General features: G+C 44.5%; 10 protein-coding genes across 12 annotated transcripts in view; 4 read left to right on the top strand and 6 right to left on the bottom strand.

Moving 5' to 3' along the window:
* The window catches only part of ccdc88b (coiled-coil domain containing 88B), a 59,669-nt gene extending 53,143 nt beyond the window's left edge, over positions 1-6,526 (bottom strand). Inside the window, exons 1-3 of the mRNA XM_083651799.1 lie at positions 6,330-6,526; positions 4,872-5,026; positions 3,118-3,226 (exon numbers count right to left, since the gene is read on the bottom strand). Of these exons, the coding sequence (XP_083507925.1) occupies positions 3,118-3,226; positions 4,872-5,026; positions 6,330-6,389 (324 nt within the window). The 5' untranslated portion in view covers positions 6,390-6,526. The remainder of the gene's footprint in view (positions 1-3,117; positions 3,227-4,871; positions 5,027-6,329) is intronic.
* A 2,088-nt stretch (positions 6,527-8,614) lies between these two features.
* Positions 8,615-14,296, bottom strand: rom1b (retinal outer segment membrane protein 1b; the record flags this gene model as incomplete). Its single annotated transcript, XM_083651798.1, has 5 exons — positions 8,615-8,869; positions 9,885-10,131; positions 10,638-10,825; positions 12,007-12,249; positions 14,153-14,296. The coding sequence occupies 5 exons, from the start codon at positions 14,294-14,296 to the stop codon at positions 8,615-8,617; spliced, it is 1,077 nt and encodes a 358-aa protein (XP_083507924.1).
* A 28,706-nt stretch (positions 14,297-43,002) lies between these two features.
* On the top strand, positions 43,003-58,293 carry scyl1 (SCY1-like, kinase-like 1). Its single transcript, XM_083651681.1, has 18 exons — positions 43,003-43,257; positions 43,980-44,120; positions 45,929-46,051; positions 46,178-46,404; positions 46,623-46,713; positions 47,200-47,355; positions 48,629-48,787; positions 49,075-49,182; positions 49,704-49,817; positions 49,941-50,096; positions 50,352-50,540; positions 51,303-51,378; positions 51,686-51,892; positions 52,899-53,047; positions 53,158-53,247; positions 54,892-55,212; positions 55,377-55,455; positions 55,874-58,293. The coding sequence occupies exons 1-18, from the start codon at positions 43,150-43,152 to the stop codon at positions 55,996-55,998; spliced, it is 2,619 nt and encodes an 872-aa protein (XP_083507807.1). The 5' UTR covers positions 43,003-43,149; the 3' UTR covers positions 55,999-58,293.
* A 13,721-nt stretch (positions 58,294-72,014) lies between these two features.
* Positions 72,015-76,245, bottom strand: LOC310790394 (phospholipase A and acyltransferase 3-like). The gene is made up of 5 exons (XM_083652076.1): positions 76,162-76,245; positions 75,272-75,341; positions 74,406-74,514; positions 73,538-73,806; positions 72,015-72,973 (listed from the first exon to the last, which is right to left on the bottom strand). The coding sequence occupies exons 2-5, from the start codon at positions 75,284-75,286 to the stop codon at positions 72,851-72,853; spliced, it is 516 nt and encodes a 171-aa protein (XP_083508202.1). The 5' UTR covers positions 75,287-75,341; positions 76,162-76,245; the 3' UTR covers positions 72,015-72,850.
* Positions 76,246-76,826: 581 nt separating this feature from the next.
* Positions 76,827-105,526, bottom strand: ganabb (glucosidase II alpha subunit b). Of its 2 annotated transcripts, XM_083652121.1 has the most exons (26): positions 105,503-105,526; positions 101,764-101,970; positions 97,780-97,881; positions 97,530-97,638; positions 95,377-95,504; positions 94,148-94,327; positions 93,799-93,864; positions 91,291-91,351; positions 91,061-91,142; positions 90,025-90,121; positions 89,558-89,738; positions 89,294-89,447; positions 88,111-88,346; positions 87,756-87,882; positions 87,255-87,334; positions 86,864-87,004; positions 86,648-86,744; positions 84,994-85,095; positions 83,801-84,044; positions 81,848-81,912; positions 81,607-81,683; positions 81,339-81,413; positions 80,857-80,970; positions 80,613-80,722; positions 80,387-80,487; positions 76,827-78,551 (listed from the first exon to the last, which is right to left on the bottom strand). In XM_083652121.1, exons 3-26 carry the CDS (start codon positions 97,878-97,880, stop codon positions 78,442-78,444), a joined length of 2,838 nt encoding a protein of 945 aa, XP_083508247.1. In that variant the 5' UTR covers position 97,881; positions 101,764-101,970; positions 105,503-105,526; the 3' UTR covers positions 76,827-78,441. The 2 variants fall into 2 exon arrangements, with proteins under 2 accessions (XP_083508247.1, XP_083508248.1); XM_083652122.1 differs by lacking the exon at positions 93,799-93,864.
* Positions 99,915-102,677, top strand: LOC310790434 (protein unc-45 homolog A-like; the record flags this gene model as incomplete). Its single annotated transcript, XM_083652123.1, has 1 exon — positions 99,915-102,677. The coding sequence occupies one exon, from the start codon at positions 99,915-99,917 to the stop codon at positions 102,675-102,677; it is 2,763 nt and encodes a 920-aa protein (XP_083508249.1).
* A 460-nt stretch (positions 105,527-105,986) lies between the features above and the next one.
* ints5 (integrator complex subunit 5) lies at positions 105,987-113,598 on the bottom strand. Its single transcript, XM_083651319.1, has 4 exons — positions 113,413-113,598; positions 112,709-112,961; positions 109,611-111,587; positions 105,987-107,124 (listed from the first exon to the last, which is right to left on the bottom strand). Exons 1-4 carry the CDS (start codon positions 113,505-113,507, stop codon positions 106,402-106,404), a joined length of 3,048 nt encoding a protein of 1,015 aa, XP_083507445.1. The 5' UTR covers positions 113,508-113,598; the 3' UTR covers positions 105,987-106,401.
* Positions 113,599-114,003: 405 nt separating this feature from the next.
* LOC310789624 (pre-mRNA-processing factor 39) lies at positions 114,004-127,235 on the top strand (the record flags this gene model as incomplete). The annotated part of the gene is made up of 15 exons (XM_083651272.1): positions 114,004-114,061; positions 115,599-115,924; positions 116,976-117,101; positions 117,557-117,675; positions 118,539-118,706; positions 119,106-119,286; positions 120,186-120,290; positions 121,469-121,586; positions 122,004-122,203; positions 122,561-122,687; positions 123,290-123,561; positions 124,936-125,120; positions 125,227-125,301; positions 126,745-126,907; positions 127,096-127,235. 15 exons carry the CDS (start codon positions 114,004-114,006, stop codon positions 127,162-127,164), a joined length of 2,292 nt encoding a protein of 763 aa, XP_083507398.1. The 3' UTR covers positions 127,165-127,235.
* Positions 127,236-128,965: 1,730 nt separating this feature from the next.
* Positions 128,966-135,094, bottom strand: ubxn1 (UBX domain protein 1). Of its 2 annotated transcripts, none has more exons than XM_083651958.1 (10): positions 135,067-135,094; positions 134,397-134,461; positions 134,204-134,257; positions 133,852-133,979; positions 133,348-133,438; positions 132,081-132,272; positions 130,996-131,047; positions 130,127-130,249; positions 129,498-129,681; positions 128,966-129,105 (listed from the first exon to the last, which is right to left on the bottom strand). In XM_083651958.1, the coding sequence occupies exons 2-10, from the start codon at positions 134,453-134,455 to the stop codon at positions 129,065-129,067; spliced, it is 924 nt and encodes a 307-aa protein (XP_083508084.1). In that variant the 5' UTR covers positions 134,456-134,461; positions 135,067-135,094; the 3' UTR covers positions 128,966-129,064. The 2 variants fall into 2 exon arrangements, with proteins under 2 accessions (XP_083508084.1, XP_083508085.1); XM_083651959.1 differs by having other exon boundaries at positions 134,397-134,458; positions 135,067-135,088.
* Positions 135,095-141,785: 6,691 nt separating this feature from the next.
* ehd1a (EH-domain containing 1a) overlaps positions 141,786-142,841 on the top strand; it is a 22,128-nt gene continuing 21,072 nt past the window's right edge. The window contains exon 1 of the mRNA XM_083651301.1: positions 141,786-142,518. Within this exon, the coding sequence (XP_083507427.1) occupies positions 142,130-142,518 (389 nt within the window). The 5' untranslated portion in view covers positions 141,786-142,129. The remainder of the gene's footprint in view (positions 142,519-142,841) is intronic.

Below are 142,841 nucleotides of genomic sequence, written 5' to 3'. Positions count from 1 at the left end.
TCGCAGCTGCCTGTTCTATACAAAGGAGGCATTTTGGCATGCTTCCTATGGTTTGGGACCATTATATAGCCTGATTAAGTGAGAGATTAACAGTGTGGGTAATACATGGCACAATTATCTCTGCTACACACAATGATTCTCAAAAGCTCTGAGTGATGTCCGGGGCCAGTTCCTGTCCAGGTGAAGTTCAGCCAGAAAGCATATTCATAATTTTTCCCAGTGACACCATAGTAAATGAGAAGGAATTAACCTTTAGTCTCCTGCCTCTGAAAATCATCTGTTCTTCTATGAAGAACTCCTCCAATAGAAGCTTTTTCATCAAGTCACCGAGGTAAAAGAAGACAACTGGAAATTGATTTTCAACTTGATCTTTTCCTAAATCGATCTTTGCACCAATTTGGCTTTTGGGTTGCTGTTGGTTTTCTTTTCAAGCTGCAGTAATGATTTCCAATGCTTTTGTGGGCTGTCTTGCTTGCCCTTTATGCTCAATGCACTTATGCAATTTGATTTGTAATTTCTCAATGTTAATTGAAGCGTCGTGATTTCAATGGCCTTCTAAATATCATGGCTTACTCAGGACGAGATCTTTTCTCCAGACTGGCTTGAAAGGGTCAATAAATGATTAACCTTGAGAAATCAACATTTAAATCTCCATTAACAGAAGGCTGCTAAGTAAACTCCTCCATTCAGGTGCATCATTAAAGGCTTTGAGAGAGAATAGAATAGAATGGAATAGAATAGAATAGAATAGAATAGAATAGAATAGAAGGAGCTACCACACAAGTCTGTTAAAGCATGGCCTGTGCAAAGCTCTCTCCCACAGAGTGTTTGGTATTCAGGCCTGCACATCTACCCAGACGGCACAGTAGCTTTAGAGAAGCTGAGGTCATAGCAGAGAGTATTAAGCCTCGCCCCAGCCGCACGTTGTTGCTGTGGTTTACACTGTCCACCCTTCTGTCAGTGTCACACACAAAGGAAAACAGCCCTAAAAACACTACAGAGCAAGAAGTCAAAACACGACCAATGTGGAACTAACCGTCCACAGGAACCGGGGAGATTACTGTGAGGTTCTAGTCCAATACAGACCCTATACAGCCTTCCCTCTCGTCACTACAGTCTCTCATGCTGCCTCTCATCAACTACAGTCTCTCAGTCTCTCTTCCAGGGACATTAGTGATTCATTGAAAGATAAGGAAGCGAAACCGTCGCCTTGTGTTTTGCTGTTTTCTCAAGCTAAGCAACGTGTGTTCAGTCACCCCCCACCACCAGGGAGGTTTGCTCTGCTGAGAGAGGAGGCCTTTGAATCATCGTGAAAGACATTGTGTCATTTCCTCAAAAGCCACCAGCACCGACAACACACGCTCTGGAACACGCCACAATCACAGCTCTTAGAATACTCTTATTATTATTTTTCTTTCCACCTTCAACCCCCTCACCACCGTTGTGGCTAATAAATTCCCTTTGCATCGTAAATGCATCGCAAAATCTGCCGTTTCATTTTCCTCCTCGTCCTCTTTCTTCCAAATGCCCTGTCAACCCCCACGCCACTTTAAGCTGTTTTCTTCTTCTTTACCACGTCTTTAGGAGACACATTCATCTGTTGAGAATGATAGCAGAGCTTTGCTGGAATCACTCCTCTGGTTTTTTACTGCCTACAGCGAGACAGACGCTCCTCCCCGGCCCGCCGACATCGCCCGCCACCTCCCCGGCAGGAAAATGTAGCTTTTTTTCCACGGGCATTTTCTAACCATAATGAGCTGGGAACCGTTTCAGGCCGTCCACAAAAAGACATTACACCAGTGTTTTGTAGAATTTGTTTTGTTTGTGTTCATGTGCGTGAATGATGCTAAAAGACATTTTACACACACATACAGTACCAAAAAAAAGTCACATGGAGCTCATTCCAGACCGTTTCCAAACCATTTTACAGCATCATTCACTATATGGAAGGATTTTAAATATGATTTGTCACAGAATTGGTTTTCCTTGGAATTGCTTTTTCACCCACAGACTTGCACATTGCTAACCAGAGGTGGAAGAAGTACCAAAATAGCCTGCTCAGGTAGAAGTATTGTCGCTTTGCTGACATTTTCACAGTTTTCACAGTTTCAAATGTACAAAAAAGTTACTGTGTTATCTACAATTAGGCTGCAACAGTGTTGGCTGTGATCAAATCTAAAAGACAGAGGAGACGGAACTTAAACTAGATTATTTTAGTACTTTTAGTAGTAGTGAATAAAAAACTTTCCAAAATAAAGAAAAGCCAGATTCTTCCTCTCTTCCTGGCTGACTGACCACTCTGTGGCTCAACAGCTGGCCAGTTTATGACTGCCCGGTTTGTGATGCAATGCTTATATGGAGCGCTTACAAAATCTGGATGTGATTTAAAATGTAGCCAGGTGCAACACTTTGGCCAAAACATACTCAAGCAAAAGTTTACTGATTAAAGAAAAAAATACTCAAGAAAAGTACAATTACACAAAAACTACTCAGTTGCTTCCATCCTAGTCTCGCTGGCCAGCCTCCTCTCCCTTCCGTCCGAGGAGTCTGGCGCTGCAGGTCTCCATAACTGGGATAAACCCTCCCCTGCTCTACTCTGCTCTCCCATTGGAGGCGTCGGTTTCAGACACTGCCGGATTTCCGCTCCACGCTTAAGAAGCTCTGTCATTGGCTCCGACCATGTCAATCAGAGTGGCTTCCGCTCCCTCCTCCCTGTGTGTTGCTGTAAATAGTCCCCTGCCGCCTCAGGGAAAACAACAACGCTAACTAGCTAGCAAGCTAACGGCAGAAACCTACACGCTAGCTCGTTGCTACACGCTGAGAACGGCAAGTTGGATTGTTTGAAACTATTTTCCAAGGGCACTGCCGCTAAGCGCCGCCCATCGCAATCCCACTATGGAGACCTGCGGCGCCAGACTCCTCGGACGGAAGGGAGAGGAGGCTGGCCAGCGAGACTAATTCCATCCTAATCCATCATCTTCTTCTGTAGCCACACACACACACCAGTGCAAGTGCTTTTTAAATGGACTGAAAGCTCTCCAAGTTCAAGATGTCAAGAGTGCAAAAGTTGTAAAGTCTTGGCAAAACTTGTCACATACTTGCCACACATACCCTTACCTGGTAGTAGGCCCTGAGGTGTCGATTTAAGATGGAGAAGTTCTGGACCCTCAGCATGTGGTCGTCTCTGTCGCCGTGGTACAGCCGCTCCACCTTGGGGTTGGGGTCTCTGGGGGGACAGGGGGAGCACATCTTAATGCGACCACGTCTTATGCAACGGCACATTGGAGTGGAGAGTGGATAAAAGTTTAATGAGCTCGCAGCGATGTGGGCAGGGAGAATGCACAATCATCCGTTGAGATAACTTGGGCTGGGGTCAGGCCAAGTGAATCAGCCGTCCTGCAAATACTGAGCGAGAATTCGCCTTGGGACTTGGTTTTGTTTGAGCGTCTCGTCAGCGCTCACTGGCACAAAATGTCTCTGACCCACATGCCATATGCCTTTTTATTCTGGCAACAGGCAGCAACAACACAATATGAAAACAGAGAAAGCAGCTTATGCAGATATTTCAATCTAATTCATTTGATGCAGAGAAAATAAAAAGTAAGCCATCGAAATAAAGGTTTTTAAAGAGTTTTAGCTTGACAAATTTGCCTTGGTTATTATTTTGACAATGCCCTTGTTGGCCCATTTCCATACTTTTTTTTTTTTTACTTAATAGAGGCCATTTGCAGTTTGGCCGTCAGTTAAATTTCCATTTTCTCCATTTTGTAACAAATGGAGTGCTGTAGAAAAGCTGGTATTACATTAAAAGTATGTTGAATTACTGTTATATTTCAAGTGGGCCTCCGCCACTGCAAATTGGTAATAAGACATATCCTCACAGTATAAGCACTGTTCATTTAACACATTGACTGCCAGCCGTTTTTTTTTTGCTGTAGGTAGCTTTTGCCAAGCCGTTTTTTGAGGATTCTGGCTCATTTTACAAGAGCCGAGGATTCTTTTCTGCTTGGAGTTTGTCAACACAAAGTTCACAAAAGTACTAATAGAATGTGTGCTTTCTCTGTCTAAAAGAGTTAGTTTGTAGAGTTAGTAGTTATGTAGATATTAGCCGTTGAGTACAGCATGGTTTTAGCGTCTGAGAGTGAAAGCTGAGATAATCGCAGTTTTGTGAAATTCAATCAAACAGGCAGAACAGTCACTTTAACCATTTATTTTTGGCATCAGTGAGAGATCAGACATCCAAACAATATAGTTCCGAACGCCCTCTCCTTCAACTCCTCCCTCCGTGGGCGTGTCTAGTGGCTTTCAGCCTGCGTTTGTCACAAGCGAGTGCTCTGCTGCTGCGAGTTTGAGCAGCCTCCCTCCCTGGCAGCGAGTTTGAGCAGCCTCCCTCCCTGGCAGCGAGTGTGGATAGGTCTCACTCGTCTCTTGGGTTTGAGAGCCCCGATGAAGCCCCGTGCGACTCTAGGCTTTATGCTGCCCACCCAGTCCATTTCTGGAACCCCCCACCGCAGCAGCGCGAAAGCGCCCCCGCCTACAGTATGAGAATGAGGCTCGTTCGTTTCTGACTGTAAAATCGCCAAGCCATTTCCTTGAGAATGGAGGAAGCAGCCGCGGGAGGCGGCTGCTTTTGGTTGACTTTCTCTCTGTCGGGAGAGGACCGTCGCCACCTAGCTGGTCGGTAAAATAGATTATACACATTCAATACTTCCAATATCTCCATAGGAGACGCGGGGGGCATTGATCCACGTAGCACCGTCAAAAAAAAAAAATGGATGGCAGTGAACGTGTTAATAAGCTCTAATGTCCCTTTATTATCTATGAACTCAAGGTGGAATGAAATCTCATCACAAGAAAAAGCCTCCTCTTACATGATCCTCATGACTTCGTTGAGGAAGATCCCGTTGGTCAGCCTCAGGTAGCGGCCCCGGGAACTCTGCTGAGAAACCGAATTGACTTCCATGTACTGCTGGTTGTAGAGCGAGACTCCATCCTCCGTCTCCACCATCCTCTCAAACAGCTGCACCTGTGAGAGACAGGCAGGGCAGGGGGGTGATATAGGCAGGTGGAAGAAGAAGATGAAGACGGAGAGACAGAAACAGAGAGAGAGAGAGAGAGAGAGAGAGAGAGAGAGAGAGATACACAGAGATAAAGAGAGATGGAGGGGCGAAAGACATTTTTCACACAGGAAGCCACTGGAGTCGGTGCGGAGCAGCACCTGTCTGGACAGGTGGGATCTGCTGCTCTCATGCTGGGAGGCACTTCACAGAGAGACAGGCAGCCAAGCAGGACCACAGCCAAGGTCTCTCTCTCTCTCTCCCTCTCTCTCTCTCACTGCGAGCGAGCGAGGAGCTGTGCCAATGCAAACTGCAATATAATGAGGTTTATTCCCAACTGTACCTCCTAAAACGGCACTGTTGGTAAATAGAGCAGCAGAGTCTCGAGCGGGTTCACAGCCCAGACTCTGTTTGTGTGCACAAGACGAACCAGGCTAAAGGGAGTCCGTCCACTCTGCTGAAGTGCCTCGGGCAAGACGCTGCTGCTGAGTACCACCAGCTCTGTGGCTAAGCCTGACCTTTGACCTCCCTGAGGAGGGAAGGGGGAGGGGGCAAGACAAGAGAGAATTTCCCTCCAGGGCTCAATACAGTATCACATAACATTATAAATACTGTCCATCAGCCGGGGAGAAGACCCCCCGCCCCCCACCCCCCACCCCCTTTGGGTTGATTCAGTGGATTATTGCTGTGTCCTTGGTGGAAATTCAGTCTGTTCCTATAAATGCAACACATCCTCGGCATCCACAAGGCAGAGTGCATTGTCTGTCTTGAACACACACACCCCATACCTGCCAACACTGATGTTCGCAGGAGTCTCTCTTGTCTCTCTCAGGAGTTTCTCTTGCTGTGCTGCAGATTAGTAATTTCTCTTGATAATCTCCCGATTTCATAGTGATACAAACCAAATGGGTGTAGGCTCAGTTTTAACGCCAGAGTGAAGTTTCTGGTAGCATATGAAACTAGATGATCTATTAGGCATTGGGGAAGCTAACAAAAGGAGAAGTAGGGTGTTTGTTATGCTGCATACAAGGCTATCTAACTATTGATGCTTTTTGTTCAACTCTTACTTTTTAATTTGCTGTGGGGAATGGAATGAGAAAGTAGGCGATGGGAGAATATACGAAATATACAACGTCAGTGGGAATGATCACTGCAGCAGAACAAGGTCTCTCTCTCTCTCTCTCTCTCTCTCTCTCTCTCTCTCTCTCTCTCTCTCTAAATGATGACCTTTGCTGTAACTGAAAGCGATAAATGATGATAAATGACACGTACCCATCGAGCCAACGCACTTTCCATGAATTCCTCTATTATCTCCATCATGTTAGAGTCCATTGTTGCGCCAGGAGAGCCACACGACAATAAAGACGCGGGCTAATTAAAAAAGAAAGGAGAAAAAAGTGTTATCGCGGCTGTGTACGTGTGTAATAAATCAACAGGAGAATCCATGTCAAGTGAAGTAGTTAGTTTGACATTTCCGCGGCCCTCTCTCTCTCTTCGCCCTGCCTCCACCTCTCTCTCTCTCTCTCTCTCTCTCTTCCTCTATCTCTCTAATCTGTGTCACTTGTGTTTCGTCGTTGCAAAACCACACCGGAACGCACATGTTGCATTTTGGGAACCGTCATCACACTTCCACCACTGAAGAAATACACTAGTAACGTTAGACGCAATAGCTAACTGTATAGGCCGTTTGCACAGCAACTGTGCGGAGGTGGTAAAGCAGGAAGTCACGCAGCTTGCAATCAATTAACATGACATGACATCATGGGAATGAGGTACCTCAAAATTGTAGGCCTACCGGTGAGTAGGCTACAGTAGAAGTAGCTTACAACTCAACACTGGTACTAATACTTGTAGGTTTTAAATATATTTTTACACTTTATTCTGGGTTACATGTTTTTCCGGGTAACTCGGGGTTAGTCTATTTATGAAAAGCCAGCTCAAAGTCACATAAGGCTAGGGCGGTGGGAAATCTAAAATTGGATATTACAGGCTAATTCCGCGCTGCACCCCTGGCTATTACCGTGAAAATGACTCATGTTTTGACTCGGGTTATTACCATAAAGGTGTGACAGGTGTGTGGTGTACAATGCCAGCAGACCTAACAGGCCTACTACAGCCCTACAGCGGCTCCTCCACACGTTCAAGACAAGTGACTCAAATCCAACTCAAGCACTGTGCAACGGCGCCCTCTGCTGGGTTTAAGATGTAAATTCATTGGCCCATTTATTTATTGTTCATTTTTCCAAGAAACTTAACTCGGCATATGTTTTAGGAAAATAGCCCACAACTGTTAAACCTACTACATTACTAATATTAAAGAATTTATGTAGGCTACTTCTGCAAACACTGACAGCATGTGGATATATAAAGACAATAAAACATTCATGGCCTTATTCTGTGATAGGGTTTTATTCAACACGAGTGAGCACATATTGGATAGGAGGACTACAGGCTAAAACAGATCACCTTAATTTTCTTTGTAAATAAAATGTAATTAAAAATATTTTGCATAGTGAAATAGTCTCCAAGACTGCTTCCATCACTGTGTGGCTGAGTGTCCTGGCTGTGTGCTGTCAGTGCATGCTGATGCTGATACTGCCTGTGCAGCAGTTATGGGATTAACTGCGCTGGGATTATCAGATTGTTTCAGAGCTGCCAGAGTAGACAAGTTGACAGCTTCATATAGGGCACCACTAACATACGCACAAAGACACACACACACACACACACACACACACACACACACACACACACACACACACACACACACACACACACACACACACACACACACACACACACACACACACACACACTTAATCCATTTAATTCTTCTTGCTGAACTTAGATAACCCAGAGTCACTTGATTGACTCTTATAGTAGAGGTACAAAAGGAAACCGACACTACAAAGCAGTTACAAATGTCTACCTTTAATATATTTCATGTATATTGCCATCAGGGTCCTAAGCATTTCATTGCAGTTTTATAGTACAAACTATACAAATAGCTGTCAGATATAGAGTCGAGCACATGGGGTGTGAATTCTCTGACTGGGACTTTGCCAAAGTTGAATCCAAATATATTTGGAAAGTATTAAAGGTGTTTCCATATGTGCATGTATCAGTGTGTATTGCATGATGAATGTTTAAAATGTGGTGTGTGTGTGTGTGTGTGTGTGTGTGTGTGTGTGTGTGTGTGTGTGTGTGTGTGTGTGTGTGTGTGTGTGTGTGTGTGTGTAAGACCAAATGTACCGGTACTCTCCTCTAGTTACAACAAAAAGTACTACACATCTCCTCGTCAGATTCTGCTGTGTTTATGCATTCAGAAACTCCTGCACAGAGGGGACGTTTGTTTTGCTGTCTGTGCAGGGCCTGATAAGATTCCCCATGTGTTGCCTTGTTTTGGCCATGTGCAAGGGAGCTGCGGCTGCTGCATTGGTGGAGCATAAATCAAGCCTAACATGTCAAACCCAACAGCTGTTGTATCCCACCAGCCAAGAAACCTCAGAACCCCACCCCCCCACCACACCTCCCTTCCTCCACAGCACTGTCTTCCTCTAGCTGGAGGCCGCGGGGGCCTCGCCCTTCTCAGTGGCCTCGACCTTCTCGGTGGCGTCCTCTGCGGCGGGCGCGTCACCGCCAGAGACCTGGCCGAGCTTCATCAGGTTTTTGAAGTAGGCCTTGACATCCTCAAAGGTCTCCTTGATGCCCTTCTCGAGGAGGAAGCCCTCACTCTCCCCCTCTTGGTTCTCCAGAGCCATGGCTGCCTCCACGGCTGTCTGCAGATACCGCAGGCTCACAAACACGGATATCTGCACAGAGAGAAGTGGAGGTACTGTACCGTTACTCACTGGATTGGATGGTCCTGTTGTGCGATGGGCTCACAGACTGTGATGTCCTATTATTATATCAGTCCACCCAGTTATATCACAGCTTCCTAAACACTGAGAGGAAGAATTCACACCATCAAAAGTGTTGCTGGATCACTTCATCCTGGAAGAGTCAACATGATCAACAGTGTTGGAAATAGCTACCCTGTCATACTGCAGGCTGGCAAACACTGAGAGATGTGGAGATGAAGAGTCAGAACTGCCGCTAGTCTTAGGGAAAGACGCCTGATTCCACATGGGTTGCCGGACAGTGAGCTCGACTAGAGGAGAGTAAACACTGGAGCAATCCACACACTACAATCTCTTACATACATTGATATATACATTAGCGAGGAGGAGCCACCTCTGTTAGGCCCTGCAGAGTCACTGCACAAACAACATGCTTCTCCTCTACAGTTTTTTTTTTGCCTAGTCTTTGAACAGAATTCAAAAATGGGTGTTGGCCAAGTGCTGGGATTTTTTGGCTGAAAATCAGGCGTTATCTACAGCTCAGCTTGTTGAAGGCCCGCCAACTCTCACACACTGATCCAGGTTTACTGTCGTGATGAACTAGAAAAACGACCATAGCGATCTGCTGGATCAAGAAATATAAATTAAACATGAGCATCCGATTTTAGCCTGAGGCTTTGTTGTAATTGGAAGAAACTGCGTCATTAATATTGTTATTTGGCAAAAAGGTGATTGGTTGAAAGGTGTTGATTGTAAGATTGATCACAGAGAAGACGTGGAGATTGGTGTGTGTCATTAGTGTTTTCTTTTGTCTGCCACATGCATGACGTGCTTTTGCTAACAACTGTCAGAGATGAATTGAGTTCTAGTTCTCTTGTGTTTTAGGGTAAATGTAGGAACTTCTTTGCACAATGTGGCAAGTGCCTGGCCAAGAGACATCCATTTAAATGAAATTGCATGTCTATGATGTGGATGCTGTAACCTATACCTGCATAAAGAGGACTGACAGCACGCCAGGACCAATCGTGTTCATCAGCTCTATGTAGTAGCTGACCAGAGCCTCCCTGCAGCCGCGCTTGTGCAGGTTGAGCTCCTCTGACTGGTGCTCGTAGTTGTAGTGGGCGTTATTGTCCCGCAGTTGGTACTGCAGGCAGGGGCGCGGGGAGGAGGGGTTACAGCAGCTGAAGGGAACGCCATCCACCAGGTAGCGGCCGTCCACGTTACTCCGAACACGGCTGGAGAACAAGGAGGGAGGAGACAAAGGGAAGAAGGTTAGAGGTCATAATAAACGCACCCAAATTAGACTAGCCTGGGTAAACCCAGCCTCCACGTGACCTCTGGGTCTGAGAGCAGGTCACGTGGAGGCTGGGTTTACCCAGGCTAAAATTAGACCACAGACCGTTTGATAAGATCTTGTCCCATCCCCCATCTGATAAGATTTTTGCTTTTAGATGTTTTATTACAGAAAGTGTAGGAAACCCATGACCAAAATAGTCATTGTCATTGTGTTACTTATGGAAACAAATTATTCCCCTTTTTGCTGGGGACCCCCTGGCCTCCCTCAAGGACCCCCCGGGGGTCCCCGGACCCCACTTTGAGAACCACTGCTCTAGTACATACTGTACATTATTGCTCGACATTTTTAAATGTGAAACACTCCTGTTGACTCAGTTTCTTTGCTCTTCTTATCACCTCCCTGCATCTCAAAACTGTGTCCATTCTCGTATTGCTGTTCACTCACTCCTTGACTTCCTTGTTGGTGAAGTCCAGGTATCTGTTGTTGATCCACTGAACCTCAAACCAGTCCTTGTGGCCGTCGTTGCCGCAGCAGCGCAGCTGGATCTGGAGTCGATCTATGGTCTCTTTCTGGAAACAGCGGCCTGGCACGTCTGTGTCCCGGTAGAACCGAATACCGTTCCTGAGGCCCACCTGAGGAGGGAGGGAGGAAGAGAGAGGGGATACAGGGGAATGGGAGTGATAACCCCTTTTTATGTCACGTGTGCAGCTGTTTTGACTTTTCATTGGATGGTTGCTACTTTGTTATAAGAGATTCAGTCCAGTTTGAGATATCCACCATTGATACCTACTCTTATAAAATGATTTCTGGCTTGCTAGTTAAATGTAGCATTAAAATGTAATCATTTTGAAGTGGTGAGTAATTGACCTTAAATTAGAAATAGTAAATGTTTTGCTTTGTTTTGTTATTTAAATATTGAGCAATATATCCAGATTTCTTTGGTTTCAAAGTGGTATATGGCATTTATATAATATAATAATATTATTATTATTATGATTATGATGATGATGATTATGATGATGATTTATATATGGCATTTTGAGTGCCAAAATGTTGTGTTCCTATTTGCCAGTTCAGTCTGACCTAACCTGATAAAACCACCCTGATAACATGACCTCACATTGGGTCATGTTATCAAGGTGGTCTTGACCAGGCTAAGTCTAGTCTTGGAACCTGTGTCCCCGCATCTCTCAGTCAGTCTCTCAGTCTCCAGTTTCATGTCAAGGACCCCTAAACTGACACACATTAGACCACGGACTCCCCCCCCCACACACACACACACCCCCAATTTGATAAAATGTTGTTCCAGGGTCCCCCATCCGATGATTTAGGCTTTTAGATGTTTATTACAGAAAGTGTATGAAATCCATGACCAAAATAGTCATACATTATTGTGTTTATGGATGGAATTATAGACGGTTTTCACGGAAACGACACAGTTCCAAAAGGGTCTATGTCCTATTGTACTAGCAAACACTGCAACAGGAACTGAGCTGGGGTTCAATTTAGAATGTTTATGTTGTCAAGTTAAAACCGTCTACAGTCAAAATAAATGATCCTCCTTTTTTCTGGGGACCCCCTGGAACCCCCTCAAGGAGCCCACTAAGAGATTTGATCATCTGTGCCCCCAGCTAACCCCAGCTACTTCCACCCAACACCACCCTATAGGCCTCCTTAGCTTCACTCACACCCGCCTATTACCCCAGCAGTGCTCAAATCCTTTGCAGGCAGCCCCCCTAAACTCTACCACTTTCCTTTGACATTTTAGGCACAAACTGTTAGCACTGGTGACGACACCCCCCCCCCCCCCAACCTTGAGAGACTCTTCCAGGCGACCCTGCAGGGCGTAGCTGAGCACCATGGCGGTGAGGAGCAGGGTGCAGAGGAGCAGGGCCACGGCGAACCAGGGCAGGAGGAAGGGCTTCCAGCGGGGGAAGCGGGTGGGGTCCAGGGAGTCCTGACACACCCGGCCCGCAAACCAGTTGGTGCCGATGTAGGCCAGCCCCACCAGCATGAGGATGTTGGGCACCACATGGATCTCTTCGTTGTCCATCACCTGAAGGAGGAAGAGGAGAGCACGGTCAAATGGAAATGAGCTCCAGCCGACAGAGGGTCACTTTGTCATTTTCCTCTACCCACTCCAGCAGCTAATAAGCCTGCACTTAAATAGCCTTATCTATTCTCAAAATGACTTTGGCACAAATTGGCAGCGAAGAGTTTCAATTAGCTGATGATGAAAAATGTATTTTGGTTACAGCAAAAGTCAACTATTATGGGCTGAGTTTTCATAAGCCTGCCAGCAGTCCCTTCGCCCCATTTTACCCAGCCGTGACAGCGTCTGGTACTGTTTAGACAATGTGTGTGTGTGTGTGTGTGTGTGTGTGTGTGTGTGTGTGTGTGTGTGTGTGTGTGTGTGTGTGTGTGTGTGTGTGTGTGTGTTTCATCCTATGGTTTCATCGAAACCATAGGCCCCTGGCCCACATTTGTTTTAAGTGGCGGGCGTCGCGGCTGTTGTGAGGCCATGGCAAGATGGTTTCTAGTTGTTTTCGAGTCTGTGCAATTAATTACTTTTAGAAAACTCAACCCAACGCTGTTATCTTGTGCCTGCTGATCTGTAACATCTGTGCAGCCATCTGCAGTTTAAATCAAGTGCAGGGAGAATAATCTCCGCTTCTGGTTCCTCTCGGAGAAAGACTAATTTCATGTTGTCACTGGCTGTGCAAAAGGTCACGTGTAAAACAAACCATTAAGAGCTGTAGATCATATTCTGTGTAACAAGTAGGCTATAATGAGGATGAGCAGGTGGCGACTCACACTGTAGCTCCCTGACACTTTTCTGTTAGCCACACGGCTACATGCTGAGAAGTGAAGGCAAGAATCTATCTCTCACAATTCACTGCATCTCATTGTGGTGTCATTGAGTTCATGGTTCATCTCCCCACTAAATCCAATAACACTTCCTCAATACATTTCCTCCCCACTAAATCCAATAACACTTCCTCAATACATTTCCTCCACATCAAATCCCATTCCCTTATTGGAGATCAATAATGATGTGAACGCATGCATCCGTGGCCTGCAGCTTTCCTGTGGAGCTGATTGGATATCAATGTTTCCAACCTATTGGAATCAGACCATCAGCAATCAATTAAGCCCATTGGCCTGTTGGTCTGGGCAAATTCACCAATCAGGTGTATGTCACGAGTCACGACAACCTTCACTTACTGGTCACAGGTTATCCGAAATTCAATGTACCATTCACCCCCTTTTTCTTCAGTCAATGAAAAGACACTAACACATCCACATGCCTGTGTAGCTTATCTGTGTGTCTCTGTGTCATTGCATGCATATTGACACTAGTATTTGGTCTGCTGTGTGTGTCTATTTGTGGATTAAACTGTACAGCTATCAAGAATCTCACTGATAAGCGACAGCATGGCGGGGACAATCAGACTCTGTAAACAACCCTGAGCAAAAGCAAAACTGTGTGCATAATATAAACCCATACTTATGTATCAGTGGGTCGTTCAAGAGACCTAAATTTGGAGCGTTGTTTTGCCCCCTTCCCAATCAGCTAGCATGGCATGCTGGGTAGCAATGGATGCCTTAGGTCTTCTGGTTTAATATGATGCCAGTATCTTCACTCGACAGATGCCAGCACCCTTAGGATTTTGTGGGTGGCACCTGGGGTGGCCAATCCGAATTCGGATGGTTGGGGAGCAGTGCCACCCCTGGCCACTCTCTAGAAACGCCCCGGGTGTGGGTGTGTGTGTGTGCGTGCGTGCGTGCGCAGACGTGTGTATGTGCACACATACACATGTCTGCATGTGTGTGTGCATACATGCATGCGTGCACGTGTGTGTGTGTGTGTGTGTGTGCATACATGCGTGCGACGCGTGCACGTGTGTGTGTGTGTGTGTGTGTGTGTGTGTGTGTCTAAGCCGGCGGCCCTCTCTAACCTCGGCCCTGCGGAGCAGCTCTGTCTTGAGGTAAACCCCCAGACAGAAGATGAAGGCCCCGGACAACATTGCCAGCCAGGACAGCAGCCAAAGGCCCTGGGCCAGATGCACCCGCCTCTGCAGGGGGAACTTGATCTTCGTCATGGCCTCAAGTGTCATCATGGCTCAGTGCTGGGCACCGGCCAACACACAGAGAGAAGGGGGTCAAGAGAGAGGAGAAGAAGGGTGAGAGGATGGAGCTCAGTCAGTGAACGGTGGTGAAAGATGCGATGTGGATCCAGAGGTGCAGCTGCATCTAAAATAACCAAAGCCACAGATTGCGTTGCGGGAATCAAGCGGTTGAAGCAGTCTGGTGGCTTGTTGCTTTAGTGGGTTATGAAGAGGTTGAGCTCATCTAAGTTGTTCCAGGTGGAGGAGATAAGCAGCTAGATCCCTGAGATGAAGTGAAGGGCGCAGTCGACCTCAGAGGATAATCCCAAAAAACTTTCACTTGGATGTTGAAATTGTCCCAAAAAGATTGGTTGTAATCCAGTATAGCAATACCGTAGAAAGAAAAGGGAGGAAATGGTTGCTCTATGAAATATGGAAGGAGAGAGATATCCCTTTCCCCAGAGATGACGAGATCTCCCTCAAGTCATTAGTCACACCGCCGCAGCCCCCCCTTTCAAGTTGAAACCCACGATGTCTTCCTCTTGACGTGTTGTTGTCTTTCGATGGCGCCCCTCTGCGTCTTGTATGTGCGGTACCCCCCTATACCGCTGAAGCCATGGTTGGAGGACACACCAACTGGCCAAAGTGGAGAGTTTGGAGCCGTAATCTCCCAAGAGAGTCTCTAGGATCCTATTAAGGCCCAGGGGCCAATGGGAAAGCAGGCCAGTGTCTGATCAGCAAACTGATTATGACTGTTATGACAGGCGCAGCTACTTTGAGCCCTATCAGCCCGCAGTCAGGAAATATGACAGAATGCTAAAGGCTATAAAGGCCTCAATATGATGAGAGTTGGAGGCATAAAACTCACCTTCAATCTGCAGTGAATTTGATTTACTGTCAGCTTTCCTGAAACTAGTTGGAAGTGTAATGGGGTGCCCCGGTGGCTCACCGGGTAGAGTGCGTACCATCAGGCTCAGTCCGTCTCGCATCGATGCGGGTTTGAATCCGGTCCTGCATGCCCTGCCCTCACTCTCTCTCCATGCCTTCCCGTCTCTCACTGTGTCTGTCCAATAAAGCATGAACAAAGGTGTGGTACAGCAAGAGTGGGGAGTAAGAGGAGAGAAAGCTATTTGCATACAGGCCCAAGAGTTTCAAGTTTGACCCCGATCATGGGCAAAAGCTCTGCTATGCTAAATCTAGTTTGTTTACAACTAATTAAGCTTTAATTAACTCACAGCATTACGTACACTTGACTACACCATTAAGCTGGCCTTAATCAAAGCTTATTGTAATGTGTCATGTAACATTGCAGTGATGCAACATCTAAATAAACAGCCAATTAGACTGACAGAAATGAAGTAAAACGTCATGTTTCTCACAGCATCTTGAGAATGGAGTAGGCTACATGCAATAGTTATCTCCTTAAAACCGCTTCCACCCTGCTGGTCCTGCCAGAGGGATCATCAGCATAATTCCAAACGCATATTAAGCAGCCGAGCTTTGTTCAAAGCCACATAACTTTTTAGTTTTAAAATTCTAGTAAAGATCCCAAGGATTCCAAAGATACCAAATGTCACGCTGAATTACATGTTTTACATGTGTACATTACATGTTTATAAAATCATGCACAAGACATCCAGATTTTTTGATGTAATGGTGCAGCTACTAAAAATGGGTTTGTATATTTTAAGTAGGAATATTTCACTCAATATAAACAATGTAGCTTCAATGAAGTGTTCTTGGACAGATACAGAATATGTATGTGACTGTCATATAGTATGGGAACTTTTTTTTCTAACGTTGGAGCTATAGGGGGAATTTAAGGGGAAGCCAGAAGTGCATTGATTGATTAACTGAGCTGGAGGGGCCAGTGTGAAGTATGGATCTGCATCAGGGATTCAGTGGAAGGCGTCCAGGCTGATGATCAAAGGCTAATTCATATAAAGTGAAAGTATAGTGAAAGTAATACGATGGGGGCGTGGGGCAAGAGAGTTTAACTGTAGCAGGGGATTATGAATACAGTGATATACAGGGAGGGAGGTTTGTGGTTGCACGAGGGGGGATCAGTAGGATTACACTGCTATGATTAAGTATTAACGACATCTTGAGTCACAGAGATGGCTATAGTTAGGATGAGGCCAGCCTCGCGTTACCATGTCTCGCAGCTCTCTGCAACAGGGCCGACTCTGTAAAGGGACCACAGTGAATATAAAAACTTTGTGTATTGTATATTAATGTTCTTTTCATTAAAATAAGCTCTCAGAGATGTCATCAAATAGTTTTGAAGTGTCAAATTCATAATTGGACATATTGCTGCGTATAAATCTAGCTAACAGCAGATAGTGGAACAAAGGAATAGCAACTTATCATTTATAATAACTTTGGGACCTTTTTATTTTATTTATTAAACCCTTATAAGACATTTGAGAACCAATTCTCAGCTACAATGACGACCTGGCCAAGAGGCGATAGCAGTGAGCTGTGTATAATTCATTTTGAATCTAGTCTGGGTAGTTTTGAGTGTTTGTATGGATATAAGTGTTTACTCTTACTTTACTGAATGTAAAACAAGCTGCATGCAATATCGCTGCAGATAAAGCAGCTGGTGTTGGAAGTTAACAAGTGGACTGAGAATGAGAAAATAAAACTAACAGACTATTATTGACCAATATTTTTTATTTTTATTGGCATAAATAGGGGTAGAACAGCAATGGTATAGTTACACTGAGTTGTTTTGGATTGGCAGTATTCACAGTCTCAGATAGCATATGTTAACTAGGCATCTCGCACGCTACGCGCGGTCGATTCCTAGACTCGCACACTGCACAGACTCACTCGCCCACCCGCCCTGCAGCTCGCTGAGCTGGTCCTGCAGCTCGCCCGCAGCTCAGCTGCTGCATGGCCTTGCCTGCTCTATTGGCATGCACAGTGCACATTTGCTCAACTTTGCAACAGTGATGACATCACTCACTGATGACATCACAATGATGTCACAATGTCTATGACATCATCAGTGAGGTCACATTTGCCCGAGTGTAACCAAAAACCACAATTGCTCGAGTGACATCAGTGATGATGTCACAATGCCTATGACATCATCAGTCATGTCATAAGATGATTTTGGTCAATAATGATGTCACTGATGACATCACTGATGATGTCAGACATTGTGACATCATCAGTGGGACAAAACTTTAAACAAACAGTGCCCACTTGAAACAAACAGTTCCCATTTGCTCCCTTTTATATAACTAGGAATCTCACATGCTCGATTCCTAGGCTCTCCCGCTCTGCGGGCTCGCTTGCTTGGCTGCTTCGCTGCCTTGCCCGTCCTCGCTGAGCTGCCCCCCTAATGATGTCATCAGTGGGATTTATGACATCACTGATGATGTCACAGTGGATTTATGACATCACGGATGATGTCACAGTAGGATTTATGACATCACTGATGATGTCACAGTGGGATTTATGACATCACTGATGATGTCACAGTGGGATTTATGACATCATGGATGATGGATGATGTCACAGTGGGATTTATGACATCACAGTGGGCCAATCACAGTGGGACAGAGAAACAGAGCCCGAGCCATTTATATGTGGGATAGAAAGATAGATGATGGCTAGGCTGCTATACATAACATAAATAAACAACATACTGCATTAACATAATGGCGATAATGCCCACTAGATTATTAGCACAAGCCACATTATCTTGACACAGTAGCTACATACCTTTATGTTACATTACTTTACACTTTAGTTCTGCTAAAACATCAGAATAGGGCCCCTACTGCAATCAGGAATTCTTTCATTTCAGAAAATGGGCCAGCACATGTTACGCATTTATATACAGTATATAAGAGCTATATACTGTATAAGAGCTAATCAACATAATATATATATATATAGACGGTTTTAACTTGACAATAAAAACATTCTAAATTGAACCCCTGCTCACTTCCTGTTGCAGTGTTTGCTATGGACATAAAAGAAAAAAAAACATTCAAGTGCAGGACTGACCATTCCGTGAAAACCGTCTATATATATATATATATATATATATATATATATATATATATATATATATATATATATATATATATATATGTAACAATGTCATATATATATATATATGACATTGTTACCCCCTACCATTGTTCAAACTCCATTTTGAAATTGGGAGCAGGTGAGCGAACTCGTATGGGGGTATGTTAAACCTCAAAGTGGATTACCAAAGTGAAATATCTCTTTAATTTAGGCGGTAGATAATAACTTTTATCTACCGCCTAAATTAAAGAGATATTTCACTTTGGTAATCCACTTTGAGGTTTAACATAACCCCATACGAGTTCACTCACCTGCACCCAATTTCAAAATGGAGTTTGAACAATGGTAGGGGGGGACATAATATTCTTTCTATGTTCAAGAGCTAATTTTGTATTTGTTAATAACAAAAGTTTGCGTTGATGTTGACATAGATGGTACAACAGCCTAATATTGAAAGTTGACTATTCATGAAGTCATATTGAAGTGTGTTAAAAACAAAAAGAACAACCACGCTTAATATTCTGCCATAGGGAAATAAGTGGGTATCAAATCATTATAATGTTGCAAAAAGGTTGCTAGATGTATTCCTCTGGTAGCAATGTTGCTCTTTGTCTAATTCAAGAGTACATTGTGCTCTTTGTCTAATTCAAGAGTACATTGGCTGAATTGGCAGCACAGTCTCATGGAGGCAGGCAGAGTCACACCCATCACCATGGCAACGGCGTTAAAAGATTCACCCTGAGAAGGAGCTTCAGTGGTTTCCAGCATGACTGACACCTCAGATGTCCTATTCTTAAGATCTCACTATCTCATCGTTTTGAAAACTTTGACTGTTCTCTTAGAGGACTTGAAAGGTGACTTTCTCATCATGAGTCAGCATTGAAATGCAAGATTTGATCACAAATTGCATTTCTGCACTTTTAACAATGATGATTAACAATGATCATATCGTTCTAATTTCTATCATAGCCGACATTTTATCTCTGTTTACACTGAAAGCTCATCTATCAAAGCACACAGGCGCTGCTTCTGCTGCTGATAGATATGCTAATGCTGATTTATATTTTGTTCAACCAAGGGCAACAGTGACTGATGCTACTGGATGTGATCAACATGCTTCATATAGTGACAGGAATAAGGCAAAGTACAAGACACATTATTATGAAAATAACACTGAAATGAAAAGATATTATTTGCAAATTAATTCTATTTATCTTCTTTTATAATTATATGTTCAAATTTTTCACAATATTTGATAATTTAATTGCTCTGTTACTCAATTTACTGATTACTCAATTACTCAACTGACACTGCCATATTAATTTATTTCCTGTTAGTGGCAATTGCTTTGATCATTTTCATGTTTTAATGTCATTAAAAAGTATTGCTCCTCTATTGGTTGAGAAAATTCTACAACTCTTGGGCTTATGAAAATCACCACTGGATAACCAAAAAGAACATGGTGGTCAATCTGAAAACAAGCTGACATATCGGAAATAAATATATATATTTTTTTAAATCCGACGGTGACGATTTATATAGATTTCATCACTGCTCCTTCCCTCCTCCAGCCTCCTTATGGGGGGCGTGCAGCTGGTGGATGAGATCATCCAGGATGCGCTGGGCCGTCGCCGAGGTCACTTCCCCGCTGACCTGCTCCAGATCGGCTGCCGTCTCTCCTCCGGCGACGCCCCGGCCGTCACCGGCTGAGCGGGCCTGCTGGAGGCTGGGAGGGCCGTCCAGGGAAGGCTGCTGTGTGGCGGCGTAGCCGGCAGCCATTTTCTTATAAATAGCTGTGCTGATGTCAGCCACAGAGAAAGGTGGGCTGGGGCTGCTGGACTCGTGCTGGGCTTCACCTCGTGCGGTAGGCGCCCCCTGTTTCCATGGTACGAAGGCCGTGACCCTCGGTGGACACGCCTCCGATTCCTTCAGCCAATCGTGTGACGCTTCCTCCGCTCCGGGAGCCTGGGATTGGTTGTCTGCTTGAGGAGAGGTTGCTGCAGGGTGGCTGTAGGGAGTGGTGGTCTTCAGAAATGACTGGACAGCCTCAGTGGAGTCAAAGTGCTTCTCCAGTAACTGCTTTATCAGACAGGGCACCTGGGGAGGAGACGTCAAACACAAACACAGACATATACTCCAGATTCAGCTGAAATGATTGGTTTAGGCAGAAGAGATATATCATTGGTATTGTTAGAAGACTCCACATCGCATCCAAATGTAATTCAACGATGATGATCACCCTAAATATTTCAAAATACTTGTTTGACCTGCAGTGTCTGTGTTAACCTTTGCCATGTTACGACACATTAGGAGACAGTTCTGGATGCACTCAAATTTGATTTTTCTTTGACTGCTATTTGATCATCTAGACCTGACCTGGAGATGATCAAGCTCAGACTGAGTTTGATGATCACAATGCAAAAATGTGGGTAGGAGGAGCAGATTTAAAGAATGAAATGAATACAGCCACAGGAGAGGCATAGCTGAAATTTGTGTGAAAATATGGACACACAGCAATGTGGTTTCGTATTATTAGATCTCAAATATTGAAGTGAGTGGTTGTTTAAATCAGATTAAACAAGACAAAGCAATCCTAATAATGTATTTGGAAAAAAAGTTGTGTCTGTGTCTGCATGTGTGGCTCTATGCCATAGAGCCACACATGCATAGCCATAATCTGATTTGAACAACCACTCAGATCTAATCATATGAAATGGTGTATGTGTGTAGTTTCAGCCAGCAGATGGTGCCCCACTCACATTAATATTCTCCAGGGCAGCCATGGTGCTGTGGGCATCCTCCAGCTCTGAGCTCAGATGGGCAATGCGGCTTATCAGGAACTGCCTCTCACTGCCCAGACTCTCTGACTGCATACGTGTACACACACACACACACACACACACACACACACACACACACACACACACACACACACACACACACACACACACACACACACACAGAGAGAACAGGAGGAATGAGTTTCAACATAAGATGCTCCTCGTAATATTCTGCCCTTGGCCCTAGGCCCCCATCTCCTTTCTCCATGCTGGTTTTCTCACCCCTATGTGCAGGTGATCCCCCACCAGGTGCTCCCCCACCAGATTGTTAGCCTGCCTGGTCCCTGTGTGCGTCTCCAGAAGACTAGAATGACACAAGGAGGAGAAGAAAACGAGACACCCATAAGAGCAGATATACGACCGGGGTCCCCCCCATGGACATTATCCCACGGACACTTAAAGGCCTTTTACTTGACATCTTACATGGACATTTACATGAACATTTTACATTGACATTATCCACACTAACCTATCCCCGCCCCCAACACCACCACCACCCCTCCCCCATCCTCTTAAACCAGTGTGAGCTGACCATCCACTCCAGTTCCTCCAGACTGTTAAACACTGTGTGGAATGTGGTGTGTTGTGGCAGGCAGCAGCAAATGGTGGGTGGTAAGTAAAGGCCTGGTAGTGAATTTTTTAAATGCAGGATGGTAGCGGTATGACCCAACCTGCTCTGTCTCTGATTGGCTTACAGCGATGTTTTACCCTAACCTTAACCAATCATCACTCCTCATGCCTAAACCCAACCAATCATCATGCCTCATGCCTAAACCCAACCCATCTCATAAACCAATCACCACCCAATGCCTAAACCCAACCCATTTCTCCCTTTGCCACCCTACATTTAGAAAATGTGCAGCCTGGCCCGGCTTGATTCAACACAACAGCCTCACAGGAGAGTGTGAAGGGAAACGCCAGGTGTCTTGAATGCCCCTCTCTGTTGGCCAGAGCAAATGCTGCCGACTGTTGGCCAGAGCAAATGATGCCAAGTCATACAGTAACACACACACACACACACACACACACACACACACACACACACACACACACACACACACACACACGTCAATCTACTATGTTCCATGGGTCAATTAATCTATATAGACGGTTATTTAAAGCCATATTCTGACTATTGATTTCTGACCAGCCAATGGGCTACATGCACAACTCCACTACTTCCTGAAATTAGTAGGCTACAGCTTCTTTATTTCCTGTCATCACTATTGGATGAACTGATTAATGTCAGGTGTGCTGCAGTCACAACAATGATCAGGCACACCTGATTCATCAGTTCATCCAATAGTGTAGGACAGGAAATAAAGAAGCTGTACTAATTTCAGGAAGTAAAGAAGTTGTGCATGTAGTCTATAGGAATTGAAGTGGAGGCAATGCACGCCTCAATGCACTCTCACAGAGACACCCGATGCTTTATGCATTACATCATGCTCCAAGTGAGAGAACGGTTTCACCATTATTCTCAATCACATACATTCCTACGTACTTGTGCATATCCATCATATCACATTATATTCCATTCTTATTCATCGTTCCACTGATGATCCCTAACCTCTTATATTTCCCCTTGAGGTGGCCGAGCTCCTCCCTGGTCCTCTGTAGCTCCGCCTCCAGGCTCTCGATGCACACCACGGTCTGCATCAAGTTCTGGTGCAGGTCCGAGTTCTCCTCCTGCAAGGCCCTGAACACAGAGGAAAGATGAGGGTTGGGGGTGTTGTCACCGGGTGTATTTAATTGTGGGCCATGGAGACCAGGGACAATATTCTAAAAAAGATCCTGAGAACAAGAGGGCTGCTGTGGTTGCATGACAATAAATATCCACCACAATGCTATTTTAATAATATGATATGTCTACGCATGTGTTACATGAGAAATGATTGACCAGGCCAATCCATTAATAACAATAATAGAACAATTCAGAAAATGGTGTTTTCTCTGGCTTGTTTGATTTGAAGCAGAAAGATACATGCAACTATCTCAATGAGGCCGTACTGTTTGTCATGCTGATATCAAAGTTCCATGATAAGACAGATTTAGGGAGGACTTGTAAAACACACTTACTGGAGCTCGTCAGCATCGCACAGTGTGTCCTAGAAAGACAAGAAAAGAGGATAATTGGAAAGTGAACAATGCCAATAATGCCATACTGTAGATATGAGGTCATTTAGGCTGACATATTTTGTGTTTGTATAATTTAGTATCCCCGAGGGGAAATTTGTCCTCTGCATTTGGGAGCAGTGGGCTGCCGTGGTACTGCACCGTCTTTCATTTCTCTGCTTGTTCACTTCACTTACATAGCTGCTCAGTGCAGCGTTTGTTGTTTTGTATATCATTCAGTGCTGTTCTTTTCCAATGCTCATAGGAATACTTACTTAAAGGACAAAAACATGGTAACTGGCAGTATTATTTGAGTATTTTCATAGTTTCATTCACAGATAGTGTTAGACTTCCCTGCTGCAATCATTTCCTTGAAAAATATCCTACAGCCGAATTATTTCACAGCAAGTCTGTATCTGTATCTGTACTAGGCATCTCACGCGCTATGCACGCTCAATTCCTAGGCTCACCCGCACGTGCGAGATGCCTAGGCTCGCCTGCTGCAGCTCGCCGAGCTGGTCCTTCAGCTCGCATATGCAGCTCGCCTGCTGCGCGGGCTCACCCACAGCTCGGCTGCTGCATGGCAATCGAGCAATTGTGGTGTCACTGATTATGTCATAGAAATTGTGACATCATCACTGATGATGTCATAGACATTGTGACATCATCGTCTATGACATTATCAGTGACATCATCGTCTATGTTGTGGTTTTTTGTTACATCGATCAATTGTGACATCACTGATGATGTCACAATGTTTATGACATCATCACTGATGATGTCACAATGTCTATGACATCATCACTGATGATGTCACAATGTTTATGACATCATCAGTGACATCACAATTGCTTGAGTGTAACCAAAAATGTTATGAGTAATGCTTATCCAGTAGGAAATCATTAAGCTTGTCCCCTCATTCCTTGGTCAAATGTAACAGGAGACAGGGCGAGCAGTTCAGGCATGGTCCAGGCTGGGTGGAAAGTCATTGAGACATAGAGAACAACACATAGGAAGAACAAGGACGACAGATTGAACTGACTATTGATTTATGGCAGAGCCGCTCCCGAACACCACTGCAATCGATTAGTTCTGTGAAGCTGATAATCAATTGGAACCAGAATTTAACCCTCTGTGTGCGTGCCTGTGGTGTGTGTGTGTGTGTGTGTGTGTGTGTGTGTGTGTGTGTGTGTGTATGTGCGTGTGTGATTTCACCATTACCTTTTGCTTCACTGAATCTTAACAAGGCAGACCAAATAGGACCAAATCTCACACAGCGGTCACATGGAAAAAAGCAAGACGTTATGTAAGGTTGCCGTGTGTGTGTGTGTGTGTGTGCGTGCGTGTGCGTGTGTGTGTGAGTGTGTGTGTGTATGTGTATAAAAGTGTGAGCAGATACACTTATATAAGAGCTACGTGGTAACGGCTGCTAACCCACCATCTCACTGCTTTTGCCTGTGGCTGCCAGGCTGCTAGAGTGTGACATGGCGTTGTATCAGCTGTGGTGGTGTTTTGTTACTGTCCTGGCTTGCATGGTCGATTCACAAGCAAGCCCATGAAGAACCAGTTATGTCATATACATTTCCAGATGAACGACTGTAGTTTAAATGGAAGTTTCTAGAGCGCTCCAGTTTCCCCTAAAAGCACAGGACTAGCTGTCTTCTGCCGCATTGTTGAAGTATGACTCAGCTTGTAATGGAGGAGTTTGATGCAGCCCAAGCACGTAGCCTGTGACTCAGCTGTGCAGCCTCTGCAAGAGAGGAACAGTCTGCCCTTTGATTTGTTCTGCTCGCCCTATTCTGCTATAGATAGGCATTCTCCCTTCCACACGCTGCTGTGTGAGTTTAAAAGTTGAGTCATTTTGCATTAAGAACTGCGATTTATCTATCTTTTTTCCCCCTGGAGTATGATGATACAACAGTGGAACTTATATGGAATATAGGCCTGGTTTATATTCTGGCATGAATATAATGGCACATACAGAGTTGCAGTGATGCAGCACTGATACTCCATTTAGACCTGGGTCAAAAAAAAAAAAAAAAAAGTTGGTTGACTTGTGCAATTTCAAATATCAAAGAAACCATTGGATTTGTGTCTTTCTCACACACAGCCTGTTTTAAAATCCTTATAGTGTTTCATAATAAGTTTTCTGACCCTCTAACAGCCAATCTAAGGCATTTACCCTGTAGGTAGTGTCGCTGGAAGGGAGGGGAGGCTGGCCAGCGAGACTACCCTGTAGGCTACTTACTACTTGCGAGGCTGTACTTTCATCTCCCTTCACTCTCATCTTCTCTGTCTTATGTGACTGTGCTCTATGTAATAAAACAGAAAGACCTAATATAAAGTAATGTAATGACCTCACCCGGTGTTGTTTGGAGTGACCCATGTGCATGGCCCGTGAATGGTGTCGCCCGCTTTGCTCCGAGCTCTGACTGGTGGCTGTGGAGGCTCTGTCTCTGGTCCTGGATGAATCTGATTTACTGGATGGAGACTCGGATCCGTGGCCCGGCCCTGAAGCCTGGGCTGGGGGAGAGTTGGCTGTCCCTCTGCACCCAGGACTGGGGTGTTGGTGCTGGGGATGCGGGCTGCAGGTGGTGGGGGGTTGCTGCTTGCGGTGGGGGTGGTGTTTGGCTTGGAGGGGTTCAGGGCTGGTGCTGGTTCCATCGGTGAGGTGAGGGGCACATGTGCCATACCTATCCCTCGCCGCGGGGCCCTCGGTCACTGGCAGCCTTCTGTCTTCACTGCTGCCCCTGTGGTGAGAGGGTTGGGGGTAGAGATGGGGCGGGGGGCTCCCATGATGATTCCTAGCCACGTACGAGATCAGTTTCTCGGGATTGGAGTGTTTCTGTGACTGAGGGTTGCTGCGAGCTGGTTTCTCCTGTGTCCCAGATGCTTTAGGATGCTCCCCTGAGCTCTGCTTCTTGGGGGGCAGTTGAGGCTTGGCCGGGGCAGAGGTCTTCTCAGGAGTTTTAATATTGTTGACCCCCAGGATGCTGAGGTGGGATGGACTTATAACCTGCTTTGTAATCTCGTCCAGGAAGGCTGAGAACTGCACCTTCTCCTGCACAAAGTTCTCCTTGGCTCTCTCTATCTCAGCTTGTGCAATCCCTTTCCCCTTCTCTCCACTCTGGCCTTGTCCTTTTGTCACTCTTGGGGACAGCACCTCCATCGACTTTGCCTTGCGTTGAGGTTCCCTGTTCTTGAGGATCCCTTTGCCGGGCAGCTGGCTGGAGGACACTGCCCTCTTGGGTCCTCCGGAAACCCCGAGCAGAATGTCCTCGTCACTGAAAACCAGGCTTGGGTTCAAGCTGGCCGTCTTATAGAGAGGTCCATAGTCCATTTGAGATGCCCTGCTCTGTCTGCTCTGTCCCTCTCCAAGCTCACTGTCACTGGTCTGCAGCGGGCCTTCCTCACTGCGGCTGTGCCCCCGGTGAAGAGGAGAAAAACCGTGCGTTCCCTTCTGCTGCAACCTCCCATTCGCCTGGCTGTAGACACCTCCCTGGTTGCCGTGTTTGACACTGGCAAAGGCTACGGGCTCGCTGCCATTGTCCTCCTGGAAACCTCCACGCACGTCTAGGATGTCGGAGCAGGACAGGGAATGAGGCGGCCGCTCGGCGGGATGAATAGAGAAGGGGTCGTTTTCGCTGGCCTCCGTGAACCAGGAGGTACAAGAGGTTGAGGAAGAGAGTGAGGAGGAGGAGGAGGAGGAGGGCCTGGAGAGAGTTACAGATGTGTGGTGGCTGTAGAGGATCTCATCCTCCTCACCGTGGTGAAGCTGCTGAGGATGGTGTCGGTGTTGTTGATGGCCGTGGAGATGGGGACCGCGCTGATGGTGGTGTTGATGATGTCCATGGCTTTCATCTGTGTTTCTGCCACCATCATCTAACTTTGTGGCGCTGTAAAACAAGGATACGACAACTTTAATTGTGTCTACAAGGGATGCACAACATTGGATTTTTTTTGCTGATGATATGCCAATATTCACTCAAGGGGATTCACCTGTATAAATAAACTTTAAATAATAGGCCAATGCCGTGCCAATATCATTGTGCATCCCTACTAGTGTCTACACATATCAAGTGTGCACTCATCTGTGTAGCCTAGCCATGGCTGTAGAGTGTGACTAGTTGTGCACACTTTATGACCGATAGCAGTATTTGTAAGTTTGATTTCAGAAAATGGGTTACATAATAAGGTGGCCCTCTTTTTAATATGCACTTCTGCAGCTTCTGCTCTAAAATGGTAACTTCTAGTATGTGCTTGCCTTTAAGTTCCTAACATTATAGGAATCTAAATCCAGGCAAACAGAGAAGAACCGTCCTACCTGTGTGACTCGATTTCTTGGTGATGATAATTCTGAGTTTGTTGTTGGTGATCATGCTGATGAAGATGGTGGTGGTGCTTCCGCGGCTTGATCTCGTCCTGGGCAGAGGGGCTGTGAACGGGCTTGAAAAACTTCTCCATCACCTGTCTCTTCCCCGGGGGGTAGGCTGGTGATGCCGTCCTGGTTGCGGACGCAGATGGTGATCAGTGAAGTGTCGGTCCTTGGCTGTTTCCTCGGCCCTGTGAATATGGTGTCTGTCTGATGAGCTTCCTCTCTGTCCAGTTACAGCTTGCCTGCCAATGTAAGCCCATAGGGATCATCACTCCAGACCAGACATCAGTTTGCTTTTGACAGCCATTCTAGCCACAAAAATCATTTGGGGGAGGCTATGTGAAAATCAAGCAATATTCTCAATTAGCCAATAAAAGATGCAATCCTCTGGGTCAAAAAGGCCGGAAGCCTAAAAAGTTGGGTAAATGGTTGATCTAACAATAGTCTCTACAGAAAATAAATGCCCAAATATCTCAGTAAACTATCCAGTTGTTGTCGTTGTTTGTTTATCTACCTGTATGAATGGGTCTGTCTCCCTCAGTGTCTGGCTGCAGAGTAATAGATGGACGTGCAGTAAGCAGGGATGTATAGTATGCCTGGATGTTGGCCTGACTTGTCACATCACGCCTGATGTAACAGGGGCGCTCATTGAACTAGTTGGAACGCAATATCATTATCGTGGTACAGGAGACAATCGAACACGATCGTTAACAAAGGCTCATTCAATCTACTCATATGAAGGCTGAAGTGTGATGTCGCCATATGCTTCTGCCCTTTGCTTCAATCCCATATCTCCATCATATAATCTTGTGTCATGTGTTTTGTTAAAAAATAATATACAGAAACAAAAAGCATTTGTGGGTATCATATGAAAGTTATTGAACTGTCCACAATTTCCCCATTGATTTTAAAGGGTTTCCAGCTGCCATCCGCCTGAGGCCTGCCTCATTCTATTTAGTGTTCTGATTGTAGCTGCAACACCCATCACCATTTCCATGGATTTCATCATCATTGCAACTGAATGCTCTGCATAACTTCCTCTAGTCCTCCTCACCATCTGAAGAATAGCAGTAAGGTTACTCAATGCAAATTAGTAGCTCACTCCCCGGTCTTGATCAGACAGTTGCCTTGTTTACCATGTGAAAGAAGATGCCTCTGTTCAATTCATTTAGGTCAGAGGACAACTCCCCACACAGCCACACCCGGCTGTTGATCAATGGTGTAGCTGGTGTTTGAATGCTTACATAAGGGAGGGCTGCCCAAACATGTCTAGGATGATGATCAATGTAGCGGAAGCCATTTTAACATGTTGCACTCACCAATGTGTTGTTAGAAACAAAGCTACCCAAACAGAGCTGATCCTGGGAGATAGACAGACTTTACTGTGTTGAGAAAGGTATCTAGGCTAATTTCTTATTTGTAGCCTATATGATATGGCATACGTGAAAACAATAGAAAATTATGTTATAGGCTATGAAACCACATGATAAAACAAATTCAAGGTCAGACAAGACTTTCATAAAAAAAGAGCGAAAGTGAGGACTGAGGAATGCCATTTCACTCCCTACTCCCTCTGCTGGTCAGCAAAAGCAATTCACTCATGGTAATTTTCCACACAGACTACTTGCAGCCTCCATGCTTGCACTACAGCCAGCAGCCAGTTTTCATTCTGGAAATTTCTGGTTTGATCACGTCCTCTTTTCAACGAAAACCAACTACTGTAGTTGTATCACTGGCTCTTCAGGTTGAATTGGACATAAAGCCTGTAGAAAAATAACGAAATGTTGGCTATAGAAACTGCTATGCCTACTATAAATAGGCCTATACCATGCAACATTGTTGAAAGACTATCTGACCCACTCGCAGGTTACACCAAAGACATGATCTAATCTACACACTCATTTTACGATAAAGAAGTGATCGTAGGCCATCTAAATAAAACAAAGAAGTGAGTGAGTTGGCAATTTTCTATTGTTCGTCATCAATCACATTACAGCAGAGCATTGCAGTAAACGGGAAGTAGATCCGGCCAACCAAACATTCTGGTTTGAACTGGTTTGTGAAACCTTGTTACACACCGTGCAAGATTAATCCGAGCAGCCGTTCCTTCTATGACGTCAGCTGTTTTGACTTTCAGCTGTTTTATAATAAATGTTCCATTATCGTCATCATCATGTATATAATTTGACTACCATTATCAACACATTCATTCATACAGTTCTACTTGTTGTCTCATCGAGCTGCCTCAAAAACAAAGAAAGGTGCACATCTCTTTTGTATTGATCCTCTATCTGCACGTTTCTATTTTGAGTTTTTATTTCAATTTTCAATTTCAAATAGCTTTATTGGCATGAAAAGACAGTGCTTATATTGCCAAAGCAAATACACATATTAACAGTACAACAATAAGGAAATTATAATAATAAATGAATGTAGAGTCGAAGATGTATAATGTACAAACAGTCAAAATTTACAATCAAAGATATATGTACATATAAACTTCCCAAAAAATGGGGCATTCAGAGTTCAGACTTAATTCTGTTCCCAGGGCGCGATGGACCGTGGACGTCAATACCCCCCCCCCCCCGGATCTACTTTCTGTCGGATGAATCATCTCTGGAGGATGGGCGACCCACCCCTTTGGTATAAAGTATGCTCGCGACGCCATTTCAAATCACACACTGCAATGATACGAACGCGGCGCGATCTCAGACGGTGCAGCAGGTTATATAGACCTTTGGCTTTTATTTTAAGCCTTTAATGATTCGTTAGACGTTTTATTTTAAGCCTTTAAAGATTCGTTAGAATTGATAGCCGTGTTCTACTTTTAGTCCGTTTTGAGAAGAGTGAGGCGCAAGGCCACCTCGGCCTGGTCGCTGTACACGCAGATAACGTTAACTAACGTTACACTTTTGATCACCCTACTTGACGCACGTATTTTTCAAACGTTTGACAGTAAAACGTTTCGAAACGGCACGATTTGTTACCTAGTCGATTCGCTCAACGTTTTCACGAGCTGTTTTGCGGAGGAAGTCTAGGCCTCGACGTTAGACTAGCGTAACCGTTGGTCGCCATTTTAATTTTGAAAACCGCTGCCTTGTTTGTAGGTACAGCGTACAGCGAGGTAACTTATTTTTCCCCAACATAATCCATGTTGTTAGATAGGCTATTTTGTTTATAATTAGCCTTAAGTAAATATTATGGATTTTATACTTACTGGCAGTTGGCTCAAGGCAGCAGCTGTGACGTAGAAGCCTGCAAATGTTGGCTATATGCATAGAATAACGCAAATGAGTTATCCAACATAACGTTAGGTGTGTTGTGAAGACAGACAGATCCTCAGTTGGCTTTTGTTCCAAACATCGACGATTTAGCCTTCTCAACCACTGCGCCATTGCTGACGCATTTGGTACATCGGTCGGGCCAAGATGGCGTCGAGAGACAGGGAGCGGTCAGGATCAGTTATTCGGTAAACGATTTAGGATTCGCATTATCATATAATCACCATATATTTTCTCGTGGCAAGTGATGCTAGAATTGACACAAAAGACATGTTAGAGAAGAAAGAAAAGAACAAACTGGAAATTGGGAGAGGCAGCCAAGTCAACCCAGAAGAGAAAGCTAGAGAAACGAGTTATGAGTGTATAGAAGTAACACTAAAAGCCAAGCGTTAAATAAAAAGCAGGAAAAAGAAGAAACAAGAAAAGATTGCAAACTAAATTTGGATAGCTAGCTATCTTGTGAATAGAAAGGAGAATGCAAGCAGCCAAGGCAACCCAGAAGATAAAGCTAGAATAACGGGTTATATAAATAGAAGAATAGTTACAGTATTAACACAAAAGCCAAGTGTTAAATAAAAAAGAACAAGAAAAAGATTGAAGAAAAACAAGTGATTGAAGATTGAGAAAAAAGCAAAAAAAAAAAAAAAAAAAGATTGAAACAAGAAAAAAATAAGCAAAAAAAAAAAAAAAAAAAAGATTGAAACAAGAAAAAAAAGAATAAACAAAAGAAAAAAAAGATTGAAACAAGAAAAAAAGAATCAAGAACAAGCAAAAAAAGAAAACTCAAACTGGAAATTTGCAGGCAACAACTATTCTATAAATAGAAAGAGTGCAGGCAGCCAAGTCAAGAACCAAGACTATATAAATAGAAGCAAAAATTACAAGTGCACTTGCACAAGATACAAGTTGAGCTATTGCAGTACACTTAAGATTTGTTTTTTGAGACCATTAGATCAAACTTTTGAATAGGAACTGAAAGAAAGCGATCAAGCTGTTGGGATGCATTAGGTGCTGTGATAGAATCAGAAGTCTTTGAAGATTTTTTTTTGTTGGCCAGGAAAGTGGGCAGCGGTTATTGCCTTAATCTCTAGAGTTTGTCGAGCATTCTGACAAAATTAAGTTTTTTTTTTATTTATTTTTTAAGGGAGTTGCATTTGAGTGTTTTGTTTTTCCTTTTGGCTGAAGGCTCTACATGTTACCATAGGGCCCTAGTGGTAGCTCAAAGAAACATAGGCTCAGCTTACTCCATAATGGACGTTGTTTTGAGTTCTCTTCATTTTTTTTAATGCATTGCTTTAGCGAAGAAGGAAGATTTTTTTTTCCGGCGGGGAGGAATGGACTGAGTTATCATCAGGAGGAGGAATGGACTTAGTTATCGTCAGGAGAAATGGACTTAGTTATTAGAGGAAGATCACAGGACCGGGGAGGACCAGGCCGTGGGAGAAACGGGGAGGACCAGAGTGGAGCCAGGCGAGACCGAGGGGAGCCAGGAGGGACCGAGGGGAGCCAGCAGGCAGGACCAGGGGATCGAGGCGGGAAGAGCAGAGGGGACCGAAAGCAGCAGCCGGGTGTACACCAGAGGGCGCCAGAGCCGCAGGGCAGGGTAGCAGCACAGGACGGTCGGCCACCAGTGATGCAGTTGTCCAGAGCAAGCAGCCAGCCAGTGATGGGAGGGGTACCAGCTGCAGAGAGGGGGGGGACGGGAAGCGCCAGTGTCGTCTAGCTTCACAAGTTTAAAAGAGATGGGTTTGTATGCTGGGTAGAGGTATCTGTAACATTCTTAGGCATTTTGGTAATCAACTTTCCAAGAATAAGTCTTTGTAGAACACAATTTCTCGCACAGCTCTCTCTTCCTCCTTTTCAGGCAAGGTGTGTAAAGCGTTATGTACCCGGGTCATCCCTCCTGTTCGTGTGCTACTTGAGTGTGGTGGTTGCTGTGATGAATGCCTTGGTGTAGTGTGCTGGCGAGAGGACGCCTTATGGACTTCTCAACCCCCTGCGGTCAGATGTAGTTCCCCCCTCCCCAGCCGGCGGGAGAGACGAGGGATTTCCTCTGTTGTTCATAGGTCTTCCCCCTGAAGTTGTCTGCCTTGGAGTGTGAGAGTGCAGTGGATGGTCTCCTGTGCCCGATTGTGTGTGTACGTCATCAACTCTTCAGTGCTGCAGCAGCGTCTCTTTGGTACAGAGCAGCTTCATCTACGGCTTAAAGTGAGCAGTGAGTGTAATGCATGAGATGTACATGTGGGTGTAACTATCCTGTACATTGCTAAATCATATGACTATACCAATTGGTAGTATGAACATGCAAAACAAAATTTGTATCTGAATTGGTAGTCATTCTTGGCTAGTACGTTTCTTTGGGGGTTGAAAGGTGGGATTGGGGGGGGGGGGGGGGACTTAAAACGTATTTTTCGAGTTCTTCTTTTCACAGGCCTGCCCGCAAAAGCTGACCGTCGAAAGAATCCCTCTGTGGTAGCTGCCGATAATCGATACAAGTCGAGCTCATCATATTATGTGTAGCGCGGATCGGGATCATGTGAATCCACCGCGTTTTTAAGGGATGTAGTAAGGTATTTTGTACTACTCATTCCATCAGACATCAGATTTAAATTTTCTACATTTAAACACTTTGTACACGTGTTGTAAATGGGGATCCATGCACATCTATGGGGTAATGGGAGGGTGGGCTGTGGGGCGTTAACCCATCTCTTCCTAGACTTCACAGCTTCGTGCTAAAAGATCCAAAGGGCTTGACTAGGAAAGGACCAGGTGCACCCCATCATATCGAGTGGACATTTTGCCTCGCAGCGTAGCAACATGCAAATGAAACTAGACCTCCCGGTGTAGCAAGAACTTCGGTGTTTCCCAGGGAGTGTGGTAACAAGTCCCCTTACTAGATGCCATTGTAATTCTGTACAGGTGTTCAAGTTGTATTGTGGGGTTTTGGGGATGGGGCTGCTTATTTGTGACTCTTGCAGGTTAAGTTATATGGCCCACCCCTCAAAAGCGTATCTACTTCGAGGTCCACGTCCACTGTCCATAAGGAAGGATTCCTTCGCGTTAAGGCCTGTGGTATTTAAATGTTTCTTTTGGCAAGTAGTCATTTTTGCCTGAATTGTGTTCATAATAATGCAGTTGTAGCTTGTAAAGTCATTCCTGTATTGGCAGCAATGCACTTGTACTTCTGTACTGCTTCGTTGTATTATTTGGGGTGGTTGTTTCTGTTTGGGAGGGAGGCTTCTTTTCCCCTTTTGCATTTTTCAGTGTGCTGTGTCCTGTGCGCTTTCCAATACTCAAGACCATCAGGATCTCTCCTAACTCATTGTATGTAACGGTTTACTTGCGCATCAAACATCACGTAAGGTCACTAAATGTGTCACATTTTCTCTTTTTAACATTCATTGTTTGGCAAAATGCCTCCCATTGCAATTCCTTTGCAGTTAGTTACTATGCCTTGTATTGATAATACAATGAGTGAACTATCTGTAAAGGATTTAATTATTGCGTAATAAATGCATAGCTTGTTGTGATTGAATACAGTTTTGGTATGCATTTGTTCTTTTTGGGGCTTGTGTGGGGGAGCTTTTCTTGTGCTTTTTCAGGTATGACTAAAGCTTGGAGCTTTGTAGAGCACGGATGTGACCTGGGCTTGATGACAGCTTTTTCAAAGTGGAAATTGAAGGCAGATAAGTTGAATCCATCAAATATTGATGTCCTAAATAGGGATGCACGATATATCGGCAATCATATCGGTATCGGCCGATGTTGGTCATTTTTTAACATATCGGTCATATCGGTATCGGTCAGATGTTGCAATGTTAATATCGGTTATCATTATGAGCCAAATTCTTCACATTGATATGAAATAATGCAGTAAATCTATGATTTATGGACTTTTCCAAAGGCTTTGCAAATAAAGAAGTGCATAACTTTTTCAAATTAAGTGTTAACATGTGTTTTTCAGTATGTACAAAATGTGATGATCATAAAAATGTGGTTTTATACAGATCATATCGACATCGGTAAATATCGGTTATCGGCCATAACAGCAATGTTAATATCGGTTATCGGCATCGGCCAAAATGTTCATATCGGTGCATCCCTAGTCCTAAAGCAGAAAATGATTGATCCTATAGAGGACGCTTGCCTTTGAATGGGCTCAACTGCCCTGATTGGTCTTGACATGAAAGCCACTTGCAATGCACTTGCAATACTTGAATGTAGAAATTGCACTGCTGTGCTTTCTTACAAGAAAATCTCTTGTGATAACGAGAAGATTTGATGGAACCTCATTGATTCTGACGTTATCTGCAGTAAAGCATTCTGTGTTTGGCTAAGGATAACAATAGTCAGTTCTACGATACTGTGAGGGTGGGGTATAGGGGTGTTGCTTGTCTGCCTTTTTTGATCTTATTACAGAATTGCACAAGTCCAAGGGAAGAATGCAATCTACCCAAGACACCACAGGAATCAACCCGTCCTTGAATTCAGGCCAACACACAGTTTGAACCAATGGGAGACAGGTCGTTTTTATGCATTTAGATTTGACTGTTAGCCCTCAGCTACTAGCCCTTGCGCAACTGTGCAAGTGGCAGGTTGGTAACTATAGTCATACAACTTAAAAGATTTGTCATTGCGCAACTGTGCAATAGTTTTCAAATTTTGAAGTAGCTGAGGTAAGCTGTGCATTGTGCAGCTTTTGATTTGGACAGAATGCAGCGCAAATGTGTTGCTTAGTTGTGCGTTGGTTTTGGTTGGGGAGTATCCCTGCATTTTTCTCTTCACAGAAATCAGTGTGCAAGGCTGGTGGTTCAAGCACGAGTGAAGTCTTCTAACCTGGAGCATGTAGTAAGGTGTTGGCTTAACTTAAATTCTAGTCAAATTAAACTTGACTCTTGAACTGGCTTTATGTTAACCTCAAATGATCAGTAACATCAAAAAATGCTTTACTGGCATATTCCTCTTTGGCCATAGGGCCCTGTTGCTTTGCATCTTAATCCATAAGATGAGTAGAACTCGAAGTCTTTGAGTACTGTGTGGTGGGTGTGTGTTGTGTAGGTCACTCCTTTGTTTCAGATCATTCTCGTCTGTCCACTCCGATCTCGCCTGCCTCTGAATGCAAAGCATCTGTGGAAGCTGTCCGTGAATGAGTGTGGCCCGTCAACCCCTCTGTGCGCTTGAGCTTAAACCTGAACCCCGACATCCTTCGCAGAAGTCCCCCTCTGTGTGCTGTGTATGCCCTTCTTTCCCTTTTGGTTTCTTAGGTCAAATTGCTCAACTTAAAACTTGTCTTGAATAACTGTGTGATGGAACCCTGAGAATCCAGTCACATTACAATCAAGAGCCGCACCGCAAGCTTGTCTTGCTAATTCCGCATCACTGCAGTCTCATGGGTACTAAGTTAAGTCATTTCGGTTCCCCTGATTTTTCTTTTAACATACCATGGCTTTAATGTGTAACGTTGCATGCACATCAGCTATGCATAACATTTTGATTACATACTTCACAACAGAATGCTCATGAAGTCGCTGTCAAACATTGCAGTAGATTTGGCCGGGGTTGTGGGGCGGGGCAACGCACTCTTTCTCTTCCTTTCAGATTTCTCTTCATTCAGCTTAACTCACTGAGCCAGGCGCCTTAACCCCCGCAGGGATTCATGGGATGGTGATTCGTGACTTGGTTGAGTAGCCTGCTGTGGTATATGCTGCTGCTACGTTAGTCTTGGTAAACTTGAACCATGTCGACACAATTGGGTCATATTGGATGAGCACTTGGGGATAAGTATGGGGTTTGCGTGGGAGGGGGGTGGGGAGGCATAAACTCTCCCTCTTTTTTCCCATTACAGCCAAAGTTAACCACTTGCAACCAAGGCTTGACCACCAGTTCGTTTGACCTGCGAGACCGGACGAGTGTCACCGATAAGTCACATGCTTAAACTTATTAGACATCGTGGAATCAATAATAGTCTTGCACCATGCAGTGTCGTTCTGGGGATTGCCGGGGATTGGGGAAACCAGATCTCTTTTTCTTCTAGTTACAGCCTCGTGACCGAATGAATCTTCAGGTGGTGACAGGATAGCGCAGCCAGGTGTTGAGGGGTTTTCTTTTCCTGGAGGAACAAACCCCTTGGGTTATGTTCCTCCAGGTTTTGCTTTTAGCCCTAGTTAACAGCTACAACAAAAAAGCAAAAGACTCCGGTGGTGGGCACTCCTATCAGGACGGGGTTCAAATCCCTGCGGTGTCGCTTTTTTAGTATGCTGCTAACTTATTTTAGTCAGTCATGGATCAGGAGAGAGCATTTAGTACATTTACTATTCCCTTCGAACTACCATAGATCTTGTCAAATTAATCATGCCCCCCTCAACAGTCTGGCTGCCTGGCATTCTATAGAATACAAAATCATGTGTCATGTATGTTGTCTGGAAAATAAACAGATGTTAAAGGGCATGGTGCAGGTTGGAGACCACATTGCATTAATATGTGGAAGGGGTATATAGCAATGGGATTTAGGGGAAAAAACTTTTTTTCAATCACACATAGCTGCGTTTAGACTAGTTTTTGTAACCAGCAGGGGGCACTAGTCCATTTCATGGAACTACCTTTTGTGATGTCACAGGGATGCAAAATAGTCACCTTTAGGTGACAGTCACATTTTTCAGCCCAAAATATGAGGATTTCTGAGTGGGTTTATGTCTGCCCTGGTATCCGTCACCTTTTTTCACTCTCCATGACTTTGCATCCCTGTGTCAGCCCCAGCAGAACATTCTCCTCTTGTGATGTCACTCCTGTTGTTATGTCACACGCCCATTTATAAAATGCCACCTTTTCCTCCATATTTATACCCTGGGGGCGGGGGGATCTTTGTCTTTTTTTTTGTGTTTTCACTGTAGCCTAATCATGAGCCCAAAATGTCAATTCAGATTTTTTTTTAACCTGCACCATGCTGTGGGATAAGCCAACTTTTTGGGAGTTTAGGCCATTTGCCATATTATCTATATTAAAACTAGAACGTACATGGCTTTATTTTCAATCTGCGTGCAGTACAAACTGGTAGAGCCCTCACTGCTAATAGCTTAGCGCTACAATGGCAGTCTGGGATTTTGGCCTATTCCCGTTCAGTCACCCAAAATGCACATTCCAACTGCGCTGAAAACACTCACATGTACATGGTGTGACTCACATACTCCCCACGTGATTAATCCAACGTTACATTAAACGGTCATTTTCGTAGTAAATCCTCACACGGAGACCTAAACAAAGAGTAATTGAACTAAGTATAACCAAAGTGCTTCCTTGTTTGCCATGTGGCGCATGCGCTGTACTGACGACTGCACACAGCGCAAGCGCCTCATGGCAAACAAGGAAGTAACGTCGGTTATCTAATATTCCTGTTAGTTGGGTTACTCTTTGTTTAGGTCTCGGTGTGTGGATTTACTAGGAAAATGACCGTTAACTTTAATGTAATTTTGGATTATTATTAATCACGTGGGGAGTACACGAGTCACACCATGTACATGTGAATGTTTTTAGCGCTGTTGGACTGTCCATTTTGGGCGACTGAACGGGAGTAGGCCAAAATCCCATAGACTGCCATTGTAGCGCTAAAATATTATCAATCAGTGAGGGCTCTACCACAGTTTGTACTGCACGTAGATTGAAAATAAAGCCATGTATGTTTCTAGTTTTAATATAGGCAATATGGCAAATGGCCTGAACTCCCAAAAAGCTGGCCTATCCTTTTTTAAAGGTGAATGTTGAATGTTCTATTGGTGGGGAGGTGGGGATGCTCAGTCTGCATACAATATAATAAATTGAGATTACATTTGGGTTAGTTTTACAGAATAATATGGGTAAAACAATGAGAATGGATACAAACTAGTCACATTTAGGTGACAGTCACAGTTTTCCATCCCAAAATATATTTGTGTGGTTTTGTCTGCCCTGTATCTGTAACCTTTTCACTATCCATGACTTTGCATCCCCGAATGAGCATTTAAATATAGAAATTGGCATGATAGAATTATGGGATGACAACTCTTCAACGTCTGTCTGCCTTTAATCAAGTGTCAATCTTCACCTACACCTGTGATCTTTATCATGCTAGCCTACACATAGATTTTGGTTTACTTGCTACTGCAATACAAGCCACATATTTATTTTCATTTGACTAATGGCATGATACTGCAGTCTAGTACTTGTCTTGCTTGGTCATACATTCTCTACAGGTAGATTTGAACTCTTGAATAGCCCTGAAGTTCAAACATCAGTTGAGATTTGCTGAAACGTGTCTAGGGGGGTCTCTTCTCTAATCAGCTCGGCCGTTAAACACTCCGATGTGATCAGCTCGGGCAGCACACGCCTGAGATGGAACCCTCCATGCTGAGTCTCCCTCTGCCCGGTCTCAGTTCGACCTCCTAGACCAGTCAGATGACATCGGACAACATCCTCATGCACTTAGACACTTGCACCTCAACACATACACACTTCAATTTTCATTAAAACTTTAAACGAAATATTGTTGTGGTGTGGTCCTTGCTAGTCATCAGCACCCTTGGTGAAAGCTGGGTGGATCTGCTTGAGTTTGTAGATGACACTGGTTAGTGGATCCAACTAGTGATGACAAGTCTATCTACTGCAGAGGTGGCAAGACCAGTGTGCTGATGTAACAACCCTCACTTTGGAATGGGATGTTATTTCCTTTGCACAGTGCACAATTGTTCGATTTCAAGTACAGATCTTGGTTTGAAAAGCAACATTGTGTCTTGTCCCAGAAACATGTTTATAAAATGCTACATTCTTTTGATATGTAACAGGATGCTATGTAACATCCAAACATGATTCCATTCTACAGCTTCATCTTTGCAGGGTTGCAAACTAGTCACCTTTAAGTGACAGTGACCTATAAATAGTGTTTTGTGTCTGCGTTGGTATCCGTCACCTTTTTCACACTCCGTGAGTTTGCATCCCTGATCTTTGAATAATTCCATTCATCGCATATCACTGTCTGTCTGGTGTGGCTCTGCTTCCTTCTGCTCCAAGGAAAGAAGACCACAACTTGCCATAAGAAGAAATTGAAGATGCAGTTCGCTGCCGGCTGCCCCCGGCTCCGATAGAACAACTGGCAAAGGGCAATGAAATTGGCTGTTGAATCTGCTCTTTGTTAGCTCTTTGTGCCTTGTGTTTTGATTGTGACAAATTGCAAGAGCTGTTTGATTTGAGAACAAGTGTTTGATTTGAGATCAAATGTGTAGTTGTTTTGTGTCATTGTTCTCACCATACATTCCCTTAACACAATGCAGTAAGACTGCAACTGTATTGCTTTATTGGTGTAATGTGAATAAAAGCACCCCTTTACAAAAAACCTATTATGTCAGTCTTTCCTTGCAGATCTGTACTATCACCTGTCATAAGTAGCCTAAACTGGTTCTCAAAGTGGGGTCCAGAGACCCCTAGGGGTCCTTGAGGGGCTTCCAGGGGGACCCCAGCAAAAAGGGGAATAATTTAATTTCATTATAATTCCACCCATAATTAACACAATGACTTTTAGTCATGGGTTTCATACACTAATAAAACATCTAAAAGCAAACATCTTATGAGATGGAGGACCCTGGGACAAAATCTTATCAAATGGGGGTCCTTGGTCTAATTTGTGTCAGTTTAGGGGTCTTTGACATGAAAGTTTGAGAACCACTGGCCTAATAGCTAGCCGCTTTCAGGACGTGTGTCTGTCATGTAACTGTAACAGAAGTATTATCAGTTATTGTAAGTTACAATAACTGAAGTATTATCAGTTACAATTTGTAACTGATAATACTTCAGTTACAGTGACACGTCCACGGGTCTAGCCTAATGGATAATGATAAAGGCCATTATCTCAGTCTATATCAGTGATTGACGGCATGAAAAGCTGTTTAAGTTTTTAAAGGAGGGCAGACATTACAATTTCAGTCCTTATTCATGTCCTTGTTAATGAATGGACATAATACAGGTGGCTTGGCTTATCCTGAATTTAACCCATTATCTTAGAACGGAACTACCGTGAGGGAGTTTGAGTTTTTACGAACCCGTTTAGGTCCGTTCCAATAGACCAAATCAGCGGGATGTTTACATTTACTTCCGGGTACCCCTGAGGTCCACACATTATAATGGCGGTGGACGGCACAAACTGACGTGTTGAAGACAAAAACAGACAAAGAAGACAAAAATGGTTCGTCCGTGTTGTGTTGTTGTTTAATATCATTCATAACAACACTTTCACTAACGTTAGTGGAGACCAGACTAGCTAATTTACCTGTTGGACCAGACCAGAGTAGACTTGAAGCTAAATTAAATTAACGTGGCGTCAGTAGCTCTTTCTCGCCGAGAAGAGCCTGGTGACGCGAGGTTAGTAGCTCTGTCTGTAACGTTAACTCATTGAATGCCAATGACGACAGCTGTCGTCAATTCAAATACTGACGTAGAGTGCCAAAGACGACGATTGTCGTCAATTGCGTTTTTTGACAGGGGGGGGTCCATCGAAGCCAGATCTATGTCCTGTAACATTTTGGGACATGTTGAATGTCTATAACCTATTTTACCGAGCCATTAGGTGGCGACAGTGCTCTCCAGATGACAGAAGTGTCAAGGAATACAGCCTGACAAAGCCGTGATCAAAGACAAACCGCGCTCATTGCTGTTGGCAAGCAGCCCAGAGCCATCATGTAGATGGCTCTGGGCTGCTTGCCAACAACAATCAATCCACGCACACAACTGCAGCTCCTCTGCCTGTCTGTCTGTCTGCATAGTTTCTTCACACGAGTACCCCATAGAAAGGCAGCACCCAACGCTGAAGGGCCAACCCTACCTGCAGTCGCGTTGGGCATTTCCTCATTGCTGCTGTGAGCTGCCAGGAGAAAACAGAGGCTCCGAATAGACTTTGTGCGTGTGGGGAGGAGTTTACAGCTGACTCGGGGAGAGGCGGGGAGAGGGGGGGACAGGGGGGTGGGGCGCGCATGCACCACAGAACTAAACCAGGTCACATCATCAGAAGATATTATCTAGAGTCAGTGAATGTGCTTGAAATAATGCATTTCACAAAAGGCTGAATATCTCAGCTTCCTGATAGAAAAGCATATTTTTGCTGTTTTTGACCTATCTTCTCCGGCTGATAACTAAAGAACGGAAAATGGTATCAATAAACTTTTTTTTGCTGATGATACAATAGAGTCTCCTTGTTCTTTTTGCGTGTTCGGTGTTTACATAGTAATATCACACAATATTCTGTGGGCCTCGAGAAATCACTGAAAACGCTCTGAAACTCTGGCACTGGGAGCGTCCGTTCTCCAAAAGTGGCTGGCACTCAAGTCTGCAAAAAAACAGCGAGTTTGACAGACAAACAAACGTTATTAGCTAGCTAACACTACATCAAACAAACAGAAGAAAGGCTAGATACGTCGGACAAGCATGTTTACCAACCGTTTAACCATTTAAATTGAAAGTAGTCGGCCGAAAACAGCGAGAGGGTTTGACAGCATTTATTTGACAACACGCACATTTATTTAAACCTGCCGCCTTCCCCAAGTGGTACCCGGAAGTAAATTTGTTTACATGGTGACGTCACGGTGATTTGGTCTATTCGTGCATTCCTTTATAACTGGGGACTGGTAATCTTACGACTTCAAAGGTCATGAGCTGGGCGGTGACGTCATCAGAGCTGGTATGTCCCATTCCAAACTCGTAGGAGTCTCAGCAGCCCCAACCTCAAAAATCCAAGATGGCTGCGCCGCGCAACAACAGTAGTAGTATAATCGTAGTAATGTTGTTTAGCACTTCTGTTTTGTTTGTGTCTCATTAAATCAGCTGTACACACAGCACTGCCTAACTTCTATCTGTGTGGACATGAGGCTGCAGTGTTTGTATGCGCAAATTGCCGCGAAATGCCATGTTGTCAATTTTATTGCTAACAATGGCTAACAATGGCTAGCCTGGCTAGCGACTGGATCTGACCAATGAACAGTGAACTTCCCAGCTCAAGTTTTCTGCAAATGGAACGCTAACAAAACGGATGTGATGTCATTTAGCCTCCACATCCCAGTTATTTTGCGATAAAGGAACGCACCATATAGCTAGCTAGCTTCACCGCTAGTAGCGAGCTGCTATTTTTTCCTGCTGCTGTGTGTGCTTGATGCGGTGTGGAGGAAAGAGGAGATGTGGTCCTTTTTTGCCAGGGATCCTGTCAAAGACTTTGCTTACGAACTTCTGCCAGACACCCAGGAAACGTCTGGATTATGGACACTTCATCGGGGGAAGCGAAAGGTAAAGAGAGGCAAGCAAATCAAGACCGAACCACCGCTAGCTAGTAGAGAGATATTACGAACAGGAGCTCGCTTCGTTACGACTGGTTACGGGGGCCTGTTAGCCAGCTAACGAAGTGTTTGTTCGCTACTTGGATTTGGTCACTAGGCACGATATTTTGCGTGCATGTTTGTCAGACGTGTCTATGTCTTTATTGTATATTCTGATGATTGAATGTCAACGTTGATCGTGTGTAATATCACTCGTTAGGCTGTGTATGTATTGCTAACGAAGTTAGCACAGGCTTTGTTTACTCCGGACGTATTTATCGCCACGTCACCCCGTTTTACCGTTAGCCAAGTTAACAACTATTTACAAACATTTGAAAACGCATACTACGTTATGGATTTCCGGGTGTCAGCACCGACATCGATTGGCTTCACATCCTCAGTCATTATCCTGTAATATCAGTGAGCAGCTGGATCCTGGACTGTCAGCGTCACCACATCGCTGCAATTTAGCACCAGGTTCTGTTCACATCACCATGAAGGATGTTAGCTAATTGTATTGCCTCAGAATAAACTCTGATGACAGACAGGTGACTACTATTGTGCACTTTTTAAATCTGTTTGCTTTGACTGGAACACCAAGCATAATGGTACATGTTTTAAAGTTTAAATTGTCATGTCATTACTACGGAGGACTATTTTCACAGCCTATATGCCTCCATCCCATGTCCCCAGACCAGTGGAGAGCCAGTGTCTGTGTTTGTGTACGAGGTGGCTCAGGGAACAGAGCAGCAGACCCAGCTAGCCAAAGCTGCCTTCAAACGCATGAAGACCCTGCGACACCCTAACATCCTTGCCTACGTGGATGGATTGGAGGTGTGTTTCTCTGAGAGGGAGAGTGATTAGTGATTTTCCACCCACCCATATTTGCTCTAGACACACTACCATTATCTAGTGTTGGAGTACTTGAGACCAGTCTTGGTCTCAAGACCAAGACCACATTTTGATGGTCTTGGTCTCGACTCTCGTCTCAGTCTCACCCTCACCCTCCATCGGTCTTGGTTTTGGACAAGCCGGACTCAGGATTTTTTTTCAAGACCAGTCGAGAGAGACCACACGGCCCATTCTGAGCCAGAAAAAAACCTGTTTTGCATTGTGAAATTATTTTCTACTGTAGACCAACAGGTTTACATTTCAAATAAATGATTGTTTCAGCATAACCACTATAGACTAATGCTTCTGTTAATTAACAGCATACTCCCGCATACGGATCATATACTGTATCATCATACAGGTTATTACATATATATATATAATTACATTCATATAATTTACCAATAAGTGGCTGAAGTTTTTAGGAAGTCATAATTAGGTAGCAGTAAGGTGTTTTTACATGTCATTCTGCCCACTGTGTTGAGCCTTTCTGAAGGTCACTGATATGGAATTGCAGTGTTTCAGATCAAAGGATTGCGTTCTGTTACTGAGTATATACTGTACACAGCCATTTGTAGTTTACTAAAATTCCTAAATAATGATTTATTATGTTAACAGAGCAATAGTGTAAATGTTCATCATTAGAGCCATGGTCTTGAAAATGGTCTTGTATTGTCTCGGTCTCGCCCCCCCCCCACCCTCGGTCTTGACTCGGTCTCGGTTTAGGTAGTCTCGACTCCAAAACTACCATTATCTATATTACGTAAACTGTAAATCAGCTTGCTTACAACATCCCATGTTGCAAATGGTGTGATAGCACAAAATTAACATTACCATATCATCAGTGTCTGTTTTCCATCTCCTCTCCTCTGCATGTTGGCTTTCAGACAGAGGTGAGTGTGAATTGTGTGTGTGTGTGTGTGTGTGTGCGTGTGTGTGTGTGTGTGTGTGTGTAATAGTTGTAATGAGCAGTGTACTACATAATAAGTTATAAGCACCCCATGGCATTTAGTAGTCCAGTTATGTTCTTAAATATCATACATGCAAGCCATTTGAAATATCTAAAAAATAATATTAGCTCCTCTAGATATTTGTAAAATCTACACTTGAAATGGTTATTATCAAGTCACTCCAAACATCACAATTGATACTCGCTAGCAACTCCTTGACAATTTTGCTCGCTTTGTTTGCATTGTCATCATTCTGAAGATGTTAAGTGATTTTCACACCCACTGGAGCTATGCAGCCATTAGCAACTTACCAAAATTCCTTAAACTACAGTAGTACATTTTTCAAGGTAAAGGCCTTTCAAGCTAGAATGTGTGTACGAGCCTGAGCTGTGGTTCAGTCGCTACAGTTAAGTAGAGCTGGATAAATAAATGAATATGTAATTATATGTAATATAATTAATATTTATTTATCTTATGATCTTCTGTTAAATTAAATAAATTAACAGTAAAAAGCAAATACTCATAGACATTTGTCACAAAATGAGATCTGCCAAAAACTGGGGAATATTACTTGAAATTCAGTTTGATTTGACCTTATATTTCATGCAGTAAAATAAGATCAAATTAAATAATGATATGAGTTTGCATATCATCATATATTGATATCAAAATATCTTATGATTACCATGAGATTAATTTTCTCCATATTGCCCTGCCCTGTAGTTCAGTAGCATTGCAATGCAGCTGGAGCTATAAACATGCCACAAAATGTTGCTAATCTTGCTTACTGATGTCTTGCAGACAGAGAAGAGTCTGTACCTGGTTACGGAGCAGGTGACCCCCCTGGCAGTCCACCTGAAAGCCCAGGCAGAGAAGAGCGGCTCTGGGGAGCTGGAGGTCTCCTGGGGCCTGCACCAGATAGTGGTGAGGGAGGGGAGGACTGGAGCACACAAATTGACACTTGCTTTGGTTTGGATGGTTCCCTTGTCAGCATCCCCCCTCTCTCTCTCTCTCTTTACCCACACGTCTCCTGTGTGCCGCCTCCCACAGAAAGCCATCAGTTTCCTAGTGAACGACTGCCACCTTCTCCACAACAACCTGGGCGTGTGGGCTGTTTTTGTGGACAGGGCCGGAGAGTGGAAGCTGGGAGCCTTGGACCATGTCGTCCCAGAGCAGGGCGACCCCAGTGGGGCCTCGCTGCCAGCTCCCAAGGCCGTCTACCCTGACATGGAGAAGTATGACCCACCAGAGACGCCCAACAACACTGGAGAGAAATGGTGAGAGTGAAAGAAGGGAGTGAAGACAAAAAAGTGAGAGGAGTTTGGAAATGTGTCTGAAATGGAGAGGAAGAAGTGGTTTAGAATATGACAGTACCAGATAAGTAATACCATGTAAATGTACCTAAATGGGGCGTGGAAATGATATTAAACCCATTTTCCTTCTGAATCATCCTATGCATTTGACTTGACCTCTGTGTGTTTGCGTGTTGTTCCAGGGCAGGGGAGGTGTGGCGGCTGGGCTGCCTGATCTGGGAGGTGTTCAACGGGCCACTGCCTCGTGCCTCCTCCCTTCGCTCCCTGGGAAAGGTACCTCACTCAACAGTTCCCACTCCCTATTTACTTATTGTCACCATCATGCATATCTAAGCATGGGAGAGCCCCTGAGCCATATCTTTGCTAGTTTCTAGCACTCAAAATCGAATTCTTTTCTTTTACCACTAGGTCGCTGAAACACATCCTTTGTTTGATTTACTGACCCAGTGGTAATTAAAAGAAGAAGAAAATTTGAGTGCTAGAAACTAGCAAAGATAACGCTTGCCCTTGCACTGGGCATAAGATATGGCCCTCTATCTTACCACATGCGACTTGCCTCATGATGTATGTATGTATGTATGTATAATGTGTATGTGTGTATATATATATATACAGTATATATAATACACACACACACACACATTTTGATTGCTTATAGCCCAAAGTTATCCTTGTGACATGTAGATGACACAGTCATGCGCTGGGGATATTGAATGGTGTTGTTCACAGTGTGGTGTGCTGTCCTCTCTGTGCCCCCAGATCCCCAAGGCGCTGGTTCCTCACTACTGTGAGCTGGTGGGGGCAAACCCCCGCGCTCGCCCCAACCCGGCCCGTTTCCTGCAGAACTGCCGGGCCTCTGGAGGCTTCCTCAGCAACAGCTTTGTGGAGAGCAACCTCTTCCTGGAGGAGATCCAGGTACACACACACCTTACAAGATATAAACCAGGCTCTGCATAAAGCATATAGCATGTATGTTACAAAATAATTGTTTTGACTGTCGTACATACGTGCAAGGAGGAAATGACTTCTCTTAAGCCCAATTTATGCTTTGTCTCTTCCACACTTTTGAAACTGTCTCTCGACGGATATGACGTCTTTAGCGGAGAAAAGTGTCTCTCAACACTTTTCTTTGGTGTCGCGTACCTGGAGAATGTTGACACCGCCATATTTTGTCACGCACTGTAATTGGCTAGAGATAAGAGTTTCGTCAGTGTAGCAGTGTTTGTGCAGTGACCCATCTATAGTAATATAATATCTATGGTTTCGTCTCTGACAGCAAGCCTGCCCGGGCCAGCAGCTGCCTTCCCCAGTGCAAAGAGACAAGGCTTGGTGTGGGCGGAGTCAGGGCTCGGTGTGGGCGGAGTGGAGGTCTGGAGAAGCGTAGCGATTATAGGAAAAGAGGAGCGAGCCATTGTCTGACAAAAGTGATGCGGGGAGATAAAGATGGAGGGTTATGTTTTTGCATTGAAGACTCGGGCAAGATGTTTTTACAGTGATTTGAACTCGGAGGAAGGCAAACAGCCGTTCCTCCTCGGAGTGAAGCAGAGGGGCGAGACGCTGTTGCTGTGGGAGGGGCCGGCTCACTGTTACCGTGGAGACAACTTTTGCCAAAGTATAAATTAAAAACAGTGTGCGACTCTTTAATTTCTGTCGTGAGACACTTGTAAAAATGTTGAGCGTCCTATCATAAATAAGGCTTTAGGCAGAAGCTACCTCTACTGACAAGCAGCAGATGAACACAATATATAAAGTTTTTTTTCCCCTTGTTTCTTTTAAATGTGAAAATGAACATTTGGTATAATTTGTCATATATTTGAAAACATCTCCCTAAATTATCCAATGTAGTCCTTTTATACCTCATCTCTCTCTCCCTCATGGGCATATTACTAGGGGTTTAGGTGGGTAAGATCCATTTGTGGGGCTGCGCGCTCACAATGGACATTTGTGTTCATACATACACCCCATCCAAGTAACGTCTGGATATCTTCAGGAGTTCACTGCATGTCTGAAAAGGGCTTCTCTCTGTCTATTTGTGTCTACCTCTCTCACTCTCCTCTCCATCTTTCTAGAAAGAGTTATGGCATGGAAAATCAAAAGCACCATCAAATCTGAATCCAGATCCTGGATGTCAAAACGTTTTGAGAAGAATGTCCTATTTAAGTGTTTTTTTTTCTTTGTGTACGTTCAGATCAAGGATCCGGCAGAGAAGCAGCAGTTTTTTCAGGATCTGAGCGACAACCTGGACTCCTTCCCCGAGGACTTCTGTAAACACAAGGTCCTCCCGCAGCTACTCACCGCCTTCGAGTTTGGCAATGCCGGCGCCGTAGTCCTCACACCGCTCTTCAAGGTGACTCTCGGGGACATTTTCACACGAGTTTCTCTTTCAGTCAGTGTCTTGATGCCACTCAGGGCCTTTCAACACTTTTATGCCAAAGAAAGTCAGATCAAAGCCACAATGCCAGGGAAGTCATATTTAAATGTGATACGAGCAGTGGAGAGTCTCCATCACTGACCGTTGTCTGTCTCTGTCTCACTCTCTCTCTGTCTGTCTCTCTCTCTCTGTGTGTGTGTCTCTCTCTCTCTCTCTCTCTCTCTCTCTCTCTCTCTCTCTGTGTCTCTCTCTCTATCTGCCAGGTGGGGAAGTTCCTGTCAGCAGAAGAATACCAACAGAAGATCATTCCAGTCATCGTGAAGATGTTTTCCTCCACAGACCGAGCAATGAGGATAAGACTGCTGCAGCAGGTACTTGTCACAATATGGCTTGTAGATACTGTGTCCGTACTCATAGGTAGTGCTTCCACCTAGCATGCACACCTCAAATTGCGTTATTTGAGATGCACTTGACTTGACGTCAAAGGTCATTGAGTGTAATTAACCTGAGAACACAAAGCTCATTGAGTGTAATTGAAGGATTTGGAGCCCTTGACTAAACAGCTGACTGTAACTGGAAAGTCCACTCATGTCTAAACTTGCAGCCTATGACCAAATTGTTCAGAGCTATTTAAATGATTTATGTTTTGTCCACGTTTCATATGAAAGAACATGAATGATATGAATATTTTGCCAGAACGATTTGTCTGCTCTCTTATTCATTAGAAACAGTGCGTTTTAAAACGCCACACTTATCCAACCAGCTGTCCCAAGATAGAAAGGGAACAAAACCCCAGTGCTAAGTGGGGCCAGCAGGATATTCGTTCCCCAACTGCTTCCTTCCCCCAGGATGAAAACACATGAGCTATCAGTATTTCTCCTGTCTTCCTCAGATGGAGCAGTTCATCCAGTATCTGAACGAGGCGGCAGTCAACTCCCAGATCTTCCCACACGTCGTCCACGGCTTCACGGACACCAACCCTGCCATCAGAGAACAGACTGTGAAGGTAGGATGCACACTCAAACCACCACGTATCACTAGTTACACCATATGATTTCTATATGCTTAGTTCTCCGTCTGCTGCAGCCAATGCGATCCCCACTCTGCGTGTGTCCCTACCATCCTGCAGTCCATGCTGCTGCTGGCTCCCAAGCTGAACGAGAGCAACCTGAACCAGGAGCTGATGCGCCACTTCGCCAGGCTGCAGGCCAGAGATGAACAAGGCCCGATCCGCTGCAATACTACCGTCTGCCTGGGCAAGATCGCTCCCTACCTCAACTCCGGGGTAAAGTACACCTTCAACAGTGTGACGCGGGGTTAGAAATACAATTGATGCATTGAATGCGTGGCTAAAGTTCATTCATGTCAAAATGAATGCCTCCATATTCATGTCGTAAACATTTAGTCAGTGAATCAGTCGCAAAGGAAAATGTTTTATTATGATTGACAGCCACAGGCATTCGTTTTCAGCTCAAGGTTTTTGACATCGTCCTTCCTATCCATTTTAACCTTTCTCTCCATCACCCCTCTCTCCTCACAGACTCGACAGCGCGTGCTGATCTCGGCCTTCTGTCGAGCCACCAAGGACCCCTTCCCGGCCTCGCGCTCTGCCGGCGTGCTGGGGTTTGCTGCCACGCACAACTACTACAGCGTGACGGAGAGCGCCGCCCGCATCCTGCCCACCCTCTGCGCCATCACCGTCGACCCCGATAAGACCGTCAGGGACCAGGTTAGAGCCAGTGATCATCGGAGGCGTGGGGACTAGATTGTGTCTGGTGTGGCTTTTACACTCGACTGCAAAGTCATTGGTCACGAGAATACTTTACCAAGACAAGTTAGTCTAAGTAACTCCTTAACCTATTATCCACTTCAAAACGATGTTGATGTTGATGGTTTGTGCTGCCAAGTGTGTTGTCCATCAATGACGACAACCCTTTTGGCAGCTTTTATGTGCGCTAACACAAATGAAACGGTCTAAAAGAAAAACCTAAGTAATAACATTAAACTTTTTTTTTTTTTTTTTTTTGCATTTTAGCCTTTATTATATTAGTGAACAGCAGAGTAAGAGGATGTTACAAGACTCAGAGGATGTTGGCCAAATATCTGCAAGCTAGTCAAGAGCAGCATGCAGGTCATAACTGACTCACAATCTTGACAGGTAGGCAGTTTTATGGGATATTTGAATACCTATAATTATTTTCGGAACGTTGCTGACATAGGCCTATACGTGGCACACTGGTTAGATGATTTAGCTTAAAACAAGGCAGTAATGCAAAACCCCAGGTGAAATCACAGGACGCGGAGGTCAGATGCACCTTGTGCTGTGATCAACTCTGCCAATGCTCTCTCCTCACATTACCCGTCTCTTTCTGGGTTATGGATTCAGCCTTGCCTCGTCATCTGCTCTGAATGGAATTTTGTGTTGTCACTGAACTGTGCTGCTTTGTATCCGCTCAGTATGTGTGTTCTCCTCCCCTCCTGCCTCTGCCAGGCATTCAAAGCCATCAAGAGTTTCCTTTCCAAGCTGGAGACGGTGTCAGAAGACCCAACCAAGCTGGCTGAAATAGGTATGCAACACACTAGTGCATTGTGTTGCAACGTCCTGTCTCCATAATGATTTCTATTCAGCCTGTAGCCTTTCTACCCGGTTGTCTTTACATCATTTCATTTTCAAGGCGAGTGCAGTATTGTCAACAGAATGAATGGACATGTGTTTTTATGTTCTACAATGTAGAATGTCAGTGTTGTTAAATCATGTAGAATCTACATGATTTAACAACGTTGACATTTGCATTTCCTGTTTCTGTGTCTTAACGAGCCATGCTGATTGGCGTGGAATGTACTCATTTGAAATCCTCTTCCCCCGTCCCGCAGAGAAAGACGTGACCTCGTCCGCTCAGCCTGCAGGTGGATCGTCGAGCTGGGCGGGCTGGGCGGTGACGGGTGTGTCGTCGCTGACCTCCAAGCTGATCCGCACCGCGCCGGGGGCAGAGGGGGGCACGCCGGGAACGCCGGGAGAGAATAGCGCCACAGCCCAGGACACGCCCCCGGCCAACGCTACTGATGGAGCACTTGCCCCTGGTACGGAGAGGAGGGGGCATCGGAAGCAATTTTATTCTCTACCTTTCCCCCCATTGATGATAGCTCTCTAATAGGAGACAAATGCACTATGCAAGGCGTCATTATTGGAAATCAGCCAATAAGGTTTAGCACTCAAACAGTATTAAGAGTGAAATAGTGGTGTTGGTTTGTTTACAGGGTGTCTGTGGGTCCTTAAAATGTCTGAAAGTCTTAAGTGATCTTAATTTGAAGAATTCAAAGAATTACAATTCAATTAAGTTATGTCTTATTTCACCATGCAATGACAGTCCACTCTTAGATTAATACAGAGCAGGGTGAGCAGTACAATGTTCTTTTCCCCCATTGTATCTGCGTGACCAAAACCGATTGGGGCATCGCACCCTGTAATGATTGATTTCTTGTTTCCGTACACTAATCGTTTTAAGCTTATTTAGCTACATTTAATTGGAAGTAGGCTGTGTTTTTCCAGTGTTTCTTTATTTTCTATTTTAAATTTAAATTGGTCTTAAATTGTCTTCATTAAGGCTTTTTGAAATCTTCAGATGCCCTGGTTTACAATTACAGATAGCCTTTTTCTTCTTAGTATTTTAAATGGTGTAACTGTAGAGAGCCCGACTCTTCACCCCAGAAGAAAACGGACCTAATCAAAGTCAATCACTGTAGAGAGGCAGGACAGAGAGCTCAGAGAGAAACTATATATAGCAGCAGAATGGGACCTCTGCAGTCCTAAGGTAAGTCGGATAACGGTTTGACTTTCCTTCCCTTATAACCTGCTTCCCACCCCATAGTAATACCTGGCTGTGCTGCTCCAGTGTTTAAATGGATGGTATATGTACACCCTCTCTCCAGCCTCAGAAACAGTGTTGTATGAATAGGAGCATGCATATATTTGCTTACTAATCCTTACAGGACTTGACGCTGTGTAGCTGACGTCTTGTTCAGCTGCTGCTGTTCATTCTCTCTCCTGAGAGTGTTTGCTCTTCCTCTCTGTGTTTTTCTATGGCAGGCTCTGAAGCTAAAACGCCGCAGGCCTCTCTGACTCACCATGCTGCCTCTAGCCTTGCCAACCAATCACAGACTGCGGAAGTGACGGACAATGATGTGGAGCCAACGGGAGACCGCTGGGACGAGGAGGAGGACTGGGGAAGCCTGGAGGTAGTACTGCGCTTCTGATTTGAAAGTGAAAATTGAATATTCTTATTGAGAAGTACTACATATTTTGTAATGTAAGATCTCATAAACTGTTGACTCCTTTTTTCACAAAGGACCCAGAGAAGGCCCATACAGAACCAGATGACTGGAACACCGACTGGTCAGGCATGTCGTCATCCAAAAAGAAGGCCAATGACAGAGGAGTATGTGCTATAATGCATTATATAATATTACCACTACTGATACCACCACTAAAACTACTACTACTACTACTGTTAATAATAAATCTACTATTTCTAGTACTCTGACCAATTCTCTAATTAATCACAACTAAAATCTAGTTAGTTGGTTATCCTGCTGAGGTAGTGATAATATGTAATTTCCGCACTATAAGCCGCACCGGAGTATAAGCCGCAGCAGCAAAATTGCCTGTTTGTTACATATATAAGCCGCACCGGACTATAAGCCGCAGGTGTTTTAATGTTTTTTTTTTTTATTGTGTTTTAATTAGGGATGCACGATATATCGGCAATCATATCGGTATCGGCCGATGTTAGTCATTTTTTAACATATCGGTATCGGTCCGATGTTGCAATGTTAATATCGGTTATCGGTATCAGCCAATTTCTTCACATTGAGATGAAATAATGCAGTAAATCTATGATTTATGGGCTTTTACAAATGTTTTTGAAATAAAGAAATGTATAACTTTTTCAAATTCAGTGTTTACATGTGTTTTTCAGTATGTACAAAATTTTATTATCATAGAAATGTGTTTTTATACAGATCATATCGACATCGGTAAATATCGGTTATCAGCCATAACAGCAATCTTAATATCGGTTATCGGCATCGGCCAAAATGTTCATATCGGTGCATCCCTAGTTTTAATGTTTAATTACCATATGTAAGGGTTCATGCACAGAGGGGATTGTCGGGAAAGAGATGGCTGTTTGAGGAAGCTCCCATTTATTAACATTTCAACAAAACAACATAACACAACACCACCTGTGTTTTTTTTTACAGTGCACACAGTGTCCGCGGTGTGGTGAAAAGAGGGCAAGAGAGGAAATTAAAACAGAAGTGGATTTATAGTTAGAAAGAGTGCTAAAGAAGAGATTTTTTTTTTTTTTTTTTTTTTTGAAAAAATCCATAGATAAGCCGCACCGTTATATAAGCCGCAGGGCCAAAAAACGGGGAAAAAGCCGCGGCTTATAGTCCGAAATTTACGGTAATACAAATATGTTATCTCGGCTTGATGCTCTACAAGTGTCGGGTAACTTTTTCTAATACTAAAATCTGATGTGGTTTTCTCGTATATACATTTGTTCTTTCAAATGGATAAAAATATATCATAGCTCAAGCAATTTTACATTAAGACCCACAAGTCTATTGAATACTGAAAATCATGTTAGAAGGAGTCTCTTGTGCTTCAGCCCTCCACAAATGGAGGTCGGTGCTGTCAGGAGTGGACAGGACAGTATTAACAACAGTTCAATGAGTAAACCCAAAGAGCATCCTGGAGCACTCGATTCACTGGAAAATAGTTTTAATAAGGTGCCAGTGACTAACGATGCAGACAGCATCTTCATCACAATCAGTTTGACTTTGACTCTGATGAAGACGCTGTCTGCGTCAAAACGCTAGTCGCTGCACCTTATTAAAATCATTTTCCAGTGAATCGTGCTCCAGGATCCTCTTTGGGTTTACCCATTGAACTGTTGTTACTGCAAAATCATACTTTAAATACTTGTTTTCAGCAGTAGAAAAAAATATTTTTTGCTTTATCCCTGTACTGTAATCCGCTCCTCTCCATTTTGATCCTTCATCTTCCGTCTAACTTCCAGGCGGGCCGCTCGTCGTCCACCGCGGCGGTGAAAAAGCAGAGCTCTGACTGGAGCAGCTCGGGCTGGGACGCCGACGACAGCTGGTCCAACGAGAAGGAGGGCCAGGGCCAGAGCTCGCCGGGCGAGGAGGGCTGGGGCAACGACTGGGCGGAGGAGGATACTGAGAGGGACTTGGCCAATAAGACGCTCCCCCTGCCGGAGGGGGTGCGGCTCGCCAGCGAGTACGACTGGGCCAGCGGCGGCACGGCGCAGGGGGGCGGCGGCCAGAACGACCTGTTTGCCAGCGTGTCCCAGAGAAACCCAGCCGGTGCCACTGCCACGGTGAGGAGGAGGGATGGGGGAAACAAAGACAGAGAGACAGATTAAGAGATGAAACTTGTTGATGAGAACCTGATCTGAAGGAATACGTGGACATGAAGGGGCAGGGAAAAAAAAAGTTGTGATTCGGAATGGTGAGGAGAATGTGTGTGTTTTGTGCCTGTCAGGGTGGAGACGGCTGGGGCTCTGAAGCGGTGGGAGACTGGGGCGCTGAGGAGAGCTGGGAGTCTGTGGATGGAAGCCAGGGTAAGCGTCTCCATGTGTGTCACATGTACAATGCTGTTTTCAATTCTCTGTCATTTGTGTCATATCAAAGTAGTTGAAGCAGTCGCACACACATCCAACAAAGTAAAGCAGGTGCAGGAACCAAAAACCAGTCTACATTCAGACATGTCTGAGGAACGTCACTTGCTTGTGGATGGCTAAATAAATGGTAAACGGTCGGGAGCTCAGTGTGCGGATCTTCTTTATTGTTTCTTGTATTTGTGTCATATCACAAATGCTCCACAATCTCGCAAGCATGGCTGAAACGCACCAATGATAAAGACGCACTCACACTGCACCACATGTACAGTATGTCTAATTAGGCTGATTTGAAAAGGGAACAGCTCGTTAAGAATGTGTGATGTTAGACGGCCGTTGAATAACTCGTCTTTTCCACCAGGCCTCAGCAAGGCCGAGCTGTCAAAGAAGAAACGGGAGGAGAGGAGGAAGGAGCTGGAGGCAAAACGGGCAGAGCGCAAGGCTGCTAAAGGTCCTCTCAAACTGGGCGCGCGCAAACTGGACTGACTGGGACCGGAGGAAAGAGACAAGAGTCGGACGGGCCGGATGCAGAGTGCAATGACTGGACCCTGACCCCCAAGGGATGGAGGAAGCACAGGGGCGCAAGGGATCCACATTCCTGGAGTAAAGGACTGGTGAAGAGACACCTGTGAACCCGTCTGCAGTCACCAGCACGGAGGCTGCCCGCTGGCTGAGCAGAGGAGAGTTGTACTGTTGCTCAGTAGATGGTGCTCTGCCTTGTGATTCTCTACCTTTCTGATGGGTGAAGCAGCATTATTGTGGATGGGGGAGGGCTGCCTGTATCCTTCCAGAAGAGAAGGGTTGAAAAGAAAGATAGAGAACCAGACAGCAGCAGAAGTCGATCAGACTATCAGGGGAAACTGCGCATCACACAATTTTCCCCCTTACATCTTTTTTTATATATATATACAAAAGTCACAATGTTGCAGTTGTAAAGTAAATGTACATAAATAGTGCATCTTGTCTTAAAATGACATGAAGAAAAGACTTTTTTTATGGAAATATATATAGAGTAATATACCACAATTTCAGATTCAAATGTGTATTAAACCAAATGGTCAGTACACAAACAAACACACAGACAAACAAACAGGATATAAATGTTTTAGATCAGTTGTCACTAACTCCAGAATGAAGACTTTGTGGAAGTCTGTCCATGCATGCACTTGTATATGTGTGTGCTTTACCAAACGCTCTCATGGCAAGGAACTTCAAATGTGCTCAGTTCACTTTGCTCCTGGTATTTGACTGTACTGAACCATCCTGACAGGTGACACATTTGACTGCTTCCAGGTCTGGAGATGAGGAACATGCATTAGATACACTAGAGCCATAGAAGAGCAGTCAGGCCAGTGAAATAAACAGCCAAATCCAGGCTTTTTAAGAGGCAGTTCAATCTGTGTTTTCCATGACATGATTATGTATTCCATGAGGTATGGTGTTGGGTTTACACTACACAATGGAAAAAGTTTTATTTCATGTTTCCATGGTCTTGTCATCCCATTGTACAAGTATAATCCTAAAGATGCCACTAGAAACCAACCTGGGGAAATAAGTTCTGCCTATCAACAATTGTGTGCATTGTTGGGGGAGGTCAGGGAAGGAAATATAACTTTGCTTTTCTCTTTTATTTGTGCCTTTATTTTATTGCTGATCTTTTCTATCACTAGAAGTTCAGGTAGAAATTCCACAAGCGGCCCTGAAGTGTCTTATTCCACCAGATTCTGTATCTTCATCATTTTTCGACGTGAGCCCATAGTCCCGTTCTCAGATGGATATGGTGCTCTAGGCCTGGTGTTCTCTACCATAAGTGCTGTATATGGATCACAGTCTACACGAGTGGTCAGGTAATGAGCTGTGCTGCGTCACTCCTAATGATATAGACGGTTTTAACTTTACAACAAAAAAATTGAACCCCAGCTCACTTCCTGTTGCAGTGTTTGGAAAAAACATGAAAAAACAAAAAGAAGCAGAGCAGGACTGACAATTCTGTGAAAACAGTCGATAGACCTGGGCATTATGCGGCCCGGGGGCCAGACTCTGCCCTCCTGATGGTTCTGCCTGGCCCGGGAGGTCTAAGCCCCCGTTCACACTACACGGCGAAGCAACGCTCAACCTAAGCTCAATCTACGCTGAACCCACAAGTTTCATTTAAGTTTAAGTTTGTTAACAGGCGAAGCCGTTCACACCACCTGCGCGCGTGTCACGCTGAAGCCTCGTGCCTTGCTCAAGCAATAAGTTCAGGGTTCACGCCTGTTTTCCAAGCGTGACGCATCAAGCCAGGCATGAAGTCAATGGGAGTTGTGGGCGGGTTCAAGGCACGGAGAGGAAAAGAGAAGGCTTCTTGTGTGAACAGTTAGGCGTCCGTTCAGCTTGTGCCTGCTTCATGGTTCAGTTCCACTTAGGTCCGGCGTCCTGTGTGAACAAGGGCTAAGACAAATCACACCGTTTTACTTGGCTAGAGAAATCGAATGAAATTACCTAAATTGGCTGTTTGGAGTGATTTTCAAATATAGTAAATGCTGAATAATAAGAGCACAGTATGTTTTCTATAATTTAAGCTAGTGATAAAATTAGAGGTCCCATGACAATATTTTCTCGCCCCCCGGCAACAATCTGTGTTTCTCATGTGGCCCCCATGAAAAATAATTGCCCACCCCTGGTCTATAGTGAGGATGGATCTTTAATATTGGCGTTTGTTCCTTGATGGAAGAATGGCCAGTTGCATCATTTTACAGGGAATCTAAAATATGTACCATGTGAGCTACTCTAAAACATCAAATAAAGAAAAACAGAACTAATACATATTGTAAGTATATTTATTAGGGGTTCAAGCCCCGAAGGGCCTGGAAACCCTATTGTATTTGCTATGTTTTTATTCTTATTCTTTTCCTTCTTCTGTAAAACTGTATACACGTCAGAAACCCTAAGGACCACAGTAACCAAACTTTGCACATGCGTTGGAAATGTCACTCACTACTCAGAAACAAAAGATTACATCAATCTACCAATCTTTGGTGATATAACAGCCCAATTCACGTTTTGAAATGATCTCCCACGGAGGAGAGAGCAGAGATCCAGGCTAACCCCCAGATCTCCCTTGGGGCCCTGGGCCCAGCCCTACAGAGAACCCTTCAGCAGAATGTGAATGGACGGTTACTGTTGATGCTGGGTGACAGAGTTGTCCACGCCTCCCTACAATATTGAAAATAAGACGAGCCGTTCTGGCTGAGCTAGACAGAGTTAAGCCACCTCAGAACCTCTGGGAATACAAGGCGGTTAATGAAGGGGAAGGCTATATTCTTGCTGTATGCACTGAAGAGCTCTCCTCATCTCACACTCTTATACTTGTATCTGTATCTGATGTCACTCGTCCAATTGTGGTTTTTGGTTACACTCGGGCAATTGTGACATAACTGATGATGTTAGACATTGTGACATTGTGATGTCATCAGTGAGTGATGTCATCAATTATGCAAAGTTGGGTAATTGTGCACTGGGCATAGCAAAGAGCAGAGATGTCACAATGCCATCAGTGATGTCACTCAAGCAATTGTGGTTTTTGGTTACACTTAGGCAATTGTGACATCACTGATATCATAGACATTGTGACATTGTGATGTCATCAGTAAGTGATGTCATCAGTGATTGAGTGTTGATGTCATAGGCGTTGTGACATAATCAGGCTTGAACCCCTGGTATTGGCGCTTGCGGCTATATTATTATATTAATTATTTGTTCCTAACGTCCACCACCAATTATCTAAAATGTTAAATGTGTCAGTAAAATTGCATAAATATATAATAAATGTCACTTTCAGGAAGTGTAAAGAGCATTAGGTAATTAGGGCAGAAATGGGCAAAAAATGACTAATTAGTGGCCAAAATGACTCAATAGGTTGTGCAGGCTCACTTGCTCTTACCACATCACTGATGATGTCACAATGCCTATGACATCATCAGTGATGTCAGAATGCACAATTGCTCAAGTCACCTCCGGGACACAAATTGAAACAGAGAACATTGCCCACATGCTCCCTTTTATAATATAGATAGATGGAGATTAACAGATGGAGATTGGAGACAGTTTCCTTGCCATGGCCTATTACCAACCAGAGTGGGCGGGGCCAGGCAGGGACATACATACCTTCGCCGTCCTGGGGGGTCAGTTGGGGAACAGCGCTCGCGGCTCGGCGGGGTGAAAAAATAGTTTCTGCCCTGACAAGGTAAGGTACGTCAAGGGAATTTAAAATCATATTTATTTTGTTAAATTTCGATATTTGCTTGACAGTGGTATGCCTTCCACAGTCAACGGACATTCGTTTCATTGCTAACGTTAGCTAACATTGACTAGCTAGCAGACGCTGTCAGGTGGAGACGCTTCTTGACAAAGACATTTCTATTTCTGGATATAAAAAAAATAGTAGCTTCTTGAAAACTAGTTACACAAGTTTAAATAATGTCGATATGATTTTTTACAACAATTTATTTCCGGTTGGATTTGATCATTGACTCTGATTTGATTAAGAATAATCACACAAGTTACTGTATTAGCTATCTAGCGTTATGTTATAACATTACTTTATCTAAAAACCTCGTTAGCTAGCTAGCGTTAGCTGACTAGCGCAGTGGTTCTCAAACTTTTTCACGTCAAGAACGCCTAAACTGACACACATTACTACGCTCGGACGCCCATCTGATAAGATTTTAGCCTTTGTGACGCCCTCCCACTCTCTGGCCCTGTCTTGCAGGAGCCTGGTGTTGGAGTCGTTAGGCTGATTGGGTGCACCTACCATCGGCCCGGTGCACTCATTGGGCTTAAGAAGACCTATTTAAATCATTACTAAAAACTAGGGATAATAACTAAACACAAACTACATTAAACAAACGAAGAGAACAAAAATGGCGCGGGCCCAGGTGGACCCAATTCGACCCAACACCAGACTCCTGCAAGACAAGGCCAGGGGAGGGTCGTCACACTTTTGCTGTATGAAACCCATGACCAAAATACTCTATACTACATTACTGTCATTGTTGGATATAAATTACCCCATTTTGTTTGGGACCCCCTGGAACCCCGTCCTGGGGTGGGGGGCTTACTGGACTATCTAGCTGTGTTACTTTATTTATTTATTTTCCCCAATTTTTTTAATAGAACAATAAACGAACAAGACAAACAGGCTCAGACACAAATAAAAATAAAATACATACATCAATGACATTTGGCATCATTAACGTGGTGCTACCAGCTACAAAAGATGCTTATATGCTTGTGAGGGATATTACGCATAGGACCCCACCAAAGGGGTCCACATGAAACAGACCGGGCAAGCTGTCCATCACCCCCAACCTTAGTCACCGCTCACTAATCATTTTTAACCTCGTCAAAGTAGCCCAGAAACGGCTCCCAAATAGTGAAGAACTTTCTAAGCGAGTTGGTTCTCAAGAACCTGAGTCTCTCCATCTGTATAACAGAAACCATGTCCATCAACCATACTTGAAAAGAAGGTGAAGAGGAGGACTTCCATTCCTTCAGATCTAGCTGTGTTACTTAATGAGTGTATTTGTCAATAACCGCCTACTTTGACATTCAAATAGTAACATTGCTGAACATTGTCACGTGTATTTATTTAGGAAATACTAGACAGGAAAATAAAGCTGTGTGTGTGTGTGTGTGTGTGTGTGTGTGTGTGTGTGTGTGGGTGTGTGGGTGTGTGTGTGTGTGTGTGTGTGTGTGTGTGTGTGTGTGTTTGATCCATAGATTGGTTTGATCGTTCGGACAGGCCTAATAGAGGAGAGCCCCTGCAGGATATACTATAAAACCAAACAGAAGAAGTCATGATGTGAGTGTGGATGTACTGAAGTAGATCATCTGCAATGTAGATCTGTGGTAGACCTATCTGCTGATTTCTACATTGCAAAAAAAAAAGAGTTAATCAACCGGTTGACCGAATGAATACTGAAACCAAAGTGAATGAAATTAGTAATGTAGTTTTACCTATGAGCTATTGAAATGGATGTAATTACAATTACAAATGAACTAAACAACAAATGAAACAAGGTGGTGTGTGTGTGTGTGTGTGTGTGTGTGTGTGTGTGTGTGTGTGTGTGTAGGGAATTAAAGGAGATGCTTGAAAGAATAGCTGAGCTTGAGCATAGCCAGAACCAGCTTAAGAAAGAGAATGCTCAGTTGAGGCAGTGGCTGGAAGTCGCAGATGAGGATTTGGCAAGGCTGCGCTTGGAGATTGCTGCGCTCTCAAACCAAGTGACGAGGTAACCAGTCACACGTCAGCTTTCAAACCAAGTGACAAGGTAACCAGTCACACGTCAGCTTTCAAACCAAGTGACAAGGTAACCAGTCACACAACGTCAGGCCCTCTCTTTTCCTCAGCAGTAGGTGTGTCTGTACTCGCCACATTCCTGCTCCCACCACAGTGGTTAGTGTTGCTGTGGGTCCAGTGGCTGGATGCTGTGGTGGGTAAAGTGTCCAGAGGAGGGATTAATCATTATGTTAAAAAAAAGACATACAAAATAGAAAATACAAATTGTGGGTTTTTACATAATATACTTTAGGTCTTACTCAACAAGTGAATCAACCAAACAACCCACACTGGATTGCTACACTGCATGGCTTTCTTATTCCTCTGTATAAGTTGTGAAAGTAAAATTTCTTCCTTATGGTGTTAAATCATTTCAGCAAAAAAAATGAAAATGGCACATAGTTAATGTGTTAATATGTTTGATTGGTAAAATTCTTAAAATTAACATCCCTAGTCCGGAGCTTGTAGACCTGTGTGTTTGTCTCCAGCACAGAGATGTCCAGCGGCGATGTAGAGCTGGCTGAAGCAGAGCTCTGCAGGGTCAAGAGCCTCCTGGCTGAGGAACAGGAGATGAAGAGACGCTGTGAGAAGGAGATCCAACAGTGGGTGAGTGACCAGACCTTTCCTCACTGCCTTATCCTGTCCTCTCTTCACTCTCATGGTGAAGACAACCAATCACATTCTGCTCAGACTCATCCATCAACCAATCACTTTCTGCCCAGACTCATCAAACTTTGACCCACAGAAAGGCCTGTGTGCTTGTTGAAGCTGCAGCTCTCAGTAGAAGTGTCAGAAAGTGTTTCTCATGCTTCCTTGAGACTCAAGTCATTAAAAAAAGACACCCGAGTCACCTGAGTTCAAATATGTTGCTCTGCTCTCAGTGGCAGTGACTTGAAGCAGCAGCAACTTTTATGATTTCGGCTATTTTTCATTGAATGCTTTCTTTTCCTCACCATTTTCACTGCAAAATAATGAGACCAGGGCTTTTAAGATAGATTTTTGGTAGACACACAATCGAACTTCAGCCAGTAATGTAGGCGTCATATCATTGTAATTAAAACAATCTTCATCTTGTTTTTTTGTTGTGCAGGAGAACAAAGAAAACAGCCTGAGGGAGCAAGATGAGAAACTCAGCGCTGAGGTATGAAGTCTGTTAGCTTTCAGAAGTGACACTCTCTGTTAGCAGGTGGAGTCAGGTCATCTGTCTGTCCTCCTCACTGTCGCCATCTAGTGGTGAAGCATCAGGATCCCACTGAAGTACAGTAACACTCACTTAGGTCTTTGAATGGAAACCTGGGCCACTGATGAACTGTCCTTCAGTGTTTTTCTGTTTTCACCACTTGGGCAGCTTCACCTGACCCCCTCTCACAACAAGCGTACTTTAAAAACATAATTCTCGTTCTGAGCAGCACTTGTTTACCAGCTGTTTGGTATTTCAGAAGCTAAGAAATGTAAAAAATATGTCACTCTGTCTGTTCTCATTGTCTTCAGGTGAACAGCCTGCAGCAGCAGAGTGATGAAGACCAGATCAACATCTGCAGCCTCAGAACTGCACTGCAAACTCTTCAGGTAAAACCAAGTCTTCCCCCGCTCGCTCTCTCTGGTTATCTGAATATCATTTATGCAGGGTTCCTTCGCAGGTCTGGAAAAGTATTAAGAATTAATTTGATCATTTCCAAGTCTTGAATAGTTTGTGAATTAAAAATATATATATCTGGTATAGTATGGAAAATGTGGTTCAAGTCAGATACACACATAATTCTAGCTTTTATGTTGTTGTAGACCCACTTTGAGTCCACAGTTTTTGTTGATGTGAAGAATAATGTTTAGATAGAGGGATGCTCTCCACTGTCAGCATACATTAGAAATACAGGGGCGGGTGTGATTCAGGATGTAAAGCAGGTTGTCCACCAATCAGAAGGCCGGTGGTTTGATCCCCGGCTCCACCAGTCCGCATGTCAAAGTGTCCTTGGGCAAGGCACTGAACCCCAAATTGCTCCCGCTGGCTTTCCCGGCAGCTTGTTGTCTTTGGTGAGTGAATGGGTGAATGTAGGCACATTGTATAGTGCTATATAAATGCAGTCCATTTACCAAATACCAATATGGATTTTTAAACTGGAAACCGTGTAGACCCCCTGCCAATCATCTCACATATTCTGATATTTATCGCTGTGAAGAACAATCTTCTATACAGTGATATGACCCATTTATCAGGGGCAAGATGTTTATCTGCATAAATCATATTGAATACCAGACAAAATCTTCAAAACAAATCAAGGTCTGGAAACAGTATGGAATTTTTTAATCGAATCGATGTAGGAACTCTGCATTTAACATGTGTCAGGTTGTGATTTGTTCTGTTGTGTTTCTTCAGTCTGAAATGGAAGAGTCTCAGCTGGAGCTGAAGCTTAGGGACGATGTCATCCATCAGGTAGGAACAGAGGAACCAGACGTAAAAGTGACAAGCAGTGCTGATCAAAACTTGATATATTCTGATAGGAATTACATTTTTCACTTCATATTTTAGCATTCAGATAATCAGAAGTCAGTGAATGTTTGAATATCTCTCAACATTTGAAACAATGTTTGGTGTGTGTGTGTGTGTGTGTGTGTGTGTGTGTGTGGAAGCAAAACCTGCAGTTGAGGCACTTGGAGGAATCAACAGAGGAGTCTTCCAACATCATAACGGTGCAGAAGGGACATTCAGATGCTTCAGCACAAACAAATCTCCCAAAAGGCCAAAAGTCACATTTCAGATTTGAAGAAAAGCAGCTGTGTTGTTAGATTCACTGGAATTAATTTGACACTATAGATGGTTTCACTGGAATTCTGTTGCTAGGGAACAGTTTGGACTCTAGTTTATTTTCTGACAGCTATTGTATTTGCAAACACTACATCAGGAAGTAAACTAGGGTTAATTTAGAATGTTTGTTATCAAGTTGAAACGTAAATGGTGCCCGAGGATTAATTGGCTCATTGCAACAGCAAACTATAAAATATAGATAAGAAATACAAGTATAACATATTAAAGACATGTGAAGAAGATCAAAGCAATACAAAGCTCCTGTTGGCTTGAATGAATTCCTGTTGACTAATGACAGATCTCAGATGGCTGTAGCTTACAGACTTCCAAACGCACAGTCCAGAGCAGGAACAAGATTCAGGGTGGAAATGTGGTAGTGACCCAGCTCTCCTCTCCTCCAGGACCTCAGGCTGACCAATCAGGACCTCAGGAACCAGCTGGAGGACAGGCAGGATGACGCCTCATGGTAAGACAAACACTTTTTGGTAACACTTTACAATACAGCCCGCATTTTAGAGTGAAATTCCCCATCAACAGGGTGCGGGCTGGATTATGAAGTTTGCACTGTTCTCCTGTTCTTACCATGTAACTTACACGGCAAGTACTCTGTAGTTACACCGTAACTTCCAGGAAATTACACTCTAAATCCCCAACTGTTACTCCCTTATTTCTCGCCTTGTTTTCTCCCGCTGTAACCTGCATGTACCAGTAGGAAACGATAAGTATTTTATATGTACTGATTCATAGAAGGAAGTTACACTGTAAGTTCTGGGAAATGACATGGTAATGATGTGTAGTTGCACTCTAAACCACGAGCTGCATTATAAAATGTTACCCACTTTTTACATTAGTGATTCTTCATCTTATACTGTAGCTGAATTCAATGATGATTATGCTTTTCACTCATATGCCTCCTACTGGTTTCCAGTGCTGGACTGGAGGACTTGGAGGAAAGAAACTGTGGATCACCGGGACGCTCGCTGTCCTTTTTAGAGGAAGTGGAGCTGCTGGCCTCTGTAGCTATGGTGAGAGCCACACTTTATAAAGCTGAGAAATTTTAGTTTTAGTAGAACACACCTGACATGGCCTGCTGCATTTTTTGTGAGTCAGCCAATCATGATGGACCATGATGGAAATAAGTGGTTACGATTTTTCATGTCATCCCTTGGATTTTGTCATTCTTTATCCAAAATAAAAGCAATCGATCGATCATCTATCTATCTATCTATCTATCTATCTATCTATCTATCTATCTATCTATCTATCTATCTATATATCTGTCTGTCTGTCTTTCTATCTATCTATCTATCTATCTATCTATCTATCTATCTATCTATCTATCTATCTATCTATCTATCTATCTATCTATCTATCTATCTGTCTATCTATCTATCTATCTATCTATTTATCTATCTATCTATCTATCTATATATCTATCTATCTTTTTTTTTTTTTGATTGATTGAGTTCTTTATTGATAATGAATACACAGTATATACAATATACATATATACATACACAGGCCCACCATTACCAAAAGGATAAAAACGCAATAAAGCTAACAGCTTATTTCCATTGCGGTCCTCATGATGACTGTTATAAAATGTGTACTGTTGTGTGTATGTCTGGATGTGTGTAAGTGTATAACAGTGTGAGTGCCACAAGCACTTGTCAGAGTCTGGGGGTAACGCGTGGGTGTGCCTGCCACGCCGGGGGGAGGGTAATATAGGAAAGTGGGGCACAGTGAATAACCAATAAAAATAAGCATAAAATAAAATAAAAGACAATTTGTGCTATTAAAAAATAAACCCATCAAATCCTAATAAAAAACATACATTAAAATATAATCAAGTAAAATAAATAAAATAAAATAAGATCTAATAAAATACAGGGTCGAGTGAAACACCGGCTCAGCTACTGGCTGGCCGACAACAGGTCGCCCCCCACCTCAAACACCTTGGCTACCATCAAATCCAGCATACATGTACCTATACTGGACAATATATTATAAGATATTATAGCATTACATATCATTACCATACAATATTATATATTATATAATAATATAATACCACAATATTCCACAATACATTAAATCCAGGTTCTGCTTCTCCTGATCCAATTCTTGACTTTTATTTTGAAAGAAGGATATGGGCTGATTGTCTTAATCTCAGCTGGGAGACTGTTCCAGGCTACTGCCGCTGAGTATATAAATGAGTTCTGGCCAATGCATCTTTTGCATTTTACTGGTACCAAGTCTGTAGGGCTCCCTCTAGTGCCGTGACTATGTACGTCGCTGACCTTGGTGAAGTAATTTATGAGGTATTTTGGGACTACATTATTGACTATCCTGTGGACCATGCCGAGTTTGATTTGTGTTACTCTTTCATCTACTCTGAGCCACTTGAGGCTGTCGAAATGAGACTGTAGTAGGTGAGTCCTGGGGTTCAATTGTAAAATGAGTCTAACTAATCTATTTTGCGCTGTCTGGAGCCTGTTTTTCAGTGACAATGTGATGCTGGTGTACCATGATGAACATGCGTAATCATATTGACACTGAACCAGGGCCCCCGCTAGAATTTCCAAAGCATATCTGTTAACAGAGGTTGAAATCCTGGTGAGGAACTTCACTCTCTGGTTAACCTTTTTGGCTACCCTCTGCGCCATCTATCTATCTATCTCATTTATTTGAAAAAAAGAAAACAAAAACATCACGATACCACCAGAGGCCTGTACTACGAAGCAAGTTCAACATATCCAGGATATCTAGACAAAAAAGGGACCAAGGCAGCTCTTCTCTGGTATAAAAGTTAAAAAACCTTTATTTAATTAAATGGTTAGTTCATAATGAACGTTTAAAAACACCAACATGTTTCGGCCCAGATCTGGCCTTCATCAGGGTGTATAGCTCAAACAATTCACAGGTGGCCTAAATGATCCTAATGGCCTAAAGATATCCAGGATATCTTTGAGTTAGCCGGCTTCACTAAACCTAACACTGGCGATCCAGATAACCGGTCCTACGTCGGTGGTTATCAACTGGCTCTTATCAACCAAAGATTTATCCTATCCAGCTATGAGCATGTTCACATGAAAGAGGTTTCTAACAAAGAGATAATCACATGCTACATGGACAAATCCAGATCAGACAATTGGGATAAGATAAAACTATTGATCGTCGTGGGGAAATTTGATTGTTAGACAGCAAAAGTAATTCAGCAGCGAAAATATCTAGAGAATATAAGAGCAAAACTGACAACCCTTCATCTTGTTTTTGTGTTGTGCAGGAGAACGAACAAATGATCCTGAGGGAGCAGACTGAGAAGCTCCATGCTGAGGTATGAACTTTGTTAAGCCAAATTTATGGTCAGGCGTCAAAGCCCTCGCCGTATGCCCTGTAGGGTGAGCCTGTCGGCGTAGGCGACATGCAGCTCCCCAAAAATTAGACTCAATGCGGCTGACATGAACAGCGCAAGTATAGTATCATGTAGATGGGGAGATAACAGGAGAGAGTGAAAGTTATGACCAAATATATGTACTACATTCTCTCTTTGGGCTAACTTCTATTCTATTCTATTCATAGTGAAATCACACAATTTTACTAATTTTGCTGGGGACTGCCCTGGGACCCCCTCGTCAAGCTGATGTTCAATTATGTGCTGTATGTCCTAAACTCAAGACTACGTGGAAACATGTTTCTCACTTTAGCTTTCAGAAGTGAAACTCTGTTAGCAGGTGGAGTCAGGTCCTCTGTCTGTCCTCCTCACTGGAAGGATGTCACCATCTAGTGGTGAAACAGCAGGATCCCACTGAGGCACACTAAAGTGTCTGGCATACTCTTCGTGCACGCGCTGGAGGCGGGGCTCCAAGGAGGGCGCGCGCACTCTGCGCGGGCCAAAACAGCACATAGTCAGTGCGCAGCTCGCTCCTCCCACCCCCCTCCGCCTGTGGAAGCTCCAGGGGAAAATGGCGGCGATTAGTGCCAGGCAGTCTGAATGAAATTGAATGTAACGTTCCCAATTCTATGTATTAAATTCTAAAAAACGACCCTCAACATTTGGGAAGGCTAAGCCACACAACTAGTTCGTTATAATCGAACGTCATGCTTCGAAGGCCACTTTACGACGATGAGGACGGTGAGGACTCAATCACAGCAGATATCCGCTGATAGCCTACCACGGAGATCTCACAGGCACAGGCAGCAAAACCCGACGCGCTGATAGAAAAATCTCCCTGGAGGCGCCGCGCTGCACTCAGGCCTCGCCCCCCGACACGCCCCGTGCGATGACGTCAAAATCGCCTTGATCGAGCTTGAGTCTACTTTATGCAAATGAGGTCCATGCAGCGCGACTTGCTGCCTCCCGAACTCGTATACGATCTTTTAACACGTTGACTGCCACTGACGTATATATACGTCAAAAAAAATCCAGCAGTCGATTTTTTTTTTTTGACGGTGCTACGTGGATCAATGCCCCCCGCGTCTCCTATGGAGATATTGGAAGTATTGAATGTGTATAATCTATTTTACCGACCAGCTAGGTGGCGACGGTCCTCTCCCGACAGAGATAAAGTCAACCAAAAGCAGCCGCCTCCCGCGGCTGCTTCCTCCATTCTCAAGGAAATGGCTTGGCGATTTTACAGTCAGAAACGAACGAGCCTCATTCTCATACTGTAGGCGGGGACGCTTTCGCGCTGCTGCGGTGGGGGGTTCCAGAAATGGACTGTGTGGGCAGCATAAAGCCTAGAGTCGCACGGGGCTTCATCGGGGCTCTCAAACCCAAGAGACGAGTGAGACCTATCCACACTCGCTGCCAGGGAGGGAGGCTGCTCAAACTCGCTGCCAGGGAGGGAGGCTGCTCGAACTCCCAGCAGCAGAGCTCTCGCTTGTGACAAACGCAGGCTGAAAGCCACTAGACACGCCCACGGAGGGAGGAGTTGAAGGAGAGGGCGTTCGGAACTATATTGTTTGGATGTCTGATCTCTCACTGATGCCAAAAATAAATGGTTAAAGTGACTGTTCTGCCTGTTTGATTGAATTTCACAAAACTGCGATTATCTCAGCTTCCTGTCTCAGACGCTAAAACCATGCTGTACTCAACGGCTAATATCTACATAACTACTAACTCTACAAACTAACTCTTTTAGACAGAGAAAGCACACATTCTATTAGTACTTTTGTGAACTTTGTGTTGACAAACTCCAAGCAGAAAAGAATCCTCGGCTCTTGTAAAATGAGCCAGAATCCTCAAAAAAACGGCTTGGCAAAAGCTACCTACAGCAAAAAAAAAACGGCTGGCAGTCAATGTGTTAAATGAACCATTGTAAATCTGAAACAAAGACAGAGGCAGAAGCTGCATGGCCTACTGTAAGCATCAAATGCTTTCAGAAACACATTTCGCAGAGTCAAGTTTGAATGAATGATCCGTCATGTTCATCCAGTCAGGTGCAGCAAGGAACAAATATCGAAGCACCGTAACACTCACTTAGGTCTTTGAATGGAAACCTGGGCCACTGATGAACTGTCCGGTGTTTTTCTGTTTTCACCACTTAGACAGCTTCACCTGGCCCCGTCTCACAACAAGCGTACTTTGAAAACATGACTCTCGTTCTGAGCAGCACTTGTTTACCAGCTGTTTGGTAGTTCAGTAACTGAGTTGAAAAAATGTAAAACAATATGTCACTCTGTCTGTCCTCATTGTCTTCAGGTGAACAGCCTGCAGCAGCAGAGAGATGAAGACCAGATCAACATCTGCGGCCTCAGAACTGCACTGCAAACTCTTCAGGTAAAACCGTCTCTCTCTCTCTCTCTCTCAATGAATGACAAATAAAATGTATTATTATTATTATTATTAGAAAGGATGCAGAACTAATAATGATAGTTGTGTTACTGTGACCACCCAGCCCAGGTTCAGGTCCTGTCAGGAAGCTGCAGATTTGCAACCTCTGTCCACTCAGGAGAGCACCAAGGCTGAAGAGATGCTGAGGACTCCAGCTGTCAAGGTCCACACCAAAAGGTACTGAGGTTTCACATGATGACAAACTCTGATAGGCTTTAGGACATGGTCTAATCTATTTCTCCTCGAGTTGTCAGAGGATGAGTTTCATGGGATAGATTTTCATTTAATTGAATGGGTTAACTTATGAATCTTGAAGATACAAATTAACCACAGCACACTGAAATGACCTGTGATCTTATTAGCGAACGTGTTTCGCTCATCAGGTTCGCTCAATCAAATGCCATGAGTACTCACAGGTGTGTTAAATACATATGGGTCATGTCACATGACTAATTATCAGTCACCCCCCCCCCCCCCGTTTGTCAAAGGTAAACATTTTCAGAAAACACAACAGAAATATATGAGGGGGAAAATACATATTTCTAAGAACATGGCAAAGTTAATGGCACAGTTATTTTTTCCAAAGTTTTTCAAAGATGAAGATAGTACAAACAACATTAGACAAAATTACATTTTTCAAAAAACTGCAAGGTTAATATTACACAGAGTTACAACAATGAGAATATATTTAAAAGATTATGCTAAATTTAGAAAGGTAACGTCCGTACAAAACTGAGTGCAGGAAGATCACGGTCTTACAGTACATCTCTCCCGCTACCTGCCACTAACAGGGAAGGGTTAGTGTCTCATCTCTCCCTAAAGATCTGCCTTAGTTTATAACTCTTATTCACACACTTGGTATCTTGTCTTCATTTGTGTGTGTGTGTGTGTGTGTGTGTGTGTGTGTGTTCAGATGGTGGCCTTGTGCAGACAGCCTGGCAAGAAGAGTTTTTGCCCTGGGCCTCCTCGTTTCTCTTGGTGTTTTGGTCTCTGTGGCGTTTGGAAGCTTTGCATTCAACTCAGACCTTTTCTCCATCGACTCCCACTTGACTCTGCGCTATGTGAAACCACCTGCAATCTGAGGGGAGCCTCCATCACATTTATGATTTATTATCCAATACAATGTGCGTGCAGCATCTCACTGGTCAGAGCATGGATTTATTTGATTATTAAACCTTTAATCTGGTTTGTCTCTATATGTCTGCGTAATAATTATAAAAAACAAATTAGGGTTTTGGAATGGATGAAATATCTTATGATAGAAATGTGACTTCTCCACTGGGCTGTCTATAGTATAGACATACAGTATCGACTCTATACTGTCTTTGCTACATTTCATGAAGACAGAAAGCCTCCCACACATCAGCTTACACCAGCGTGGCCAAACTTTTTTGGTTGTGGGCCACATAGAGAAAAATCTACTACACTGAAAGAAAAACTGTTTTTAGACCAGCTACTTTACACGATTGACGATTTACTGTCGGGTGGTTCAATTCCTTGTATTTATTGTGGTATGCTGTACTGATTTATGAAAGACACACATCGAGATTCACATAAGTTAATATTTATTCAAAAGGATTGCAAATGACATTTTAGAAGTAAACTGCAGGGCTCTTAAACCAGTTTAGTCCAGGAGATCCAAATGAAAAATGGCTCCTCTCCTTGGCACCCAGGCTCATGAAACCATCATACTCTACACTGCATTGTATTATAAACCATCATATTCCTATGGTACACTACATTGCACATTCCATTCCATAGCGAGATGTCACAATACTTCTATTTAATTTGACTTTGTGTGTGTGATAATCGATCCGACAAAAAACCTTATTTCAAAGTGCTGGATTTTGTAGCTACACTACTTTTAGCTGCACAGTAATCAGGAAATGTGTTACTCCTTTAACTATTAGCAGCCAACTTTGTTAGTTGTAACATCATTCAACAAAACAAGTCGTTAAATACTATAAATTACTCTAAATGTAATGTTAAAACATCTTTCTCCCGTTGTCCTAATTTGGTTATGGCACCTTCATTATAGGCATCACCTGGCTGTTGTACACCAGAGAATGGTGGATATCCCTCCTCTCCTATTTGTGCTTTTGCTGTATGTGCTGAAAAATATAAGGCCTTGATCCCGAACCAACCAGCCAGTCATTGCAGAAACCAAAGAAGTGGTATTAAGTCAAAGAGATGGTAAAAAATTGCACAAATTGGTTTAAGGTACAACCACCAATACTTGGAGGAGCTTGGGATTGGTTTGGGATTTGGGGCATAGTGACTTAGGGCAGTGTTATCTGTTGTTGAAAGTGATCATTTTAAGTTGTAGTTTAGTTTTGCTGGTGATCTGTTAAGCCCCGTAATAGGTGACCCGGGACGCCGATCATTGCTCGTTGTCCCTTTCTTTCTTCCCACCTCCGAACAAGGCTCCTGCCAGAGCCACGAAGCCCAGACCCACCACTGTGGCCACGCCTGCTGCCATGACGTATTCCCCTGCCTTACGTACCTGTGGAGGGGGACACACAAACAAGCAGAACCTATATTAAAAGGATGGACCCTTTTCACAGCAGCAACCTTACCTTTATTTATACAGGGGGAGTCTCACTGAGAGCAATGCTCTCTTTTTCAGGAGTGCCCTGTTCACATTCACACCTGGAAGCTGACCAGTACAACCACAGTCTGATCTGTTGGCCACTGAGCAGCTCCACTGGAGCAGTTGGGGTTAAGGGCCTTGCTCAAGAGCACCTCAGTGATGGTAATGAGGGAGGGACAAGTGCTGCCTTTTCACTTTCCCTATCCAGATTTATCCTCCCGGTCCGGGGATTGAACCGACGACCTTCCGGTCACAAGCTCGCTTCTCTAACCATTGGGCCACCCCTGCACCCAATAAGGGCCCCGGCACTGGAACAAATACATAGAATGGAAGTTGGAAACCATCATGAATACCCTGCCTGGTTACCCTGCCTTTTTGAGACACAAAGGGTTGCAGTGAAAAGGGTCTATTGGCTATTTGAGATTGCAGTGCAAGACCGAGACTTTAGTTGTGGAAGTCCAACGCAGGTCCACCTACCTGCCGGGACTCTGCCTTGCCGTAGCGCAGCTCCGTGGCAAAGTGCTCACAGTTGAGCCTGAAAACGCAGTAGGGCAGCTCCTGGCCCACCGCCAAGCGTGCCTCCCTCACGATGACGTCCGCCGAGCGGGGCTCGTACTTCTTGTCCAGGCCGTTGTTGATTTGCCACTGGTCGGTCCTGACCATGTCCCACAGCTCCTCCTGCTTCACCACAGCCTTCTCACAGAAGACAGACATCAGACTGTTGGCTCCTGCCCCTGGAACGTCGGCTAAGGACGGGTGAGCGGTAGGAGGGCATATAACAGAGAAGATAGTTATACATGGTTTGTGTACTGAATGCATTTGTTTTTTTTATGTATATTGAGTGCCTTATTTCACAAGTTTAGGAATGTCATCTTGTGCTGTGGGTCAGTTAACCAAACTAATGATCCAAGTCATACTCTGGTATGCACAACTACAAGTCAAAGTGAATCTTGGCTCTCAAGAGTGGCTGAGAGAGGGTCAGTCTTGTGGCCACCTATAGTCATTGGTGTGGTCTCATCCCCATTTCTTTTTGTGCTATGACATTATTTTTTTTTTTTTACCATTTGCCAATGTGTGATTTTAGTGGATTGCTCTACCTCTATGTGTTCTATTCAATTGTTATGCGCATTACCTTGCTAATAGTAAGTCTCATTATTTGTCATGTATCTTGATTGTTTAGACATTAGGATTTTCTTTTAATAAGCTTTTAGCTATCTCTGGTGCAATACATTTATTGTGTACTGTCCCTGCTTAAATAAACAATAAAGATAAAGATAAATAAAATGGTCCAGGACTGGGCATGTTCAGTATTTGGGAATCACTGTTGTGTCAAAGAGTGACTCACAGGGGGGTGCCATGTGAACAACGAGGCCATCACCAATGTACACAGCCCAGTGCTGATAGGAGCCACGGAAGATTTCTATCAAGTCCCCAATCTCTGGCTTCTCGTCATACTTGGGTTGGGCAATATGGAAAGAGAAAACAGTGATTTAGCAACAGACTGTTGCTGGACACACACTGATACAAGCTGGTGTTAGAGGAATAGTTTGCCCAAAAAGGAAAATTCTGTCATCTACTTACTCTCATGTCAAATGAAACACTGGTGACATTTGTTAGTCTATTTTCATGGAATTGTGTTGCTAGGGAACAGTTTGGAACATAGCTTATAACTAGCAAGATGACTAGCAGCAACAGGAAATAAGCAGGGGGCAATTGAATTTAGAATTCTTATTGAAATTAGAATGCTTATGTTTATCTAATTGAAACCATATATAACACACAGGGAGGTTGCCAGCACAACTTCATGGCAGCCTTATCCAAAACAACTGAAGTCATGGCCGTTCTTTAGAGTTCCAAAACAAAAAACAGACAATCACACTGTGAATCCCCACTGACTTTGTTTTGGAGAAGGCTACTATGGAGTTGTGCTGGCGATCCCTGTGTGTAATGGACAAACTACTTTCAACCACTGATCAATCACTGATTCAATCAACTGGCATGGGGGTGAGTAGATGACAGAATTTTCATTTTTGCGTTAACTATTCCTTTAAGTCAAACATGTTGCAGATACAAGCTACAAAAGTGAGTAAAAGTGAAAGAAGAAGAAAAGTTAAAGATAGATGATACATGATAATGATGATGATGATAATAAATAAGACATGGGACAATGCATATTGAGAGGCTGATGATCTGATTGATCAGTATACTAACCAGCGTTGGGGCCATGACAGTTTCGGAGGGAAATTAATCCTTGGAACTGGTTTCACTTGAGACTCACCACCTGTGGGAATAAATCATTTAAACAGTAGAGGTGACATTTCTCCGTTCATCATGGTTAGATGATTGCCATTGTCACACAGAGCTCTTGCATTTAAGCAATATCACACGAGAGGGAGTGCATTGTTGGCTAATATTGGCACTGCTGTGATTCGGTCGCAGGCACGAGGCCGCAGGCCGAGTGCCGTAGATAATCACAGCAGTGCCAATATTAGACAACAATGCACGACCTCGAGTGTGATATTGCTTTTATACAACAGTTCTATTAAACAAAGCTGATTAAAAAAATGACAAAAAGCTGAGAAAATAGATGATTTCTGTATTTATTCCTCCGCCAACAAAAATAGTCCCCTCAGCTTTCTGCTTTGCTGAAAATGTAGCCTAATCAGCCTAATTAACTGCAGGCTGTCTACTTTACTACTGTCTACTCTACAGCTGTGAAGCATTTTGTTGATTAGGGCAGCTGTGAAGCGGAGTGATCTACACACAGTGAAGCGCCAGTGCATTATCGTGAAATATAGGCACTCGTAGGATCCCTCTTGTCCAATCAAATTGCTCGGCCGGAACTACCTGTTGTATAAATAACGTTAGGCTTGATAGAAGTTCTGATAACCATCTATTTCAATTTGACTAGTCAGTCATTACAAACAGCATTTTCTCCATGTCCTTTCCTCAGAGTGCGCAAACGCTAACTAGCTTGCCTCTTTGCATTGTTTTTTGTAGCTAGTTCAGAGAAGCGTTGACCTAACGCTAAACAGACGCATCACGACATCTTCTCGACTAGCATTAGTGCTCGAGTAAGCAAAATATTTTAATACTATTACCTTCACCGCTAATGTCACCGTACGCTGTCAGTGTCAAGTGTCAACTAGCCCCTTTCACCAGTGTGTTGTTGTTGTCAGCCAGAGCTATCTCCAAAGCTCAGCTGCCAACGATCAGCTGATTGTCGCACATAGGTTACGCAAAAACCACGCCCTGTGCCCGCCTACGCAGCAGTCAAGCGCCGGGATTGGCCTTTTGTCTTCTTTTGACAGCTGGAATCTCCCACACCACAACCACTGCAGGGCACGCAGCCCAGCGATTTCATGAACCAACTGAATTGCTCTTGATAGCGGACATTGAAATGAATGATTAGTGTATTAACGCTAATGAAAACGTAACACACAAGCTTTTCAAACAAACATTTCCCACACACCACAAGTCTCTGACAGGTCAAAATGAGGCCTTGTCTGAATTCTGACATTAAACTCAGAATTCCAACTTTATTTTCAGAATTTGCTTAAGGCCCTGTGGGCCTCTGAGGGTCCCTGGGGTGGTTACTATGCATCAACACAAGCAACTGTTTGCACTGCCAGCAACTGCACGCATTTTCCCCAGAAAATACAAACCTTCTAACATTAATACTGTATCAGTCAAAAGGAGCCTAACCTATTCATTCATGTAAAGGCATGCTGAATGCATGAATCACAACAAAGACAGTTTCTTTGTTACATTTGGTCAAGTTTATTTTCACTTGGTCTCCGTTACATCTGACAACTTTGATTCCAACAGCTGCAGACTCCTTTAACCTGCATTACAACCAACTCTACAAAAAACTGCAGCAAAAATGTACTCTTGATCATAAAAACAATCAAAGAGACAATAACGCATACAATAACACCCCCTAAAAGGTCAGATGCTTTGACTAGACTGAGTCCAGAACCTCCAGAGGTTCATTTGAATATTTACTGTTGCTCGGTTCACATCAAGAAGAGATTCTTATGGACACGTCGCACAAATCATTAAAACTCATACTCATCACTGAAAGAAACTTTCACGGTCAAGGATTAGGCTTGACGCCTTTTATATTGAAATATTATAAATGACACACTGGAAATCCTGGACTGTCCCAGTATCTAGTAACTAGCCACTCGAAATCTAAATTGGTTTTTAGTTCTCATTCTTCCTCAAGTGCATTTAAAAACAAAGAAAAATCAAGTAAACAATGTTGGACACATGAGAAAAAGGACATGATAAAACAAAGAAAGCATGCCAACAGGATGATTCTTCCACATCAGTGGTTCAGTCCCCTGAACAATTCCTGTTGCCCATAACCCCCCTCTGGTCAGTAGTTGCTGTCGGACAGCCTCCACACTTACTTAGTGTAGTTCACCTTCATGCTATTTCTGTGCGCACAAATTCACCCAAGACAAACGTAGGGAGAGGTTACACATAATGAACTGTAGCAATGATTATTTCTTTACATCTTGTTGCAGCAAGAAAAATAAAGGCGGCATGACAATACAGATGAGCGTAGAGATAGGATGACAATACAGATGAGCGTAGAGATAAGGATGACAATACAGATGAGCGTAGACATAGGAGATTGTTGGCGAGTCTTGCCCCAATGCAACCTGGATGAAACGTGGCACGAGTAATGGAGGTGGATTTCTTGATCAGTTGAAGTGCTTAGCTTAGAAGGGGGGTGGAATGAATGAAAAGGGGTCTCAAGTTGGAAAAACACATGGCTAGATAGAGGGAATCAACAGTTACTGGAGCATGTGCGTTTGAATGTGCACCTTCATTTTAAAACAGCAAACAAACAATCTCCCCACTGATCTCCTTTATTCTGAGGCATACTGGATGGACAACCTGAGGGAAAGAAAACAAAAAGCACACAGAACACAAAAAGAGGCCGGAATGTCTTTTTCCGACGCTCATAAGTTTCATTACAATGGCATCATGATTGGAATTGTTCAATCGTTATCTAAACTGAAAACTGTGACAAAAATAATTATCTATCTATCTACTAGAAACCCTTCAGTTAGGTGACAAAAACAGTTTGACTGAACACAAGAGGGACATGGCAGAGATGTTTTAATGTGGCTCAGTTCTACTCACAAGCGTACATGGGTTTGTGTGTGTGTTTAGGTCCTCGGTCTATCCGTTCTCCATGTTCCACAGTGAGTGAGCCTGTTCTGTTCTGCTTTAGTTTGTCTCTTGTATTTAAGCGCTTGTGTCTACTCCACTCAGTCCCTCTCTTTCTCCTGTTCAGTCGACTTCAGTCATTTCCTCCTCATCTTCCTCTGTCTTCTCCTCCTCACTGTCCTCTCCTGTCTCCGTGCTTACTGAAGCACCACGGTCCAGTCTGCCCCGGCGTTCATACCGGGCTTACGAAGCGTCAGCACTGACATGGAGGCATCAAACTCAAACTCCAGTTTGCTTTCCTGACCATCTGCAGAGAGAGAATGAAGAGAAAACAGTCTACAACTAGAAATACCACATTGCAGTTGTATGCCTCCGCCAACAAGTCAGGAGTCTACATCCATGAGACGTACCAGCACAAATACCTTGAAGCCCACAGTGCAATGGTGTGGCCATTCAGGCTTATGGCACTTTAGGAAACAACACGGCTAATCGTTTTCAATGTGGAAAATGGTCCTACCCCTACCCATAAAACACCCACATCCCCCAAACCACTCTCCCTACCCACCCCTCAAACCCGGACTCTCTATGACTTTCCAATCCCTAGCTATGGCCCCTTTCCCCTAGCCCCACCCCCTCCCTCACCATGGTCCTTCTCACCACCCAGAGCCCCCTATCCACTCCCTCTACCCACCCCTCGAACCCTGACTCTCTATGACCTTCCTATTCCTAGCTATGACCCATTTTCCCTAGCCACGCCCCCTTACTGATCATTCCCCTCCCACATCCCCCTAGACATTCCCCCAACCCACCCCTCGAATCCCAACTCTCTACGAGCTTCCTATCCCTAACTATGGCCTGAGAGGGTGGGATGTCAGAGTGAGACACCCCCTCTTCCAGTCACTTCCTGTATCTGTGCCACGGAGGTCTCACTATGGCCACTTAGGAGACTTGCGGCCGGTCCTGAGTCTGGGAGGAGTGAACGTGATCACAGATTATGACAGATTCTTTCGCCCCCATTCTAGCCATCAAAGTAAATATTCCGCCCATTTTCCGCAAGCCACATATCTTGTGAACATCCACAAGCTCTCTGTCCACAACATTTCAAGGGGAGAGGTGACCATGTGACCATTTAGGAGACCGGCAGAGTAAAACATTTTATTATAGGGGGAGCCTGCAGTGGTGTCTCTCTAATATTAAAGGTCTCTGCTATGGCCGCTTTTACCTAGCCCCACCCCCCTTCCTTGATGGAATGCACGGACATGGGTCCACGGTGATCTTGAGCTTTGACCTTTGTCCACCAAAATCGAACCAGTTCATCATTGAGACCAAGTGGATGTTTGAGACAAATTTGAAGAAATTCCCTCAAGGCGTTCCTGAGATATCGGGTTAACGAGCATGAAAATGGCATTCGTGAGGTCACAGTGACCTTGAACTTTGACCACTAAAATCTAATCAGTTCATCTTTGAGTCTAAATGGATGTTTGAGCCAAATTTAAAACAATTCCATCAAGGCGTTCCTGAAATATCGCATTAATGAGAATCGGATGGACGTACGTACGTACGTACGTACATACATACATACATATGTACTGTATGGACAACCTGGAAACATAATGCCTCCGGCCACAGCTATCGTCGGGTAGAGGCATAATGAAAAGTAATTGAGACAAACACTAAGAAATAATGTGAGACCTAAGAAGCTGATACACTGAATAATCACTGTCCAATTACATTTAGTTAAATTTTGTCCTTCAGTGTCAACACATCTTGACATGGAGTTCAATGTATATCCGCGCCTCTACATTAAAGGTCCCATTTCGTGTAAACTGTAAAACAAGATTTCCTTTACTTCTTTGATTAGAAAGGACTTGGGCATGCTATCTCAACATCATGAAGTCTCAGAACACATGGCCCCCCAGATAAATATAATCAAGTTAATGAGAGGGAGACAGAGCAGATAGAGAAGTTTTTGTTGTTGCTGTTGCAACAAACAGAATTCATAACCTTGTTTTAAAGACCCATGAGACATCTTTTAAACCGCAAACAATATCATAAAATGGGAGCTTTAAACCAGTAATCAGATAAAACAAATGTATCTGCATGCGGTCTATAATTTCACCATGAAACATGTCAAGCACTCACCAGCAGTCTTGAGGGTGACCTTGCTGGGCTTACTGGCTCCCAGTATGAGGATGCGTTCGATCCAGGACGGGGTGGAAAACTGGGCATCGGGAGCCAGGTTACTGTGGACAGAGACATTGAGGGGTGGCCTTATTCTTTAGGTACAGTAGATTCATAGATTAACAAGTTCACGCTCCTTCTCTGGGGGTTGTCAAAGGTCAAGAGTCAGAATCATCATATCACCCACATGGAGGAGAGGGTGTTCTTTGCAAAGGACAGCCTCCTGTGGATGAACTCCTTCTTGTCGAAGTTGAAGGTGTGGCCATCGTCGATGTAGAGCTCACCGCCCGCCGTTCTCTGTCAAGAGACAAATGGTCGGCCCTTTCAGATACGACTACTTTGCAGGCGTCTATGTGTCAAATCAGCAGTGGACTACGAGTGTCACAAAGACTTGTAGTGTCGCCGGTCTGGTGTGTGCAGCTTTGAGTTACCTGGGGGTTGAGAGCCACATATAACGTGTAGGGGTCGTGCTCCATGCAGGTGGACGACCTGCGAACTCGGACCTTCCTGGGAATAATGGAGCCGCCACGCTGGAATACCGGGATCTGGCAACAAGACAGAGGCCGTCATATTAACCAGAGAGGTATTAAGAAACATACACTCCGTTAAAGAATGTGGAGGGGCTTGAAGAAACCTGCCATTATTAGTTTTCAAAACAAGGAACAAGGAAGTGATGCACTGAATGCCTCTTTAACCCATTGATACCTGATGCAGCATTTGTGTGTATATCCCTCATTTGTGTGCGTATCCCTTTAAGACCGCGAACCACGTTAACGCGGTTCGCGGTCTTAAAGGGATACACACACAAATGCTGCATCAGGTATCAATGGGTTAAGGTGTTAGATGGATACTGTATACATTTGTGTGTGTGTGTGTGTGTGTGTGTGTGTGTGTGTGTGTGTGTGCGTCTTACAGAACTCATTGTGACCGGGACGTAAAGGTTCTGGGCGCCGTTGTGCTTCTGGAAGGTGTGGACGTCAAACCAGACCTGAGAGACAGGTTAGGAAAAGGCTTTCATCAATACCAAGAAATCCTGTATGCAGTCGTCTTAATTAATGACACCATGTCCGTCCTATACAAGAACATTTCGCTTCACAGGATTTAAGCCCCAAGAAATTGGACAGCACAGATTAGTGTTAAAATGGGTCAACACTCCCACGGACACACACTGGTGCTCTCACCTCTCCTTTACCAGGCAGGTAGGCAGTGATCCCCCTGGATCCCTCTTCAGTCACTGGGTGCACCAGCAAGTCCCTCCCTGCAACAACGCCAACTTGTGTCAGTCTGGTTAGGAACCGGTTCAAAGCATGTTGGCCTTATTGATTCCTGTTACTGGTTCACTTTTTTTCCTATTCCTTTTTTCTTAATCCAACAAGATATGCTAACATTTTGTGCACACGTGCCCGAACACTTTCAACTCACCGATCAAGAACTGGTCATCCATGGCGAAAGTAGCGGGGTCCTGAGGATACTCCACCCACAGTGGTCTACAGCAGAGACAGACAGAGGTGAGCACAGCCGGATAGTATGCAGGCTAGTGATGTCATGATATACCATTACACAGAATGAAATTAGCAGTAAATGGATACTATACAACATACTAAATATACAATTTGTGTTTTGTGTCGTAATATATGATTATGTCCAATATTTATGTGTTGGGAATTTATTTTAATAGATTTCCATTCATTTCATTAGGAAAAGTAAATGTAAACAATGCACTTTTCTGTGTCCTCTTATTAAATAATTGGAACAACATGTAACTAGAACGACCGCAACGCGGACTTATGCCTCCGCCATTAGTTCATTCTTGAGTCCAAGTGGATGATGGAGCCAAATTGGAAGAAATTGCATCAAGGCGTTTCTGTGCAGAATTGGATATTTGAGCCAAATGTGAAGAAATTTAGTCAAGGTGTTACTGAGATATGGCGTTACCGAGCTTGAAAATGGCATTTGTTAGGTCACTGTGACCTTGACCTTTGACCTTTGATAACCAGAATGGAATCAGTTCATCCTTGAGCCTAAGTGAATGTTTAAGGCGAATCTGATGAAATTCCGTCCAGGCGTTCCTCAGATATCGCGTTAACAAGCTTGAAAATGGCGTTCGAGAGGTCACAGTGACCTTGACCTTTGACCTTTGACCACCAAAATCTAATCAGATCATCCTTGAGCCTAAGTGAATGTTTAAGGCGAATCTGATGAAATTCCGTCCAGGCGTTCCTCAGATATCGCGTTAACAAGCTTGAAAATGGCGTTCGAGAGGTCACAGTGACCTTGACCTTTGACCTTTGACCACCAAAATCTAATCAGATCATCCTTGAGCCCAAGTGAATGTTTAAGGCGAATCTGATGAAATTCCGTCCAGGCGTTCGTCAGATATCGCGTTAACAAGCTTGAAAATGGCGTTCGAGAGGTCACAGTGACCTTGACCTTTGACCTATGACCACCAAAATCTAATCAGATCATCCTTGAGCCTAAGTGAATGTTTAAGGCGAATCTGATGAAATTCCGTCCAGGCGTTCCTCAGATATGGCGTTAACAAGCTTGAAAATGGCGTTCGAGAGGTCACAGTGACCTTGACCTTTGACCTTTGACCACCAAAATCTAATCAGATCATCCTTGAGCCTAAGTGAATGTTTAAGGCGAATCTGATGAAATTCCGTCCAGGCGTTCGTCAGATATCGCGTTAACAAGCTTGAAAATGGCGTTCGAGAGGTCACAGTGACCTTGACCTTTGACCTTTGACCACCAAAATCTAATCAGATCATCCTTGAGCCTAAGTGAATGTTTAAGGTGAATCTGATGAAATTCCGTCCAGGCGTTCCTCAGATATGGCGTTAACAAGCTTGAAAATGGCGTTCGAGAGGTCACAGTGACCTTGACCTTTGACCTTTGACCACCAAAATCTAATCAGATCATCCTTGAGCCTAAGTGAATGTTTAAGGCGAATCTGATGAAATTCCGTCAAGGCGTTCCTCAGATATGGCGTTAACAAACATCCGTACGGACGGACATCCGTACGGACATCCTTACGGCCGTACGGACGGACAACCCGGATCCATAATGCCTTCGGCCTGGCTTCGCCGGCGGAGGCATAAAAATGAAAACACTGAAAATGGACAACTGAGTTGAATACTCTTTATAATAATACATATAATATAACACTTTATAATATAAAAAATAATAATATAAAAAAGATGAAAGAAAAAGAAAATCTGCGTATCTGGAAATGAACAGCACTACAAGTATCAATATCGGGATTTGCATAATGGAATTTGAATCAAGTTGTCTTGGTGTATCGACTTTTTCCCCCACCTCTACAGGCAAGACAACACATGGAAGAGACACAGACACACAAACACTCTTCCTCCTCACCTCATGACCGGGTGTCCGGTGCGGTGTGCGTGGTAGAACAGCTGGTACCAGTAGGGCAGCAGGGCGTAGCGCTGGCGCACCGCTTCCCGGATCAGCGCCGTGTTCTCGGGGCCGAACAGCCAGGGCTCGCGGCGGGGGGTGTCCAGGTGGGCGTGCGCCCTGAAGAAGGGCTGGTAGGCCCCCGTCTGGTACCAGCGCACCAGCAGCTCGCTGCTCGGAGTCTTGAAGAAGCCGCCCACATCAGCTGCAGGACAGACGCGGTAGAGTTGAAATTAAAGAGGGTAGTAAGGGTGCTCCCTGATGTACAAAGTCAACTTTCATCATTGCATCTACAATCACTGCCATCAAATATTTGGATGATGTCATCATGGCGCATTGCTGGATTATCTGGGCAGTGGATGAGATGCAGCAAGTAGGAATGTTAAATAGAAGTGCTGCTGGTATACCCAGGGAACCAGTGCCTTCACCACGGAAACACATCAGTCTCATGCAGTTCATCTTGCACTATTTCCTGAACATGATCAAACACTCTGGGGTGGTCTTCTTCCTGGGTCCAAGTCAAAATGACTTCAATAATATGATTGAGTCAGGACGCGTGTTCATCACAGTCCTGCTCCACTGCTGTTTCTAACCAACTTAAGAGTGGTGGGCATTTCAACATGGTGATGTTAAGGAGGGCAATGCTGCATATTATAGGAAAAACCTGTACTTAATATATTGGTTCTAAAAGGCAGCCAGCAACATGGTAGAACCTGTTTGAACTCTCCAGAGCCACTACTTGAAGAAAATTCTGAGTATTCTCTGTTGCCTGTGAAAATATGTTTGAATATTCAATGTGTTCCTAGCAAATATGATTCATGATTGTCTTGCTAGTAAAACTAAGCCATGGCTATATCCATTATCTCCATGAAGCTTGCATTGCATTGATCATTTTAATTCATTCATTTGTGCATTTTATTCTCTGGTCTGGCATGTTAATACAATATGTGAGCCATTAAAAAGATCAAAGTTGCCACACTTCATAGTTCATTCTTAATTATGCATTTTTCTTTACTCATATTTTATAGAGAGTAAATAGTTTTTTTTTTTACTAAACTGTCAGGTTTATTCATCACAAACTAGACTACTAGACTACTTGGTTATTCTGGCACCTCCCTAGTTTCTAGCTGAGCAGGGAGCCTGGTGATTCTTACCCCCACAGAGAGAGATTCCCACCAGGCCCAGGCTCAGACACATGGGGATGGAGATCTTCAGGTGGTCCCACTCAGCAGCATTATCTCCTGTCCACACAGCACCTGAGCAGAGACACATACATTTAAAGGGATAGTTCGGTTTGTTTGAAGTGGGGTCCTATGAGCTAGTCTGATACAGTCAATTAACTAGATAACGCGCTCTGGGCGCTGAGCGCACCGTGTATCGAGATCCGGCACTCTGAAGTAGCAGCCTACAGGGCTTTCTCTCTGTAGCTGTGGGGGCCAGGTACTACAATGTAATTTACCCACCTAAAAGAACGCCTACCTAAACAAATCAATATCAGTGTACACTACATGTACACTCTATTTTGACCATTTTCAGCGCTTTACTTTACCGTCAAACAGCCCTCTCATTTGGCACTACATTTTCTCCCAACCGCCGAACACCAGACACACCACAGTAACAATACATTAACCTTTAGGGGGCAGTAACCATACATTTGCCTTAACACCAGTGTCATAGTCAGTAAAGCCAAAGACGATGGGATTTCAAGCAAGACAACCCAACTTTAACTCAGTTCCTGTCATTTTGGCACACGCGTTTTGCCCATGGCTTTCCACGGACACGCTCACTTAGGAAGTGTTCGGCAGGTCTGAGTCAACGTGATCTCAGATTATGACAGATCCCTTCGCCCCCATATTCATTACAGTAAATATTCTGCCCATTCTCTGAAGCCACATATCTTCTGAATATTCTGACACTAAAATGGCATTTTTCAGACAGACAGATCAGGAGAAAATTAAACTTGTTCAAGACCTGTCTCTATCTCAGCAACACTCGCGAGATTTGGCAACAGGAACTCATGTTAGCAGCAGGGAGCGACTAGCTAAAGCTGAAGTTCATTAATGTAGTAGCTAAATCTGTGGCTAGATTTTTTTTTTAAATGGAATATCTTAGTTTCAACTGTATTGAGCTAACAAGGGGCATCTTTGTGTTTATATGTGTGGTTTTGTGTGGAGTTTGGGAACTCATGATCTCTATTTCAAGTTAGCTTGCTAGGTCAGCACTATCCCCGCGTCACCAGGCACAGTCCTCTCACTTCAGGGGATAGGTACCCACGTGACCATTTGGGAGACTTGAGGCTACCATTTGTTAGAATTGGCGGAGCCTGCGGTGACCCATCTAGATAATAGAAGATCTATGGTAAAGCCCACCAACGACTGTACTTCCTGTGGCAGCTGAAACTGTTCAGGGTTAGTCAGCAAGCCATGACTCACTTCTATAGATCAATATTTGAGAGTGTGCTGACTTTTTCCCAGATTCTTGTCTGGTATGGCCACACAACCTCTTAAGACAAGACTCTGCTTGAAAAAGTGATAGGCAGCGCATCTCAAATCATTGGTTGTAGTCTTCCCTTGCTTGCTTCATGTTAAGTATATCTCGCTTCACTGTTTACTGTGTCTATATTGTGTGCCGTTATCGCATGTTGTTGTAATAGAGTGAACCAAGACAAATTCCCATCAACGATGTTGACATGGCAAATGATTGAAATGTTTAATCTTTGGCTGAGAGTATTGCTTGCTAGCAGTACAGAAAAAGGAGGCAGCAAGTAGAACGGAGAGAGAAGGCAGCAGCGGGCAGCAGAGGGCTCACCGTAGCGCTGGGACCCAGCAAAGAAGGCTCTGGTCAGGACAAACGGGCGCTCCACTCCCCCCGACCTCTGGATCAGGCCCTCCGCCGTGGCCATTTGCTGTGGGCCGCACACAGGACGGTTAGCGGAGACAACGTCCGACACACTCAAAGAAATGACTCGCAAAGAAAGCTACCGAGGACGACTTCTTCGCATAAAGTCAAACGGCGCACACTCACCACGTAGAAGCCGTAGAGGTTGTGCACGTCGCGGTGCTCCCAGGCTCCGTGCACCGCGTCCTTGTGCATGGTGACCTCCGGGCCGTTGAAGACCGATGGCTCGTTCATGTCATTCCATGTGTACAGGTTTTCCATGGAACCCTGGGAAGCGGACAGAGACGAGTCAGAGACAGGGACCAGTAGTAAGAGGGCTTGTGGAAGGAGGTTGCCGGTTCAAATCCCTTGACTGGCTGGCAAAAGAGCCTATGGCTTTCCCCGGATTTAAAAAAAGGATATGTGTCATTGCTTACCAAAAGTCTAGAGCAACAACAACTATGGCCATTTATGTGATGGTGCCCACTGCCTTCATATTGACCCAGAATGAGTGAAGTGTGTTTCTCTTCAGACTCACCTCGTACTGATCGTAGGCAAACATGCTGGCCCACCAGGCTCTCATCTCTGCAGTGGTGAAGTCTGGGTAGCCCGCATTACCTGAAGTGCGTCAAACAAGACCAAAAATAACACACATTTACATCAGCTCAAATTTGATCCGTTTCCAACTACAGCTCCAATCAGCATTGGGGAGACCGTCATGTGACTTCAGTGTATAGAGGTGTCATCAATATTAGTGGCTACTGGCTATTGACCCCCCCAGCACCTGAGCAAAAGACCAGTCAACTGAACATTGCCCTTGTGATTCTGTCTCTTAAAATATCTTCTTTTTATCGTCTGAATATTGGTATGACCGCTATGCTGCATACTTACACTAAGACAAATTCCTCCTATGTAATCTTTACATATTGTGGCAATAAAAGTGATTCTGATTGGATTGAAAACAGTCCAATATAAATTTAGAGTGCATTTTATGGGGAGGGGGGGGGGGGGGGGGGGTAATAGCTCGTCAATCTCTTACCAGGCCAGCACCAGCCCTCATAGTCTCCGCCATCTTTATTCTTGATATAGAAACCCCGAGAGCGGATTTCATTATGGATCTTGTAGTTGCTGTCTACTTTGATATGAGGGTCCACAATGGCCACCATCTATTGACAGATTGAGAAAAATAATACATGATAGGGGGGGAGCATGGAAGTGTAAAAAAAATAGACGATCAACAACTTCATAAATGATTGTCAGTGGGACACCTGCAAAACAGATGAGACACGAGAGGAAATTCTGGCAAGATTCTATCCTATGGAAATGAGAACCCTCCTTTATCCTAGGTAGGCGTGTGATTCTCTTGGCACAGTGGTGCTACTCGTCACCCGTACCTTGCGTCTCTTGTCCATGATGCCCTGCAGCATGTCCTTGGGCGTGGCGAACTTGTGGGGGTCCCACGTGAAGTAGCGCTTGCCGTCCGTGTGCTCGATGTCGAGCCAGATGAAATCGTAGGGGATGTCGTGCTGATCGAAACCCGCGTCCACCGCCTGCACGTCCTCCTGGTCGTTGTAGTTCCAGCGGCACTGGTGGTAGGCCAGGCTGGCCAGGGGAGGGAAGGCCTGGGTCCCTGGAGGACGAGAGGAGAGGAAAAGAGATAAGACGTCTGTGTACGTCAGAGAGGCAGTGTCCAGATGTCTGGGTAGGTCAGGCAGGCTGAGAGAGGCAGTGTCCCCCGCCTGCCCGGAAAGTGTCTTTGGGGTTCAGACACCTGCTAACAGATATTGGTGGGCTACTCTGAAGGATCAGCCTAAAATTGGAGAAATTCCCCCAAACTAAAATCGGATAAGAAGAGCCAGGATCCAAATTTAACAAATTAATGTCTTTGGTGGATTAATCAGTGAGGGTCACTCGCCACGCTGACTAATTTTTTTTAGATAACATTTGAATGCCTAGAATAAATGAATGCCAGCTATAGACAATATTTGGTTTTTGCCTGCATCAAAATTCTGTAGCATGTTATGATTGATTATAAATTTAGTCTATATTTCATCAGTGAATGAGCAAGTTTGACATTAAAAGTGTCACAGTACCTGCTCCTATGCACAAAATAGGATTGAAAACAAGTACTGTAGGGGTGACACATTTCTATGGAAAATGTATATTAATTATTTTGGCCAGTAAAAATTGCTCTTGGCAGGTAGATGTTGTAGTTTACCACCCCTCTGTGTGTAAACCAGCAGGATACTAGTCGAATACTTTCAAGGGCCAAAGATGTCATGTAACCAAACGGATGCAACGGATTCCCAAATCACTGGAAGGCTGCTGCTGCCTGATGTTTGGCCAAAAGAGTGAAGACTGGATGTGAGATGGTGACGAGTGTCTATTACTGAAGTGCTCTTAAGCAAAGGACAGTGAAGCTCAAAGTTCCCGCAACACACTGTGACCTTTCTGAAAGTATATTGTGTAGATGTGCATGTGGTTCTGAGTGAGACGCGAGAGAGCGTGCCAAACGGCCAGTCGTGTACCCTCCTCTGACCTGTAAGGAAGGCGTACTGCAAGAAGACATCCTCTGACCTGTAAGGGAGGCGTACTGCAAGAAGACATCCTGGGGCGTCGGTCCCAGCATGATGAAGACGTCAATGATGCCGCTCTCCGAGATCCAACGCACGTCCGTCTGTGGCGTCTCGCTGGAGCCCTGCACGTAGTCCAGCATCTTCCCAAACACGGTCTGCAGAGAGATGAGCACCACAGAGTCAGAGTGAGTGAGTCAGAGTGAGAGAGAGAGACACTGTGCATTTGTGTGTGTGTGCTTGTCTCATCACATTGTAGCGCCTCTACCTTTCCAGCGGTGTTGGAGCTGATGTCCACCCAGGTCTCGGCAGCATTGAGCCAGAAGATGCCGGTGGTCCGCTGGGCGTTGTGGGCCAGCATGACCGGGACGGCGCCGTACAGGGCCATGGGGTTATACAACTCATACTGGAACACATCCAGGTTATAGAGCCGGTATGGGTCCCCGCCACTGTAACACACACACACACACACACACACACACACACACAGTTAAAGGCTTGATTCAGTGAAACAGGTATAATCAATGACACACCTCACAAAAAAGATATATCAGATAACTTACAGGATTTATATTTGAAAAAAACTGATTCAAATACTATGCATCCTACTCAAAACAGTCAAGTGATTAGCATGTATGTACCATACAATGTAGTGGGAAATTCAGGCATGAGGAGTGTATATGAACTCAACAAGGCCACTTCCTATTTGAAACATCACCCTTTGTTGCCACTCACTCTGTGGTTTTGAGTTTGAGGGTGTCTGCGTGTTCCGGGATGCCATAGACATGCTCAACCCCCGGCAAGGAGAAGTCTAAACTGATGGAGGTGGGGCCTGTGGAGGCAGAGTGACCAATCAGGAATTAGACGAGGCAGGAAAAATAATAATAATAATAATTATTATTATAGTATCGGTTTTATTCATACTCAAATACTAACATTTGGCATTCAGCTAACTCTAAAAACAGCTTGTCACTATTTTCTACATGCTAGCTCATAGCTTATTTCAGTAAAGAATGCTATAAAAAAAACACACACACACACACACACACACACACACACACACACACACACACACTAGCCACGTTCAGAATCGTTCCCTCATTCACTCACTCACTATTCCCCATATAGTGTTTATCATATAGTTTACTATATGGGGAATGATCAAAATGAGTTTGGGACACTACACAGATTTTTGTCCTGGAGATCATTGAGTCACCAGATGTGCCGGGTATTCATTCGACGCAAGCAATCCACGCCCACTATCACATAACCAACTGAGCTCACGAGCAAATTGAGATGTCCTCAGCTAGTATTGATGTTGCATGTTTTGACTGCTAAATCCTAAATAAATCATTGAAATTCTAATTACGTGCATGTGTTGTTTTGTCAACTATGGTGCTGTCTCCTAATAGCAAGCTTTATTGGTCATGTAGCTCACAAGCTTGTTAGCTCGTGAGCTAACGACTTTCTTCTTCTCCTTCGGTAAAGACAACCGCATTGCATTGTGGTATACCGGTGAAAATGTAGGGTACATTCGCTGTTCACTAGAAATTGCTCTGCATTGTGGGTATTTTATAGTGGACTAAATAGTCAATCAAATTAACAGTTGAGAATTTGGGCACCATAAAAAAATGGCAACACACTAAATAGTCCACCGTTTCTGTCATAGGGACCGATTCCGAACAGGGCTATTGTGACAAGTGCCCGATGAGCTATCATAAGAACCAACAGAGACCAGCAGAGGGCAGGACCACAGAACTAAGAGACCCACCGTTGGGTTTGCCATCGGAGTGCGATTTAAACGTTTCCTCCCACATCCCATCTTCTACTTTGTCTTCCTCTTCCTTTGCCTCCTGGTAGAGAAAGAAGGGGGGATGGTGAAAAATCAAAAGGAGGATAGAGAGACGATCTGGCTTGAGAAACATTTTGGGGTTTAAAAATATGAAGAGTAAAAGGGAGACGCAGAGAGAAGGATTTAGGTTTCAGTGTCTAGTTTCCCACCTCCTCGGCCTGGGGAGATGGATCAGCCTCCTCTTTCTTCTCAGCCTCTGGCTCTGCTTGACTGCTCCGTGGCAGAAAGAATGGAGGGAGGGAGGGGGCAGGGAGGGGCAGGGCAGAAAGAGACAGGTGTCACTAAATGCAGAGGCACGTAAAGGGCAACACGATATGGAAGTCAAATCACACTATGATAAAAAGGAAGAGGACATACAAACAGGTAGGTTGGTGATTGGCCCCTGACTCCACAGTGACTACTAACACAGTGACTGACTACTAACAGGTATTTAGCTAAGTCCTACGGGATGCCACTTTAATGACAGAGGGGGTGGAGCAACTCCCCACCTTGTGGCTATAGAGAGCCGCAGGAACGAGTCCGGAAATCATCGATGCTAACACTCCTGGTTCTTCACTGTTTTCGCCTATGGGAGTTTTGAATGGGTTTTTGGCACGATGTTTCTAATAATCTCTCTGGGCAACGCTGGCTTAATCAAACGCGAACCAGTGTTTAGTAATATCATCTTCACACACAAGGACCACTTTTATGAGTTTTGAAGCTTTTACGTGCCGTTAAAAGGGCGGCTAGCTAGCAAACGGCTAAATGAGACTACACTGTTGAGTCGATGGGGATATATACGTCAATAACGTCACCACTTCAAAGGACGAACACGGAAATGATCTTTCCCTCACCTGGTTCAGCCCGTTCAGCCCGGGGTAATCAGTGCACACATCCAACAACAGTCCAGGTTGAGTGCTGACGTGACGTGGAAGCCTATGCGACAGTGTGTAGTTCTGGATTAGCTTAGCTCGAGCTTTTTACTTCTAGGGCTCGCATTTACGCTACAAAACTCATGAAAGTGGTCCTCATGTGTGAAGATTATCCGACTGAACTCTGGTTTGCCCAGAGACCTTTTTTGAAGCATCGCGGCAAAAACCCATTCAAAAATCCCATAGACAGAAACAGTGAAGAACCAGGAAGTACGGGACTTCCGCGTTCTGACTACAAAAATACGTCATCCCTGCGGCTCTCTATTTCAAGCTAGGCACCGTGGGACGGGACCTCTAGAGGCTGCTGCATGTAACATTCACAAGGCTCCAGCCATAAGGATGCACCATAAACAGGGTGTGATTTAGGCCACACCTTTGAGATGTTCCTCGGTCTGATAACATTTTGCTGGGCGTGTACAACTGTGAAGGTGCGTGATCTGCAGTTGTGAAGGTGCGTGATCTGCAGCGCACATGCGAGAGGCGGCAGCGGGCAAACCTGTTTTTAAAGCTTGTTCGAAACCAAGGTCTCAGAAAATACTGAAGTCATGGAGATACAGTAGTTTTGCCATCTAGGGTGTTAAGAGATTTTTTTTTAATCAATTGTGACATCTAGGAATAACGTGTAAATGGCAGCATAACCACAAAGAGAGATGTTGCTGTTGGATTTGGGGAACTGAGCTGCATTGCCTGAAGATGATGAAACAAGGTATCTGGTGGGGCATAGTCTATGTGCAGGCTAGAGTAGCATTGCTCTTACTTTCATTCTAAAATCAGCCTGAACCTGGCACTAGTTTATGTTTCAGCTATGGCAACAAGCTGTCACCATGAAGTAAGCAAGCAGGAGTCAGGTCAGGAGTCATGATTTGAGTTAACATGACTGGTCATGAAGCCCAGTCGATCATGCAGTTACAGTGTTAGATCATTTTGACAGACAGGCTGCTAGAGTGACAGTCTAGGTGCATGATTTTGTGATTTAGTGAGCAAACATTGATCTGACAAGACAATGACACATCATTGCCAGGCCTGCGGCAGGCCCTGTACCCTTCAGATGAATGTTCATGTTCTCTCAGGATGATTTCTTATTCTTTGTGTCATGAAATATGCTGAAAATCAACTTCTTAAAAGGATCACTTCGGCGATTTTCAACCAGCTTTGTATCGTTAATGTCGGGGGTATATGGAATGAAGGTAATAAATAAACATTCATTTTCATTAGGGCCGGCTATCTGTACTTAGTCAATACCTTTAATGCATCGACCGAAATAAACCAGCACCAAGTAGTACGGAAACCTCTCCACTCAAACGATACCTGCATTCGATCCTTTTTGTACACAGGTCTAGCAAAAAATGACTCTTTGTATGGTTGTGCTTGATTTAATGTGACCCACTACCACAGCAGCTACAACCCATACGGTCTATGTTGGTGAAGTTGAGCGTGGTGTACGTGACAAATATGCTACCGACATTGTAATGATACAAAGCTGGTTGAAAATTGGCAAAGTGATGCTTTAATTAATCAATCAGTTTTTTTAATTATCCCCCTAAAATATGAAGATGGCTCACTAAAAATCAACAAGGGGGAAATTTGACCCCTCCCAAATTCTGGAACAAATACTGCCATGCACACACACACCCCTCTGTCACACATATTTGAGACTAAATGCTGTACTCCCTACATCTTACATGGCTATTGGCAGCATTAGCACAAGAAACAGAATACACACTTACAAAGCTTAAGGGTCTTTACCTAGAGAATACCCACTTGATATTATCCCACACGCTAGCCACTGTGCTAGTTACTTTATAGGAGAAACTAGGATGATAGGGAGAAGAGGACAGAACAACGAGTCAGAGACAATACTGACACAAAATAAAACCATTTCATGGGAACAAAAAGAGAATCATCCACTGAGTGAGGGTTGTGGATGTAAAGATGCGGCTGGACAAGAGGTGTGTGTATGTGTAAGTGTGCGTGTTTGTGTAAGAGGTGTGTATGTGTAAGAGGTGTGTATGTGTAAGTGTGCGTGTTTGTGTAAGAGGTGCGTATGTGTAAGAGGTGTGTATGTGTAAGTGTGCGCGTTTGTGAGGTCTCTCACGTGTCCTTGCGCATCCTCAGGTGCTCGAAGGCCAGCAGGCCGCGCGAGTTCACCGACATCAGCACCTCGTGCCCCTCCATGATGTCCAGCCGGAAGGGCCGGGCGCTGACGATGACCCTCTGAGACTCCGCCCCCAGGGACAGAACCACCCCGTTCTCATCCTGGGACAGGAGAGACAGGCTGAGGCCCGAGAGAAGGGGAAGAGAGAAGGTTCAGTTTAGTCAAAACTTGAGTCATCATCACGTTTACTTTTTTCAAGATTCCTCTTTCTGCCTTGTACAAGCACACGCTTCCTCCGATACATGTGCCGTCGCCAGCCGCTTCTTTTCACCTGACAGCGAGGAGTTTCACCGGCAGGACATGTGGCATGTGGGAGGATCACGCTATTCCCCCAGTTCCCCTCCCCCCCGAGTGTCTGTAGGAACGTCTGTCCAAGCCGGAGGTAGCGCTGTCGGGAAATGACCGCGGGTCTCGCAGTGGTAAGGGAGTGCTTTTATCTCTACACTACCCAGATGCCCCAGTAATAAAACGGATTAAAAACTAAAGAACTACGACCCAGTCATGCATTACATCATGCTCCCCTACGGCCCCAAGTCTCTTCATAACCCTCAAACCCATGAAAAGTGCCTGCATTGCAAAATGATGCGTTCTAGAGTTAAAGGTTAAACACGACCCAGGAGAGCGAGCACAACACGCTCCAAGGATCACAGTCTGACCTGATGGCCCCCCAACAGGGTTATCCACCATGAGGTAAATGTTTAACAAACTACAGTATGTACTATGTACTGTACATGCCTCGAATCAGGCTCAAACACTTCACTTGGGTTGTAATTTTTTGTCTTCTTTTAAATCTTCTCTTTTAAATCTAATCAAGTCTAGTCTATTGGTGTAAATTATGTTGAGATATTCTTTATTTGTTGCCTAATTCAGATGGTCCTGCAGTTTGCGCACTTTGAGAAATTGGTGTTACAACTTAAAGTGTAAATTCTGCCTATTCAAAATGACCAGAGAATTCATCATGTCAGTATTCGATCTCTGACGAAAATGCCCCTCCCTTAATGAGGCCATTCCATGCAGGGCAGCTTGGCACTCTAGGAGAGACGGGGGTAACAGAGTGTCATCAGACAGACTCTGTGTATTTCTAACCAATCGCATTAGCCACATATATGTCAAGGCTCCACCCCCACCCACCCGGCCCAGCATCAGTGGACGTGCCCCGGGGGACTTACGGCTCGGTGGGCGGCTCCTGGATGAGCACGTCTGGGACCTCGTAGCGGGGCCTCAGCGGCTTCAGCTCGTTAATCTTCACCCTGGTCATGTTGCCCTGGAGACGGTAGAGCTCCAGCAGCAGACGCACCTGATAGCCAGAGAGACACAGATCGAGGGGAAGCGTACAGAGGAATTAAATTACCATCTGACAAACAATAGCGTATCTTGAGAGGTGTTACATTTTAGCTTGTATGAGATCATTGGGCCAAACGATCTACTTCCTTGCTGCAATATTTACATTTTTGCCTATCATCATACACAAATCTTCTCTTGTCCTCCACTAGATACAGTTGGATTGTGTGGGAACGCCCACAAAATGTTACTATGGCTGGCGCGCAAGACTAGACGGTGGGGGAAAAGTTAAACCCCCCATATATCTCAATGGGCTGACTCACCAAAGGACAGTGCTGCGGCTCTAGCTCGACACTACAGGATTGGGGATTCTAGAGCAGGTACATAGACATCTGTTCAGATGTGCGTTTACTGCGCGGGTTGAATCAGCAATCCTGTCTGCCTGGGCGGGGCTAGCAGCTAAATGCTATGCTGGCTGGGAAGAACGAGAGGATTTCCCCCATGGTGGCCCATTGACCACGCGTCTATGACGAGACACCGCCTGGATGTGAGAGCTTTTGCCTTAGTACCCTACATTTTTGCCACGATGCCCCAATAAAAATGTATTTATCAAAAGGCCAAAGTGGCCTTTGCCTAAAATTGACTTAATTCCAGGCCTGTGTGCATTAATTAAAAAAAAAATCAAATACGGTACATTTGTATAGGAACAAACATTTTTTAGACACACATCTCCATGGATTAGTTTGCCAGACCCAGTTTGCCATCTCAGCGAGAGGATACGCTGGAAAATGGGCTCAGGATACACTTCAGCCAGAAATGTCCTTTAGGTCAACAGTTTACAATGTACAGTGATGATGGTATTTCTGATGGTCAGGATGTTGTGGAAAGTAAATATAGAGTAGAGATGTAACGGTATGCAAATTTCACATCACGATTATCGTGACCAAAATGATCACGGTTATCGTATTATCATGGTATTCATAAAAGAAATTGCTGAAAATGTTCAAAAAGTACTGAGAGACTCACTGAAATCATTTTACAACGTTTTATATTGAAAACTCAAGACCCAAGAAGGACTGATACACTCACTGAAATCATTTCCCCAAGGCTGCACGTTTGCATCTGGGAGACGGTTGCCAACTTTGGTTGATGATGGACAGTATTTACTAGGGGTGGGACAAAATATCGATACCCACGTTATCGCGATATTTCCACCCGCGATACGTTATCGATACACTGGCGCCAAGTATCGATATGTTTATTAATTATTATTATTATTATTATTATTATTATTATTATTTTTTTATTATTTTTTTAATAAACAGGCTAAAATATTATGCTGTGTGTGGTAGTTGAAACATAGTTTCAAGTTGACTTTATTTATGTTTGTAGTTGAAACAAAAACATAACTACTGTAGGCTACATGAATGGAAATGTTTGATCATTAATATCTACTTTTAGAAATTATATAGGTAGGTAGGTAGGTTATATAGGTTTTCTTGTTTTAATAGTAATAATAAAAAGACTTAATGTGTAACTTTTCCTCCGTGGTATCGAAAATGGTATGAGTGAGTGAGTGAACTCAGAGAGTTCATGTCAATTCTGCTAATAAATGCATAATACATGATTTTTTGCCTTCAGAGGTATTTTTTTCACTTGTTACACAGGTATCGTGATGTATCGTCTTCCAATATATCGCAGTATCGCAGTATCGTGATATATCGTTATCGAGGGCCAAGTATCGTGACGATATCGTATCGTGAGCTACTCAGCGATTCCCACCCCTAGTATTTACCAAGTTTTTCAAAGCACTGTAATCATGGTACCACGGTAATCACGGTTTTAATGATAATGAAAATTTTAAACGGTACGGTTATCATAAGGAATTTGATCGCGGTTATCATTCAAACCGGTTATCGTTACATCCCTAATACAGAGCGGGGGTTACATGCACTGGCACGATTTAGGCACATAATTTGTTATATGGTAAGCGTTCTAGAATTCCCCTATTTGATTGGTTCAAGTGTGTGGTAGACCGTACCTTGTTGTTGTCGTTGATGAGCTGCAGGGTGAGCCTGGTGTTGGTCAGCTCCATGGTCTCCAGCAGCGCTCGGTAGGGAGACTGGCCAGGCTTCAACGCTCGCTGACGCCTGTTTGGACACACACATGCTTTGAATACAAAGGCTCAACAACACCGTTGGTCAAACAGGCCGTGAGCTTTTCTACAAGAAAGGACAAGTGTGACTTCAGCTGAATGAATAGGGGCGAGTCTCTGTGACCACTGGACTCACTTGCAGAAGGCACTCTGGTCACAGGTCTTGAAATTCCCCCGGTCCACAGCCGACGTCCCACTGAGGCACACGGCCAGCCACAGCACCAGGACAGGCGCCATCCTGTAACGTTAGAGAAAAGGCAAGAGGGAAGCTTTGAGTCTCTCGCCATCAGGTGCCTTACTACTCTAGTCACCCAATTTTGACTTCAGATTAGGCCTGGGTATTGGCAAGGACCTCACGATATACGATACATATCACGGATACATGGGTCACGATACCCAGGTCAGGAAGGGGGCTCGCGCTATGTTTGAATGCATAAAATAAAGCTAATAATATACAATTAGATTCTTTAAACGTCGCACCCTTTCAAAGTACATCACAAATGGCCCATTTTGCTGCAACTCGACAGCACTGCTTAATCCAGAACCTTACTTCTGGGAACTTTTGTGAGGTAAAAAAACTGGTCTATTGGAGTGAATGGAGATGTCGCGACTCTTCTAATACATGGCTCTTGTTCACAGCCCAAACACACTTCACATAGCCCTTCACAATAAAAGCCCAAAACACACTTCACACAGCCCTTCACAATATAAGCCCAACACACACTGTTGACTTTTGAAAACAAGCTGCTTTCTCATTGGTGCTACGCTATGACCTGTCATTTAATTTTGACCCCTAGATGCACCCTCAAAACAGCACACTGCCCAAAACATAACATTGAAATGCAGGGTCTAAAGATGGAGGCGTTTACTGAACAGGGGGTATCACATTTCTCGGTAGGCCCACAAATGAACTAACTGGCATGCAGTGATACTTTGTGTAAGTCTGACAGCCAAATAATGTGAAGTCCACATGGTGACGTGTGCAGAGACTTCCACCTGAAGACATTTTTGTTTGAATGCAACTATTAAGCTCTAAGTAGGATGTATCTCCATCCTGTCTTGTCACTTAATAATCCATACATCTGCTTTGTGCTATTGTGTAGAAGAGTATGTTATATTGAAGGATTATGGTGAAGTGAACTACACCCTATATTGAAGGATTATGCTGAATGACACCCAATACAAATGCCTATACTATACAGTAGCAATAGAAACATCTAGGCAGAGTTGAGAACGTGTCTACTTTGAAATCAGAGCCAAATTCATACCTCAGGCAGTTGCAAAAGAACAGAACTACAAAGAATATAATACAACACTGTAATCTGAAAAGTAACAGGCCATTTTCAACAAAGGTATGAATACACTGAGAAAGGTGTATTAGACAATGAAGATAAATAGGCAAGTCTTGGAGAAGAGTATTTAGCTTGCAAGACAATGTGTGCGTGGTATACAGCAAGGCTGTGAAGGAAGCAGGAAGAGTCTGATCTAAACTTGTCGATAGATGCTTCCGTGGTGGTTGGTGTTCTCCCTCGGTCCGAAGCAGGCAGGAGGGTGGTGGTGGTGGTCGCGGCGGCGGGGTTATCAGTTCTCAAGGAAAGCCACGCAGTCCGTGAGTCTGGCCAACTGCTGCTCATTTGGAAGCAACGAGACTGGGGGAGGATCTGGTTTCTAGGGCATCGCCATCCTGGTGGCAGGGTCTGCCTGCCAGTGCTGACTGACCACAGCCTTTACGGCCTCCTCCACCGAGGAGCCCACAAAGGCAGCAAAGTCCTCAGCTGAGATAGAAGTATACGCCTGGGCCACTAGACCATATGCCGTGTGCTCTCTCCAAGAGCCTCCATGACTGGAAGGATATTCTCAGACCACTGGTAGGCCATATTCGTTGGCCAACTAACTGCCCACACAGCTGCTAGCTCAGGGTTTGCCGATTTGATTGCTTGAGGAATCCACTTCCAGAGATACCAGGCGTTATTCATATCATTGTGTAGTAAATAGAGGGCCAGTAATTGAGCATAGACTTGAGGTGTCACACTAGTCTTCCTCCATAATCACAGCAGCAGGCATGATGATGCTGATTCAACGTAATTGAGTCTGGGGAGAGACTACATCATCAGTGATGTCATAAAGCACTGATGATGTCATATACCTTATATGCTACCACAGCAAAGCAGAAGTACTTCTACGGTAGTTAGTAATTTAGTGAACTAGAAGAGTAAAAAAAACATACTGACCAGTGACCACCCTCGCATTTCATTAGTTTGAACTTTGAAGATGAGTGTCAGTGAAACAGAAAAGGACCCTCGCGCCATGAAAGAGGAGGGGAACAGCCTCTTCAAGGCAGGAGACATGCAGGGTGCTGCCTGCTGCTACACCCAGGCTCTGAAGCTCAGTACCAGCCAGGCAGACAACGCTGTGCTCTACCGCAACCGCGCTGCCTGCTTCCTCAAGCTGGAGAATTACACCATGGCAGAGGAGGATGCCTCCAAAGCTCTTGATACAGACCCAGGTGATGTGAAAGCTCGCTTCCGCAGAGCTCAGGCTCTTCGGAAACTAGGTCGGCTAGACCAGGCATTTGTGGATGCACAGATGTGCGCCCAGCTGGAGCCCAAAAACAATGATTTCCAGGATCTGCTGAGACAGCTGGGAGCGCAGATCCAGCAGAAGGCGGTGCAGCTGAACTCTACAGACGCTCGTGTGCAGCAAATGTTTTCCCTCCTCTTAGATACATCTGCAAAAGATTCAGATCGACAAAAAGCCGCTCAGAATCTAGTGGTGTTATCTCGAGAAGACGCGGGAGCTGAACAGATCTTCCAGAACGATGGAGTGAAGCTGATTCAGAGGCTGCTGGCGTCAAAGCAGAAGGAGTTGGTCCTCTCGGCTCTGAGGACCCTGGTGGGTCTGTGTACAGGGCATCAGTCCAGAACTATGGCCATAGTGAAGGAGTTGGGGACGGAGCAGCTGTGTGCGGTCATGGGATCAGGCGCCTCCACAGTGTCCATGGCTGCGTGCCACCTGTTGCAGGTGATGTTTGAGGCTCTGACAGAAGGCATGAAAAGAGAGATACGAGGGAAAGATGAGGCCATACTTCCTGAACCATCCAGGGAGCTGCGCTCGATGCTGCGCCACCTTCTGGAAATGATGCCAGCGTCTAATGTGTCGGGGCCTGGCAGAGACGGCGCCATCAACCTCCTGGTCAAACAAGTGCCTCGCAAGTCTAAGAAGAACCCCGACAACTCCCTCACATTATGGCTGATAGATCAGGGACTGAAGAAGATCCTGGAGGTGGCAGGCAGCGTCCCAGGGCTGTCAGACGGCCCACCTCTCACCGACAACTCCCACATGAGCTGCTCGGTCCTGCTCAGCAAACTCTATGATGACCTGAACTCTGACAACCAGAGGGAGAACTTCAACAGACTATGTGAAGAATACGTCCAGCAACACTTCAGCCGGTCGGGCCTGGACAGCAAGTTCCGAGCCGTCCAGACGGTTTCCGTGCTCCTTCAAGGGCCGAGCGACGTGGGGAACAGAACTCTGGAGATGTCGGGCATGATGGATGCAGTCATCTCTCTCTGCGCATCCAAAGACGTGACTCACCAACAGGTGGCAGTGGAGGCTCTCATCCACGCTGCAGGCAAGGCCAAGAGAGCCTCCTTTATCACCGCCAACGGTGTGGCACTTCTGAAGGACCTCTACAAGCAGAGCGAGAATGACAGGATACGTGTCAGAGCACTAGTGGGTTTGTGTAAACTTGGATCGGCAGGAGGGACCGATTTCAGCATGAAGCAGTTTGCAGAGGGATCCACGCTAAAACTTGCCAAACAATGCAGGAAGTGGCTGTGTAACGAGTCTCTTCCCCCAAACTCTCGCCGGTGGTCAGTGGAAGGCCTCGCCTACCTCACCTTTGATGCTGATGTGAAGGAGGATTTAGTGGAGGACAAGAACGCTCTGCAGGCAATGTTTGAACTAGCAAAGTCTGAAGATAAGACGGTGCTGTTTGCAGTGGGCTCCACTCTAGTGAATTGCACCAATAGCTACGATGTGGAGAAGCCAGACCCTCAGATGGTGGAGCTGGCCAAGTATACAAAGCAGCATGTGGCAGAAGAACACCCCAAGGACTCACCTTCCTTTGTGGAGAAGAGGCTGGTGAAGCTGCTGGAGGCTGGTATGGTGTCTGCGTTGGTGTGTATGGTCAAAAACGAGAGTCCTGCCCTCACCGAGTCCTGCAGGGAGTGCATCGCCAGAGTGTTCTTAGCTTTGGTGGAACGACAGGAGGACAGAGGCACAGTGGTGGCACAGGGTGCAGGGAAGGCTCTGATCCCACTGGCATCTGACAACACAGATATAGGACAAATCAAAGCAGCACAAGCCTTGGCCAAAATAACCATCACTTCCAACCCAGAGATTGCCTTCCCAGGGGAAAGGATCTATGAGGTGGTGCGGCGCCTCATCAGTCTCCTCAGACTGGAGTGCACCCATCTGCAGAATTTTGAGGCTCTCATGGCCCTCACCAACCTGGCTGGCATCAGCGAGAGACTCAGACAAAAGATCATAAAGGAGAAGGCTGTAGCTAAAATCGAATGCTACATGTTTGAGGAGCACAACTTGGTCCGAGCGGCTGCCACAGAGTGCATGTGCAACATGGCCCTGAGCAAAGAGGTGCAGGAGCTGTATCTGGCCACAGGGAGTGATCGTCTGAAGCTGCTGGTGCTGTACAGCGGAGAAGACGATGAGCGGCTGCGGAAAGCTGCTGCAGGCACTCTGGCCACGCTGACCACCGAGCAGACGGAGCTGTGCGCACGCATCCCTGGGACAACGAGCCACTGGCTGGAGATCCTGCAGGCCCTTCTGCTGAGTGAAACAGTGGACTTGAGGCATTGCGGGGTGGTCATCATTCAGAACTTGATGGAGGCAGGGAAGAGTCTGGCTGAGACGCTCATGGAGAGCGAGGCTCTGGAGATTCTCTCCGTCCTGGCAAAGGGAGGAGAGGCCATGTCGGGCCTGGTCTCAAAGGTGGCCCAGCACTGTCTGGACTAGGGCTGCACGATATATCGTTTACACATCGACATTGCGATGTGCGCATGCGCGATAGTCACATCGCAGGACGTGCGATGTCAAAAGCAAATTAACTCGTCATGTTGCTTGATAAACTCACACTTTAGGGGTAGCCTACTGAGTGAAATGCAGGCTCTCTCAAAGGAGAGAGACGCCCCGCTACTGTACTCACTCATTTAATGCTTAGCTTCAACACAACAAACATGCACAGAGAGCAAAATTTAATTGTTTTTGCTTATGTTGCGTTGCTGACAGTAGCCTGTCTGTAAACGATGTGATTGCGAGGCGGACTTGTCCACAGCTTGCATACAGCAGGCTGGCTGCTGTAACTCAACATGTCCGTGGAGTGGAGATATTTACTCTTGAAACACCAAAAAGCAAGACCGCAACTTATGACACGAAGGCTAAAGTGATTACTGAGAAGTTGTCCGTGTATCACCGCAGCTCTCTCTCCCCCTCAGTCTGATGATGCATCAGATGATAGCAGTAACGTTACGGTAGAGGTAATCATACATAGCGACTCATTTACACAAAACATGTCGGTGAAAATAAAAAGACAATAGACATAGCTGGGCAATTAAATATATATTTATTACTTTTCACGAATGAATTGTTTGTCACCGGTCGGCTGCATGTGAATCCTCGTCTCTGTACTGCCCTGCGTGCGCTCAAAAACCGGAACTCCCCAAATGCGGAGCGTACCACTTGGTAGTTTCTGGAGGGGGGTCAGACCAAGTGTGTGAAGTAACCATGTGTGAAGTGGCAGCGGTGTTTCATTGTTGATTTCTTGAAACGTTAGAACGAAAGAAGTTGAAAGCAGTGATTATAATCAATTAAATCTAATGTTTTTCTGCAAATAGCATCATTGGGAGGTAGATTCTGGCACTCAATATTAGGGGTGGGCAATATATCAAATTTATATCCATATTGTGATTTGAGACTATATGATCTTAGATGTTGGATGGTAATATGGTGATACAGCATACATGTTGTCTTTCCCTGGTTTTAAAGGCTGCATTACACTAAGTGAAGTATAGGCTAGTGACATTTTAAAGTAGAATGTCATAACTCACTTTTTCATGTATGTAAGTCATGGAAATCCATTGGTCAAAATGTGTATGCACCCTGATAGATGACGCTCTGAGGCCTGTCACAGCCCAGTGGTTGAGAAACATTAAAATACCTAATTTCCCCTCCAAAATCAGATGGACTCCTCTACAAAATCATCCCAATCATTCTAGAAATATTATTTTCTTTCAAATAGAGCTATTCTGGTAATCTGGTGAAAATCTGTATTTTTTCATATCGCAATATATATCGCATGGGCGGGGAATATCGCAATGTCAGTTTTTTCCAATATCGTGCAGCCCTAGTCTGGACCAGGCCATGGAGTATGGCATCATCAAGAGCAGAGAGGGAAAGGACATGAGAAGGAACCCAGCCCTGAGTGAGGACCGTGTAACAATGTGTGGATACGCCTGATTGGAGTGTATAAGTACTTCTAGAAAGTGGGACCAGATCAATTCCCACTTTACCGGAAAACAGTTTTGGTCCGATGTGTGCAAGCTGTGCACTTTCGAAATATGTGTTTTACATTGTTATATCAAAAACCCTGAAAAGCAGAGGAGCTGAATAACTGAGTGGTTATGGAAAACCAGCATTCTGACAAAACAGTTATGTAATATAATCAATGTTCTTTGACTTGCTGTCATTGTACTTACCGGCTTAGACGGACGTTAATCCACATAAAGCAAGACTATCACTCAACTTGGGAGACCAAGTACGTTATACATTCTTTACTAAGATATTCCTTGAACTTGGCAAGCATTCCGTTTTTATTTTGTATCTTTCTTTCTCAAAAAAATACCATTCCTATGCAGATTTTTTTTTTATGCATCTTCTTGTATTAGTAGTAGTAGGATGTATTCAGAAGTTACAGGACTGATTGCCGTATGTCTATAAGAGATTTTAAATGATGACTATATTCAGTTTAACTCAAAGATCATAGGCTGCAAATTATTTAGCTAAAGTAGTTGTTGCACTACAACACTGACCGCTATAACTTATTTTACAGCACCTTCGTTTGATCGCTGCCCAAATAATTCCCTTAGCGGTCCCTATACAGCCTCGTGGGAAGCAAGCTACCACGTTAATGGACTTTGATCACTCCACCCTGGTGAATGTTTCCTCAACTGAAAGGTGGCGGAAGAAAATGTCAGAAGCAGCTTAACCATTTCCCGTTTCCTCATCCTGCTGCAGCTACACAGTGTGAATGATTAACAATTAACGCTGCTGTTTAAATGTTCATCATGTTGCACACTCAGAGCTAGCATGGGACGACTATTTTTCGAGTGACACACTCCTGTCACAAGTGATGAGCTTGACATGATGCCAAGTGACGCTGAATTAGCTAGGTTAGCCAGTCAGCTACCATTAGCCATCGCGCAACCGGTATTCCACTGCTCAACTACTGAACGTAATATAAACTAGCGTAGTTTGCAGCACCAATGTTGTAGTCATCTTTCATTGATTGAGTAACTCCTAACTGATTATCCGACTGCAACGGTATCCTTAATGACCCATAAGCAGGATAGCGTGCTAACCTAACCTAGCCAAGTACTGGCTGTCGAGCCGCTAATTCAATTGAGGGAGTCCTTCCTGAGAGCGATTAAAATATGTGTCGGTCAGTTTGTTTTCTGATTTACTAAACGGGTGAGCACAGCAATCATCCCTGGTCATTTGCGCACTGATAATCCATTAAATAAACGATAAAGACATGATTAAACGGCGGAATTGCTTTGTCTTACCTTTCAGTGAAGGCGGCCATCTTGATTATGCTCCAGTTTGACTCCGCCCATTTCACTCCGCAGCAAAGATCGTTGGGAAAGTAGATTCGAGCAACTGCGTGGAATATTGATGTTTAATTTCTCTGAATTGATAAGGATGTTGTGAACGGTATCGGACAGATTGTAACATAATATATACATGTATCATTTAGAAACACTTATCAATGTATTATCTTATGATATTAAGTGGTATCTACGTCGCCACACATAAGCATGTCTTGTCCCTATAATCTTTATCCTCTCAGGCACGGACACGTCAGCGTGGAGCTCCATTCAGTGCACTTCATTTGGATTACGTTCAAACCACCAACAATCACAGCAATCACCAAGAGTTTTGCAATAACACATGACATTGTTACAATCTACAAGCTGATTTAAGACAGTGAAGAGAAGACATTTTGACTAATTGAAAATTTATTTTGTGAAGTGGTTGACACAGTTTGTGCATATAACAATAGCTCATATTATGAGGTGGCATTATTCTATTGTCATGTGCTTTGTGAGAACATATGAAGATTATACTAAACAGTCTATATAACTGAGTTAACAGGATTGCATTTCTTGACCCAAATGACATATTAAGGCTGATTTGTTGTTGGGGACAAATACTGTATTAAGCATGAGGATTCTAACAGAAACAACTAGTTAGAAAATAATTGAGTCTAAAAATATGGTACAAAAAGGACACACAGCTATACTTGTATGGGGCTGAAGTACAGTGGTGATAACAACATTGCAGTCCACTCTTGGAACAATGCAAAACAGTATTCCCTATCTCTATTCCCTCTATTTTACATTCTCCTAAACATACAATTCAACCCCTCTCTCCTTCCTCTGCTCAGTTTGCTCCATACTAATTCTCAGAGCTGGAACCGCCAGCACAGGTGTCCCAGTCTAGCAATGTTTTTATGCAGGACGCTATGAATCGGCGCCACGTATCTCGCCACGTCCCCGTCCCGGGAGAAATCCCTGCAGAACAGGCCCTTCTCCGAGCTGAAGACGAACTTCTGGGGCATGGGCCCGTTGCCCCTCACGTACTCCCACACGGCCAGCAGCAGCAGCCGCACCTCGAAGGGCGTGAGGTAGGGGAAGGCCTCGTGGACGTTCCCCAACACGGGCGGCAGCAGCTGCCCCTCTCCCATGCAGGACACCAGGAGGCAGGAGGCCTGGAGGTGCCAGGGGGAGTCTGTGGCCGCAGCCTCGCGGGACGCCTCCCAGTGGGCCAGCAGGGTGGCCAGGAGGCCCCTGAGCACTGCCGAGCAGTAGCAGAGGGCGGGGCGGCCGGCGGCGACCACGTGCAGCAGGGGGAAGAGGACGGGGTGGGCTTCGAAGCAGCGGCGAATGTGGATGTCTCGCTCCACTGTGGTGCGGGCGTGCTCCTCCGGCGGCCAGGACAGCTCCCCGTTGGCCACGTCCGGACAGATGTTTTCCACCATCGTGACCGCGATGACCTTGGCTGCCTCTGCGTTGATGGGCGGCGGCTCGTCGGGGTCGGCCGGTGGGTGCCGAGAACCGTTGATGGCGCCGTTGAGGCCGGAGGAGCTGCAACACTGGACTGTCACAGCCAGCAGGGTCTGGACATTCTGTAGAGAGCAGATGATGATGACGACAGATTGACACATTTAGGTCTTGGAAGGATAAATCATCAAATACAAGATACACACAAAGACAAACATCGCTATGAAATTACTTCTGGATTCACATCAAAATGATAAATAAGCCTCAAGTATTGTACAGTATTTTCTTATTTCGTTGTATTATCATTGTCATACTGTATGTATGACACATTTCTTTATGTCATCTTATTGTCAACTCAATTTTATTATTTTGATAATGTTGAACCTTTTATGAAATGCTTACTTCTGTACATCAACAAATGACATGTAATACATGTACCACATCTCTTAGAATTAATAAAAACTTGAATTACAAAAAACAAATACAGACATTACACAGACTATAGTTGATCATTTCGTGTATGACCATCCGTGGAAACTGATGAGTGACTTCATATTCACAAGTTCATATTCAGATTTATATAGATTCGTTCTTCTTTATAGGAAATGGCTGTCGAAGCAAACTAATGCATAGACCTATATAGACCCTTTTCACATCAACCGTTTTGAGGTGGTAAAGCAGGAAGTAAAGCAGGTGTAAAACCATTAATGATGGTTCCATTCCATGTAGGTACTCCAGTGACAGGGCCCTCATTAATGTTATTGGTTACACCTGCTTTACCACTTCAAATATGTTGCTGTGAAAAGGGCCTATTGGTAATTATGTCAATGAAGATGCTGTTTCTGTATTTACGCTATTATTCCCTTTCATACAATACATTTGTTAGGTGTGATTACTTACGGCATTACAGTGCTTTGCTTTCTACTGTCTATTCTTAGCTCTATCCTATTCTCTGCTGCTATGATGACCCAGTTTCTCCACAGGGATCACCTCATGTTATCTAATCTACATGTGGTTTGAAACTGTCATGTTATTGAATTTAATCTACATGTGGTTTGAAACTGTCATGTTATCGAATCTAATCTACATGTGGTTTGAAACTGTCATGTTATCGAATCTAATCTACATGTGGTTTGAAACTGTCATGTTATCGAATCTAATCTACATGTGGTTTGAAACTGTCATGTTATCGAATCTAATCTACATGTGGTTTGAAACTGTCATGTTATCGAATCTAATCTACATGTGGTTTGAAACTGTCATGTTATCGAATATAATCTACATGTTTCTCCACAGGGATCACCTCATGTTATCTAATCTACATGTGGTTTGAAACTGTCATGTTATTGAATTTAATCTACATGTGGTTTGAAACTGCCATGTTATCGAATCTACATGTGGTTTGAAACTGTCATATTATCGAATCAAATCTACATGTTTGAAACTGTCATGTTATTGAATTTAATCTACATGTGGTTTGAAACCGTCATGTTATCTAATTTAATCTACATGTGGTTTGAAACTGTCATGTTATCGAATCTACATGTGGTTTGAAACTGCCATGTTATCGAATCTACATGTGGTTTGAAACTGTCATATTATCGAATCTACATGTTGTTTGAAACTGTGGGGACCCGGCCCCGTTTTTCCGTGGGGAGAGAGAGAGGACGGTCTCTGGTTAAAACGGCAAACTTTTCTTGCGTTTTGGCCTTTCGATCCACATTCAATCATGTGACAACGTTGTGATAATGAAGCTCGTGCAGAGTGTGCAGACGGATCTGCAAAAGTGATTGAAAACACTGTAGTATGGGTCTGTAGTTTGGGGCAGTGGTGGCCTAAAGGTTAGAGAAGCGAGCTTGTGACTGGAAGGTCGTCGTCAGCATGCCAGGCCAGTTAGGTGGCAGGCGGGCGGCGTAACTTTGCAACTCAACACAACAGAATAACACCACACACGCCTGCGTACAAACACTTCCTTCTACAGCAGCACGGTGTAGAACAGACAAAACACTCTGCTGACCACAGTAATGGAGACACATTGTTGCAGATTGTTGGACTACTTGGTTGTATAAAACCCAGTAAAGCCCTATAAAAATACCTGTTTTCTTCGCAGAGGAAATCAATGTATCTGGCTGCGAGTTTGAGGGCTCTGTATTTTGCTGTAATGTTAATGTAGGCTAATTATTTAATATGCCTGGTGGGCACTTATCGCCCATTATGTATTTTTAGCACCTGGCTCGTTATCAGACTCTGATGACATGGTAGTTTGTAGAATCCCAATGCAATTAATTTATGCCATTAAGGCTATATTATTGATAGATTAATGCCCTTTGCTTTCATTCAGGTAAATCCTATTGTTGTTCATTGCCTTCCATGCGCAAAGTGGGGCTGTCTCGTCAGTTTTCACAAGAATTGAGTATTGCCACTTTACACGGCAACGCTAAGGTTTGCATTTTTAAAAGATTCCACTCCGGAAGCCGTTTTCAGGGGGGGTTACGTTTTCAGGGCCCTATCGCCATTGTCATGTAAACAGAAGCCCAAAACGCAGCAAAAGTTTGCCATTTTATCCAGAAATCATTCTTGTCTAAACAGGACCTAAAACAGCGTGGCTCACCTGGATGACCCCGGCTGGGTCGGGGAGCAGTCTGGCAGCGCGGACCTTCAGCCCTTTGCCGATCACCCCGGCGTGGAACACCGACCACACACTCCCGGAGAAATTGACGGTGGTGCCGAACCGGCAATTGATGTCCAGCAGGGAGGCGCCGAGGTCGGGACACTGGGACGGGGAGATCGGGGGGTCGCCGGCCATGTCGGCAATCTGCCCTCCAAACAGGTCGGTGTTGCCTTTATGCAGTGCTCCCTCCACCAGCTGCTGGAGCACCGACTTGAGAGTGAAGGGAGAGTAGGCTGCCAAACGGGACAGGAGCAGGACCGAACAGTTCACCGCCTCTCCTGCCTGGCCCGCGTCCCGCCCCATCTTCCCCACTTCTCCTCTCCTCCGCAGTGCCAGGAAGAAATTAGTGACGGCGGCGCGGGAGAGCAGGAGGAGGTGTGCCGAGGACGAGGTGCGGGGGAGAGGGCTGGAGGACAGGAGGCGCACCGCGGCATGGGATACAGCCGGGTCGCCATGAAGGAGGAGTGGGCAAAAGTCATGGAGATGTCCTGAGACTGCAGAGCCCACCTGGATGGCCATGGAGGACTGGGCGCCTGCTGCTCCTCTTCTCTCCTCATCCAGACTCTGGATGGCGGCAGCCAGGTTGAGCAGCAGCTGCCGGAGCTGCCGGGGCCCCAGGGTGTGGGTGTGGATCTGAGCCACGCAGCGGGCCACGGCGGCGGGAATGAGGCCTGGCAGGCAGGTGGAGAGCGGGGTATGGAGCTGCCAGGCCAGGGCCAGCTCCTCCGGGTTACGAGCCTGGGTGAGCAGCTGGCAGAGGGCCTCAGTGGCCACGGCGGGGCCGCCATACACTGACAGCAGGCACAGCAGCTGGTGCAGCCAGAGGTGGCGCTTCCTTTCCAGCCGCAGTGTCTCGGCACACAGCTCGCCCACGTGGCCCTGCAGCTCTTCCAGGAAGGGGATGACCTTCTGGGCCTGGGAGCAGGCAGAGTGATGGGGGTTGCCTTCCCCTCCGTCCGAGCGGTTGTAGACCAGCTTATGGAGGTGCAGAAGCAGCATCTGGAGCAGGCGGTCACAGGCTTCGCGGACTCCTTCGTGAGGGGAGGGCGTAGGGCCGGAGATGATGACTGAGGCCGGGGTGGCGGTGTCAGCCAGGAAGCGGAGGACCCGGGCCCCTCCTGCCGGGCTCTGGCTGATGAGGTGGACAGCCAGCCCCAGCATGTTGTCCAGCTCCTCCCTGGGCAGGCCCTGCAGCAGCGCCTGCAGCTGGAGCAGCACGGGCGGCCTGAGCAGCTCCACCAGCTCTGCGGATACTGCGCCGAGCAGGTTGGGGGACAGCGCAGCCAGCTGGAGCAAGAAGGGTATCGCAGTTCGGCGGAGCTGAGGGGAGCTCTCCCAGGAGGAAGAGGATGGAGAGGGAGAGAGAGGGCCTGAGGGGCTCAGGCTCTCCTGGAACATCCTCAGCAACTCCCGCCGGATGCTGTCCGAGTGATGCGCCGCCAGGTGACCGAGGATTCCCACCACAGAGCCAATCTTGGGCACTCTGCTGCCTTTATCCCCTCCCATCGCCCCTAGCCCTTGGTCCTTGGTGCCGTGTGAGCAGAAGTCCTTGAGTCCGCAGGCCAGCACTCTGCTGATGATGGTCCCTGGGAAGGCGGAGCCGATGTGAGCTACCACCCAGTCAAAATGCGGGGAGTGCTGGACTGAGGTGTCCAGCAGCGCGTCCACACAAGCGTCGGGGCACCAGGCCAGCATGGCAGCCAAACACTGGGAGTAGGCCTCCATGAGGGAACGGGTGGCGGCACAGGACATCCAGAGCTGGAGCAGCTCGTTGAGGCTGGAGGAGTGGGGGGCAGCCCTGCGCCCCGCATGCTTACTGCTCAGCTGGCCCAGCAAGTCCACAGCCCAGGCTGACACCAGAGGGGCCCAGGCCCGCGGGTTGAGGCGGATGAACTCTGACAGCACGCCATGAACCTCCTGGAGACAAACAGAAATTTAATGTAATTAACCCTTAACTCAATGTTCTTTAGTGCATAATGGCTCTGTGAAAGGTTATCAGTCTATATCGGACTATTTTCTGGGAAATGTCTGGAACATGATCAAATTTCTAAGAATACAGACTAGACAAACTCAGAAGTGCCTCTTCATTGTGGCTTCATTTTAGAAAAAGAAAATCTACTGACATGGAAGCAAAAAACAGATATGTTTTGTATATTTAAAAAATACTACTACCAAAATAAAATTGAGGTCATTAGTATGAAGACTTTTCTTTCAGTAAATACTAATCTATGGTGACCTTTAAGACAATATAGAAATATATTTCATTTTTCCATCATGTAAGTAAGTAAGTTTTATTTTACATTTTTTTAAAGCACACATAATACTGTTTCACAGAAGACAGACATTATGAGAACACACACAAAAAACTGCCGAGGATAAAAACACAACAAAGCCACAGGCTTATTTCCATTGTGGTCCTCTGGGGGAAAAGGCTGACAGGATTGTCAGGTGCAAATACAATACTTACAACTCACAATACATAAATACAAACCTACAAATAGCAATTAACATAAAGTACATAGTTATAAAATACAATATACATTCTCGCCCTGATACAGTGCTGATACAGTACCTACCTATTCTAAGAGTGGATGCCATTTTTTAATTGCCGTTTTAAAACTGCTCTGTGCCTCAATAAGCTTCAGTGATGCCGGAACTTTGTTCCATTCAATGGCAGCAGAGTACAGAAAAGTGTTCTTACCTAACAAGAGTCCTAAATTTGAAATGTCTGATATTAGTTGTGCTGCTTCTGGTGGCATAGCTGTGGATGTCCCTAAAACGGTTAAAGTAGTTGTAAAGATATTTGGGAACTGCATTGTGTATGATTTTATGGGTAAGTCCTAATTTAATTTGGATGATTCTTTTTTGAACTGGGAGCCAGTTTAGCTGTTGGAAATGTGCTGGGCCAAGGTGGGTCCTGGGAGGCAGCTTTAACACCACCCTGGCTAATTTATTTTGGGCAGTCTGAAGTTTATTCTTCAAACACTGCGCTGTGCTGGTTTCAAGTCTGTCAATGACTATGCCACCCTGGCCTGTACCTGTATGATGTCCTCCAGGTTGGATCCGGCCCCTGTGCTGGCATCACCCTCTATCTCCAAGTTGTGCAGGAAGGCAGAGACATGCTCGTCGTACACGTCCCTCAGATGCTCCAGCACGGCCCCTCGGCAGGCTGGGACAGAGCGCAGCAGGCGCACAGCACAGCGGGCATGCTCCCTCACACTGAGCTTCCGGCCCTGAACGGTGTCCACGCCACTGATGAAGGACTTGATCTCCTGGGACAGTTCCTGGGTGCTGGAGCGGAGGGGCAGAGGATTTGTCAAAGTGTGGACAAGCAGAAAGAGAGGAGGGAGAGGGGGAAGGAGTGGTGTGTGTATGTGTGTGTTTGAGAGAGAGAGAGAGAGAGAGAGAGAGAGAGAGAGAGAGAGAGAGAGAGAGAGAGAGAGAGATGTGGAGGGCTGTCAGAATATCCATATGTATTTATACATCACTGGCACTGCCAATAACGTCAACGTTCGATCACTTCGATTCTATTGTTAATCCAGTAACGTTAACTTTGAACATTAGCTTGATCAGTCTTGTCAACTATAAACTTATTATTCGTATAAAGGCACATTATGTTTGTGGGCACAGTCACTGTAAATAGCCAACATACTATGTCTGCTAAAGAGTACGAAATAAATCGTACTGTCAGTGAAAGTTTCCACTACGTTACAGTAACTTAAACTGTAACGTTACTACTCACCTCAAGGCATTTTGCGGTGTGTGTGAGAGAGAGTTCTGCATCGCTTTCAGGGGATTCCCGTCAAAAACGGCAGACATCGCTTGGTCTTTCAACATTAATGCGTCTCATTAAAAACGACCTATCCGCTATGGCCTTTGATATACGCTATTATGGGAGCTAAATGTTATATTATTTGACAATTTTCAGGACGACATATCAAAAGAGCGCTCCAAAACCGGAAGTCGTGTCTTCTTCGACGGTACAGACGGAACGCTAACACAGATTGCTCGCGTCATTGGCGCCATCTAGCGGAACTGACTGGGAAAGACTACCGCTTAAACCATTGGCTTAAACACAAAATGTACCTGACTTGCCGAATGCCATACATGTTGGAAATAACATACTGTGTAGCTTGCTCACACAATTATTGGATAATTGCCTATCTCAAGTCAGCTTTCGGAATGCCTGCTTCTTTGCGCCCGTTCTTGTCGCGCTCTAGTGACGTCGTTGATACATTTTCAATCATGGCAGCGCAGTCCGGTAGGTGGTGGTAATGCACCTCTAAGCTGCTTGCCAACCGCCAATCAAATCTAAAGAAGAAGAAGAAGAATCATGGCGGCGGAAGGCTGTGAAGAGATCAGTGGCAACGGGGAACTCGAAGAGTCTTCAGGTTGTTTGATTTACGTTAAGAGAATTACAGTGCTGTGTTTATATTTGCGGTCTCACACGTTCTGGCCCATTGTTTGTTGGACTTTTGGGGGGTAACTTAAACGTGTTGAGTATGGGTAACATGGCAAGCTAAGCTAGGCTAATTCAAATACACACCACGAAATACACAGCGTTGCACCATCGCAGAGACACCGGTTGATGTATGATAGGTCTTCTGTTAAGAGAAATAATGAATGACTGCTGCTGCAGCTTTACTATACGGGTTAATATCGAGTAGGCCTCTTCCATCGCAGATTGAACTGAATCATTGAATTATGCCCACAACATCTCCACAATGCTCAAGAGTAGCTAGCATTAGGGTAAAGGCAACTCAACACATTTGTATGAGAAATAGATTTTACACAGCGTTTTAGCCTGATAGAAGGTTTTATTGATAGTACCGGTGTCATGCCGAGTTTTGCACCCCCGCCGAGAATTGCACCCCACCATATTTTGGGACTGTTTTAACTTAAAAACAGGGATGCAAATCTCGGCAGGTACAAACTGCCGAGATTTGCACCCCCCTCCATAAAGCTAGGAGAGATCCCCAGGTCTTAAGGTCCTCTGTACCCGGATTTTAAGCACCAAAGTCGGCTTCCATGAGCCAGAAGAGAGCCCCAAGCATGAAAGTCACCTCCACGCGGATCTAATGCATCAAAGTCGGTCTCCATGAGCCAGGACAGACCCCCTGGCTTGGAGATCACGTCTACCCAGTCAATTATATCATTTTTAAACAGTTAAGTTTCCATATAAATCATTACAATATGGTCCCGGAAGGTGGGGATGCAATTCTCGGCGGGGGTGCAAAACTCGACATGACACCGGTATACATCATAGTTAGCTAGTTGTATCTTCTTACCCATTTATTCTCAACCTTTTTCATATTAAGGACCGTGGCCTTAATTTAGTCCAGATTTAGAGCCACGGACCCCCATTTAATGAGAATTTTGTCTCTCAGACCTAAATCTGGGAATAGTATTATTATGATATATGCTATCTGTATTGTAGATAGAGAGATATCAGTGAGCTATGAGTCTTCTAATCTACATTCTCTAATTGTATTAACTGTTAACCTCTTGTAAATGAAATAATGCTGCTCAATTATCTATTGAGTTTTGTTTCTGTCTGTGGTTGTTTGCCTTTTCATTTCCCACTAGCCACAGGTTGGAGTGCTCAATGTCACCTTAGCAGCTTTTACACCATTCTTATGCGTGTGTATAGGTTACACAATATACACTCCATGCTTAATGTGGCATTGACTGAAGGCAGATCTGATACATGTAGTACTATTTGAATATCTCTGTTTTGGTTTCAGAGACAGCGATTATAGTTTTAGTTTCATTTTCATTCACTTTACCTCACTGTTTTCCATGCATACTCCTCCTAGTTTCAGTCTTACTGTTACAACTATAATAACCTTGGATGAAAGTACCCATGTTAATCCAGTTTATCTGGCCTGTTTTTCTTTTATCTCTGCCCCACCCCTCCTCACCTGACAGCCATGGAGGCCAGCGAGACTCCTTTACCGCCTCCAATAGAAATGGAGGAGATGGCAGTGGAGATGGCGGAGAATGGCGGCGGCACCGTGAGCCCTGAGGCCCCTGAAGTGCCAGAGGCCCCGGAGGTGCCTGAGGCTCCCGAGGTCCCTGATGCCCCTGAGGTGCCGCCGGTCCCCGACCCCAGTTCCTTCCCCGTGCCGCCCCCCCCGGTGGAGGACGAGGAGGGGGAGCTACCTGTGGATTTTGAGCGTCTGTGGAAGGCCGCCCACGACAACCCGCAGGACTTCACCAGCTGGACCGACCTGCTGCAGTACTGCGAACAAGAGGTGTGTGTGTGTGTGTGTGTGTGTGTGTGTGTGTGTGTGTGTGAGATAGACGGGGGGACAGAGGCGTACTGATGGGGTAGAGTGCAAAAAACCAACAAAAGAAAAGATGATAAGTACTGATTATGGCTTTCAGAAACAACAAATGTACAACAAACATGTGCCTCACTAATGATGCAGGCACCACTTGGGCCAATCAGCATCATCCCCACTAATTGGAAACCCCCAGTCCTTCGCCCCTACGACACGTCAATCCAAGCCACTGTTTACTCCTTCACCTCGAGCTCCGTCTCCTGCCTGCTGCTCGTCCGACCCAAAAACTGTCCTCTCGTCCTCAATCCTATCACCTGAAATCTCTCCATCAACCCCCAGGGTGACCACGCTTGGCATAGATGATCCCATCATAGGAAAAGTCCAAAGAAAATCCACCAAGTGCTTCTGTTTCCCAGGCACCATGGTGGCTGATATTATGCAGAAATGCACCAGCCTCCTTGCAAATACCCCAGTGCACAAAACATAGTCCCTGAGCAGAGGTCCAAAATCCTGAATAAAGATTTTACCGACCTCCTTAAAAGAAAAAAGAAAATAACTAAAGACTGCAGCAAGGGGCACGGTGGTGCAGTGGTAGCGCTGTTGCCTCAAAGCAAGAAGGTCCTGGGTTTGATTCCCGCCTGGTACACTGTGGGCGCTGCACGTGTGTCCCCATCCCCGTGTCCCCATCCCCATGTCCTCAGTGCCTACGGCTCATCAAAAGGGCCTTTCTGTGCGGAGTTAGCATGTTATCCCCGTGCTCCCCTGGGGTGTCCTCCAGATAGGAACCCCCCACAAAAACAAAACAAAAAATGTGAAAAAATACGGAGCAAAAGCAGCAACATCCCAATCTCCAACTCCAACTTTCATCAAACTGGTTTTGTTTGGCAGTTACAGCCTTTCGAAATTTGAGAAGTCCCCATCATCAAAACATGCTGTTTGGCCCCGGATGTTTGCCGTAGCCCCAGCAGACAAGGAACTCAAGGTCCTGGTGTGACCTGGTTTTTCTCTGGTCCGCCCACAGAGTCACATGACGGCGTCACGCAGAGCACTGGCAGCCTTCCTGACCCGCTACCCGCTGTGCTACGGCTACTGGAAGAAATTTGCTGACTTGGAGCGGCGCGCTGGGTACAACGACAAAGCAGAGGAGGTAAGGCAGGAGTCTCTGTGTTCACAATGTGTTCAGTAGCCACTCGACAAATACACATTCCTGTGCTTTAAAGGTACGATGCACTCAAAATCACATCTCCACCCCCTTAGACTATTAAGATTGATTAAACAAGTGGCTATTCATTATGGAGTTATCAAACCACTGAAAAAGATGAATAATGACTATATTGTAATCGCCACTTTTCTCAACAGCTGTAACAAACCATAGTATTAAATAGAATCAACGCAAATGTTCAATAAATCTTTTCTTTTTAATCAATAATGATTAAGTAAATAATTAAGTCTTATTTAAATTATGTGGTCACAGTATATCAGGTATTTTATGTTCCTGACAGAACTGCGGACCATTATATAATTAATTTTAGATTGATTATGGAAGTGTTTATTTTTTCAATCAGTTTGACGCGCTCCATGTGGATGGATGTGGTGTGGTAGGTGTGTGTGCAGGGTCTCCAGGCCATCCCACTGAGTGTAGACCTGTGGATCCACTACATTAACCTGCTGCTGGGAACGCTGGACATGAACCTGCCTGACTCACCCAAGCGGATTCGCAGGTACGCGCACACACACACACACACACACACACACACACACAAGAGTTGTTCACGGGCCTGACAATTCAAACCAGAACCGACCCGAGTGAGTTGAAGGCTCACTTGGTTGAGACCGACCAAACCTCTCAAAAAGACAAAAGTCGGTTAATGGCTGCGCAATTTACGTAGGTGGCAGCTCAAATCACAGAGGGAGAGGTTATCTTTGATAACATACACACAACCCCCCCCACCCCCACCCCCCCATCATCACCCGTCTCTGTCTTATTATAATCCATTGGTCAAAAGCATTCTCTAAGGCTGTGGTGGTAGCCTACAATCAGCGTATAGTTATAGCAAACAGGAGATCTTGGATGAATAAAATAAATAGCTAAATTTTAACAAGTAGAAAACATCTTGATTGACTCAAAAAAAATTACTCCAAAATTAGCAATCAGCAGCACCATGGACAGCGCCGATTGCTCACTGCTGTCCGATCTGACCAATTAGCATAAATGTTCATCTCGAACCCGTCCCTACCTGACTGGCTTTTTCGTGCCCCATTGGGCATGGGCTGAAACTGTGAACTTTGTAGAACAGGCAAACAAAACAGATATTCCAGAAGTGAAATATAATCCCAGGAAGAAGGACAGAGGAAAACAGCAGCACAATCATAAAACGATGACCTCAAATCATTAACAATCTCTAATAGAGTCATCCTCCACCATTCTAACCACTGATTTAAACTCACTACGGGTCACCAGTTGCTTCAAGGGCGAATCCACCACAAAGCACTTTAACACAGTTTTGGTTTTGTACCACTTAAGGAGACTTAAAAAAAAGACAGGAAGCGTTGTTATTTCTTAATTTGTCCTCTGTGCCCTCAGTGTGTTTGAGGAGGCGGTGAATGCAGCAGGGCTGGACTTCCACTCAGACCGGCTGTGGGATCTGTACTCGGAGTGGGAGAAGGAGCAGGGGGACATGAAGGCCGCCACAGCCGTCCTGGACCGAGTCCTCAAGGTGCCCACCCAGCTCTACAACAGCCACTACGACAAGTAAGAAGACACACGGATGGACCCCCATCTGTCCCACGTCCTTTCTGTGTGGAGTTCTCCCCGTGTTCATGTGGGTTTCCTCCCACCATCAAAGACATGGATGTTAGGGTTAATTACTCCAGTCAAAGACATGTATGTTACTGTTCATACTTTTGTCAGTGCCTCTGACCAAAGTACTGGCAATCGAACTGGAGTTGGTCCCCCGGCGCTGCACTGCGGCTGCCCACTGCGGCTGCCCACTGCTCCTAGTTATAGGAAGGTTCTTCCTAGTAGAGGATGGGTCAAATGCATATGCGGGGATAATAAATGATAACTTAACTTAACACACACACACCCTTCTCCACCCCCTTCTCTCTCTTCCCTCTCCTCCTACACCTCACGTTGCCTCCCTCCTGTCAGGTTTAAGGCCCACCTGAATGCCCACGAGCCCAAGGAGGTGCTGCCCCCAGAGGAATACGAGGAGCTCAGGGCGCTGTGCCGCCAGAGCCAGAAGGCGGAGCGCGCCGAGCAGGCTCACGAGGAGGAGGAGGAGAGGCCGCCGGGTGAGGAGGAGCCCGCCACCCCTGAGGGCAACGACACCGTGAGTAATGTCCCACTTCCTCACACTCAGTAGAAAGTGCCCCAGTATACCAAAAGACAAGTAGAGAACCAGCCCACATTCTGATAAGTGCCACCCACAGTGTATTTTTGGTTTTGTGAGCTGCCTCTATCTTAAAAAAACGAATCTCACATTGTAAAAGTGCCAATATAGCCACAGTTCATGTCAGGCTGGGTTGTGAATTGTGATCCGACCTGCGCCAAGGTTTGTGCTATTACTGCTTGTTCGTGAGTCGGACCCGGATCCGCTCCTCACATGGGTTCTTCCTTGGTCCATGCTACACCCTCCACGAAGTTGAATGAAAATCGGGCAAATGGTTTTTCTGCAATCCAAACTGCACCGAAAACACAAGCTCCTTGGCGGAGGTAAATGGAAGTCTTCACAGTCCCATAGAAAAACCTGCTGAACCAGTATGAGCCTGAGGGGGCGCTACCTTTCCCCCAGAAAGCAGCAGCGCAAAGCCGGGGTTCCCTGAGCATGTGTGAAATGTCAGCTGTGTTTAGGCTCACAAGGCATTTTAAAGTCTAAGCTACATTTTAAATGGGCAAATATCAAGGTAATTCAGAAATACCGCCTGATATGTTCCTCTTAAGTGCCCGACCCAATGCAACTTTTACTTACTTTTATTCATTAGACACTGCAACAGGCATGGGTTGCAGGAATTGATTTCTCTCAAGCTATGACGAGGTTTAATAGCACACAGATATAGAGGAGTGACGTGTGTGACGCCTGTTTTCCAGCCTTGAAGGCCTTGATCGCTTGATGCCACAGCGCCATATTAGGGAATAAAGATAATTCAAAGAAGCGTCATGACATGAAGCTGAAGTTTGCAAAATAACCGCCATGAGTTTTCTAACTTCGACTTCAACCGTGTGTTTTAGGAGGAGCTGATGCAGAAGATCAGGGAGCAAGTTCTGCTTCACAGGGATAAAGTGTACCAGCAGAACGAGGGCGAAGTCCGCAAGAGATGGCACTTCGAAGACGGCGTGAGTCGTGGTTTCTCTGTCTCCGCCTTTCTGTCAAACTCTATTTCTCTCTCTCTCTCTCTCTCTCTCTCTCTCTCTGTCTCTCTCTCTCTCATGCAGTCTGTTGTTCTCTATCTTGTGCTGTTTCTCTCTCTGCTCTCGTCCTCTTTGTCCCAAACACAAAACCAGGGTTTGAGAACAAAATAGTTTTTTCCAGTCACTCTGTTGGCAGAAGAGACTGAAATTCTTATTATTTCTGCCTTTGTGCACTGGGCCAATAGATAATGGCGTTGAACCAATGTTATTGTTACAATGACCACAATAGAAGCTATTAACATTAATGGAATTTGGAAGTATTATTGCAGCAATAAACTCCCACTCTCTTAGTGATGGGAATTACGGCTCTTTGAAGGGAGCCGGATCTTATGGCTCCGTTCCTTTCTGAGAGCCGTTCAAAATAGCGGCTCCTCGTTCCCCTTTTTTTCTTTTCTTTTTTTTAATGGGGCGTGCACTACTGTTTCTCTGCGAAATCACTAATATAATGATATGGTATGATTTAGATCAGATTTGATTAGACCCACCACTATTTCATTTTGCATCAGTGGACTGCAGCAGCATTAAATTACTCATACAGTATCTCCAGACCTAATGTCAATGATCTGCATTGTAAACATTACACAAGGTGACACCATGTCATCTGCTTATTTAGTCAGTGAATTTACTGACTAAGCTGAAAGTTGGCTTTCCTTGAATGCAATTCATGCAACACTTCGCTACCCAGAAAGTCGGCAGATGCACTCCGCGGCGTAGCCCGTTTTGATATTAAGCTGAGTCCGCCCACCCAGGCCAGCTATACAGCATGCGCCGGTAGCAATTAACGAGTGCACCCGACCTATCCTCCCTGCCCCATGCTCCTTGCTCAGCGGACTAGCAGAGGGAGGGAGGGAAGTCTACCCTGTGTGTGTGGTGGGGAGCGGCAGGCAGTGAAATTTGGGCACAACATTAAAATTAACGGCTCTCAAGTAGGACTCAGTTCCCTTCGTTCATAGCAAAGAGCCGTTCAATAGATTCGGATCGTTCGCGAACGTCACATCACTATCTCTTACCCACTCCTCTTCAACATATCACTCACACACAGACACACAGACACAGAGAAACAGGTGACATTGACATGAGCCTCTCTCCTCTCCCCCTTGTAGATCAAGCGGCCCTACTTCCACGTCAAGCCTCTGGACCGCGTCCAGCTGCGGGCCTGGCACTCCTACCTGGAGTGGGAGATGGCCGAGCTCACCAAGGACCCCAAGGGACCCAGCCCAGGTCATTAAATGGCAGAAATATCGTTAAAGCTTGCTGTGTATGCCACAAGTCTTTTCGCTTTATGCTGAATTTGTGCTCTACTTCAGGTGGGCTGCATACCTGCCAACACTCCTGATTTTCACGGGAGTGATCGAATTAATTTCTCCCATGAATATCCCAATTTCATAGTGATCTAAATCAAAAACAAAAATTCAGACAGACAGAAAGTAAAAAGGGCGATAATTTATTTTCACTGTAGACCGTTTCACCAGAATTATGTTGCTAGGGAACAGTTTGGACTCAAGTTTATTTCTTGTCAGTTTTATTACAGTAGCAAATATTGCAGCAGGAGATTTGGCATTCCTAAGTTTGGGAAGATAGTGTTAGTTCGTGGCCAGGAATTTGTGTTCATCTGAAAGCATTGTTGTCTGCTCCTAGAGCCCGACCAGGAAGCCCAAGAGGGGTCAGAGGGGTCAGAGGTCACAGCCCCGCCCCCGGCCCCGCCCCCGCCCCCGCCCCCGGCCCCCGTCCAGGAAGCATCAGAGGGCGATGCAGTTCCCCACGACGACCGCAGGGTTCACATTCTGTTTGAGCGCTGTCTGATCGCATGCGCTCTGTATGAAGAGTTCTGGACCAAGGTAAGGATCAAAAGTGTGTGTGGATCCTAAATTTGAGTGTCTATATTTTTTTTAATGTATTTATTTATTTTTATTAAACCTTTGTATCATTGAGATTTAAAATCCCTTTTTGAGGAACCTGGCCAAGAGGGCAGCATAAAACACATACTGTACATTTAGGTTCCATACAAAAGACAAATAACAAACAATTGAAGAGGCAGACTTGAAATGACATAGGTAATTTGAAGGCTGTTTGAGGAAGTGTGTGTGTATTATCTCTGACTAACATGTGGATGTGTGTGTGTAGTATCTCTGACTAACATGTGCATGTGTGTGTGTATTATCTCTGACTAACATGTGCATGTGTGTGCTGCTCAGTATGTGCAGTTCCTGGAGCCACAGAGCTTGGACAAGGCTCGGGCTGTGTACAAGCGGGCCTGTGAGATCCACCTCACCCACAAACACACCATCCACATGCAGTGGGCCACCTTCGAGGAGAGGCATGGTAAGGGCCCACGTACACACACACACACACACACACACACACACACACACACACACACACACACACACACAGCTTGATTCATTTTCATACCTTTCGTACCTGCAGTTCCTTGAAAAGTGCTACCAGGATGTCTTAAATGGGTCTTATTATTTTCACCAGGTTTAATGTTGTCTCAAATGTGAAATTAGGAATTTGACAGATTCTTTACATGCAGTGATGTCTATGTTTCGACGTGACAGCGTCTTCATCAGAGTCAAACTCTGAGAAGACGCTGTCGCATAGAAACATAGGTCTGCACCTACTGAATTAAATCAATTCCAGTGAATCAAGTGCTCCAGGTCCTTCTTGGGTTTACCCATTTATTTCTGTTGTTAATACTGTTCTAGACTATATGTATGTAGCTTCTAAAAACCTAACCAGGGACAACGACTGCAAATTAACTATGGCTAGAAGTCCTATATACACTGCATTGGTTGCATTTGATTTAAATGTAACAATGCTTATGTATTGTCCCTGTCAAATAAATGAATATATAAAGTAGTACTCCAGGTTTTGCAGCCACCACCATCTTGTAAATCCCTTCCCCACCTCCCCTCCATCAGGTGAGCTGATGGAGGCGCGGCGCGTGCTGGAAGCCCTGGAGGAAAGCCTGCCGGGGCTGGCCGTGGTGCGCCTGCGCCGGGCCGGCCTGGAGAGGCGGGCGGGCCGGCTGGACGAGTCAGAGGCCCTGCTGCGCCAGGCGGTGGCCCAATCCAAGGAGAAGCCATCGCTGCACGCCTTCTACTCCATCAAGCTAGCACGTCTGCTGCTCAAGCTGGGCAGGAACGCCGGCAAGGCCCGTGGAGTCCTACAGGAGGCGCTGGAAATCAGTCCGGTGAGACACCCACCTGCTCTCGCCGCACTTAATCTTGTATCATCATGCATCATGACTTTAGCCTTCACAATGAAAGTCACAAATGTTTTTATCTTGCTAGCTAATTCTCTGTATCATAACCTACATGACCTGCCTAAGAGTCTTTGTCTTGTATATTTATATCAAAATCCCATTACTTTTACTTGCTTGAGCACAGCATACTGTGATTTCTTCATGCCTTATCAGTGGGCAGTGTTTTCCCGAGAAAGGTTCTTAGATCCAGTGGCAAGTATCTTTTGACAGGGACCGCAGTGCCGACCAAGTGTCTTTTGTGACAGGGGCCCAGTGCAGGCCAGCCTCAGACTGATTGCGGCATTAAGGTAGGGCCCTATAGGATGAATCAGCGTGACATCACAACCACCCGGAAATGCAGAACCCCGCAGCACTTAACTAGTATGAGTTGTGCAAAATCAAACGTTAATATCTCAACAACTAGTGAGAGCAGAAGTAGCTCAAGAGTCTGATGTATAATATATGCATGTTGTGTTAAAGGTGTGTGAACTGTCACAGTTTTTAAAATCAAGTGAATTTAGTAAACAGCACAGCCAGCTAGAGTGAGACACTCAAGGCTGGCTCTATAGGGTCCCATTATAAAGTTACCCCAGTAAGCTGTTTGTTTACCAACACTGATCCCTCGTATAGTTTCTGTGATAACAGAATTACAGATGGAATCATGGAATTGAAAAGCTATAGCACAGCTTCCATAAGCAAATTAGCCCAGTAGGGAGAGTCAACTGGGGGAAACCCTGGTGGGCATACGTAAAACGTCCAACCAAAAATATCATTTTGGGATTTTTGAACAAATCCCTCCCAACTGTAACTGACCTTCAAGTAGTAAATAGCCAAAACTGAATGATTAGACAACACACTAACTTTTGTCTGTCCATTTCTGTCTCCCGTCCTCTCATCTGTCCATCCCTCCCTCTCTCTCCCATCCTCTCATCTGTCCATCCCTCCCTCTCTCTCCCGTCCTCTCATCTGTCCATCCCTCCCTCTCTCTCCTGTCCTCTCATCTGTCCATCCCTCCCTCTCTCTCCTGTCCTCTCATCTGTCCATCCCTCCCTCTCTCTCCCATCCTCTCATCTGTCCATCCCTCCCTCTCTCCTGTCCTCTCATCTGTCCATCCCTCCCTCTCTCCCATCCTCTCATCTGTCCATCCCTCACTCTCTCTCCCATCCTCCTCTGTCCATTCCTCCCTCTCTCTCCAATCCCCTCATCTGTCCATCCCTCCCTCTCTCTCCCATCCTCTCATCTGTCCATCCCTCACTCTTTCTCCCATCCTCCTCTGTCCATTCCTCCCTCTCTCTCCAATCCCCTCATCTGTCCATCCCTCAGGATAATGGCAAGCTGCACATGAACCTGTTGGAGCTGGAGGTGTCGGGGGACCCCCGGCCCTCAGCCGAGGCAGTGCAGGACTGTGTGATGCGGGCCCTGGCAGCGCCCCTCGCCCCGTGCACCAAGATCCTCTTCTCCCAGAGGGGCCTGCAGTACGCCGAGGACTACAGCAACTCCATCCAGAGGTCAGAAAAAGGCAGAGAAACTATGTGCCGTGACAATTGGTTGCTCTCGACTTGTGATTGGTCAGTTGGAGTGTGTGAACGCTGCCTGTGTCTCCGCCCTCTGCAGTGTGCTGTCTGTCTACGCGGAGCACCAGAAGCTGCTGAAGGAGCTGGGCGGCAAGAAGAGAGGCGCAGAGAATGGGTGAGACAAGAAATAAAGGGATGATTGACTCCGACTTGAAATGCTAATGTTCAGAAACATTTTGTGGGCACGAGGGCTGCAACTAACAATTATTTTCATTATCGATTAATCTGTCGATTCTCTCCTCGACTAATTGTCCAGTCCAGTCCACAATCCAAAGATAATTAGTTTACTCTCATATAGAAGACTGAAATTGGGCCACTTCTCAGCGACTGAACCCAAAGAGGATACCGGAGCACATGATTCACTGGAAAAGGTTTAATAGGTGCAATGACTAAGGTTTCAGCGCACAGAGTCAAACCAAGTCTCGCCTGATCACGGAAATTCTCTTGTTCCAGTTTCTTAAATGTGAATATTAAGAAGCTGGTACAAGAGAATATGTGAATATTTATATATGTGAATATATATGTGAAATGTCCTTTCACAGTTAAGAAGCTGAAACGAGAGAATTTTACTATTTTTTTCCTTAAAAGAGTCTAAACAATTAATCGCTTATAAAAAATTGTTGGCGATTAATTTTCTGCCAATCAACTAATCGATTAATCATACCAGCAACTTGATTTAATTTGAGAGCATAAGGTTTAGTGTGATAGTTATTTTTTATGTGTATAAACTAGGGGTGTCACGATACACTCAGTTCACGATACGATACGTATCACGATACTGGGTTCACGATAACGATACGATACGATACGATTTTAACAATATTTTTTAAAACTTGAATAATGACAATATATGACTGGAAAAGTAGTATTTTATTTGAAATGCACAAATACAAAACATGCTGTTGTGGGAAATTGTTATTACAATAACAACTAGAAAAAACATGAGATTGGAGATAAGGCTTATCTTGAAATAGAATGAGTTACACCGTCACTTAGATTTACTTTTAACTAAAAGGTTTCTCAGCAGTATAAATTCTCATTATGCATCTTCAGCTTTTCTTCAAACTCAAACAACAAGACTTTTCTTAGTCTATTTTTTATGCATCTTCAGTTTTTCCTGTCAAGTAAACAGTTTTGCCAGAAACTCAATTAAATGGTTTCTCTCCTGTATAACTTCTCATGTGTCTCTTCAGAGACTTGTTCAACTGAACTACTTTCCACACATTGAACTTCAACAAACAAAGACGTTTCTTTGTCTATTTTTGGGAGAAAAAAAAAAAAAAAAATTTTTTTTTTTTTTTTCACGATATGAGATTTCATCTCAACGATACATATCGTGACGTTTTACTATCGCGAAATTTCGTGGGACGATATATTGTGACACCCCTAGTATAAACATAACATGTCAAATACACAGCTCTCCAATCTATATTCCACATAGACAAAGAATTTTCCTGTGCAAAGTTAAAGATGTAAGATACAGATGAAGGCATCCATCTAACTAGTTTCTATGTAGAGTGCTGGTGTTTATGCTATTGATCGCCTGCGTGATTCACAGGGACAGCGAGGACCCGGAGAAGCTCAGCAAAAGCGAGGATGGCTCGGCTGTCGCCGTTGCCCCACAGGTCCCACCTACCATGCCGCACGTCCCCATCACCACGCCCCCTCCCCCTGTGGGCGGCGACGCGAGTGGCTATGGAGGATATGGAAGCTGGTACCAAGTACGTGAGAGGGATTATCACAAACTAACAAATTGACTTGAATGAAAATGGGAGATAAACATGCCACTTCACTTTGGTATCAGTTCAATCAGCTCAGTATAAATTGGCCCTCAAAAGTCCCCAGATTCAAGCTAGTTTTCCATATTTCTTCCAGTTTGTCAGTGTTGTTTCTTGCACTTCTCTTCCAGCAACCCCAGTACGGCACTTATGGCTACCAGAACACCTGGAACTACAACCAGTACTACCCTCCCAGCTAGGGCGGGCAGGGTCTGTGACACCAGGAGGCGAGTTCACCCAGGACGACCACCGAGCCGACCCACCGAACCACACCAGTCCTCCGGGTCTACCTGCGAACACTGCTGAAATAACATCCTTGCATCCTTTCCTCTCCGTCCTTCCTCACGGTTACCTCGCTGTGCTGGATTTGTGAGAACAAGGGGCTGGAATTTGGCTCCCGTTACATGTCCTGTCTTTTTGGTGTAGATTCTGAAGGTGGTAAGATGATGAAAGGAAATAAGGACGTCCATTTTGCAGTATATGTCGGTGTCTCTGCCTCAGTTTGACTCCATTACATTAGACAGTTGTTGGTACGATGAGAACATCCACCAATCTGGGCCCACTTCCCTATATGGATCTTACCATGTGGTGCGTTGTTGTTCATTGGCATTTGATTGAACAAAGATAACTTGGCTCTTCTGTGCTTTTTTGGAAAGCCAGGCAGCATCTTTGCCTCCTGTCCTGTCCCCTCTAGGTTTTAATCCCAACTATTTTTCTGTTAAGCGAGCCAGCCCCTTTGCCCATATTTTAAAGATATCAAAATTATTCAACCATACAGATGGACTTGTATGGCTGACATCTTGTATCATTCCACAAAATAGGCTAGTTGTTGTTTTTCTAATGTATATAAAGGTGTTTTATAGTGTGTCGCGACACAACTCTCTTGTGCCACGTCTCTCAAAGTTTGCCTGTAGTCCCATGCTACTCCCTGTCTTTGCGGTTTTAAAATGACTTTTTATATTCATTGTCAAGCTAAAGCAATAGGCCTGTCAAGGAAAAACACTTTCCTCCTCAATTTCTACACAAGTATTTTTCTCAGTCGGCTGGGCAAAGAGTGGAATTCTCTCTAGATTATGGCATTGCATCAGGTCGATGGGAACGCTATAAGACTATCGTCAGCAGCAGTTCTGTACCCGCACCGACGTAGCGGCTCAGACTTGAGCTTCTGAAAACTGCTGGTTGAATAAAGCAGTCAACTTCACTCCTGTTATCATGGTATGCTGTTTCACTGGTTGTAGAATGAATCGTGGCAATTACATTCAAGTACATTGTAACTGCTTTTAATCACTGAATTGACTTGATCTGTTCCACTTTTGCATTGTTCAATAAAAGGTCTGTGAAACTGACATGATACATTCGGAAGAAATGGATGCTGATGAAATTGGCACAGCTCTTTGTATGTGATTTCATAATGGTAGAAAATTCTCCAAGTCAGCTTTATTTTAAGTAGGTCCTTGGTAATTCTGCAGACATAACTGTCAATATAGTTTAACTTGTAAAAAAAATAACTGGCAAAGTAGTGAATGTCACAAAATCAGGAAGATCAAAGGGGTTGAATTTAAGGCCCTCAGAACCAATCGAGTAAGTCTTATGTGGTGCAGTTCTATGTAAGGTTCAGGTTAAGATCAAAGAGCTTCTTTACTCCTTTTGTAAGTGTTCTGTTGATGTCATGAGCAGCACTCCTCAAAGCAGCATCAGTCAACATTCAGCTATCTTCACTATGTTCTCAATTAACTATTTACTAAAAAAGTCATTTTCTAGCTCACTGCACACAAAGCAACCAATATCCAACAAATCAATCGCTCAGTCCAAGATGGCTAAAAAGGCTGCGTTCGGTTTGCCTTGAAAACCCAATTTTTTCCTCTTGTAATTTTAATTATCCATGAATCGAGTTTTAAAAAATGGAAAAGGGTGGACAATCTGAACGCAGTCTCAAGTTTCATCTGACTGCTTTAGTTCAGTTAGCTGGCTTATTGAGTGGTGCTACGAGGTGGGGGGGGGGGGGGCGTCCGTCCCTGGGTCAGTCCATCTCTGGTGTCTCTTGGTTTGATTTAGCAGAAGTGGTGGTGAGGTAGGCTCACAGAGCAGATCCAATTGTTCTCACTTTTTAATAACAACCAGCACAGCCGAAGGCACCAAACCTGAGCAAGAAAGAAAGAAACATTAAAGTCTGCACACTGCACAGTACATCATGCATATACACTGGCATTGAATTAAGGTCCATCTATAGAACATTTTGCTCAGCAATATTGACCAAAAAATAAGATAAGATAATTGGGCATTTCTTCAAGCACAAGTTGTAAACGAGTGATACAGCCTTTGCTACAGACCAAAAAATACAGGAAACCCACCCTTAAACAGGGTTCACATTATAAGCTGTGGTTTTTAACAAGGATATCACATTGACTCAATAACATGACAGCTTCGTCACAATTATGTCTTCTCCATACAAATAACTCGCTACAGTAGCGAGTAGCATGTCTTCTCCATACAAATCAGCCAAAATGTTGCAGTCCCTCTATTCGGCACTCACCCAGCTCTTTGAGGGGCTTCTCCATGTCCAGCTCGGTGTATTCGTGGCGGGGGTAGGGCGACAGCAGTGTGAAGTCCTGGCCCTCGGGTGTGTTGCCGTTCATCTGCACGTAGACACGCACCGCCGCCAGCGGCTCCTGGGCCTTGAAGACCGCCTGGAGGGCCGAGCCGTCCAGCAGACGAATCTGTCAGAGGAGGGAGAGGTGGTGGTGGGATTGAGAGGCAGCTGGCGTAGACATCAGGAGCAATTTGGGCTTCAGTATCTTGCCCAAGGATACTTCAACAGGCAGACTGGAGGAGCCGGGGATCGAACCACCGACCTCTTTTATCCAAAGCAATTAGTGGACAACACGCTCTACCTCCTGAGCTACAGCCGCCCCCACTAATTGGCCAAAATCAAAATTTTAATTGACCCTAGTTTTAAAGTGACATTGAGTGTATTGGCCGGTACAGATTCATTATCAGTTTGTCAAACATTAGAGAACAGAAAATGACTTGCAAGACTAATGATGGGTCTAAATCCCTGTTCTGTTCTATTTTTTATATTTGTCACACAGGACTTTACAGAAAACAAAGGATAAAATATAAAACCAATTTATATAGGTGTCGGAGTTGGATGGAGGTCCGTACCTGTATCCTGCACTCATCATACTCCTTCTTGGTGGGGGGTGGGCCCTGACTGGTGGGTGATGAGGGGCTAGGCGGGGCCGGAGGCGGGGACACAGCTGTGCTGGAGGATCCACCTCCCCCAAACTGACAGGAAAGGGGAGAACATATAATCTGAGTGGAGGAGGTACACAAGGAAAGCATGGGACAGGGTTCCTACACATTTTCCATTTCAAAATTCCATACTTTTCCATACTCAAATATCCAGACTTCTCGGTAGATTTTTCAGACCATGTTCACATCGGAATACAGGTAGATGTTTATTATGTAAATAAATTGTTTTGCAATCCAACTGTTACCATTGTATGTTACATTCTTCTGACAATATTATGTTGCCAAATAATTACCAGAAGATTGTAGCTAGGTACTGTAACTCATACAAATCAATTAAACCAAACCCAGATAAGTTCAACACACATCATTTTATTCAAGCTGTAATGCTTAAACACTGAAACAGTACAATGTTATTCCGTTTTTGTCATGTAAATTTAAATACAACTAATTTATAAATAAAGTCAAATAATAATTGGTTGGGGGGGGGAACGTGACTCTGGGTGCAGACGTCTGATGTAATGCTCTGACAAGACTATGCTGTGACTTCTGCCCTTGCATATGGCTTACAATACAATTGCTGCCTCCCCCATGTTGGAAACGTCGAACGATTATACACAAAGGTTAGCATCAAGCTTTCCTTTCCCCTTTACAATCCTTATCCAACCAGGCGTTGTATTTGGGATTGTCAAGACAGCCATCGGAATACGTGCATTTACCCATTGTGGGCAAATGCAACCCATTTGGGAAGTGATGAGGGAAACAGTCAATGACAGGGGTACCTTTTGCGCTCTCTCCTCTCGGTCACGTGCTATCTTGTCTTTAACCCTTTGCCTGATGGAAATAAACAGAATGACATTTAGGGATCAGGAATGTAGTTCACAAGATTTGCAACTTTTAACAGTTTATAGGTCTTGCCATTTCTGAGGAACGCCACAGTTTGATGGCTCAAAGTAGTTTTACATGTCTAATCTTTTGTGTATGTTCATGTGATTAGTTAGAAATTATTAATTTCTTATCTGGTACAGTTCCATGAGACTTCATACCTGAATTCCTCTATTTCTACCATTTCTACTTCATGTTTATTTATAGAGCTCAACAGTCACGTGACGTGACATCCCACTGGATGTATAGACCCTTTTTTACATTTGTAAACAGCGATTACCTATTTTGTGGGCGGAGCCGAACTGGTTGCAGAAAGTTACAACTAGCGGTTCAGCTGATATTGAGGCCATGTAAACTTGGCATTAACATGTGTTTTCTGCCATCAGATTGCAATCAGATTGTGCTTCACCACATTAGACTGATTTCATTTACACCTGGCGTTAACATGCGTTTTGGGTGATCAGATTGCAATCTGATGGCAATTTGATCACCCAAAATGGGTGTCCTCTCAATCTGCATAAAGCAACTGTATTGCATTTACAGTTGTGTTCAATGTGTACACAATGCGTCCCTGACCACCTCTGGAGGTGGTTTGTCTGATCAGAATGCAATCCATCTTCAATGTGTCTTGGGGGTGTTTATGCCTGTACTTTCAAGTGGTCAAGCACAACCTGATTGCAATCTGATGGCAGAAAAGACATGTTAATGCCAGGTGTAAATCCACTCCAAATGGGTCTATAAGTTGCCACTGAACCAGAGAGCTGCATACCTTTTCTTTTTTATGTGAACGTTTTTAGATCATTCAAGTGTTTTATGTTATGTTATTCCTTATTGGAAAGAGTGAGATAACATAATTGGATCAATTTTCCTTTTGCAGTGATGTTTGACTTGGTAATGACTATGGGATCCCACAGTGGCCAATTTTAGTGTTGGACTGTTCATATGCTCATCATCACACAAGGAATGTGGCAGTGGGCCTTACTTGGCCATTTTGTCCTCCATCTTCTCTTTCCTGCGCTGGTCGGTCAGCTTCTTCATCTCATCGTCTTGCATCTTCTGTCGGATCTGCATCAGATCCTGGCCCTGCTTCCTCCTCTGCTTCTCCCTCTCCACCTCCTCCGCCCGCTCCCGCTCTCTCCGCTCTGCCTGCTTCACCCGCATCAGCTCCTCTAGCCTGAAGCGTGCATACACACATCATTATAGTTAACTACAACTATTAACTAAAAACCAAAACTAGGTGTGTGTGTGTGTGGGGGCATTTTTATTAACTGAAACAAAAACTAGAGCACTAACTGAAACAATATTGTTTTAGTTTTAGTCACACATCAAGCATGAGGAGGCGGCATTGGTGCTTATGTTTATTGAGACTGGGATGTCTACATGACTGAAGGTCAATTGCCTACACAAAGTGTTGTGTTTGTATTGCAATACCTATTCTCAACTTGTTAAATCTTGCCCTTGACAAATACCCCTATATATACAGTATAATAATAATAATAATAATAACAACAACAATAACAATAATCTCACTATAATAAGGGGGGGCACATGGCTCACAATTGCCCAACTGGCATGCACAAAGCAAGAAAAGCTGGCGAGCCGTGCAAGCATGCGAAGCGTGGAATTTCTAGGGTGAAGACTCTGGAGAGGATGTGCCATGGGCACACTTTTTTTTGGGTGTGACCAAACTCATGTCAAATCATGTCTTTAGCTTTGCAGGCTCTGGCTCAAGCCGATTTCTTGTCATCAGTGATGTCACTCTGTCTATGTGAGCAATTGTGATGTCACCAGTCATGTCATCAGTGATGTCACTCAAGCAATTGTGATGTCATCAGTGATGTCACTTGAGCAATTATGACATCATCAGTGATGTCACTCAAGCAATTGTGATCTGATGTCATCAGTGATGCCAGTGCGCCGCCGAGCGCAACAGGCCACCTTATTATGGTAGTAAGATAATCAAATCTAATCAAACTAATAAACAATAACCTAAACTAAAGCTTTCAAACAATAAAGACTAAACTGAAACTCTGGAAACTAACTGAAACTAAACTGAACTGGGGGAAAATGAAAAATAAAAAACTATACTAACTCTCACACACTCACACACACTCACACACATACTCACACACACACACACACACACACACACACACACACAATCAGCATGAAGCACAGGCTTTGTCAAAACACAAAAGCTTTGAAATGGACATGGGGTGGATGCTGCCTGCTACTGGATGCACTCTGACCTTTTGACTTGCTCCCGTTTCTCGTCCTCTGTCATTGGCCGCTTGGTACCACCCTCCTCAATCACGTCCATGTCTCCATCATCCGTTGTCCCTGAGACCAAATTAACACACATTCACGTGCGTGTATGAGAAAATGAAATAAAAAACAGAAAGGCAGAAAGAGAAATCCATTGTGTTCTCAGAAAACATCTAACTCTCAACCACAGAAGGGGAGAAAACTGAAATGTACTTAAACTAAAACTATATGCTCGCACACCCACATCCTCAAAGACAACAAAACCAGCAATTCACCCCTCGCTGTCACAGTAAAAAAAAAACAGGAAAACAGCCAAACAGTTAAAGTGAGATAGAGATTAGAGGAACCAGCTATGTTTCACAGAAAAACTGATACCAATGACATCAATGATATCAAGGCCATTTTAGAGGCTACTTCTTTGTTATCTAGAAGTGAAATACATATTGTAGGATAATCCCTCCTGTCCCCATAGCACAGAGAGCGCTTGCCTTCAGCGGTGTCTGCTACTGTGGGCTGAGCTGGGCTGGGCTGGCTGTCTCCTGTGCCTCCTACCACGTTCCCCACAGGAGGCACGTGGGGCTCGTCGATGTCTGCGTCATTCTCATGCTCCATTAACCTGAGGAGAGCACATCCAAGAGGACACACAAGGGTTAAAAGGCTGCTGTGTTCATTTGATTACCAGAACGCCAGATAAGAACCATTGGTGGGGTTTGGACAAGACCCAGATATGGACAGAGCCCAACTGGAATGCAACAGTGGCGTTTAATGACAAAGGAAATGTTATTTCAGGGCAATTGAAGAGTGGTATGTTCCTGAGTACGAATACAGTGCCAGACTCACCAGTCCATGGCTCTCTCTATCCCCTGGTTCCCTGTGTTGGCCACTGCCTTCTCCCTGTGAACATCAACATCATGTTAGTTGTATACCCTGCTCTCTGAGATTAGGCTCTAGTGTGTCAAATATAATTGCTTAACCATTTGTAAATATTTAGAAAAATCCTTTTAACCCAAATGTCTATGTCAGTGTCACTCACGCTCTGTTTCTGTCAAAGCCCATCTCCAACAGGCTCTCTAGTGTTGTTTGCTCTGCCATCTTCTGCTGAAAAACAGATTGTATAACTGTTACATTAACTGTTCATCTAGGTTAATTTCCCGACTGGCTGGCTATGGCATGTGTGTAACCGTTACTTAATGTGAGTAGAGATAACAAACTATCCAAGCCACACGAATACAATAAAACACATCCAGCAAGCGACTAACCTAACTTTAAACAGGAAAGCTACCAAAAGACAGCCCTATTGTCAGGCAGGCAGCCCATGGCTTTTCTTTAGCCCAGGCAGCCTCCCCCCAGTTAAAGAGCTATATTATAATTTTAACCAAAATACAACACGATACAAACAGAGGGCTTGAACGTTATTACACAGGCAGCCTGGCATGTTTGTTTACCAATGCTGGCTAGTTACATAGCTGGTTACATAGGCAGAGAGCTAAAATTAGCTTCTCTGTGGCTAACGTTCAAATCAGGGTAGCTAACAAACCTCCCTGGCTAACCCTGTTCAAATGCATAGGCGCACTCACATGTTATATATTATTTCCACTAGTAATGTTTGGTTATTTGTATGTGTTACATACGACACAGATATTTGATCTTTTCTTAAGTTTAGTGGTAAGAGTCTTTAGAAGACAACGCTAGCTAGTACTCACATCAGGTAGGTAGGCAACACACCGCTTCACACACTACGGAAGCCCGATTAGGTTAAACAGAGCGGCTTGGCTTCAGTTACTTTGATGGGACACATAACCAATGCTGAGTCAGTGAGTGAGGCTGCAAGCAGGGCCGTAGCTAGCTATGAGGACGGGGAGGTCCGGACCTCCCCTAATATTTCAGAGGAAAAAAAAAAAAAAAAATTTTTTTTTTTTTTTTTTTTTTATAAAATAATCTGCATGGAAAAGCATGAAAAACACGGGATCGCTTTTATTTTGAAACGAAAGGCAGGTCAGGCAGGAAGTCATCTGACGCCGCGTCCGCGGTAACTTGATTCCGAGAGAGCAGCAGCATGGTGGTGAGTGATGACTGTCTGTCTGCCTGGCGAGATAATTGAAGGTGAGCGAGCGAGTGAACAGTGAGCGAGTGAACGACAGACAGTGAGTGACACTGACAGATTTTTTAGCAACAACCAAGAAAGTAAGTGTCTAGTCTGTCTCTTAAGTAATGTTACCTGTGTGACACGTTGGGATGCTACTGGCTAATCATGCATGATGCCAATTGCCAAGCTCCCGAAGTCAGGTATGCAGGTGGCTATATGCATGGTTTCAGTTTCATGACCCAATAAGTAACAAAAAGAGGTGGTGTAAAGTTAAAAACAACATAATATATTTTATTTTATTTTTCAATCGTTCCTATCAGGAATAAATAAATGTCCCTCTGTATGTTTTTTTTATTATCGATGATGACTTTGTGTGTTGTGTACGGCTTGGGTTGTGTACCTGTGTTTGTAGGTGTCATTTTGATATGAATTTGGCTAAAACAGTTTGTGTTTGTTAGTTACAATTATGTTGACAGGAGAGCTGAGCAGGTGGTGACATGAAAGAGAATATACTGAATAATGACATCACAACAGTATAATCCTAATGTTGATTTAAAATGATATATTACTCTAAATATGGCTTAAAAAGGGGGGGGAAAAAACTCCGCCTCCCCTTGCTGGACCTCCCCTATTTCGGAACCCTGGCTACGGCCCTGGCTGCAAGTGCAACTAACGATTATTTTCATTATCGATGCATCTGTGGATTATTTGTATCATAGAAGACTAAAGAGTAAAGACATCAGAAAGCAAATTACAAATTACTCTCTACAAATTACTCAAATCCAATTCCAATTACTCAATTACAAAGAATCAAAAACAGAAAACAAGACATTTTGTTACCCAGTAACTTAAATCACAAAATCTGAAGATATTCAAAGAGGAAGAGAAAATAAATTTAAATGGAATGTGATAAGATAGAATAGAATAGAAGACTATTGTTGACCAGAATTTATTCAGCATAATAACAAAACAGTAATAAACGGGCAATTAAACGGTGATAACAGAATTAGAATTAAGAATTAACAGAATCTGTAAATGACCGTTGTTATTTTGAAATCTTCAGAAGAGAGAGAAAAACAAAACAAAACAAAGAAGAATCAAATAGAATAAAATAAGATCAAATAAAATATTAGTGTTGACCAAAAAAGCTATTTGGAACAACAAATTTAGACACGCAAACCAATAAACTGGATGCTAGTGCAAATAATACAGTATGTTAAGTGTTCTGTGTTTCAGGCAGATGTGGATGGCTCTTCTGTCCACTGGCTGTCCCTCAGCTGATGGCAGCTCCACACATAATGTGCTGCTAAAATGGGGCATTCAGGTTTCTCTCCCAGAAGATATTGAAGTGCAGATGTGTCCGTGATGTTTTCAAATTCTTTGTACTTCTGGTTACTTTTGGGGGAGATTGAGGCTCTAATTTATTTATATTTGTCACAGTGTAACAGGAAGTGCAGCTCTGTCTCCACCTCTCCTTGGGAGCAGAGTGAACACAGCCTCTCCTCTCTGGGTAGCCAGGTCTGTCGGTGTCTGCCTGTTTCTATTGCCAGGCTATCGATCACTGAGTCTGTACCTGGTCAATGTCTTCCTCAGTTTTGGGTCAATAATAGTGGGCAGGTAGTCTGCCACCATGTAATCTCGATTTAGGGCCAAATAGCAACCTAATTTACTTTGGGTTTTTCTGTGGTATTCTTCCAATAGGTAATATAGTTTTCTTTTTGATTTGTGATGATTTGGTTGGGGATTTGGTTTGGTTTCTCTCTTTCTCTCTCAGTGGGGTAGGTGATATTCAGATGTGGCCCGCGATAGGGTTCCTTGACCCGACCATTTAGACTAACCCATTATATTTGATTTGTTTCCCTATTTATGCACACTGTGGTACCAAAACAGTTGTGGAATTATATAAATGTGGTATGGCTACAAAGCTCCTGTGAATCCAAAGAGCCCAATCACATTAATGTGTGATGAAATATGGCCTCATATAGTAACCATTTCAAAATGTACTTTTTTTTTTTACTTGACCTTATACTTGTATAAAATGCCCTATTGTGAGCTATAGGTGACAGCTGCTGGTATGTTGACCCACATGTAGGCGGAGGTCAGTTCAGTTCAGTTTTTTACAGATTATGAAAGTGCAGATTGTAAAATTTCAAATTATGTGTCACACATTGTAATCTGAAAGGAAATTAAGGAGATATGCTAAAATTTGCTAAGGAGATAAAGCCACATTCAGAGATAACGGCCCTCTCTCTCTCTCTCTCTCTCTCTCTCTCTGCATTAGGATGTGCAAATTGTAAATGGAGCCCTCTTAATAGACAAACACTAATTTCACTGAATTAATTTTATGTCGCTGAAATCACCTGAAAGTTTATCATTGTATGTTTCTGTTCACCTGGCATTTGTATGACCTCCATCTCTCCCTTTCACCTTTTCATGGCGGTTATCCCACACGTAGGCTATCTGTGGAAATGGTGACAGCAAAGGCAGGAAGCAATGGCACACTGAATGAACACCGCAGTGTCAAGTGTTTTTCGGGCCGGATTTCTTATTGGCTGCCTTGTATGATATAGTCCCATCCTCGTGTATCTGCGGGTGTTCAAACAGAATGCAGAGTTTGCTGAGTTTTATGGGGAGGCCAGGTCCGTTACATATTTACAGTAAGTGTAATGATTAATTTCTCTCCCCCCTCACGCAGTCTTAAGCAGCCCTCATTCACCAGTATGCCATTATACAGGGACACACTTCTCTCTCTCCTGCTGGCTGCCCTCACTCCTTTCTGACTTCTCTTCTCTTTTTTTAAGTCTCATCCACTTATTCTCCAGTCTTATTTGCCATTTATTTGTTTTCTGTCACTGACTCTCTCGCTTTTATTTGGTCTTTTTCTCTTATCTGTCTTTACTTACGAGCTTTACTAACTGAATCCAGCTTCATTTACAGCGTGTGCTTGGTGAGTATACTGTACTTCCTCATATATAGCCTACACGAATGTGGCTAAACAAACAAGAGTTAAATAAATGAACGTATTACAATATAGACGCATCACTGTGCATTGAGTTCTAAGAGCTGTGAAGAGTAAATTTATATAGGACAGTCCTAGTTTGTTGAACCAAGATTTTCCTGCAATGCGTCTTCTTGTATTATAATATATCTTATTACTGATTCAATATTAACTATGCAGTCACACTGCAAGCAAAGCCAGCAACGAGTCACTCAGAAAGACTTTATTTTATTCTCTGAAACATACAGCTTTATGTTGCCTCCTTTTGTGCCATTTTGCTTCCCCAGTTAAATTGAATTGGCTGTTTACTAACAAAGAGGGGGACAAAATAGCCCCTGAGGAAAGTTGTGAACTGTTGTGAAACTGAAGAAAGCTTCCCAATGCTTTCAGATATAATCTTTTAGCAAAGGTTGCCAGACAACAAACACTTGCATGTTGGATAACACATTGTTGGATAATAGTGCTAAGCAACAACATGTTTCATTAGGCACAAGGACACAACTATTGGTAATAGACTCAATCAAATCAACTTCAAGCCCAGTGATTGAAATGTAGCCTATCTAGATTCCATTTCAGTCACTGAGCTGCTGCAGAAGATTCATGAGTGTGAAGAAGAGGACCTTGCTCTTCATAAGAGCAATAATAGATTTCAATTGAAATATAATCAGTGTAGGGTAAAATAATCAACTATGCAGATTTAATCAACGTGACTCTCAAAAGGGTAGAAGTCAAGAGTCTAATATTATGGGGTCAACTCTCCATCACCATAAAAACCTGAATCAGCGGTTTAAGGAAGTCACTTTTAAAATACAGGCTTTTAAGATCAAAGTTGGTTGCTAGTCCTGAAAGAATAGTGACAGTATTGACCAGGCCTATGTCAAATGATCTGTATTTAATTTTGTAATGTGCTTTGATCTAACAGCGAACAGTCATTCTACTGTAATTCTAGCTCAAACAGTGCCTAATGCCTACAGTATGACACTGCATTAGTATAAAAGGTAGCACGGAACACAGCAGCAGGTGAGGCAGCAGGGTGAACAAAGTTGAAGGAGGCAATGGGAACCAAGGTCACTTATGGTACCCTTAAATTGTTTTATGGTTCTGTTTTTCACAGAAGTGGATGGATATGGGTCAAAGCTCAATCGGAATCAGCCCGAGAGAGATTCTGGGAAACGAAGGAGATGAAGAGTACAGGAGGGTCCACACTCATGTTTACTACCTCTGTTCAAAGTCACATCAACGCCTGTAAGTCAAAGATTAATTGAAGTCAATGGTGGGGCTAAAATTCATTCACCGGGATGGCACACCCTGCGGACTCCTGGTACTCTCCTGCACGTTCATTCAGCCGATGACCCTGATTTTATTGCTGTCATAAGGGCGAGGTGTAATCTTATAAGCAGTAAAAACCAACATCAGAGGACAAAAAGGCACCATGTATAATGTTTTACCGACTATTATCATGATGGCTCCGATATAAAACTTGCAGTAAAGTGATCTGATTTCATGCAGTCAGCAGAGGTTTATGCTTACCAAAAGAGGGCAGTATGACATCATGTGTGTAACTCAGACATGTCTACCTTTCAGTTGCTATATCATAAGCCTCATAGCATAATTGCCTATATTGCCTATAATATAGGCAATATAGGCTATAATAGGCTATAATATAGGTAATATAGGCAATTATGCTATGAGGGTAACAATATACAATATATTGTGGCAACTTTCCTGGCCTCTGATTGAAACTGCTGACCCTAAACAACACAAAATCCCATTCCACATAGACACATTATCATACAAAGCAAAGGTCAATGGAAACTCACACAATGTAGCTACATTTCATCTGTCAAATAACATGACATCTCTCTCTTTGTCTCACTGGATGGTAGAGGTCTGCAGCACAGAGCACACGCACTCCTCCTGCCTTCAAGTGATTGGCAACACGATCACATGGTCTTCAATGTGCTGTCAACTCTCCTGTTTGTGTGGGTCTCACCAGCTGTAACAGCATCTCCATATGGAAACGCTCTGGGCTCCAGTGGAGTTGCTGTTATCTGTGGAGGGACACCCCTTGTCATCGAAACACTGCCAGGACTTTCTGTATAGCCTTCCAGTTGACGCATGTGACTTCCACATGTTAGTGTGGATGTGCAAAGTAACACCTTGTCTTTCTTGTTTTCCTTTTCCGTGGTTATTTCTGTACAGTTACCTCTTTGCAATAAAGGAAATGATAGTTCTGTAATTGTCTCTCAGTTTGTTTATCATTTATTTTGTACACAGTTGACAGAAAGATGTTGGAAGACACCTCACATATCACATTGTGTGTGTGTGTGTGTGTGTGTGTGTGTGTGTGTGTGTGTGTGTGTGTGTGTGTGTGTGTGTGTGTGTGTGTGTGTGTGTGTGTTGCTATTTGATATAACTGACATTAAAACCAAGATCAAAACTAGACACAAGAGCAATATTTCACTTTCAGTTTTTATGATTGGCATTATAAGAGTATAGGCCTATACAATGGTGAGGATGTTCTGAGATTAACTAAACACTCACTTGATTACCTACTACATATAAGTAGGATATACAACTATGAAGCTGAGGTCAATTCAAGTAGATTTCTCTGTTGTTGATGTGTACACAAGCAATAGAAGCACACACCAACATATGTCGCAGGGACAGAAAATTATTTCAGTTAAATTCTGGATGTAAAACAAACCCAACCGTCTGAAAACGACATGCAAAACAGAAAATAAAATATGCATGAAAGCTAATGGGAGTGTGTGTGTGTGTGTGTGTGTGTGTGTGTGTGTGTGTGTGTGTGTGTGTGTGTGTGTGTGTGTGTGTGTGTGTGTGTGTGTGTGTGTGTGTGTGTGTGTGTGTGTGTGTGTGTGTGTGTGTCTGTCTCGGGGGGGGCACAGTTTCACAAGGATGATTAAATAAATATTCTTTATTATCTTCTTGGGTTAAGGAATAGCGGATATAAAGTGGGTTATTATTAAAATATTAAAAATCTGTGGGATTGGGGTCAAAGTGTGTAACATACTCACCAAAGTGTACAGACGGCAAGATATATCTTTTATGGCAACAGCGCTGCCACCATTCTGGCCTGAAAACGCCATGACAGCCAATCAGAGGCAGAGTATGGCGGGTCTTGTGCTCCCCATGTTGCAACTTCTTTTCATTTCTTATCGATTCTTTGTATTCAGCAGGCAGTCAGCTTTTATTGTGAAATATTTATTACTTTTCCGGTATCTGCGTGTCATCCTTTGGTGATGTCACACAACTGACAGCCGGTAGCTAGCTAGGCTACTTTACTTAGCTCCTTTATAGCTTAGCTCCGCGCAAAGAGCCGGGTTAACGTTTGTGTGGGCGACATCTACGCCCAGCTATTTAATAACTACAGAGAATAAGTAGAACAATTTGCAGCAGGGACTAGCTAGGCAACGTTAGCCAACGTAAGCTAAAGAGGGTGTCCTTCCCGAATGATTGACTTGCAGTGTGTGACTAGCTAACAAACGAAGAAGAGGGAGGGGACAAAAACTTCCAAGACCTCGCCCAACGTTGCTTCATTCCAGCAGGCAGCTACTCTCTTGACGGTGTGACAGAACCACACCACCAGAATTCAACCCAATTATTATTCAGGGGGAGACTGACACCGTTGTGTCAACCTAACAAGGGCAAAGAAACCACCATGTTCAGAAAAAATGGAAAGAAAGATCCAGAACTGTGGGAAAACGTGTCGGAGGGGCTGCGGCGACTCTACCGGACCAAGCTATTCCCACTGGAGGACGCGTATCGATTCCACGACTTCCACTCCCCGGCACTCGAAGATGCCGACTTCGACAACAAGCCCATGGTGCTCCTGGTGGGTCAGTACTCCACCGGGAAGACCACCTTCATTCGGCACCTGATGGAGCAGGACTTCCCCGGTATGCGGATCGGCCCCGAGCCGACCACGGACTCTTTCATCGCGGTGATGCACGGTGATCAGGAGGGGGTGATACCGGGCAACGCTCTGGTGGTCGACCCCAAAAAGCCCTTCCGCAAACTCAACGCCTTTGGCAACGCATTCCTCAACAGGTAAAGCCTCTGCCAAGTTCCCACGCCTCAGTGGAGAGAACACATTAATGAGCTTACTGGAGACCCTGGCCTGAGCAGGCAATGTGAAAAATGTAATACAGTAGAGTAGGATTACAGACACCGAGTAGCACAAAGCCCATAGGTATTGAGGATCTATTATACTAGCAATGGTATTGAGTAATGACTGGATCAAACTGAGAGAATACTATTCTCATGCCTATGTACAGTCGTCATCGTATGTACAGACGTTTGTCAAGTGCCATAATAATAACACATCCTGTCTTGATTCAGTTCATCCCTTTACAAGCCTCTACATGTAGCAA

Source organism: Poromitra crassiceps (assembly GCF_964638095.1).
Source record: "Poromitra crassiceps genome assembly, chromosome: 15".
NCBI lineage: Eukaryota > Metazoa > Chordata > Actinopteri > Beryciformes > Melamphaidae > Poromitra > Poromitra crassiceps.
This window is presented reverse-complemented; position numbering and strand designations above follow the sequence as displayed.

Coding starts and splice junctions, on each gene's coding strand:
- scyl1 (XM_083651681.1), top strand. CDS start 43,150: ATGTGGTCCTTTTTTGCCAGGGATCCTGTCAAAGACTTTGCTTACGAA. Junction 51,379..51,685: donor AACCAAGCTGGCTGAAATAG/GTATGCAACACA, acceptor CCCGTCCCGCAG/AGAAAGACGTGACCTCGTCC. Junction 53,248..54,891: donor AGAAGGCCAATGACAGAGGA/GTATGTGCTATA, acceptor TCTAACTTCCAG/GCGGGCCGCTCGTCGTCCAC.
- ganabb (XM_083652121.1), bottom strand. CDS start 97,880: ATGGCGCCTGTCCTGGTGCTGTGGCTGGCCGTGTGCCTCAGTGGGACG. Junction 87,005..87,254: donor TTGCCTACGATCAGTACGAG/GTGAGTCTGAAG, acceptor TCCGCTTCCCAG/GGTTCCATGGAAAACCTGTA. Junction 84,045..84,993: donor GGGAATCTCTCTCTGTGGGG/GTAAGAATCACC, acceptor TCTGTCCTGCAG/CTGATGTGGGCGGCTTCTTC.
- ubxn1 (XM_083651958.1), bottom strand. CDS start 134,455: ATGGCAGAGCAAACAACACTAGAGAGCCTGTTGGAGATGGGCTTTGAC. Junction 134,258..134,396: donor GGCTTTGACAGAAACAGAGC/GTGAGTGACACT, acceptor TGATGTTCACAG/GGAGAAGGCAGTGGCCAACA. Junction 132,273..133,347: donor AAACGGGAGCAAGTCAAAAG/GTCAGAGTGCAT, acceptor TGCACGCTTCAG/GCTAGAGGAGCTGATGCGGG.
- ints5 (XM_083651319.1), bottom strand. CDS start 113,507: ATGTTGAAAGACCAAGCGATGTCTGCCGTTTTTGACGGGAATCCCCTG. Junction 112,962..113,412: donor ACACCGCAAAATGCCTTGAG/GTGAGTAGTAAC, acceptor CCTCCGCTCCAG/CACCCAGGAACTGTCCCAGG. Junction 111,588..112,708: donor ACCTGGAGGACATCATACAG/GTACAGGCCAGG, acceptor GTTTGTCTCCAG/GAGGTTCATGGCGTGCTGTC.
- LOC310790394 (XM_083652076.1), bottom strand. Junction 73,807..74,405: donor TGTTCACATGGCACCCCCCT/GTGAGTCACTCT, acceptor ACCCGTCCTTAG/CCGACGTTCCAGGGGCAGGA. Junction 72,974..73,537: donor GCAAGGCAGAGTCCCGGCAG/GTAGGTGGACCT, acceptor CCCCCTCCACAG/GTACGTAAGGCAGGGGAATA.